Raw genomic sequence first — 144179 nt, 5'->3', positions numbered from 1 at the left:
CTTGATCCTTCCTTGTTTAATCTTCTCCCCTTCAACTCTTATTGTTCAATTATAAACTTCAAAATAAAATTATTTTATACAATTTGTGTTCCATTAATGAAATTTGTTCTGTCATTTGTTCCTCATGTTGTTTTGAAAGGCCAGTTTTTTATGCCCCAAGTTCAATCTTCTGGACTGTGACAAATTAATTGGGAGCACAGTAAGGGCCTTCCTCAACCCTCCTGGACTGGGTAGGAGAGAAACCACCCTGATCATTGTCTACTGACCCCTGCTGGAAGTACAAATATTGACAAGGGACTGGGTTGGGCCCATGGGCTCTCTCCTTTCTTGGCTCACATCAGAACAATGGCTGTTTGGCAAGATGCATAAGGGTGTGCAAGTGCCTCAACGTGAGACAACATCTTCAGGGGAGATGTTGATGGGGGTGGGGGTGGGAGTGGGCGGGGGGTGGGTGTGCAATTGCCAGGAAGCTCACACTTGGCCCACCTGTGACCCCCCTCGACTGGTTATGATTAGTTGCTGGAGTCAGAGAAGTATTGCCTTGGGTAATTCGTTCCACTATTGGTCTAGGGTTTATTATCATTTTTTGCCTCTCCCAGAAGGTTAGATGGCCGGGCTGGGGGTGTGGTTGGTGGCAGTTGGGGCAGGGTGGGATGGTGGACTCTTGAATATAATATAGACCTTGAATATGTTACTCCTGAAGGTAAAATTAAAGTCAAAGAAAGACTTACTTTTCTAGAGCGTCTTTCATAACACAAACATCCCAAAGGGTTTTACTCTTAATGAAACATTTTGACATGTAGTCATTATTGCAACATAGGAAACACGGCAGTCAATTTGCGGTGTGCGGAAGATCCCACAAACTGCAACGTGATCATGACCAGATAACCTGTTTGTGTAATATGGATTGAAGAATAAATATTGGCCCTGGGCACTGGAGAGAACATTCCTTCGCAGGAACTTCTGCACTTGGCTATGAGGGCAGATGGGAGCTCGGTTTAACATCTCACCAAATGACTGCATCTCAGGCAGTGCAGCTCTCCCTCAGCACTGCACGGAGCTGTCAACCTGGAGTGTTGTGTGTTTGAGTCCTGGACTCTGTCTTGAGAACAAGTAGCCTTCTGGTTCAGATGCGAAAATTCTACCAGCTGAGCTACAACTGATACACACTACTCCATGCCAGCCATATGTCAATGTTAACCTTATACATACTAACCCTGAGCATAATTGCCCAAAAATATATTTAACTGATCAATGAAGGGCACCCACCATGAGTTGGACTTCATAACAGAGACTAATGGAACAGCTGAGTGCAGGAGACCATTCGGTCCATCGAGTTTGCATCAACTCCTTTTGCTGTTTAATGTTGGCAATATTTCAAGCGGCAAGTTTCTGTAAATGGGAGATGGAAAGAGCACAGCACTCTCTCCAGGATATTTGGGATCTGAGTGAACAGGGCAAGGGACTGACAAATTAGAACAAAGTATTCTAACAGGGCCTGGACAAGGAAGTATAACACAGAGTGGGTGATTTCAAAAACAAATCAACTACAAAAAGAAAGATATTGAGAGAGGAAGGAAAGACAGGATTAGGAGGGAGAGACAAAAGAAACAGAAGGAAAAAGTTTTAAAAAATGAAACGTGTCCAATAACAATTACATTTTGAAGGAATGAGATTCCAGCCTTGTAATAGTGAATTTTCAGTACCGGAATGATTGACTTGCAACAATTAACACTTAGCACATCATTAAAATGGCAATGAGACCTTTAATATACAAGACAAAGCTTCCTGGGGTATGTATGCTTCACATTTAGTATTCTATTACACTTTGTGGATGGTGAACAGGCTTCGGGGAGTCAGGAGGTGAGTTACTCATTACAGAATTCCCAGCCCCTGACCTGCTCTTGTCACCATAGTGTTTACATGGCTGGTCAAGTTATGTTTCTAGTCAATGGTGACCTTCAGCATATTGATGGTGGGGAATTCAGTGGTTGTATTGCTGTTGAATGTCAAGGGGCGATGATTAGATTTTATCTTGTTGGAGATGGTCATTGCCTGGCACTTACATGGCACAAATGTTACTTTTAAAGAAGGGTACCTATTGTACTTACCCAGCCTGGCCTACACGTGACTTTCTTCCACCTCATGAGTGGCCTAGCAAGTTACCTTCTCTGAACCACAAGGACTGCACAATAAGTGTCATCCTTGCCAGTGGTGCCCACATCCTGTGACATCATTGATTTTTAAAAAGTTATCTTTAGGACTGATTAGTGAGATTGCAATGTTAAAAGGTTAAATTCATATCACTCAGTTTGGGCTGATTTTAAACCCTGAATTCAGAGGTGAAAAGGCAGAGGTTAACCAACGCCTCTCAAAAGCCCCCATTAGAGATGAGACATGTTCTGATTTTGGATTATCAGCGCATCAGCTGAAAAATAACCCCAAGATGGGAAAGAATTTTCCGGAACTATTAGGGTTGCCAACTGTGATTAAATATATTCCTGGAGGTTTCATCACATGACTTGCCCCCATGCTCCAGCCATCAGTCGGCCAACACATCCATCCTTCTGATGTACTGCCATCCTACACCAATCTGAAAACATAAAGATTCTTTACCCAATCGGATGGTGCTTGCCTGTTAGACAAACGGCCTATTTTTCCCACTTTCACTATTTTTATATCTGGTGAAGAGAAATATGCAAAGTAAATGAGCAATGTCCCGGTGATTTTTCTCCAGGGTTGCGCACAGCTGTGCCCTGGAGATTGATTTTTAATTTCGAGACTCCAGGCCAATCCTGGAGGGTTGGCAACCCTAGGAACGATTGGCACTCCAAGAGTTAAATAGCCTGAGTTAGTCTTTGGAGTCACTTAAAATGCAAAGTAGTCATTAACGCTTGCACTGAAATATTTAGCATATCCTTCAACCATGCTGATCTTCTGACGCTGCCTCTGAACCAGTTTGTGGTGCATTAGAACTCGCTGTATTCTACAATCTGCCAGGGATACTTGTGCCAAATTAGATACTGACATTCAATAAGGTCTTGTGGAACAAGATAAGAGATTTCATAATAAAAAAAAACAAGGTTGCTTAACACTGGCTACTGGCTGGATTTATTTTCTAAACAATTCCACTCTTTGTTTGCAAATTAAATGGTCTGGTAAGTGAGACACTGGTCTTTCCACCCCCAGCCCCTCATCTCCCTCCAACCTCAAGTACACGAGAGAAAAGAGGATAAAAATATAAGTTGAAAGGAGAGCTTAAACACCAACACACACGCACAGCTGGAATGAATGGTTTGTTTCATGTTGTATATTCTATGTAATTCTGTGTAATGCTACACAACAGCCTCATCTCATCCTTTCAGCATATCTTTCTATCCCCTCCTCTCTCATGTACTCATCTAGTTTCCTTCACATTACTGCAATGGGTCAGTGTACAGGTCAATGCAAATTGACAACAATTTTTAAAAATATTTTTACTTAAATACTGACATGTTATTGGGCTATCTGGATAATATTGCATGAAGCAGCTGTGTTATGTGACGAGACTGGTATTACGCACAGGAGAGAGAGGGACTGAACTTCTTTATCCTCCCTCCTATCCTTCCATAAGCTGAGGTGTTTTTGAATTATTTTTTAAGTGGGCTGTGGTGTATTTCCCAAACCCTCAGTTTGTGTGATCCAATTTAATAATCACTTGCAGCAAATTGCATTATTATTAACTCAGAATGTTAGTTTATTCACATTCAAACCAAGGGGTGAGAGTGCTGGGGTGGGGGTGGGGGGGCGGGGGGGGGGGGGGCGGTGTGTGTGGGAGGGGGCGGCGGGATTGGTGTGGGGTGGTGGGCACAGTGTTTGCAACCACACACACATGCGCACACACACACACACACACACACACATACACACATATATAGTAAGGGGGTTTGAAAAGAGGAGGATTTACAACTATGGCCAACAACAGTAAAAGAACCTCATAAATGAATATTAGTTTACGTGGTTTTCAAAATCCAAGAAGTCTTATCCTGAGGAAATTGCCTTCATGGCAGGTTTCAGTCCTGATGATTTCCTGGTTCAAGATAGCAACACCAAACTCCCCAAAATGAATGATGCTGCAGCACTATGATGTTCCTGTGCTTAGATTGCTCAGCAGGCATTAATCAGAGACTTTTAAAATCAAACAGGCTTTGAGGAGTTGAGAGACAGATGCCGGCTGCTTGGTCAGCTGGGAGCTGCTGGAATTCTTTCGGTTTGTTGATAAAGCAGCAGCCTGAGCTCTGGGGCTGGGAATGTAATATTCAAATGATCCAAAAGGCTGGAACCATGGGGTCATATGACATTGCCCATTCATGAGTTAACTGCTGCCTTGCAAGCAGTTTCTGTGATCCTGGCCAAAATCCATTGTTTCCCTTTGGAGTGGAATGGTGGCTGTTAGCAATTCTTCAGAAAGGACCAGTTTCAATGTCTCTGGCCAGATTTTTCCCCTTGGCAATTTGGAGGCGGAGCCTGCTCACTGAGGGGAAAATGATGTGGGATGACATCGGGAGGAATCCCTGACGTCATCCTGGTCCCTTTAAATTTTTAGGAAGGCGGGTGGACAGCGAAATCAGCGCTCCGCCCGCCGACCTGTCAATGGCCAATTAAAGTAATTAAAGACCTGCCTGGCCAACCTTAAGGCTGGTGGGCAGGCCAGGAGTTCCACTGGCAGGATGAAGTTTCATGTCCGTTTTGTAAAAAAGTAACAAAGTTTATATGTTTTTTATTGACATGTCCCATCTCGTGTGACATTGTCACATGAGGGGGACATGATAATTTTTTAATGTTTCTATTTTTACACTTAACCTACCTGTCATGAATCTCCCCGAGGCAGCACTTTGCCTCAGGGAGCAGTGCACTCTGCCGCGCGCATACGCTCAGATCGCACTTTGACAGATGGGGAATCCTTTCACCCCCACCGCCGGAACAGGAAGCCCATAGTGCTTCCCGTTAGGGATGCCGCTTGGCCCGCCCACTTAAAATGGCGGCGGGCCCTGTTTCAGTGGTGGGGATCTGATGGCTGCCCACCGCCGAGCCATTGGGGCCCGCACACCTACCAAGGGCAAAATTCTGCCCTTTGTCTTTGTTATCGCCCCAGCTGGGGAGAGTCAGTTCACCTGTTAATCATCTAATTTCATGATCATACTGTAACCTTACAATGGGGTGTGAGGTTCCACAAGGTTGAGAGCGCAACTCTTGTTCTTGTAGTCTCTGTTGGAACCTTCCAGAACCAATGGCCAAACTTGTGAGTCATGTGACCTGTAGCAGCCATTTTGTGGTTCAGCAGAAGTCCATTTTAAAACAGCAAAATAGGAATTAAGTTTTGAAATATATTAACACAAAGCTGGCGAAACTGGGATTGTTCTCCTTAGAGCAGGGAAGGTTAAGGGTGGATTTAATTTTTTTTTTATCCAAAAGCTGTGGGCTTCGCTGGCTAGGCCAGCATTTATTGCCCATCCCAAAGTGTCCTTGAGAATGTGGTGGTGAGCTGCCTTCTTGAACCGCTGCAGTGCATGTGGTGTAGGTACACCCACAGTGCTGTTAGGAAGAGAGTTCCAGGATTTTGACCCAACAGCAGTGAAGGAACAGCGATATACTTCCAAGTCAGGATGGTGAGAGGCTTGGAGGGAAACTTCCAGCTGGTGGTGTTCCCATCTATCTGCTGCCCTTGTCCTTCTAGTTGGTAGTGGTCGTAGGTCAATTTGGAACTGATGTTAGGAAGCAAATCATGTCAACAGCAACAACACCTTTTGGGGAAGGAAACTAGATATTTCACATTTATTTAGTTAACTACTGGATGAAGTAAGATGAGTGGGGGTGAGGGGGAGGAACTGTTAGCATATTGCACTTAGATGTTGAGCTAACATCAACTGAATGCCTTCTCTGCAGCTGTATCCATCTGAGGAGGACTTGGGCGGGTAGCTATGGAGAAATGATCTCTTTTGGTATGGGGGGCGGCGATGCAGGGGGAGGATAGGGAGTCAAGAACGAAGGGATACGATCTTAAAGTTAGAGCTAGGCTGTTCAGTGGGGAAATCAGGAGTCACGTTATCACAGAATAGGTTGTGGAAATTTGAAACTTTCTTCCAAACTAAAAGGTTGTGGAGGTTGGGCCATGGAGGCAATTGGAGCTTCCAAGACTGAGTTTGATAGATTTTGCTGGGTAAGGTTTTAAAGGGATATGGTGCTAAAGTGGGTAAAGGGAGTTGGATTACGTGATCTAATTGAATGGCAGAGCAGGCTTGAGGGACTGAATGGCCTTCTGATTGATGTTGAAATCGATTGATATGATACCGGATGAGTTTTGCCAGGTGAGCACCATGGGGAAAAGGTGGGGCAGTGGAACTAGCCGAGTTGCTTTTGCAGAGAGCTGGCGTGGAGATGGTCAGCTGAATGGCCTCCTTCTGTGTTATAACCATTCTATGATTCAATGATTTTCCAATGAACCCACCAGATTGGGCTAGTTGTTGTTGAAAATCCTCTGACCTGATTCTGAACAAATCTTGTTATATCTGCAACTTTGTCCCGAGGTCTTACTGATTTATTAGGCTCCGTGTTCTGTGGCTAACTTCCTGCACCTCATATTTTCCAATACAATCCTTTTAGGAACAAGAGGCCACTCTACCCCTTGTGCCTGTTCCACTATTCAGTTAGTCCGTGGCTCATCTGTACCTTAAATCCATCTACCCACCTTGGTTCTGTAACACTGAATACTCTAACCGAAGAAAACCTATGCTGCCATGCTGCCGTCTAGACCATTGACACCAGCGGCTTGATGTTCAGTTGCCTGTGGGACTGTGATCGGTGCAGTGCGAGGAGCCATTAAGTGAAGCTTATTCTGAACAAACATTTTTGAAACAAATGGTTATTCTCCCAGAACTGGTTTCCTGGCTCTTCATTGACCGCTTGACCACTTGTCTGTACTGTGAAGCTGCTGGCTCTCCGATCTCATACCTCATAAGGCAGTGGCAATCCCAGCTATATTGTTCCCCTTGAGGGTTGTTTTCTGGAGTCAGCTCCCGTCTCCTGCCAGTGCTTGGAATCGCTAACTGGGTACCTGGTTCCCTTCCGGCCCAATTAGAGGATTTGCGTTTAAAGGTGGTGTCACGTCAGTGTCAGGTGCCAGAAATGTGACTCCGGGCCCACAGCAACAACCATTGAGCAGTTGCAAAGACCAGGTTGGGCCCTGGACTTGAACCCACGACATGCAGGAGTGCGCAGAGCAAGAAAGAAACACTGTGGTCATACATACACCACATGAACTGCAGTTGGACAGTGGCTCACCGCCATCTTCCCAAGGGAAACTTGGGATGGGCAATAAACGCTGGCTTTGCCAACGATCCTATCATTCTAAGTGTGAAAAAAAAGTTGACATTGGGCCATTACCATTGTTTGGCAGGGAGGGTTTAGTTGCCCACCAACACCCGTCCCATTCCTGAATGGTCGACTCAAGGCTATCCAGATATTAGGGATTCACATGTTGCTGGTAAGGCACAAGAGCTCACCAATGGTGAGACATTTGAACACACCTACTGTCATAGTGGCCAACAGGTAAATGTTATTAAGGATTTTGCATGGATTGGGATAGAAGCATATTTTGCCAATCTTCCTTCCCCATTCAGGCCTCTAAAGGTCAGCCTCAGCAAATCATTTTTTAAATGGGACTTGAATCCACAACCTTCTAACTCAAAGGTGAATATGCTATCCATTGAGCCACAGCAGATATCAGGAAGAGCTATGATCACAGCTTGAAGAACCTGAGTGGCAACTGACTGCCACGAAGCAGAGAATGTGAACAGAGACACGTGTAAACTGGATTGCCAAAGAGCGCCACTCTCACCATTTGTGAGCATCATGCCCAGTGTGTCAGCCTTGGCTCAGTGGGTAACACTCAAGCCTCTGAATCAGGTGGTTGAAGGTTTGAGTCCCACTCCAGAAACTTGACAACAAAACCTAGGTTGATGTTTGCCATGCAGCATGAACTAACACTAAGGGTGGCATTTTCTGGCCCCCAACACAACAGCTCTCCAAATTTTTCTGTCCCACCCACAATAATGCCCGTCGGTGTTGGGGCCAGAAAATCCCACCCTAAGTCTTCACTCCTCACCCTTCACTCGTCACACCTGTGTTTGCTGATCTACATCGGATGCAGTTAAGCAATGCCTTGATTTTTTAAATTTTCATGTTTATTTTCAAATCCCTCCATGGTCTCAACCCACCATCTCCCTGTAACCTCCTCCAGACCTGCAACCACCTCAGTATCTGCACTTCTTCAATTCCGGCTTCTTGTGCATCGCTGATTTTAATCAATCCACTATCAGTGTCCCTGCTTTCAGCTGCCTGGGACAGAACCTCTGGAATGTTCCATCCCTAAACTTCTCCGTGTCTTTCTTTTCCTTGAAGGTGCCTTCTTAAAATCTTTCTCTTTGACCAAGATTTCGATCATCTGCACTAATATTGTCCTGTGTGGCTCGGCGTCAAATTTTGTTTCATAATCTCCCCTGTGAAACGCCTTGGAGTGTTTTATCATGTTAAAGGTGTTATATAGATGCAAGTTATTGTTGCTGTCGCTGCTTTTTTTAGATGAAATATCAAGCTGCGGCCAAATCTGCAGATTTAAAAAGATTCCATGACTATTTTATTGAAAAGCTGGGGAGTTCTCCATGGAGTTCCTGACCAACAGTTATCCTTCAACAAACACCTAAAAAAAGAGCTTACTTATTCAGTACCATTGGTTATGGGAGCTTGCTGTGCGCAAATTGGATGCTGAACTTTCTACATTACAACAGTGACTACGCTTGGAAGAAGCACTTCATGGGTTGGAGAAATTTCTGGGAGCTCCTGAGATCGCGAAAGGCAACCCGAGGTTAATGGTCCGGCACCAACGCAGCCCCGGGCAGTTCACAATGGTCACCCTGAGTGTATCGTACATTTTCAGGGGGTGTTTACATGCCCCTCCCCCTCCCCCTCCCCACCCCCTGCTCTCAACACTGAGCAACCCCATGTTTCTGAAACTCCGCAATAATTGGCTTTGTAAAAAAATGATGCCTTGGCCAGCTTGTTGAAATAAAAAGTTAAAATTCTGCTGAGCAAGCAAAAATTTCAAGGATGCCCTGATGAATCCTTGCCTGCTCCCTCCGATACTGCACACGCACGCGAGCACCGCCAAGGCTACGAAGGTCAGGCAGTAATTCACCTCAGCTCCTGGGCGAAGAGCCAATCGAGCTCCAGCGCTGATAACGGGCGATTATAAGAGGACAAGCGACAAAGCGGGAGCAGTTCAGAGCAGTTGCCATCGTAGCAGCACAACTTTGAAAGCTCCTGAGCTCAAGTCGCTGCTCTGAGCCCAGCCTCGCTGCTGTTCTTCAGCTCGCCCGGTCCTTCTCTTCACCCCAAAACAGAAGAAGAATGAAGCATCTCTCTCGTCTGTCTGCCGGCGTGCTTGTGATTGCCGCCATGGCTACGCTCCTTCTGGGAGTCAGGTCCCAGCCCACGGAATCGGCTACCAGGCTGTGCGGCCGTGACTTTGTCAGGGCAGTCATCATTTCGTGTGGGGGCTCCAGGTGGAAGCGGTATTCCCCCGAAGAAAACGACGAGAGGAGCAGCTTGTACAGTGAGTAGCAGGCCCTAGGGCTCGGGTGTCAGAGTTCATTTGAGAGGTTGAGCGGCAATCTTAGCATCAGGGGCCTCCACCTTACAGTTCACTCACAGAGAAATCAAAACGAGGGAGCTCATTTTTAGGGTGAAGGAGCAGGAGGGAGTGGGGGACAAACTCAATGCCTTCCACAATTACAACAATTACAGAGCATTGGCGACTGCACCTATAGCACTGCACGGTTTTGGTTACCTCACTTAAGGGGGAACATACTTACATTGGAAGCAGTTCGGAGAATGTTCACGGGGTTAAGTCCTGGGAGGAAGGGCTTGTCTTATGAGGAAAAGTTGGGCAGGTTGGGCCTTTACTCACTGGAATTTAGAAGAATGAGAAGTAATCTAATTGAAACATGTAAAATTCTGAAGGGGCTTGACAGGGTAGATACTGAGAGGATGTTTCCTCTTGGGGTGGCGGGGGGGATCTAGAACTAGAGAAAACAGTTCCAATGTAAGGGGTCACCCATTTAAGATGGAGATGAGGAGGAAACTTCTCCTCTCAGAGGGCCATTAGCCTGTGGAATTCTCTACCCCGGCGAGCAGTGGAGTCTGGGTCATTGAAGACACCCTAGGCTGAATTAGATAGATTTTTGATTGACAAGGGTGTCAAGGGTTATGGGGGACAGGCAGGAAAGTGAAGTTAAGGCCACAGTTATATCAGCAATGATCTCATTGAATGGCGGAGGAGGCTCGAGGTTCTGAATGGCCTATCCCTGCTTCTATTTCTTATGTTCCTATCACAGTGACTGCACTTCAAACAGTACTTAATTGGCTGCAGAGTGCTTAGGGATGTTCTGAGGTTGTGAAAGGTGCTATAAAAATGCAAGTCATTTTTCTTCCTTTCCATGATGATAGATGCGTGCTGCCTATGTTGGACACTGTTCGTTCTTGTGGATATTGCTGGCAAGGTTGTGTGGTGTGGGGGGTGGAGGTGCAAAGGGTATGTAGCTGATCACTACAATGTTGCTGCGACTGAACACTGAGCGCATTGTGTGTAGGGATGTGCAAGTGTTGGAAAGTTTGCAGAGAAGCAACCAGTTCAAGGGGGCAGAAATTGAATGATGGGCTAAGGCAGTTTGAAGGAAGATTTAAAGATACCCAGTCTCTACAGCCTAGAGAAAGAACATGGCTAGAGAAAGCCTGGTTAAAGCTGATCAAATATTAAACAGTATGAAGAAGGTGAAGTTGGAATGTATGATATTTAAAGTCAAGTGTGAGGTGCTATATTTTGGTAGAGAGATTAAGGAAGACATACAGTGCTTTTAAAAAAAATTTGTTCATGGGATGTGGGCATCACTGGCCTAGCCAGTGTTTATTGCCTATCCCTAACTGCCGTTGTTCAGATGACATTTATGAGTCAACCCCATCGCTGTGGGTCTAGAGTCACATGTAGGCCAGGCCAGGTAAGGACAGCAGATTTTGTTCCCTAAAGGACATTAGTGAAGGATAAAGTGAACCAGATGGGTTTTTACAGCAATCGGCAATGGTTTTATGGTCATCATCAGACTTTTAATTCCAGATTTTTATTGATTGCAAAGTTCATGATCTGCCATTGTGGGATGATAAGAGTTTAAATGGGGTTGAGGATTAGAGGGATCTGTGCATTTGGGCCCAAGAGTCAAAAAAAAATAGTGACACAGGTTAACAGGATCAAAAGAATAATCACTGGGGTTCATTATTAGAGGGAGAGAATTGAAAAACAGAGACATTGCATGAAATATGTACAGAACACATGGTTAGACCACGCTTGGAGTACAGTATACTGTACTAACCTCCTTATTATGAAAGGATATAAAAGCTTTGGAGATGGTGCAGGTACGATTCATAAGGATGATAGCAGAACTGAGAGGACATGCTTATCAGGAAAGGCTGATCAAGCATGGGCTCTTTTCTCTAGAATAGAGAAGACTGAGAGATAACAATTTTTAAGATTATGAAAGGGGTGTGATAGGGTAATCATACAGAAGACATCTTCACTTGTGTGTGAGGGGAAATAAACTAGGTTTATAAGACAGTCACTAATAAATCTAATAGGGAATTCAGCAGAAACTCCTTTAGCAAGAGAGTGGTGAAAATATGTAATTCGCTACCGCAGGGAGTGGATGATGTGAATAGAATAGATATATTTAAGGGGAAGCTGGACACACACGAGGACGAAATGTATAGAAGGATGTAGTGATAGATGAAATAAGGTGGGAGGGAGTTGGTGTGGAATATAAACATTGACCTGGAGCAGTTGGGCCAAATGGCCTGATCCTGTGTTATAAATACCACAAATTTTCACAGGCAAATGTGACAAGTGAGCCAATGTAACCTTAGCCCAGCCCTGGAATAACATCCTTATGTTATTTGCCGATTGGACTGTGAGGCTAGAAAATATGTGGTTGTGAAGAACTCAAAACATTCATGCAACATTCCTTAACCTTTCAGTTTAACTAATTCAGTTAAAGCGGCTAAAAAGTACAAAAATCCAACTTTGTAATAGGCTGCATCTGAAAAAAAGCCCTGACAGATATCCAGTTATGAGCAACTGAGAACAGTGTGTCCCAGTTTAATAGCAGCTCCTCAGAAACCTGAGAACTAACAGATAATTGTGTCACCTCTACATGAATGAATGGAAACTCAGTCTTGTTCGTTACATTCTCAGTACAGCTATTTCCATCATGGGTTTGAGTTGTGAATTGCTGAGGCACCTAAATATTCAACTTATTTTTCTCTTAATGATTTGTCTTCTCCAATGTTTTATCCAATCTTCTAGCCAATCAGATCTGTAGGTGCTGGTCAGATAAATTGATGAAGCTGCTTAAGTCGATGAGGATGAATGAGTATAAACACACAGAGTATTAAAAAAAAAGCAGATTCAGTTCACAGAGCAAATAAGGGAAAGTGGCTTCAGAATTTAACACTCCTAAAATCAAGTAAATTATACAATGAAACAACTAGTAACTGAAAACTGTTGCTTTTTTTGTGGTGAAGCTGTGAGTTCATCAAGCTGTACGATGTTGCTCTTTAGGAGCGCAATCCTTTCCAATTGCAGTCAGCTTGAGTTTGATAGAATAAAGCTCCCTCTACACTGTCCCCATCAAACACTCACAGGGCAGGTACAGCACGGGTTTAGATACAGAGTAAAGCTCCCTTGACACTGTCCCCATCAAACACTCCCAGGGCAGGTACAGCACGGGGTTAGATACAGAGTAAACCTCCCTCTATACTGTCCCCATCAAACTCTCCCAGGGCAGGTACAGCACAGGGTTAGATACGGAGTAAACCTCCCTCTATACTGTCCCCATCAAACACTCCCAGGGCAGGTACAGCACGGGGTTAGATACAGAGTAAACCTCCCTCTATACTGTCCCCATCAAACACTCCCAGGGCAGGTACAGCACGGGGTTAGATACAGAGTAAAGCTCCCTCTATACTGTCCCCATCAAACACTCCCAGAACAGGTACAGCACAGGGTTAGATACAGAGCAAAGCTCCCTCTACACTGTCCCCATCAAACACTCCCAGGGCAGGTACAGCACAGGGTTAGATACAGAGTAAATCTTCCTCTACACTGTCCCCATCAAACACTCCCAGGGCAGGTACAGCACGGGGTTAGATACAGAGTAAAGCTCCCTCTATACTGTCCCCATCAAACACTCCCAGGACAGGTACAGCACAGGGTTAGATACAGAGTAAAGCTCCCCCTACGCTGTCCCATCAAACACTCCCAGGCCAGGTACAGCATGGGGTTAGATACAGAGTAAAGCTCCCTCTACACTGTCCCCATCAAACACTCCCAGGACAGATACAGTGTGGAGTTAGATACAGAGTAAAGCACCCTCTACACTGTCCCCATCAAACACTCCCAGGACAGATACAACACGGGGTTAGACACAGAGTAAAGCTCCCTCTACAGTGTTCCATCAAACACTCCCAGGACAGGTACAGCATGGGATTAGATACAGAGTAAAGCTCCCTCTACACTGTCCCCATCAAACACTCTCAGGGCAGATACAGCATGGGGTTAGATACAGAGTAAAGGTCTACTTCACCACCATCTCTCTTGACTCCTCTAGTGTTGCTAAATTATCAGACAGCTTATCCAACACCCAGTACAGGATGAGCAGAAATTTCCTCCAGTTATGTATTTGGAAGACTGAACCCTTTGTCTTAACTCACACCAAGTCCTGTTTCCCTATCACCCCTTTACTCGCTGAACCAGATTGGTTCCCGGTCAACACTGATTTTAAAATTCTCATACTTGTTTTCAAATCACTGCATGGTCTCACCCCTCCCTATCTCTGCAATCTCCTCCAACCCTCACAATCCCCTGAGATCTCTGAACTCCTCCAATTCTGGCCTCTTGCAAATTCCTGATTTTAATTTCTCCGCACTTAGTGGCCATGTCTTCAGTTGCCTGGACCAAGCTCTGGAATTCCCTGCCTGCATCTCTCCACCTTGTTTTCCTACTTTAAGACACTCCTTGAAACCTACCTCTTTGACCAAGTTTATGGTCACTTGTCCTAATATCTCCTTATGTGCTTTGGTGTCATATCATGTTTTATAATCACTCCTGTGAAGAGCAATGGGATGTTTCATTATATCGAAGGAGCTACACTAATGAAAGCTGTTGTTACTAATAGTTCTAACCACTCGATTCAGGTGATATCATTGCAAAACCTTTCTTGCACCTACTCTAGTGCATAATTTGTTTGCTTGCTTTTACATTGAAGGTGCCCTGTTGGACTCACTGGATGAGAGCCCATTGAGATCACTGACCGAGGAGCCTGAGACCGAAGAGGTGGAAGACACAGAACCCGAGACTCCGGTTGGGGAGAGCGAGACATCTCTTTCTCACTTGGAAGGTCACAGAACCTCTGCGGGGTCAAGTGAGGATTCAAATGAGGAACAAGGAAGAAGGTTATCTTTGGAAGAAAAGTCTTCGCGATCCAAGCGCAGTGCAGGACTGGGCAAGACTTGTTGCAAGCGAGGTTGCACCAGGAGTGAAATCATCAAGCTTTGTTAATTGACTGACCTTCTGAGACAATATTAGTTTTGGAGCCTGATTCCTGGACTCCTTTGCTGTCTTGTCTCATGTCAATATCCCAAGTCTACCCTCGTACAACCCTTGCTTGCCAATATGCATCTCCTTCCAACCAAGAGTCTGGCATTCTCTGGAATATATAGCTTTGCCATCAATGCCAGTCTGATTAGTTGCCAGGATTGCCAGTTGCATTGGGTGAACAAGGGTGTCAGGTGCCCTGCACACTTTACCCTCTAACACCTCTGGTAAAAAAGGCAGCTTAAACCCACCAATCTCAAGGCAAATCCATCTCCGAACATTAATGGAACCTACAGCACAGAAACAGGCCATTCAGTCCAATTGGCCTGTGCTAGTGTCTATGCTCCACATGAGCCTCCCCCAACCCTTGTGTAGTGTAATGTCACTGGATTAGTAATCCATAGCCTCAGGCTAATGCTCAGGGGACATGGGTTCAAATCCCACCATAGCAGCTGTTGGAATTTAAATTCAATTAATAAATAATTCAATTAATTATAAATGGAATATAAAGTTATTGTCATTAATGTTAGCCATGAAACTATCATCGATTGTTATAAAAACCCATCTGGTTCACTAACGTCCTTTAGAAGGAAATCTTTCATCTTTACCCGGTCTGGCCTACCTGTGACTCCAGCAATGTGGTTGACTGTTAACCGCCCTCTAAAATGGCCTAGCAAGGCACTCAGTTCAAGGGCAATTAAGGATGGGCAACAAATACTGGCCTAGTCAGCGATGCCCATGTCCTGTGAAAGAATACATTTTAAAAAAGCATTGAGTTCCCTTACCCAATGGGGCGACAACTGGTCCCTTCTGGAAATGACCTATAACTAACAAAGGGAAATGTGATGGGAGGAGGTGGGTTGGGTGTGGTGATATTTTTCTTTTGGATAGGATTTTTCAAGAATGGTCATAGCTTTGTATTTGTTGGGGGGCGGGGAGAGCAGGGGAAAGAGGTTAGAATTTCTCTGATCCAGAATGAGTACTAACAATGTGAAGATTCCAACTGTTCTTCTGAAAGCACTAACACAACATATACTGGAGGCATTTCCATTGCTAGAGCTTTCTAAAATCAGGTTCAGCCATTACCATCTGGCTTCAGGTAACTTAGTCCCACCAAATGATTAATGCCTCTCAACCACACCCACCCAATCTGTTGACACATCATTCAAAACAGCCAAAACAACTTTCACTTAATATGTGACAGAAAAAGGTCCCAAGACACAACACTGAGGCATAAGGAAGAGAGAAATAGGCGTGAAGTCAAAGAAAGAGAAAGTTTTAGGAAGATTAACCCAAAAACCTGGCCAAAGACGTTGGTTTTAAGTAGAATCTTCAAGGAGAAGAGAGAGAGAGGTAAGGGGTGGAGGAATTTAGGGAGAGAATTGCAATGTGTGTAACTAGGGTAGTCATGGATGACTGAAGTCCAGTGACTTGTTCTGTAGGCAGGAAAGTTCCTTCCATTCCCTTTTTTCAATTTTCGCCCCTCCTTTTTCCCTTGAATGCATGGACCCCTCTGTGGGATCCAGAGACCAGGCTCACTAGCACATCACCCAAGCAGGCTCTTCCTCATGACCGTGTATGTCAACAAACTAGATTTCTGCTCAAACCTGCCCTCAGCAGACAAGAGTACGTCCCATGTGGGAGTCACGGGGAATTCTACCAGAGACGGGGATTGAGGTTGATTCCATCCACCAGCCTCCTACACTCCCAAACTCCTTCATCACCTACAAGGATAAAAATCAACCAAACCTCTTGCAAACCTGATCTTATTGCCCAGGTGGGGATAAACCTCTGCTGATCTAACCGAGCTAGAATGTGACAAGTTTACAAGTCACCGTGAGGCATTAGCAATAAACAGTTTTCTTACAAAAAGTCAAGTTCAAATATATGAAATTATTTACAGAATAACAGGCCGATTGTAATGATTGCGCAGGAGCCCCTGAGTGGGCGATGTACCTGGATAATGCAGAACCCATGTCAACGGCTGGGCCTCGTGCCCAGGAGGTCCCCTGGTCTTTCCTGCCGTCTGATTGCTGGGTGGGAGCAGGGAATTCCAAAACAGGAAGCTGCAGTCAGTTAATGGGGTAGAGTGGAGTGGGGTGCGGGCAGGGGCAGCAGTGGGGTGGGGGATGGCAGCTGGTTATAGATTGTCAGGAGTGGTAGGGAGGAGGTAAGGATGGCTCAAAGAAGCTGAAAATTAAGTTCTGGGCCTGACGTACCCGAGCATCTCTTCTGGCCTCGATTTCCCCCTCATTGGCAGGTCTGTCCTGAGTGTGCGGAAGGAGTGGGTGTCGAGAGGGGTTGTAATCCATTACTGCCCCCTTACTTGGGCCTGTGAGCAGCTTGGTCTGGATCTGCATGTTTAAAGAAAAAGCCCACTGCCTCGCCCACTCAGCAGAGTGGGGTATCAGCCAGACACGGCAGGAAGGCAGAGGGATCAGAGAGCTGGGAACGCACGTGACTGCTCTCATTTTAACTGTCTCCCACTTTTCCCCTTGATTTCCACCAGGTGATGCGGGGGAGTGGGTGGGGGGGGGGGGGGGGGGGGGGGGGGGGGGGGGGGGGGGGGTGGTGGGATGGGAGGTGGTGATGGGGGGTGGGGGTTAAAATCGGGCCAGTATTTGTAAACATATTTTGAATCCCCAGCTTTGCAATCCTTTGCAAATATCAGGGGGCATTTTTAAAAAATCAAGTTTTACAAATGAAGAGATGTCAAAAATTAATTGGAGAATTACTGGCATCGATCCAGTGTCTTATCTTGTCATCTGAAGGTTCCAAAGTGCGACATACAATGAATTTTTAAAAAAAAGTACATTGATGGCTTTGTGCGCAAATGAACGCAAAAAGAAGTGTTGAACCTTTCCCGTAAGGGTAAAGTGATGCTTATGAAATTTCTTTCTGTGCTTTAACTGTGCTGAGCTGATTGCGCATCATGTTACAAAGGCTAAACAGAGACAGGATCAAGCTTCGAGCCATTGTAGCCATTTAACCATGTTTTTACTTCTCCTCTTCCACATTCTCTTCTTGTGTCTCTTTCCGAATGAATAAATTGTGCTGATTAAATTAAGCCACTTATTCTGACATCACCTGTTTTGGTTGCTCCAATTTCAATAAACCACCATTGCAACTAATCTTTGTAAATTTCGGTTGATGTGTGTTTACAGCTTTGCTAGTTTTTTATGGGTGAAAACGTCTGTATGTGTGATATTTTGATTCTTCAATGAATGAGAATCAGAGCCTTGGGTCTTCTCTCTCAAATGTTTCAAGCTGGAATTGTGTTTTTTTCTCTATTGAGGTAGAAAGTCAGGGAGAAGGAAGCTTGTTTTCTGTCCTGAGTTTTATTCTGTCATTTTTCTACTGGGGTTCAGTTTCCATGGACACTGCCACAAGCGGGGGTTCAAATTCCACTGGCACAGGCACATGCTGGGGTGATTATCCCATTGCCACATGTTGGGGTTCAGTTCCCGTGGACACCAACACGTGTTGGGCTTGAGATTCTATGGACACTGATACGTGTCAGGGTTCAGATTTCATTGCTGCTGACACGTGCCTCACCTACAGGTTGAGCAACCCAAATTTCTCCAGCCTTTCCCTGCAACTGAGACCAGAGACTTGATGGAACAGATCTCATGGTGCGGTCACATTACTATTTAACTCCTCTCTGCCTTTGCCTGGGCACAGTTCCCACTCCTTCTCCACGTTTTGTTATCTGCCTTGTGCCTCTCTGCAGCCAGCTCTTTGCTCCCCTGCAATGTGAAAGGGATTCAGTGTTTCACTCATAGAGTGTGCAATCCCTGTGATCTTTGCAGTTCAAGGGCCAGCACCTGAGCTTTCTTGAAATGCACCCAAATTATTAGAGGCTGTGCCAAGGCGCAGACTCAAAGCGACTGTCTGTCACCACAGTGTGTTTAATTTTCGAGAGAGAGATCAGACTCCAGGCACTGTAATGTAATGTATTTATATCATGTTTATATATTTTTTTTAAATGGCAATTTGCATCTGAAAGCCCTTTTTTTGTATTTATGAATGATTTCTCAGTTGGTTGATTTGTTTTTTCTTCCAATAAAATCAATATGAAATGAGCAAATATTTATCGCAAGAACCTGTGTTATTATTTTGAGTGAATTTTGCACTCATTGGTATTACATTATGCAATGTCAGAATCGACAACAGAAACTCACTCCAAACATTGTTTGGCATTTCAAGAATTCAAAAGGCTTTATCTCCGTGGACTGATTCACTGAGGGCCCCAGGTAAAGGATTACAAAGCACCAACTTTGACTGGTAATATCGAGTGTTCCTCTAGCTCCCACATCAAAGGTAACCACAAACTAACAGGCGGTGAGAGAGAATGGGGGAAGGGAGAGGGGGGTGCAGTGTGGGAGAGTGTGGGAGGGGAGAGTGAAGGGGAGAGAGGAGAGAGAGAGGGGGGAGGAGAGGAATGGGGTGAGAGAAGAAAGTTAGAGGAAAGTTAGAGAGGGGAAGGAGAGACAGGGAAAGAGAAATAATGGGAAGAGAGCGAGAGGAGAGAGAGAGAGAGCAAGGAGGGTGAGAGATGAGAGGGGAGATGGAGAGAGGAGAGAGATGGGGAGAGGGGTGAAAGAAGGGGGGAAAAAGAAGGGTGAGAGGAGGGGAGAAAGAGAGAAGAAAGAGGAGGGAGAGAGAAGGGGGAGGTGCATGAGAAAGTGAGAAAAAAGGGAGGGTGAGAAGAGAGAGAGTGGTAGAGAGGAGAGAAGGATGTGAGAGAGAGAAGAAAGTGGGGAAGGCATGAACAGAAAGGAGGGGGTGAGAGAGGGAAGTGCTAGGGAGAAGAGGAAAGGAGAGGACAGAGAGAGGGGATGGAAATGATAGAGAGAGGGAGAGGCAAGGACAAACAAGAGGGGATTGGATAGAGAGAAGGTGAGAGAAAGGGGTATAATTACATTGTGAAAATTTTACAGGGATCCATGCTCTTACTATATATATATTAATGAACCAGACTGTGGTGTTCAGGGCATGATTTCAAAATTTGCAGATGATATGAAGATTGAAAATGTTTTTGACTGTGACGAGGATAGCCTTGAACTTCAAAAGGACATAGACATGTTGGTGGATTTCGCAGACAAATAGCAGATGAAGTTCAATGCAGAGAAATGTGAGGTGATTCACTTTAGCAGGAAGGATATGGAGACACTGTATAAAATAAATGGAGAGCTTCTAAAGAAGGTGCAGGGACAGAGGGACCGAGGTGTGTATGTATATAAGTTATTAAAGGTGGCAGAGCATCTTGAGACAGCAGTTAATAAAGCATATAGTATTTTAGGAATATTGAGCACAAGAGTAAGGAGGTCATGTTGAACTTGTAAAAGACACTAGTTAGGCCTCATCTGGAGTACTGCATCCAGTTCTGGGCGCCATACTTGAGGAAGGATGTGAAGGCATTAGAGAAAGTACAGAGGAGATTGACAAGAATGATTCCCGGGATAAAGAACTGTAGCTGCAAGGATAGATTGGAGAGGTTGGGTCTGTTTTCCTTGGAGAAAAGAAGGCTGAGAGGAGACTTGATAGAGGTATTCAAGATCCTGAGGGGTATGGACAGGGTAAATAGTAAGAAATTGTTCCCACTCAAGGGAGCATCAAGGACTAGAGGGCACAGATTCAAAATAATCGGTAAAAGGAGTAAAAACGAGGTGAGGAAAAATGTTTTCACCCAGAAGATGGTTGGAGTCTGGAACGAACTTCCTGAGAGGGTGGTGAAGGCAGGTTCGATCAAGGTATTCAAAAGGAAATTGGATTGCTGTCTGAAAAGAGAGAATGTGCAAGGTAATGTGGATTGGGACTAAGTGGAATGCTCTTTCAGCAAGTCGGTGAAGATTCGAAGGGCTAAATGGCCTCCTTCTGCACTGTTAAGTTTCTGTGATTCTATCTTACATTATAAACATGGACATAGGAATTTACAATAGAAAAATAATAGTATGGGTCAATTATGACTTTAAAATGGGAATTGAATTACACTGTGCTCCAATTTATCCCAGCATCTAGTCTAACATCATCTGGAAACCACACTTGGCCTTGTCACAAAAGTTCAGCTATTAAAATCTCTCTGTTCACTTTACCCACTTATCTTATCAGAAATATATTTATTGGAATAAAAACAGAGAATGCTGGAAATACTCAGGAGGTCTGGCAGCATCTGTAGAAAGAGATAGAGAGTAATGTTTTAGCATCAATAATATTTTGTCAGAAGCTGTGTAACCCATCACCCTGTATCTCAAGCTCCCTGCCCAATGATCACCCTACCAGACACTAACTACACCTCATACAAGAAAACAAGGGAGGAACTAAAATACAGAGAGAAGGGGAAGTAAAGAAGGTTGGAGGAGAGAAGTGAAAGGGGAGAAATGAACAGAAGCAGAGGAAAACATCAGGGAGGAAGACAGAAGCTCAAAAACACCTACAAAATCTCCCTTCCTGTTGTCATATGCTTGTCACACTTTTCTGTTTATTTTTTCCATGGCAACTTCCTGTGCCCACATTTATAATTGAGACTTCCTATGTAAACTATCATGTGACAGTTACACACTCCCACCAGAGATGGTGATATTGTGTTAAGTTTATATCCCCCAGTTCCTCAAACTGCGCTGTTTCAGCCAAGTCTTTTTCTTTGCTTCACAAATCAGTACAACTTCTTGTTTTTTCATCCCTAAATAATATAGATCAAAGCTTTATCTAAAAATAAGGACTTTAAATTTGGGACTGAGTTATGTTTGCATGCCCTCGTCTAATTATTTTTGCTCCCTAACCTTATTTCAACTGATAACTACCCTTGTTCCGAACATCCCACATTGCTGTGAGAGGTCAACTTGTATTTAATTAAAAATCTTACACACAGTATATACCTCTACTTTCTGCTTCACAACTTCTTTTGGTCATTATTTTGTGTCCACATTTGCAATTGCTCTGTCAATATTCCCATTCAAGTTTGCTATGTCAACTTTCACAATGTAATTGCAGGCTCTGTTCACTAGATGGCACAATAGAGTTAGTTTTAAATGTTCTCTCTCAGCCTCACTGTTTTTATTTTATTCTTTCATGGGATGTGGGTGTTTCTGGCTAGGCCAATATTTTTAGTGCCTATCCCTAATTGCCCTTGAGAAGGTGGTGGTGAGCTGCCTTCTTGAACCACTGCAGTCCATGTGGTGTAGATATACCCACAGTGCTGTTAGGGAGGGAGTTCCAGGATTTTGATCCAGCGACAGCGAAGGAATGGCGATATAGAGAAAAACAGTTGGCTGAGACAGCGCAGTTTGAGGAACTGGGGCATGTAAACCTGACACAATACCACCATTACTGGTGGGAGTGTGTAATTATCATGTGACAGTTTACATAGGATGGTGTGTGGCTTGGAGGGGAACTTGCAGGTGGTAATATCCCCATGCATCTGCTGCCCTTATCCTTCTATGTGGTAGAGGTCGCAGGTTTGGAAGGTGCTGTCGAAAGACCCTTGGTGAGTTGCTGCAGTGCATCTTGTAGATGGTACACATGGCTGTCACTGTGCGTCGATGGTGGAGGGAGTGAATGTTTGTGGGTGGGGTGCCAATCAAGTGGGCTGCTTTGTCCTGGATGGTGTTGAGCTTTTCGAGTGTTGTTGGGGCTGCACTCATCCAGGCAAGTGGGGAGTATTCCATCACACTCCTGACTTGTGCCTTGTAGATGGTGAACAAGCTTTGGGGTGTTAGCGGGTGAGTTACTCACTGCAGAATTCCCAGTCTCTGACCTGCTCTTGCATCTTTTGTATGAAAAATCGTTTCAAAATGGATGCTCTATACTCAAAGAGTGATGAGTGTTTGCAGCAATTAGGATAGTTCCATGTTCCTGTGGTCCCTATTGAGGAACACACACTGCAACATTTTGCCAGCCCTAAGTCTGCTCCACATGAGTGTAGTTTTCTTGCTGGAATGGTGGGATTGTGGAATTAACCCCATTAACCCAGGTAGGATAGTATAGACAAAACCATTAGGTATATTCAAAATATAAGTGGATACTATAGTGAGAATGTTAGGGTTCGTGGAAAGGACGTTTCCTTGTGTGGGTGAACCTAGAACTAGGGGGGACAGTTTTAAAATTAGTGGTTGCCCTTTTAGGACAGAGATGAGGAGAAATTGTTTCTCTCAGAGGGTTGTGCGACTTTGGAACTCTGTGCCTCAGAAGGTGGTGGAGGTGGAGTCATTGAATATTTTTAAGGCAGAGGTAGGTAGATTCTTATAATACCAGCAAAATACTGCAGATGCTGGAAATCTGAAACAAAAACAGAAAATACTGGAAAAACTCAGCAACTGTGGAGAGAGAAAGAGAATTGACGTTTCGAGTCTGAGTGTCCCTTCTTCACATAGATTCTCATTAGGCAAGGGAATCAAAGGATATTGGGGGAAGATGGGAATGTGAAATTCGAAACAAGCAGATCAGCCATGATCTTGTTGAATGGTGGTGCAGGCTCAAAGGGCCGAATGATCTACTCCTGTTCCTATTTCATATGTTTCTTGTGCTTCTTATGATATAAGAGAGAGGGGCTTTGATGGACAGAATGGTATTTTCTTGGTCTTTGGTTTTTCTAATTGACCAGGGCAATCACCACAGTGACCTTTGTCATCACTCTAATTATGCCAATCAAAGGTAATTAGTGTTACATTCTCCCTTATAACAGAAAAATTTAAGAGGAGATTTGATAGAAGTGGTTAAAGTCATGAACAGTTTTGAAAGAATAGGAGAAATGATTTCTGATGTCAGGAGGGCCAGTAAGCAGAGGACACAGATTTAAGGTAATTGCCAATAGAGGTGATGTGAGGAATAATTTATATTTATGCAGCAAGTCATTGTGATCTGGAACACCCTGCCTGAAAGGGCAGTGGGTGCAGATTCAATAGTAATTTTCAAAAGGGAAGTGGAATAATACTTAAAAAGGAAAGTTTTTCAGGGCTATGGGGAAGGAACCGGTGAGTGGAGCTAATTGGATTGCTGTTCAAAGGGTCAGCATAGGTACAATGGACCAAATGGCCTCCTTCTATGCTGTTTAATTTTATGATTTTGGGTAGTTTATCATTATGGGCTCACTCAGAATTTGGCTGGAATTTTCAAAACCAATCGGAGCATTTATAATCTTCCATCCCTAAACTTAATTCAGACATAACCCTGAGATAGGATAGCACAATATTCAAACATTCTGCACTATCTAGTCTCTGCGGCACTGTAGCTTTGAAGTGGCTCTTGATGATATTAGTGGATGAATATGTTGAACATTTAAAAAAACAAATCCCTGCGTTAAAATAACGGCCAGAGGAATGTCACGTAAACACGTTAAATGCTGACGGTAACTTTCTGGCCTCGTGCTCTTTAATGGTGTCTATTCTTCTATAACTGAACATTATCACTTTTATCACATTTTGCTAATTTTTAATCATCTAAATCACAGTCACATCCCTGAAGTTTAGGTGTTTCTGCCAATTCTAGGTATGTTTGTCATCCAAGTAGTAGTTGAACCATCTGTCACATAGCACAATATTAACAAACTGTGAAAAGAAATTCTGTGAATCTTTTGTGGAAAGTTCAAATACATATTCATGATGATGAGGGATGAGGGACTTCGGTTATAAGCAGAGGTTGGAAAAGTTTGGGCTGTTTCCCTTGAAACAGAGAAGGTTAATAGACATTTCCAAGATGAGAGGTTTTGATAGAGTCGATCGAGAAAAAAACTATTCCCTCTGGCAATTGGGTCAATAACCAGAGATCATAGCTTTCAAATCATTGGCAATAGATCTAGGGGAGAGAGGAGGAGAAATGTTTTCACTCAGAGAATTGTCGGGGTCTGGAAGACTCAACCTGAAAAGAAGGTGGAAGGGATTCCACCAATAATTTTAAGAAGCGATTTGGTCAGGTACTTGAGGATGAGGAATTTACAGAGGTGTGGACAAAAAGGGGTTGGTGAGTAGGACTAAGCACGACTGCTCTTTCAAAAAGTCACCACAGGTGATCTGTGTTGTAAGTTTTGATTCTATGAAGATGCCAGCTTTGAAGAGTCCTCAGAAAATTATGGTGCGGTAGTTGACAAATCCATTTTCCTCTTCTGCTCACCCATTGCAATAACCATTCTCTTAGATTTTAACTTATTGTTGCTATTCCCTTCTTAGACCCTCATCGCCCTTCATCTCATTATCCTCCTGTTAGCTACAGAATTTTAAAACTCATTCTTGGTCTTTACTACTTCCTGACTGAGCTCATGTTTTCCTATCCTGTGGCTGAATGGGTAGCATGCACATGCCTCTGCATCAGCAGGCAATGGGTTAGAGCCCCACTCAGATACTTAAGCACAAAACCCTAGGCTGACACTCCCAGTGCATTACCATGGGCATGCCGCACTGTCAGAGGTGCCTTCTTTCAAATAAGTTGGTAAAACTCAGGCTCTTCTGCCCTTCAGTGGATGTAAAAGATTCCATTTGAGGAAGAGCAGCGGAGTTAACCCCAATGTCCTTGACAATATTTCTCCCTTGTATAGTGACACCATAGCGATAATCTGGTCATTATCACATTGATATTTGTGAGATCTTGCTGTGTATAAATTGACTGCTGTGTTTGCAACATTATAATGGTGACTACACCATAAAATATTCTTAATTGTCCACAAAGTTCTTCGAGACATCCTGAGGTTATGAAAGGCGTCATATTAATGCAAGTCCCCACCTTACAACAGTTGCAGTTTGTTATCCTGTGTCTTTTGCTGATATCTTTTCAAAGAAATGAAACAGATCAAACTCGTGTCTGTCCACAGGTCCTTTAGAACTTGTTGGATGCTGAAGGTTTGTGATGGCAAAGAGCATCTTCAGCATTTGACTTCTGTGATCCAAAAGAAACTTCACATGAAAGGAGAAAGGGAAGGAAGTGAGGAACTTGCATCTACCTAGCACCTACCATATCCTCAAAGCACCCCAAAGTGTTTCACGGCCAATTGAACACTTCTCGGATGAGGTCGATGATGATTAGAGAAAGTGGAAAGGGGTGAGAGAAGAAGAAGGAAAGGAGAGAAGGGAGGGACCAAAGAGGAGAAGCAAAAGGGGAGAGAGGGAAAGAAAAGTAGGAGGGAAAGTTAGGAGAGAAGGGAGTGAAAGAGTGGAATGGAAGGAATGAAGAAAAGGGAGGAAGGGAAAGAGAGAGAGAGAGACAGAAAGACCGAGGGAAGATATTTATACTAATGATACACCTTCCCCACCTTCCAGGCAGGCCGATTGTTAAGGCACAAATAACTGAGCAAAGGGAGAGAAGCTGGTTCATTCCATCGACCCTCAACTGAGGCTCTGTAATTCTCAAGTTCTATGTCAATGTTAAAAGTGACAACACAGTACGTGCCTTATTGATGGTTAAATCAACGAGCAATTGACCCCAGCGATCTAGAACTCACAGGGATAGAAAAAAGTCAGATGGAGAATTAACTTGCCAAACTTAGTTGGCAGGTGGACATCAGACTTACCAGAGGTGTGGTCAGACCAGCTCAATTAGATTGGCACGATTGTATACCACAAAGAGGAGAGTGCCCTGAAGAGCAATACATTAAACAGAGAGCAGTGGTGGGGGCTGGAGGTGGGGGGCTGGGGTGGGGGGGTGGGGGCGTGGGTGGGGTGAGGGGTGTTTTGGTTGGGGGAGAGTGTGGGGGGGATCAATGATTATTTCTTGTCTTCCGTCAGGATAAAAGGAGTGAGTAGGCTGTGCAGCTGCTGAGTTATCAGTTCAGCAAGGAACACGCAGTTCGGCAGAACATCAAAAGAGAGTGGAGAACCTTTGTGTCGACCCTGTGTTATTGCACTTCATATTGGCCAGCATGAGGAACATTCACAGGGTTTTCCCATCTGCAAAGATGCTAATTTGTTGCATCAGTGGATGCAAAACATTTGTGGAGGTTCCAGCCAAACTTCATAGGCGATTTAATATTCTGCAAGGGTTCTCTGGGCATGTTGAGAGCCATATGTGCATCCAGTAAACTCAATCACAGCAGCAACATGTCACCTAAACCTCAGACACTTCATTAAAAGTAGGGAGTGAGCAAGGATCATATAAGGAGCTGACCTTTTACCTCGGACCAAATCCATGGCGAGCAATCTCTTTCAAGTCTTAATGTGGAATCGTTTTGACCATTCTTCCAAGGACAATGCCAGGGCAGAGAGCCTAAAACTATCAGGAAATGCTGAACAGTCTGGGGATCTTTCCTCTAGAAAAAGAGAAGGCTGATGGGTGACCTGATGGAGCTCTTTGAAATTATACTCACTGCATCCTGCCAATCGCAGGTCAGGTACTGAGGCTCTGACCAGTGAGCTCCTGGTGTGGACAACCTGAGGCTTTTCCAAGGAGAGTTCGGGTCGAGCATGCAGCACTGAAAATGTTTCCATAATGAAGTTTAACTGTTTCTTGATGAAACCGGTCTGAAACATAGAAAGAAGCATAGAAACATAGGAAAATAGGAGCAGGAGTAGGTCATTCGGCCCTTCGAGGCTGCTCCGCTATTCAGTACGATCACGGCTGATCCTCTTTCTCAACGCTATATTTCCACACTCTCCCCATACCTCTTGATGCCTTTACAGTCTAGAAATCTATCTATTTCCTTCTTAAATCTATTCACTGGCTTGGCCTCCATGGCCTTCTGTGGAAGAGAATTCCATAGGTTCACCACCCTCTGAGTGAAGAAGTTTCTCCTCATCTCAGTCCTAAATGGCCTACCCTGTATCTTGAGATTGTGACCCCTTGTTCTAGACTCCCCCAGCCAGAGGAAACATCATCCCTGCATCCAGTCTGTCCAGCCCTGTCAGAATTTTATACGTTTCAGCGAGATCCCTCATTCTTCTAAACTCCAGTGAATACAGGCCTAGTCAGCCCAATCTCTTTTTATACAATAATCTTGCCGTCCCAGGAATCAGTCTGGTGAGCCTTCGCTGCACTGCCTCTGGCAAGTATATCCTTTCTTAGGTAAGGAGACCAAAACTGTACACAATACTCCAGGTGTGGTCTCACCAAGGCCCTGCTCAGCTCCAGTAAGACATCCTTGCCCCTGGACTCAAATCCTCTCACGATGAAGACCAACATGCCATTTGCCTTCTTAACTGCTTGCTGCACCTGCTTTCAGTGATTGGTGTAAAAGGACACCCAGGTCCCTTTGTACATCAACTTTTCCCAATCTGTCACCATTTAAATAATACTCTGCCATTCTGTTTTCCTACCAAAGTGGATAACTTCACACTTATCCACGTTATAGTGCATCTGCTATGTATTTGCCCACTCACTCAACTTCTTCAAATCACCTTGAAGCCTCTTGACACCCTCCTCACCACTCACATTTGTACCCAGTTTTGTGTCATCAGCAAACTTGGAAATATTACATTTGGCTCCCTCATCCAAATCATTGCTACATATTGTGAATAGCTGGGGCACAAATGCTGATCCCTGCGGTACCCCACCACCCCACTGCCATTCCTAAGAAGGCCCATTTATTCTTACTCTCTGTTTCCTGTCTTCTAACCAATTCTCAATCCATGCCAATATATTAGCCCCAATCCCATGTGCTTTAATTTTGCACACTAATCTCTTGTGTGGGGCTTTATCAAAACCTTTCTGAAACCCAAATACACCACATCTACTGGTTCCCCCTTATCTATTCTCCTAGTTTGTCAAACATGATTTCCCTTTCATAAATCCAAGCTGACTTTGTTTAATCCCTTTGCTATTTTCTAAGTGTCCTGTTATCACATCCTTTAGAATAGACCCTAGCACATTCTCTACCACTGATGTTAGGCTAACCGATCTGTAATTCCCTGTTTTTCCCCTCCCTCCTTTTTTAAATAGTGGGGTTACATCTGCCACCCTCCAATCTCCTGGGACTGTTCTAGTATCTACAGAATTTTGGAAGATGACAACCATGCATCCACTATTTCCATGGCCACCTCCTTTAGTACCCTGAGATGTAGATTATGGCAGGTATAAATGTAGGCCCTGGGGATTTATTGGCTTCAGTCCCATTAATTTCTCCAGCACTTTTTTTAGTAATGCTAATTTCTGTCAATTCCTCCTTCCCACTAGACCTTTGGTTCCCGGGTATTTCTGGGAAGTTATTTGTGTCTTCCTCCTTGAAGGCAGAACTAAAGTAGCTGTTTAACTGGTCTGCCATATCCTTGTTCTCTACTATAAATTCTCCTGTTTCGGACTGTAAAGGACCTATATTTGTCTTCACCAATCTTTTTCTTCTTACATATTTGTAGAAGCTTTTACAGTCCTCGTTTATGTTCCTTGCCTAGAGTCATCACGTTTGGTGACGAGGGTAAAATCAACTTTGACTCTGCACCTCGCCCTGTTACTGTGAGCAAATCGTATTTAAAAAAAAAAATAGTACTCACCAGTCATGCTGCTGTGTGAAAGTATTGACTCATATGATGCTAATACTGAAGATTGAAGCCAGTACGTTGAGTACCTTGGATTTTACTTTGTAGCAAATTAAATAACCGCCGAAGAAAAGTGGAAAGTGATCCTCTTAGGTATATGCGGTAGCAAAACACACAACCTGATTCGCAACCTGACTACCCTTAGCTCGCCCAGTTCCAAGTCATATAACGAACTATTGGACCTAGTGAAAGCACACTTCCAGCCGAAGCCAGCCATGATAATGCAGCGATTTAAATTCAATTCAAGAGTTTGGACCCAGGAGAGCCCATCGCAATCTACGTAGCGAACCCCAAGCAGTTAACCGAACACTGCAACTTCAGAGACATTTTAAACGATATGCTGCGGGACTGATTGGCATGCGGAGCCAAGGACGACATCACACAGCGCCGAGGTTGATTTTGATTTTAAACGTGACCTAGAAATCTTCCTCACCATGGAAAGTGCTGCGAGAGACTCGCAGGCTTTAAACACAGGGATAATGGCGCCGTCCTTCATGTTGGGTGGGAACCAGCCACCAAGCGTGGCCTGAAAACCTGCAGAATTAAAGCGCAATTCAATAGCCACTGTGAGAAACATCAAGAAGCCTAACAGAAACGCTTCATCATTGGTTCCAAGACAAAATTGCTATAGACGTGGAGGTGACCACGGAGCAGATACTTGTAAATTCAAAGAGGCAGAATGCCATTCCTGCCATAAGACGGGTCACACGGTTAGGCAATGCCGGACAAAGTTGAAGCAGTCGTGACAGGTACAGCAAAGGCTGAAGCTCCTCCTCCTGATGTTTACTCCTTATATAATGTGACTGCTGTGAAGACTGAGCCTATTACGGTGACAGTATAAGTGAATGAGAAGTTCAGTCTGACCACACTGCATGCATCTGTGGAGACTATAAATTAACCGTAAACAAGGTAGCAAAACTAGGTAAGTGTCCCATTCCAAGGATAAGTGACTTAAATGCTAAACTGGCTGGAGGAAAGTCCTATACAAAAATTAGATATAAGCCATGCTTACCAACAATTAGAACTGGATAGCACATCAAGGGAATATGTGACTATTAATATAGACAAGGGTCTCTATCAGTACACTCACCTACCTTTTGGAGTCTCGTCAGCATGCGCTATTTTCCAGAGAAAGAGAGTCTTTTGCAAGGACTTTCCATGAGTGCTAGTATAGTTGGATGATGTTCTCTTTACTGGGTCAACTAAGACTGAACACCTGGCTAACCTGGAGGAGGTGCTAAAAAGGTTCATGGAAGCCGATGTACGGTTAAAGAAGGAAAAATGCACATTTCAAGCACCTGAAGTCACTTACCTGGGTCACAGGGTGGACAACTTGGGTTTACATCTGGTAGAAGATAAAGTTCAGGCAATAAAAGATCACCATCCAATGTAACAGGACGCAAGTCCTTCCTGGGTGTGATCAACTACTATAGCCACTACTTATCCAACTTGTCAATTGTTTTGGCATGATTACCCTCACCGGGAACCATTGTTTCAGAGACTGGCTCATTATCTTTCCAAGTGCAAGTGGGAGATAGAATCATCCGTAAGCATGTAGATCATATCTGTGCCAGAGAGACATTCTGACAATTGACTGACCAACCTGTGATCAATGTTGAACCTCGACTTATAAGGTATGCGATTGACCTAGAACAGGCATTCCAGATGTTTCAGAAGAGTTGCCAAATCCTGAACTGCTTAGTTCCGATGATGCGTCTCATAGTGTGGCTCCAAATCCTGTTGATCCTGTTCAGGATCCTGTATAAGAAGAGCACCTCAGAGACTTGATTTATAATCACCTGAAATTGTATTTATGTCTGTTGGATAGTTTAAATGTTTTTCTGTAAAGAGTAATTGTAAAAAAAACTAAAGGGGGAGGAAATGTGGTAACTAGATGTATTGTCACTCCCTCCTGCCAATCGCGGGGCATGTGATATACTGTGGGGGCTCCGGCCAGTGAGATCTTAGCGCGGGCAATCCGTGAGGCGGGGTTTTTCTAGGGAGAGATCTGGTCGAGCGTGCAAGCACTGAAAACGTCTCTGTCATAAACTTTAACTGTTTCTTGATGAAACTAGGGAAATGAGCAGAAAGTTCTTTACCAGGAGGGTCTATGTGAGAACATATGAATCGCTACCAAAGGGAGTAGTTCAGGTGAATAGTATTTGAGAGGAAGTTAGACAAACATGAAATGGAACTGAATAGAAGGATTAGTTAGGGTTATGGTGACATTAGGGTCCTTTGCTGGGACTAACATACAATTGTGTACATAAGAACATAAAAGTATAAGAAATAGGAGCTGCGGTAGACAATGCTGCCTCTTGAACCTGCGTTACCAACAAAAGCATCGCTGATCTTTCACATCAACTCACTTTTCCTTGCAGCCCATGTCCCTTGATTCCAACAATTTATTGATATCAATCTTGACTTTACATACTGGGCGGGATTTTCTGGTCCAGCCAACAGGGGGGAGGGCATCGCCAGAGGCGGGATGGGGGAGTTTGGAAAGCAGCCAAAAGTCAGCCGCTCTCCAGACGTTCTTGTCCTGTCCACGACAATGCTCTCTGCTGGTGGGGCTGGAAAATCCTGGCCAATAATGGAGCATCCACAGCCGTCAAGGGTGCAGAAATCCAAAGATTCACGATCCTCTGAGTGAAGAAATTTCTCCTCATCTCAGTCCTAAATGGCTGACTCCTTAACCTGAGACTATGGCCAGGATTCTACTGCCCTTCTGCGGCCTGTCTCGCTCCCCCCAACCCCCCCACCCCCAACCCCCCTCCCCGCCGGCGGATGCTGGGAGCCTTTTAAATCTCCATTCAGCTCGGCAGGACCGTAATATCCTGCCAGGCTGTAAAGTTCTGGCCTCTGACTGGACGCTCCAGCCAGGAGAAACAGCCTCTCATCCACAACCCTGTCAAGTTCTCCAGGAATTTCATATGTTTCATTGTAATTACCTCTCATTCTCTTAAATTCCCGGAAATAAAGGCCCATTCTACTTAATCTCACTTACAGGCCAACCCACTTATACCAGGAATCACTGCCAAATGTCTATTTTGTGCGTAACTCTTTTTTCATCCAGTTTTGGGATGGGTGTGTCACTGGCAAGGTAGTCTTTTTTATTGGCCCTCCTCTAATGAGCCTGAGCATGTTTGGTACAACAGACTGACTTATGGGGCAGAATTTTACATTCCCTGCCAGCTGAGGAGCCCACAAAACTCCTTGGATGGTCTTCCCACCGGGCTCCTGTCCACCCCAGCGCAATTTTGTGGTGGGGCGGGCAAGGCCTAGGACAGCCACCCCCTCCTCGCTCTTGCCTCAGTCGACGTCCTTAACTCATGACCACTTAAGGGTCGTTTCCTGCCCAGCCTCAATTTTCAGGCTAGCGGAGGGAGTTTGGGGGCATGGGGCAAGACAGGAAAGTGACCTTGCTCAGGCCTAGGGTGGACGGGGGGGGAAGGCGGGGGTGGGTGCCCCAATTAACAGCCTCCTTTCAACATCGGGCACACCCCCCAAACGGTCTAGCCCCTGCAGGTTCTCCTTCTTCACTGTTGGCATCTTCACCGACACCCCCAACCCCGCAACCCACCACTCTGCCCAACCCCCTGGGCCTCGTCTCTCCTCACTGTTATGACTTACCTGGTCCTGAGCCTTAGTCTCTGGAGGCTGCTGGCCATCCCAGTCCTGTCCACTGCAGCTTCTGGTGCTGCTTGGGCTAGAGAGCTGCTGGCCAATCAGGTTTGACTGGTGGAGACTGTAACTAGGGGACACAATTGATGTGTTTGCTGCTGACTCCTCAGATGGTGGGATGGTAAACCCTGCCATCCTAAAAATCCTGTCCATGAGGCCACTTTGGAGGACAGTTAAAAGTCAACCATGTTGGTGTGAGACTGGAGTCACGTATAGGGCAAATCTAGGTAAGGAGAGAGGGTTTTCTTCCCTATAAGGGACATTAGCAAACCTGCTGGGCATTTTTAACTGACAGCTTTGTGGTCACTTTTACTGATGCCAGCATCTTATTTCCAGGTTTTAAGATATTAAATAATGTCATGAATCCATGTCTCCAAGAACCATATGCATTTTTAAAAACTGGAAGGAAATTGAATTATTTAGTCACTTTCTTGGGAACTGACCTGTTTTTTTAAAAAGAAAGATTATAATTTCACTTTGGACTGTGAGCAAGCTGCCTTTTCCAAGAAATCATATAACTTCAGCTAAACAATCACCCAAGGCACCCTGAGGAGATAAGAACTATTTGTTCACTTGAACTTTAATTGTTTTCAGAGGCAGAGACCCTGGTGATTTACTGGAAACTACCTGGCTGAGAGGAGTTTCTGTTTTGACCTTGTGCTTTGGACTCAGTTTTGGGAATCAACTAAAAGGGGAAGATTGCCCAACTCACTCTCTCCCTGCCTTGTCTGAATTTCAGAGCAGTTGTCAGTATCCAACTAAAAATCCTTATCTCAGTATAACTTATCAACATTTGGAAACTTGAGGTGCTGAGTCAAGAGGGAGATCCCAAGGACATTGATCCCGCTTTGTTCTCCTTCACTCCAAAGTTCCTTTGGAAAGAACTCTCAGACAACTACTGTGACTAGCAATTGATCTTCACACACAGGAACACACGATCGACAGCATCAGTACCCTTCAAAATTTATCTTTATCATGCAGTTTTCCTATTTGCTGAAAGTTGTTTTTCCTTTAAATGCCAATCTTTGCAGAGACCCTATTTGTTTTGTTCTTTGTGTGTATGTGTGTGTATGTTGAGATTTGAAGGGGTATATAGCTACACTACTGGATTACAAATTGTATGTTAACAGGTTTTTGCAATTTGTTATTTCAAACGTTTTGTTTCATAATAAATCAATCGTTCTGGGTATTTTGAAAGAAGAATGGTTAACGTTTCTTTTATTGTGGGTCTAACAATAGTGAGAGTAAACAATTGGCCATTTTGGTGAGTGACTTAAACATTTATACTTATGTTGTAACCTGTGGAGTAGTGGGGCCAGAGAAACTGTGCACTACTCCCATCTTGGTTGTAAAAGGAATAAAACTGTATGGCCTATCCAGCATTGACCTAGGCACTGGAAACAACGACGGCAATCACAGCCCTGTCAACACTGCAAAGTCCTCCTTACTAACATTTGGGGGCTAATGCCAAAATTGGGAGAGCTGTCTCACAGACTAGTCAAGCAACAGCCTGACATAGTCATCCTCGCAGAATCATACCTTACAGGTAATGTCCCAGACACCACCATCACCATCCCTGAGTATGTCCAGTCCCACCGGCAGGGCAAACCCAGCAGAGGTGGTGGCACAGTGGTATACAGTCAGGAGGGAGTTGCCCCAGGAGTCCTCAACATCGACTCCGGGCCCCATGAAGTCTCATGGCTCCAGGTCAAACATGGGCAAGGAAACCGCCTGCTGACTGCCAGATATTGCCCTCCCTCAGCTGATGAATCAGTGCTCCGCCATGTTGAACATCACTTGGAGGAAGCACTGAGGGTGGCTAGAGTGCAGAATTTTCTCTCAGCGGGGGACTTCAATGTCCATCACCAGGAGTGGCTTGGTAGCACCACTACTGACTGAGCTGGCCGAGTCCTAAATAATGTAACTGCTAGGCAGGGTTTGCAGCAGGTGGTGAGGGAATCAAAAAGAGGGAAAAACATACTTGACCTCATCCTCACCAACCTGCCTGCTGCAGATGCATCTGTCCATGACAGTATCAGTAAGAGAGACCGCTACACAGTCATTGTGGAGATGAAGTCCCGCCTTCACACTGAAGATAGCCTCCACTGTGCTATGCGGCACTACCGCTGTGCTAAATGGGAAAGATTTTGAACAGATCTAGCAACTCAAGACTGGGCATCCATGAGGCGCTGTGGGCCATCAGCAGTAGCACAATTATACTGATACACAATCTGTAACCTCATGGCCCAGCATATCCCCCACTCTACCATTATCATTAAGCCAGGGGATCAACCCTGGCTCAATGAAGAGTGCAGGAGGGTATGCCAGGAGCAGCACCAGGCATACTTAAAATTGAGGTGGCAACCAAGTGAAGCTATTTAACAGGACTACTTGCGTGCCAAGCAGCATAAGCAGCAAGTGATAGACAGAGCTAAGTGATCCCACAACCAACAGGTCAAATCTAAGCTCTGCAATCCTGCTACATCCAGTCATGAATGCTGGTGGACAATTAAACAACTCCCTGGAGCAGGAGGCTCCACAAATATCCCCATCCTCAATGATGGGTGAGCCCAGCATATCAGTGCAAAAGATAAGGCTGAAGCATTCGCAAAAATCTTCAGCCAGAAGCGCTGAGTGGATGATCCATCTCGGCCTCCTCCGGTGGTCCCCAGCATCACAGATGCCAGTCATCAGCCAATTCGATTCACTCCATGTGATATCAAAAATGGCTGAAGGCACTGGATATTGCAAAGGCTATGGGCCCTGACAACATTCCGGCAATAGTACTGAAGAACTTGCTGCACCCCTAGCCAAGCTGTTCCAGTGCAGCCACAACACTGGCATCTACCCGGCTAGGTAAAAAATTGCCCAGGTATGTCCTGTTGACAAAAATCAGGACAAATCCAACCCGGCCAGTTACCGCCCCATCAGGTTAGTCCCCATCATGAGTAAAGTAATGGAAGGGGTCACTTGCTTAGCAATAACCTGCTCACTGATGCCCAGTTTTGGTTCCGTCAGGGCCACTCAGCTCCTGACCTTGTTACAGCTTTGGTTCAGACATGGACAAAAGAGCTGAAATCCTGAGGTGAGGTGAGAGTGACTGCCCTTGACATCAAGGCAGCATTTGACTGAGTGTGACATCAAGGAGCCCTAGCAAAACTGGAGTCAGTGGGAATCAGGGGGGAAAATCTCCGCAGGTTGGTGTCATACCTAACACAAAGGAAGATGGTTGTGGTTGTTGGAGGTCAGTCATCTCAGCTCCAGGACATCACTGCAGGAGTTCCTCAGGGTAGTGTACTCTGCCTAACCATCTTCAGCTGCTTCCTCACTGACTTTTCTTCCATCATAAGGTCAGAAGTGGGGATGTTCGCTGATGATTGCACAATGTTTAGCACCATTCACGACTCCTTAGATACTGAAGCAGTCCATGTCCAAATGGAGCAAGACCTGGACAATATCCAGGCTTGGGCTGACAAGTGGCAAGTAACATTTGTGCCATACAAATGTCAGGCAATGACCATCTCCAACAAGAGAGAATCCAACCATCGCACCTTGATGTTCAATGGCATTACCATCAGTGAATCCCCCACTATCAACATCCTGGGGGTTACCATTGACCAGAAACTGAATTGGACTAGCCATATAAATACTGTGGCTACAAGAGCAGGTCAGAAGCTAGGAATCATGCGATGAGTAACTCACCTCCTGACTCCCCAAAGCCTGTCCACCATCTATAAGGCACTAGTCAGGAATGTGATGTAATACTCCCCACTTGCCTGGATTAGTGCAGCTCCAATAACACTGAAGAAGCTTGACACTATCCAGGACAAAGCTTGATTGGCACCACATCCACAAACATTCAATCCCTCCACCTCTGACGCACAGTAGCAGCAGGGTGTACCATTTACATGATGCACTGCAGGGATTCACCAAGGCCAGCACCTTCCATACCCACGACTACTACCACCTAGAAGGACAAGGGCAGTAGATAGATGGGAACACTACCACCTGGAAGTTCCCCTTCAAGCCACTCACCATCCTGACTTTGAAATATATCGCCGTTCCTTCACTGTCACTGGGTCAAAATCCTGGAACTCTCTTCCTAACAGCACTGTGAGTGTACCTACACCACATGGACTGCGGCGGTTGAAGAAGGCAGCTCACCACCAACTTCTCAAGGGCAACTAGGGATGGGCAATAAATGTTGGCCCAGCCAGCGAAGCCCACATCCTGTGAATGAATTAAAAAAAAACAATTGCCCCAGTGGGCATTTGAACCTCTGCCCTACTAGCTTACAGTCTTAGAACCATAACCACTTTGCAAACCTCATTAAGCACCTGCAGCCAGGTTATTCTCCCTGATATATATCAGATTTATTATAATCCTTCCTCTGCTTGTAGCGGACAATCCAGCCTGTGTATTTTATGGAATCTCTGGATGCTATGGCTGGTTAATCAGCTGAGTTGGCGGGCAGGCAAAAAGGCTAAGCGGCCTTTGGATTTTCTAGGAAACCTCATCCACGGGCGGAATGAGGTTTCCAAGAGCAATTAACAATTGATGTTAAGAAGATATAATGTTATTGGAAATTATTTTCAAATGGAGTTTAGTGGTGTCTATATCTCTGTACGTCTGTGTTCCTGAATTGGATTAAAGCCAGCTGGTCCAGAGGCTTTAATGTATAGAAGAGAAGTAGGTTTGAAATGGTAATTAGGTAAACATAGGGAACTTGCAAGGTGAAGTGAAAAGGGGGAAATTTGCATTTTTAAATGAATCATTCAACAGAATGGATGAATTATCACACCTAGCCAGAAGAAGCCAAACAATGTTTTTTTTTCTCCAAAGCTTACTAATAAAATTGGTGCTATGAAAAGGGTTTTATTGTTAGAAGAGATTAAAAAAACAGTGATACAATGAGAATTTTCATTCAAAGGGGAAAATACGTATAAAGGAAGAAAATGCTGTTGGTAAAAGAGGAGGGATTCTAAGATCGAAAGCCTCCAGCCTGTTAGCCTCAAGCCGCTGTCTGCAAGGACCCAGAGCTGCAAGAAACTCATTTTGAATTTGACAGTCCATGGTGTACTTTGGCAGGGATCTGTTTGAATCTATGGCCAGGGCTTTTCCTATAGCAGGAGGGGTGGGTGGGAGCAGGCAGGGGTGGGCACAGTGCTGATTGCCACCCTTGATCAGCTGCACATTGCCATTTTATGTGGGCTGGCCAAATAAGGTCCACCCAGCATAATACGCGGTCGGTAGTGCTCAGTGCTACATGTGCGGTTGGGTGGGGCGGGAGGAGGGAGAGTCAGGGCCAGCGCTCTTTCACGCATGCGCACAAAAGAGCGCAGCAATCTCCCTGAGGCACGGAGCTGCCTCAGGGAGATTGAGTGGATAATAAAACAGTTTAATAAATGATGTAAAATGTATTTAAACATGTCCTGTCATGTGACAGTATCACATGAGTTGGGGCATATTTGCAAAGGTGGGAAATTTTATTTATTTATTTTATAAAAGCTTCAGCGAACCTCATCCCACCCGCTTGGGCTTTTCGCCTGCCCGCCAGCCGTAAGATTGGACGGGCAGCATTCTTAACTACTTTCATTAATTTCTTAATGGCCTTAATAGGCTGTTGACATTTTGGTGGGAGCGCGCCGGAGTCGGCTGCGCACCCGCTGAATGAAATATCACGAATGGCACGCAATGATGTCGGGACGCACGCTCGACTCTATTGTGCGACATTGTTCCCATCGGCGTGTCAGGTCTGCCCCGCAGACCAACTGGAAAATTCAGCCCTATGTATTTTACTGGTGCATGTGGTGTAACTGAGAGTCAGGTTAATTAGGGGATTTTTTTTTTAGAAGGTATTATAGTAGTAATTTTGTAGATGTATGTATGTGCTTACAATCTTTCTTGCATTAACAAATGTTTAATTTAGTTTAATAAAAGCCTCTTGAGACTCGGTAGTCTTATTTACTACTGAGTTCAAAGCCAGCATGGCGAAACATACAAATTGCAAAAAATGGTTATGACAGTTGCTTCAAGTTTCTCTCTGGGATTTGAACTACTCAGCATTCAATGTCGGCTGTGTCATAAAATTGGATAAAAATTTTTACATTTCATTTATGACATGTCTTTGCTCATGTGACAGAGTCACATGAGAGGACATGTTTTTAATATAGCGAAGATTTTTATTTCTGATTTTTAAAATCTTCATCTCCCTGAGGCAGCTCTGTGCCTCAGGGAGCTTCCATTAACTGGCCAGCCGGTGTGAAATTGATCGGGGCCTTGCGACTGCTTCTGGGCTCGTCTACTGTGCCCGTCCGACAAGGTCAAAATCCTGGCCCATGTTTTAGCTGCGGTGCCCGTCAGGTTAAATGTTGTGGGACTTTGCAGTTACTTAATCACTTGTGTAGTAAATCAATGTCTACTTGCCAAATTTCCACTCTATCTGTGACATCATGTGGTGGTGTGTCCAAAGCTTTTCTCAGCTCAGCTATTAACAGAAACATAGAAAATTTAGGGCACAAACTGAGGCCATTCAGCCCACCATGTCTTTGCGGCCAATAAAGAGCTAACTAATCCAATCCCACCTTCCAGCTCTTGGCCCATTGCCCTGTAGGTTATGGCACCTCAAGAGCATATCACAGAATTGTTACATCACAGAAAGAGGCCATTCAGCCCATTGTACCTGCACCAGCTCTCCAAATGAACAATGCACTTAGTGCCTCTCCACCGCCATTTCACTCTTGAATGCCTCGATTGATCTTATGGCATTATATTCGAGTATTTTTTAAATGCGATGAGGGTTTCTACTTCAACCAGCTTTTCAGGCAGTGAGTTCCAGTCACCCACCACTGAAAAATTAAATTTCCACAAAGTTGCCATCGTTACATCAGGTTCTGCCATAATTAGCTGTGCTTGACATTTAACTCAGGTGAGGTTAAAAATCTCCCAGCATTATTTCAAAAATGAGTAGGAGAGTTTTCACCCGGTTTCCTGACCAGCATTTATCTCTCAACCGACACTACAAAAACAGACTATCTGGTCATTATCAAATTTCTGTCTATGGGAACTTGCTGTGCACAAGTTGGTTCTGTGTTTTCAACATTACAACAGAGAAATAAGGAAAGAGTTGCACCTGTAAAGCTCCTTTCACAACTTCAAGATGTCCCAGAAACACTTTACAGCCAATGAAGTACATTTGAAAAAAACAAAAAAACTGCGGATGCTGGAAATCCAAAACAAAAACAGAATTACCTGGAAAAACTCAGCAGGTCTGGCAGCATCGGCGGAGAAGAAAAGAGTTGACGTTTCGAGTCCTCATGACCCTTCGACAGAACTTGAGTTCGAGTCCAGGAAAGAGCTGAAATATAAGCTGGTTTAAGGTGTGTGTGTGGGGGGCGGAGAGATAGAGAGACAGAGAGGTGGAGGGGGTTGGTGTGGTTGTAGCGACAAACAAGCAGTGATAGAAGCAGATCATCAAAAGATGTTGTTGTTGACATCTTTTGATGATCTGCTTCTATCACTGCTTGTTTGTCGCTACAACCACACCAACCCCCTCCACCTCTCTGTCTCTCTATCTCTCCGCCCCCCACACACACACCTTAAACCAGCTTATATTTCAGCTCTTTCCTGGACTCGAACTCAAGTTCTGTCGAAGGGTCATGAGGACTCGAAACGTCAACTCTTTTCTTCTCCGCCGATGCTGCCAGACCTGCTTAGTTTTTCCAGGTAATTCTGTTTTTGAAGTACATTTGAAGTTTAGTCACTGTTGTCATGTAGGAAACAGGGCAGCCAATTTGTGCACAGCAAGCTCCCACAAACAGCAAAGTGATATTGGCTGGAATATCTGTTTTAGTCATTTTGGTTGAGGGGTAAATATTGGCCTTGGACACTGGGGAGGATTCCCGCTGCTCTTCGAATAGTGGCAATGGAATCTCTTACTTTCACAGCAGAAGGACTTTCAGTTTAATGTCTCATTTGAATGGCATCTCCATCAGTGCAACACTCCCTCAATACTGCACAGGGAGAGTCAGCTTGGATTTTGTGCTTAATTTGCCAGAGTGGGACTCAAACCCGTGACCTTCTAACTCAGAGGCAAGAGACAGCTACCACTAAGCCACTGAGAGAGATTGATTTTATTTTATGTTGGAGTCTCTCTCTGTGTCGGCTAATATTCTGGTGAACTCGAGTGCTAGGAATCAGACTGCATAAATGCACAGGACTACCACTTTAACTCAGATCAGCATAACCTGATGTGTTAAACCGGGCATCAGCGTCACCCTGACCACCTGCGCTGACAAGTTACAGGAGATTGAAGAAGTTTGACATGTGTTTCTGATACAGAGCCAGGACCTCTAGCGGAGGAGACAAAAGCTCCTTGGTGCACGCGTTCCGCTTCAGAAAAATACTTTATATCTGTTGCTTTAGAACCGAACAAACTCTTTGTACTTGAATCATCCAATCTTTGATTTTTACAGAGAGGCTACTGTCTTGACCTGGTTGGGGCAGGGGATGAGGTTCTCTGTTTTAATGAAGAATCAGTTGAGAGATGTCGGCTGCAGCGTTCAAGACTGAGAGATGGAATAGGCCCTGAATCAATGGCCTTGATCTCTGAAATCATTCTCGATTCCTTTGTGCCAGCTGTGGCTCAGAGGGCTGCACTTTTGTCTCTCAGTCAGGAGGGCCTAACAAACAGGAACATGACAGTAACCAGGTCCTCTGTTTTTTTTCAGTGATGTTGTTTGAGGGTTATTGGCCCCAGACAGTCTGGGAGAGCTTCCCCTGAAAGTAGCTGTGGGATCTTTCAAGTGCACCTGAAAGGTTGGACGGTGGGGTGGGGTGGGGTTAGGGTGGGGTGGGGTTTGGGGAGGGTGGGGGTCAGGGATGGGGGGCTGGGGTGGGGTGGGGATGGGGTGAGGGGGGTGGGGTGGGGGTGGGGCTGTGGGGTGGTGGGGTGGTGTTGTGGGATGGGGGGTGGGAATGTGGGCTGGGGTGAGGGGGTGGGGTGGGGGTGGGGAGCGGGGGGGGGCAGGGTGGGGGTGCGAGGCAGTAGGGTGGGGTGGGTGTGGGAGGTTGGGGTGAGTTTTGGTGGGGGGGAGGTGGGCCTCGTTTTTAATGTCCCATCCAAAAAATGCCACCTCAGACAGTGCAGCACTCCCTCAGTACTGCATTCGGGGTATCAGGCTGGCTGGATGTAGTGTGTCCCTGAGCTCATTTGAGGTGGCAATATACTGGAGTGACTGCTAAGGAGGCAGGAACCAGGGAGAATGTCCCTGTATTTGATTTTTTTCCCCCCGCAAACCCACATTATCTTAGTTTACCTTCCTGATCACAGAGGGGATTTGGGAAACCTTCCCCTAGGTATCTCATTTATACCACTTAAGTCATCAAGGGAATCCCTCTATTGATTTGTAACAGACGGGGTGCTCCTGTTTCAGCTCCTGTTATGAGGAGGGCTGACAGTTGCACAACCTTGGAGCCCTCTTTAATATGGGTCAAGGCATACGCACCTTCAGAGAAAACAAACTGAACTGATAAAAGTACATTGTAATTACCACGAACAATGATAACATGGAACTGCGATAAATGAGCAGCTAAAAATACTTTTTGCAGCAGTAGCAACTTTGCTAATGAGCTGGGGTTATTTGCAAGTCATAACCAAGGACATTTTAAGAATTTCATTTTCAATATTTGTTTTTGGGATGTTGAGGCCCACTGGCTAGGCCAGCATTTAATGCCCATCCCCAATTGCCTTTGAACAGGTCGTGGTGAGCCACCTACAACTACGTGGCTTGTTCGGCCATTTCAGAGGACAGTTAAGAGTCGACCGCATTGCTGTGGGTCTGGAGTCACATGTAGGCCAGAGCAGGCAAGGACGGTAGGTTTCCTCTGCTGAAGTTTATTAGTGAATAAGATGAATCCAGTGGGCTCACAATGATTATTAATTAGACTAGCATTCTATTCCAGCTTTATGTAATTGGATTTAAGTTCCACCACCCTACCATGGTAAAGTTTCCAGAGTATTTGCCCAGGCCTCTCTAACAGCACTGTGGGTGTACCTAATCAGACAGACTGCAGCCGTTCAAGGCAGTGGCTCATCGTCACCTTCTCAATGGCAATTTAAATTGGGCAATAAATGCTGGCCCAGCCAGTGATGCTCACAACCCATGAAAAAGTAAAATAATTGCAGGTCCCGCAACATGATGCTACCATGCCTGGTGAGTGCAGTATTACTAGATCTTTGCTCGCTCACTTAACCTATCTATATCTGTTTGTAGCCTCCTTATGTCCTCTTCATAACTTACTTTCATACCTATCTTTGTGTCATTGTTAAGGTTGGCACCCTTCCTATCTCTTCATCCAAGTCATTTATATAAATTGTAAACAGTTGAGGTCCCAGCACTGATCCCTTTGGCACAACACTCGTTACATCTTGCCAACTGAAAAAATCCATTTATGTCTACTCTATGCTTCCTGTTAGCCAGTCAATCTTCAATCTTTACCAGTATGTTACTCCCTATACAATGTGCTTTTATTTTCCGCAATAAACTTTGATGTGGCACTTTATCAAATGCCTTCTGGAAATCTAAATACAGGACATCCACTGGTTCCCCTTTATCCACAGCACATGTTACTTCCTCAAAGAACTCCAAAAAGTTGGTTAAACACGATTTCCCTTTCACTAAATCATGTTGACTCTGCCAGATGACCTTGAGCTTATCCAAGTGCCCTGCTATAACTTCTTTAATAATGGCTTCTAAGATTTTCCCTATAACAGATGTTGAGCTAACTGGCCTGTAGTTTCCCACTTTCTGTCTCCCTCCCTTTTTGAATAATAGAGTTACATTTGTTATCTTCAATATAATGGGACCTTTCCCGAATCTAGGAAGTTTTGGAAGTGAAAACCAATGCATCAGCTATCTTAATGGATCCTTCTTTTAGGACTCTAGGATGAAGACCACCAAGACTCGGATTCTTGTCAGCCCACAGCTCCAACAATTTACTCACTACTACTTCTTTGTTGACTGTAATTTTCCTGACTTCCTTCGACACTTCCAATTCTTGCTGCTTATAGTTGCTTCTTGTATGTTGTTACTTGTATCTTCTATTGTGAAAACTGATGCAAAATACCTTTTCAATTCATCTCTTTGTTTTCCATGATCAATTCTCCAGACTCAATTTCTTCAGGACCAATGCTCACTTTCTTTTCTTTTTATAATATTTTTAAAAACTCTTACTATCTTATTTGTATTTCTGGCTAGCTTTTTCTCATACTCTAATTTTTCCCTCCTTATTGGTCTTTTAGCCATTCTTTGCTGATCATTATATTCTGTCCAATCTTTTGGCCTTCCACTTGCCTTTGCACAATTATATGCTTTCTCTTTAAGTTTAATAGTATCTTTAACCTTTCTAGTTAACCACGGATGATGTGTCTGTCATTTGGGTTTTTTCTTACTCATTGGAATATCCCTTTAAATATTAGCCACTGCATCTCAATTAACCTATCCATTAACCTCATTTGCCGATTGACTTTCGCCAGCTCAGCTTTCATGCCCTTATAATTCCCTTTATTTAAGTTTAAAAACTTAGCCTCAGGCCCACTCGTCTCTCCCTCAAACTGAATGTAAAATTCAGTCATATTATGATCGCTGCTACCTAGGAGTGCCTTCACAATGACAGCAGTTGCTTCACAATGGCACTCACCATCACCTTCTCAAGGGCAAATAGGGATGGGCAATAAATGCTGGCCCAGCCACCGAAGCCCACATCCCATGAATGAATGAAAAAAACAATGAGATCATTAATTACTCCAATCGCATTGCAAAACACCAGGTTTAGTACAGCTTGCTCTCTGGTTGGCTCCAGATCATGCTGTTCCAAGAAACTATCATGAAACCATTCAATGTACTCCTCATCTAGGCCATCTTTGCCCATCTGACTTTCCCAGTCCATAGGTTATTATTAAAATCTCCCATGATTATCGCCGTGCCTTTTTGACAACATTTCCTCATAATAACCCCCTCTTCCTAGGAATCAGTTGAGTGAATCTTCTTCAAAGTGCTTCTAATGCTATCGTATCCTTTCTTAAATAAGGAGACCAAAACTGTACACACTACTTCAGATGTGGTCTCTGTACAAGACCCTGTACCGCTGCAGTAAAGCTTCCCTACTTTTATATTCTATCCCCCTTGCAATAAACGCCAACATTCCATTTGCCTTCCTAATCCACTGCCTATGAATTTATTGTGATTTATGTACCAGGACACCCAAACCCTTCTGGACTGTAGAGTTCTGCAATCTCTCTTCTTTTAAATAATATGCTGCTTCTTTATTCTTCCTGCCTAAAAGGACAAGTTCATATTTTCCCATGTTATACGCTTTCTGCTAATTTTTTGCCCACTCACTTAACCTTTCCATGGCCCCTTGTAGCCTCCTCATGTCCTCCTCAAAACTTACTCTCCTACCTACCTTTGTGTCACCAGCAAATTTAGCAATCATACATTCAGTCTCTTCATCAAAGCACTCGATGTAGGTTGTAAATAGTTGATGCCCCACCACTGCTCCTTGCGGCACTAAGCCAGTTACATCTTGCTAGCCTGAGAATGATCCATTTTTCCCTACTCTCTGTTTGCTAACCAACACTCTATTCATGTTAATATGTTGCCCCTACACTTTGAGCTCTTGTGTTGTAACCTTTGATGTGGCACCTTATCAATCCCAGTTGGGTGGTACGGTGGGGGCAAGGTGGGTGGGGGAGGGGAAGCAGAAGTTGGAATTTGGGATTAAATTTGGAATCGTTGCGTCACTTCCCCCTTATAACTTACCCTGGAAAATCGAACCTGAATAGAGTAGAGGGGAGTGGTGGGGAAGGGCTGCCACATGTTCTGCTTACCTCTGTTAATTCCACCAGATGGTTTTGGGGGATGATTTCTGCTGACGTTTCGGGAGCCCAAGCCATTGCACACCACTGCCTGTCAGTGGGTTCCAACTTTCCCTGAGTGCTGGTTTGGGTTTCACTGTGGGCCTCACAAAACAGGGCGATCAATCCCAAAGGAGCTGATTACCTGCTGATGTTTGGGTACGTGATCAATGGCAAAGGCCCTGTTCTGAGAGTTTGGAGCCAGGGAGGTTTGTGGATCCATCATACCTCAACCATTGGGTGAGTCACGCATCAATTATTCTGACAACCCCCCCTTCCCCAATCATACACAAACACCATTCAGATAGTGGCTCGTTGCTGAGTGAACTCTCACTCAGATTTGCAGGAGCCATGTGCAAAGTTCTATTAAACTGAGGCCAATAACCAACAGGTAAGTTGTTTTAATAAACCTAGTAATCAAACAGGAGTCAGCTCAAAAAACAGTATCAATTCATATATTATATTAGAATTGATATGTAGGCTGCAAGCTGCATTGAAAAGAGAGGTGAAGATCTTACCTGGGCCTTGCAATGATACAATGCTGTCACAATTCTTTATGATACCCGTATGATATTTTAATGGGATTTCCCATTTTAAGCCAAACAGTGACAGGTTACAGGATTCGATTTCGAATCCCTTCCTTCCCACCCCACCGCCCCCACCTCCCCCACCACTCCCCCAAGAGCAGCCGCCAGTTGGCAAACACCTCAGCCATTCTGCCCATCCTCAGTTTATGTGCCTAGGAGGAAGACATCAATTGCAAGTTATCTTTAAGACAAGCGGTGAGTTATATTAAATGGCCTGTGCCTCTCCTCGCGCTCTCGCTGCCTGTTGTCTCTGCACTCGAAGGGAGAGATCATGGCTGTTTAAATGTAACAAAAGTGCAAGAAAATTGCAGAAGGAGAAAATGTAGTCCTAGTATCTGACTCCTTCCAACATCCAACAGTCGCAGCGTGAAGTTGTATTCAATATTTTGAAGGTGTTGAATATTGTGGAACTCAGCAAGCTGTGGCAGGGAGAGTTTGGGCTGCACCACATAGCAACAGTCACTGCACTTCAAGAGTAATTAATAATGCGATGCTCATTGAGGCAGTTCAAACAACTTGATAATGTTAAATATGGGTGCAAGGGCTATGAGTTTCTTCGTGAATTGTCTTGCGTTCAATCCTGGCTTTTGGTGACATGTATGGTACAACATGGTCCCCATGTTTGCTCAGTTCCCATGTTTGTCTCCAGCGACCAACGCTAATCACCGAAGGGCATCGTACATCTCTTCGATGTTTCGCAGCAATTCCACGAACGTCGGTCTTTGTGCAGGATTGTGGTTCCAGCAGCTCAGCATTACATTGTACATCTGGACAATAGTTAAAAAGAGTCAACAGTTATCATTAACAATTAAAACTGAGACCATGCAGCATGTTCTAATCAAACACACTTCCGGAAGCTCACAATATGCTGGTTTAACGGGTGAATATATGCCTGTTTGGAGCTGAGCCGTACACAGACCACACTTATCTAATCCTAGTTCATAAAATCATATGGCATAGGTGGAGGCTATTCAGCCCATCGTGCCTGTGCTGGCTCTTTGAAAGAGCTATGCAATTAGTCCCACTACCTCTGCTCTTCCCCATAGTCCTGCAATTGTTTTCCTTTTTAATTATATATTCTTCTGAACTTCAGTATTGAATCTGTTTTCGTCACTCTTTCCAGCAGCGCATTGCAGAACAAAACAACTCACTGCATTAAAAGATATTTCCCTCGTATCCAACCTCCACCAATTGTCTGAAAGATGGTGCTGAATCAGTTGCTCTCGGTTGGAGTAACAGTAAGGTGCTACAATTACTTTCAAAATCCCTGGGCTAGGGATGGGAACCATATGCCAGTCCTTGCTCTCCTTCTTGACTGTCTCTCCTTCCCCCTGTTTGAAACTGGGTGATTTCTGGAGTTTCTGGTGAAGTTATGGCACTGTAATGGGAGCAGATTGCAGGAAATTCATGGCCATTGCCTACATTGGTCAGCTTTTATTTTAATTTTATAATCCCCTGGCATCTCAGTCATGGTGCTGGGTTGTTGGAATCAGAGACTAGCCTTGTGGGACAGTGTAAAACGAGTGGAATCATATTAAGCATCTATTAGACTCCCAAGCCAACATCAGTTCCAGTGCTATCTGCCAAAGTGAATTTTTTAAAAAATTCATTCATGGGATGTGAGCATCACTGGCCAGGTCAGCACTTATTGCTCAGTCCCAATTGCTCTTGAGAAAGTGATGGCGAACCAGCTGTTTTCCATACCAAATCTTTAAGGGGCCAAGAGAGTAGAACAATGACTTTGGATCAGTTGGTTTAAAAGCAGTTTGGCTGTTCTCATTGGCTCAGAAAACTAAGGCAGTGAACAGTTGACTAATGAGGTTGCCAGCTTCGATCCTTCGTCTTTGCTGAGTTAGTTGAGCTCAATCGGTTGGTAAAATTGTCCTTGATATCCCTGAGCTAGAGAGGTCAGCCCGTCGTGCCTATGCTGGCTCTTTGAAAGAGCTATGCAATTAGTCCCACTCCCCCTGCTCTTTCCCATTGTCCTGCAATTTTTTCCTTTTTAATTATATATTCTTCTGAACTTGATTATTGAATCGGATGTCTATCCAATAAGTCTTTATCTGGGAAAATATAAGTCTCCTTGGTGGCTAAAACCTAAATCGAATCCCCAGAACCTGAGATATGTCTAACTTAATGGGAAGATGACATTAAGCTTTAATGCCAATCTTTCCCATTAGAATGGTCAGGCGAATGTTCTTGGGTTTGTCAATATCTAAGTGGTTTCCTGGTCTGTATGTAGACCTGAAGTTCCATGATATTACCCATAAAGACAAAGGCCTGGGACAATACCTGATACATGCAGCATCCTTACCTCTCTAGAACAGTCCTTCGGTGCTGGGAGGCGTTTGGTTTTCAAGACTTCAAGCATTTGTAAGACAATCTGGCCCTGTTTATCTGAACCAATCATCCGCAGAAACTCCTTTTCAAAAGAAGAAAAGAAAAGAATAGGAACATTACTTTGATCACTGCATCTCCAACCTTTCCTCTTTTATTCCTGTGGAAGCTCAAAGACTTCATCTCATCCATTCCTCTCCTCATGCTATCCCAATGGGTTGAACTTGAGTCACATCCTGGGAGTTACCAGTGACCAGAAACTGAACTGGACTAGCCATATAAATACTGTCGCTACAAGAGCAGGTCAGAGGCTAGGAATCCTGCAATGAGTAACTCACCTCCTGACTCCCCAAAGCCTGTCCACCATCTACCATTCACAAGTCAGGAGTATGATTGAATACGCTCCACTTACCTGGATGGGTGCAGCTCCAAGAACATTGAAGAAGCTTGACGTCTTCCAGGACAAGGCAGCCCACTTGATTGGCACCCCATCCACAAACATTCACTCCCTCCACCACTGACACACAGTGGCAGCAGTGTGTACCACCTACAAGATACACTGTAGGAGCTCACCAAGCCTCCTTAGACAGCATCTTCCAAACCCATGACTGTTACCATCTAGAAGGACAAGGACAGCAGATACATGGGAACACCACCACCTGGAAATTCCCCTCCAAGCCACTCACCACCCTGACTTAGAAATAAATCACCGTTCCTTCACTTTGCTGGGTCAAAATCCTGGAACTCCCTCCCTAACAGCACTGTGGGTATACCTACACCACATGGGCTGGAGCGGTTCAAGAAGGCAGCTCACCACCACCTTCTCAAGGGTAATTACGGATGGGCAATAAATGCTGGCCCAGCCAACGATGCCCACATCCCATGAATGACTTAAAAAAAGACATTGCACTGCCTCCTCATCCAGTTTATTCTTTCCCAGGACTTCAAATTCAGCAACTCAGTCTTTCCCTCAACAATTTAAAGATTCTTAAACACCAAAATTGGCATTAACCCCATAACTACTTCATGACTTTTTCTCTTTCTGAGTCTTTCATAACCCTTCAACTGATTTTCTCAATCATCCCATTAATCATAAATTTTAGGCAGGATTTTCCCTGTGGGATTCTGAATCCCACTGTCAGTCTCAAAGGAGTTAGAAGCCTGCAATTTGTGGGAAACAGTCACTCGATGTAATTTTCCCTGAATTAGCTAATTAATGGCCAGAGGGTGGGCTCACTGTCCAATTAAAGATAGCAGTGGGCTCTTGAAGTTGGACAACCAATCAGAGGCCAATTCTAGCTTAAAAGCCGTAACAGGTTGTCATAGCAGGTAAGTGAGCAAGAGTCCAAAATGGAGGCGCCCTCTCTCCAGCATTCTCAAAGTTTAATTTAAAAATGCTGAAATTCCAATCTCTTGTGGTTGGACACTTTTTATGACTGTCATAGCTGTTTTCCTGTTGTCATATTTTGTTCATACTTTGGTGTTGACATTTTTCATTGTAAATTCCTGTGTCAAAATATAGAAGGGAATTTGCCTATGTAAACTTCTCACACTGTAATTACACCCTTCCACCAGTGGTGGTGATGTAGCTCCACCGTTCTGTGACTCCCAGCTCCTTGGCCTCCACTGCAGAGAAACCTTTATGTTTCACCTACCTCTGCTTCCCTCATTCCCAAATTACTGCAAGTTTTTCATTTAAGAATGAGCAATGATTGTACTACAGAATAAACAGACAGAAAATAATATTTTAAATGAGGTGTCGATAAATTCTGACAGTTGTGCATCTTGATTCAATTATTCCCCTGCTTCTTAACCCTGCCTTACCTGAAGCATATGTTTGGTTTTGACTTCCGGAATGCAGTACTGAAGGAGATTAACTGTTTGCTGCTGTTTTAATGGATGTTAAGATATTAAGAGCATGACAAGATGGTTAGCTCACAAAGACTACTTATTAAAAAAAAAGTGTCAGATTTTCTTATTATATTTCAATTCTACGTGATCCAACTCCAATCTTTCTCGCTATTCCATAGCATGTTTGTCATTGTTTCTCTGAACTTTGATCTTTCATTGCCTCAAACTCCAAATCTTACACTTCTTGGAAATCAGACCTTGATGTGCCACCTGTTACTTGACATCAGTCTCTGCAAGGAACTCCAAACGTGTAAATTTCTTACATCCCTCAGTCTGTCCTTCCACCGAACAGTCTACAGAGCAAATTCTGACCTTGTGCAATAGTGCAACAACATGGAAATTAAAAAAAAAATACTCTGTACTTTATTATTTGAATGTGAAGATAGACAGGTATAAGGCTTTCAGCATTTGGATATCTAGTGCAAGACTGATTTCCCACACAAAGCCAAGGTCCACTTCCACAGGGTTTAAAATCCCTGCCCTGGCAACATTTGTGGATTTGCCTCCACCTCAATATCAGCACTTACCATTGGCGGACTCCTGCTTCGATCACTGTACGTGAACAACTCGTAAAGCACAACACCAAAGCTCCACACATCCGACTCTCTGGAAAACTTGCTGTCGGACAGAGATTCGAAAGCATACCTAAACGCAAAGGGATTTCAGTTCAAAAATTACAGTCCAGACTTTCCAGTCAGCAGCTTTACTACCAAAACCTCACCAGTGTTTTTTTTGTTGTTGATTCGTGGATGTGGGATCACTGCATTTATTGCCCATCCCTAATTACCCTTGAGAACTGCTGAAAGGATTCATGAATGGTTTGCTGAGTCATTTCAATGGACCTGGACCCAGATATACATCAGTCAGGGTAAGGAGAGCAGATTTCCTTCCCTAAAGGACATTGGTGAACCAGATGGGTTTTTAACAACAGTCTAGTAGTTTTACAGTCACCATTACACATGTTAGCTTTTTAACTTCAAGATTTATTTAATTAATTAATTGAATTTAAATTACCAGCACTATGGCAGGATTGGAACTCAGGTCTCCAGAGCGGTTCTCTGAATTACTAGCACAGTAACATTACCACTATGCTATCATCCCCAATCTCAGTGGACCATGTAGATGCTGCAAACTGCAACCAGGGGAAGATGTTTCGGGTTGGCGAGCCGGGGGGCGGGATCCACTCGCTGACGCGTAAAATAACACGTGGTGACATTGAGCGGGTCTCCTGATGTCACCGTGCGTCATTTAGATTTTCAGTTCAGCAGGCACACAGCCGACTCGGCTCCGCGCCCACCAAACTGTCAAAGGCCTATTAAGACCATTTAAAGAGTCATTAAAACAAGTAACAGGCCTGCTTGTCCAGCCTTCAGGTTGGTGGGGGGTGGGGGGGGGGGGCAGGTGGAGAGCCCAGGCGGCCTTCGCATTTTTCATGGAACCTCATCCACGGGGGGGCGGGGGATGAGGTTTCATGAAGGCTTCATTAACTAAATAAAATTATTTATCAAGATTCACGAACATGTCCCAGCTCATGTGACACTGTCACATGAGGGGACGTGGCTTAAAATATTTCCTTTTCTTTATTTAAATTTTTAAACCTTAAGATAATCTCCTTGAGGCACAGAGGTGCCCCGGGGAGATTTCTGCGCTCTTATGGGTGCTTGCACGAAAGAGCTCAGGCCCCGACTCAGGGAATCCCCTTCTGTCCGCACAGGGAACACCCAGTGCTTCCAGATGTGTGTCACGCCCATGTAAAATGGCAGCGCGGCCCCAAACGGGGGGGGTCCGATCAGGTTCGTGCAAACCCCCGGCTGCCCCCGCACAACCCCACTTAACGGGGGAGGGGGGGGATGGAAATTTCTGCCCCAAGTTACGCTGGTAATTGGCGGAGGGAAGTGACTGTTTAAGCTTGCTAATGGGGAACCAATCAAGCTTTGTCCTGGATGTTGTAAAGCTTCTTGAGTATTGTTGCAGCTGCACTCATCCAGGCAAATGGAGCATATTCACAGAGGTAGATTAAAGCTACTGTTTCTATCTTTTTATCGAACTATGTTTCAGTGCGTCACTCTTGCCTCTGAGTCAGAGAGCTGTGAATTCAAGCCCCACACCAGGGCTTGAACAGAAAAATCTAGGTTGACACTCTCAGTGCAGTACTGAGTGAGTGCTGCACTGTCAGAGGTACTGTCTTTGGATGAGGCATTAAGTCCAGGCCCTGTCTGTCCTCTCAAGTGGCTGTAAATTGAACCCCACAGCACGACTTTGAAGATGAGCAGGAGGGTTCTCAATGATGTCCTGGGCTAATGTTTATTCCTCAACCATTGTCACAAAGCAGATTATCTGGTCATTATCACATGGCTGTTTGTGGGAGCTTGCCGTGCGCAAATTGGTTGCCTCTTTTCCTACAACAGTTCATGTATTTAAAAAAGTACTTCATTAGCTGTAAAATGCTTTGGAATGCCCTGTGACCATGGAAGTTGCTATATAAATGCAAGCCTTTCTTTTGCAACACAGGATTCCTCAGAAATCAGCCTCATGCAGTAACTGACTGAGCCACTGGGGGGAACGCTTCATTGCTCATTAAGAACTCTCACCAAAAGATCGGACTCTCTCCAGGCTCCAGCACTTTGTAATAATCCTTGTCTCCAGGCAGAATCTTGGTCAGTCCAAAGTCACCTATTTTTACACAGGTGTCACTTTCTACCAGAATGTTCCGTGTTGCCAGGTCCCTGTGTACGTAGCGTTTGGAGCCAAGATAGTCCATCCCCTTTCAAAAAGAACATGAAGATTTGTCACATGTGGCTTGTAGATTGGAGCATTTCAACTTTTGTGTCTTATTAGGGAAAGTACTAAAGTTAACCTTTGAGGAAGCACTTGGGATCTGAATTGGGTGACCAACCCTCCACCATTGTCCCGGAGCAGGGTTTGAAGACTAACACATGAATTAGGAGCAGGAGTAGGCCATTTGGTCCCTCAAGCCTGCTTTGCCATTCAATATGGTCATGGCTGATCCGATTGTGGCCTCAACTCCACTTTCCCGTCTGTCCCCATATGACTCCCTTGCAGATCAAACATCTGTTTAACTCAGCCTTGAATATATTCAATTACCTAGCTGCACTGCTCTCTGGGGAGCAGAATCCCACAGGCGAGCAACCCCTGGGAGAAGAAATTCCTCCTCATCTCAATCTTAAATGGGAGACCCCTAATTTTTAAACTGGGCCCCCTAATTCTAGACTAATTCACCGTCAACGCTCACCCTCAGGATCTTCTCTGTTTCAATAAGGTCACCTCTCATTCTTCTAAATTCCACTTGGCCCAACCTGCTCAACCTTTCCTCATAAGTTTATCCCAAGAATCAGTCAAGTGGACCTTCTCTGAACTGCTTCTGATGCAATTGTATCTTTTCTTAAGTAAGGGGGCAAAAACTGTATGCCATACTCCAGATGCGGTAATCCCCAGGACACTTAAGCAAGCAAACCCAGGGAAATTAATCATTAAAAAATTGTATTTTGAAAATAAAATTCTTTGACTATTTTGGTTATTAATTATACAAATATCAGACATGGGCGGAGGAAAGGTGACTTGACTGACAGCCAAGATCACCCAACCAGGTAATGTGGAGCCTGTGCTCTTTCTGATTGGTCATTGGAAGGCGGGGCATCATTAGGATGGATGTATTGAGTGGCCAATAGCAGGCCTGTAGGGGTGGGGTGGAGCGATTGGAGGCAACAGGTCAGGCCATCTTTAGGAAAGCTTCCTTCCAGGATTAGCCATGATGCTAAAAAGGGAATCTTTAGCAGTCCCTCAGGTAAAGGAAATTCAAACAGTTGAATGTGGGTTGGATTCTACATATGACTTTGTTTTCAAGTGTGGAAAGGTGAAAGGAGTTGACAGAAGCCTAGTAAAGCTGATACAAGGAGCTTGTGGAACAGGTTTGCCTATGGGCCTTCACTCTCTGTTCCATTGATACAAAGGTACCTGGTCACCCCAAATCACCCAGTGTCATACATAGCCAAACCATACTAGTCAAACCCTTTCTCCTTGGCCTTACTCACCTTACATATTTGTGAGGCGTACAGCAAGAGCTTTTTATGATCCAGTCTGTGTTTGTTCTTTTGCAGGTAATCTCGCAGGCTTCCATATGGCAGGTATTCCATGATTAGTCTCAGGTTCCTGTGCCCTGCGGAAATAAAATAACAGCTATTTCTGACACAAGGAGTGTTGCAGGGGCGTGTAACACTGGTGAGTCACAGACAGTGTGGGACATATTGCGGAGATATGTGAATAGCGCAGAGCTTTTGGTAAAACCTGAATGTATTTTTAATGAGTCTGAGTGTTTCACACAGATGAGTTTTTTAATCTTTAGAACACATTTTTATGCAAACATTTAGCCAACACATAAGAAATAAAAATACAGATTTCTACCTTTAATGAAGAAGGAAATTATTCATCACTGAGGAATCCTTCTCTCGCCCCTATTCTCCAATTCCTCTGTGCTTTACTATTTTTTTGTTCTTTTTCTATCAGTATTACTACCATGCTGTCTGATTTCTTCTAAACTTCAAGACCTTGCTGCGCCCTCTTCCTTCCTTCAGTCTCCACCCTCCCTATGTTGAAATCAAGACTTGTTGAATCATCACCCATTCTAAATCCAAAACTGTGGGACTCCTGATGCATGTGGGACTCCTGAAGCCCTTGCTTCATCCTACAAGCTTCAGACTTTTAGTACTAAAGACTGGCGCTGTTTAGCTGCAACATCACAATCAGACAGCCTGCGGTTAAAATGGATTTGTGCCTTCCTGTATTCTTTGACGTGGGTTTCAATGCTGTTAGAATCAGCAGGGAAAGGGTTAAAACTGCACGGTGTAAGGCATTTCAGTAAGGAAAGCACATCGGTTTGATGTTTCTTTTATTCATTTGCAGGATGTAGGTGCTACGACAAGGCCAGCATTTATAACCCATCCCTAATTGCCCTTGAAAAGGTGGTGGTGTGCTACCTTCTTGGAGGGTCTTGCTAAGTCATTTTAAAGGGCCGTTAAGAAGCTACTGGACTAGTGGGTCTAGGATCACATATAGTCCAGACCAGGTAAGGAAGATAGATTTCCTTCCTTAATGGAAGGACCTTAGTGAAGTAGATTTTTTTTTTTATATAACAGTCCAGTAGTTCTATGGTCACCATGACCGATACTAGCTTAGTCGTTCTATATTCATTTAATTAACTGAATTTAAATTCACTAACTGCTATAGTGGGATTTGAATGTCTTTCTTAGGACCATAAGTCCAGGCTACTGGATTACTAGTCCAGTAACATAGCCATGTACCCCCACAGATATCTGGAGAGACTAGAGAAGCTGAGGTTGTTCTCCTTAGAGCAGAGGAGGTTAGGTAGAGTTTAATGGTAAAATTCAAAATTATGAGGCTTTTCGACAGAGTAGCTAGAAGAGAAACTGTTTCCAATGACAAGAGGTCCAGTATCTAGAGGACACAGATTTAAATAATTGGGCAGAAAAAAGGTGTACCTCATAGGGGCACAAGGACCACTTACAGGAGAGAGTGGCAGCTGCTGAACCCAAGAGAATATCTACTGTTAAAAAGCCCCTATGCATGACAGCACAAGGCTGGCAACAGTAGAAATGCAGGTCCTTTAAAGAGTAAACCAGGACAATTTTCAGAGTGAATGGAGAGCAGGTGATGCTCATTGAAGCCTGTATTAAGAGCTGGGTTTTCCCCCAGTCAGGGGGTGTTGAGTGGTGGCCGAGTTGGTGCTATTGATAGAGTTGATCAGCAGACACTTCTTGGGTGGAAACTTAAGATATATTTACAAAGAACTCAGCAGCTTTCAGCTCAAACTCTATCTCTACTCTACTAACTGTTGAAGTAGCTCGCGCTACTCTCCTATTGGGTACGAAAGATCATGTGATCTTCCTTAAACATTATTCTTAAAGGTACATTGCACACTAAATAAATCCATAATTACTACATTCCCCCCCTTTTACTCAGATATACATTTTATATTTACAGGTACAAATTTCTCAAGACAACGAATTATTTACACTGGGTAGGGAATTTACAAGTTCAGTCTTTCAGCTGGTTTCCTAAACTTGTGGAATGTCGCAGCTCCGCAACTTCAGGTCCTTTGTCAGGAACCTCCTTTTCCAGAGTTGCCTGAACATAAGGTGCTTCAGTGGGCACTTGCAGTTCTGTATCTTCAACTCTTACAGGAACATCAGACACGTCAGTCCTGTGCTCTCAACAGGAAACGCTGACCCGCTTGTGAACACTGGTGGAATTATTTCTTGGTGATCCATTTTCTCTCTCCCTTAAGTGGTCCACATGTCTCTGTATGACTAAGCCTTCCACCTCCACATGGTAAGGTAGAGGTCCAGTCACTGAACTTATTTTACCCGGTAACCACTTTGGTCCTTCTCTGAAGTTCCTTGTGTATACCGCCTCTCCCACGGTAAATTTCTTCCTCACAACTATGGCAGTCGTGTCTAGTTTTCTGGTTTTCCCGACTCCTTTTCACCTTCCTCCCTAAATTCGGCATTATTAAGCTCAGTCTCATCCTGAGACCAAGTTTCAAAAATAACTCCGCAGGTACTTACACTTGTACACATCACACTTGTTGTGTGAGGGGTCGTTCTATAATGGAAAAGAAAGTGTGCTAGTTTGGTTGTTAAGGAATCTCCAGTTTTTGCGCCCTTTTCAGTTAGGGTTTTCCGCTCGATGTGGAGGGCGGTGCCATTTTGTGCACCCTGTATTGCTTTTGAATCTCTAACTGCACTTTCCATGGCCAGTGCTATCTCTAGCACCTTCCTGAAATCCAAATCACTTCGAACAATCATCTTTCCTGAATGGTGTCTTCATTCACACACTAAATGATCTCTGAGTATGTCATTTAGTGATGTACCAAACTCTCAAATGTTCCGTGAACTGCTTCAGATATGCCACATAACATGCAACTGTCTCACTTGAGGCTCTGTTTGTTGAATTAAACTTGAACTTTTGCATCGTTACTGAGGGTTTTGGTTGATAATGACCCTTCACAAGGTACACCAATTCATCACAATTTTTCGAATCTGGGACACTGGGTGCCTTCAAACTTCGAATCAAGCTGTAGGTTTTATTCCCACGTGTACATAAGAGGATCGCTCGCCTCTTCTCTTCCCCAGTAATCTCGTTCACTTGAAAAAAGAACATGAGGCATTCAATGTACTGAGACCAATCGTCCATAGCTGGATCGAAAGGATCAATTCTTCCAAATTGCAGCATTTTGAGAGGGAATATCTTCTTTAATCTAACAGAGCTTTCCACTTACAATCACTGGGCGAGGTACAGTGCCAATTTTCCTTTCATTTGATTTCTTCTATTAAACTTGTTTATCTTCATCGCCAGTTTACTGAGAGTGGTGGCTGAGTTGGTGCTATTGACGGGGTTGATCAGCAGATGCTTCTTGGGTGGAAACTTAGTTCATTTACAAGGAACTCAGCAGCAATTACATGCGTGCTTTCAACTCAAACTCTATCAAACTCAAACTCTACTGAGGTAGCCGGCGCTACTCTCCTATTGGGTACGAAAGATCATGTGATCTTCCTTAACAAGCATTATTCTTAAAGGCATGCTAGACACTGAATAAAACCATAATTATTACAGGGGGATTGGATTCTGGGCAGGGAGAGGATTCAGAAGGCCTAAAGTGCTGTAAGCTGCAGGGCTATGGGCCGGGTGCAGGAAGGTGGGATTAGAAAGGGCTGGCATGGACAAGATTGGCCGAATGGCCTCCTTTTGTGCTGTAACTTTTCTATGGTTCTATGGAAGAGTGGAAACTGGTACTTGTACCGAACTACAGTTTAACAACAAGGTAGTTGTGATTCACACAATGTCTTCTGCTGCTTGATTCAGTAAATGGATATCCACTGAATAAACAAGGACTGGACAGGACAGAATGGGCCTCAAGATCTAATGTGCCTTGTTTCTTACTTTTTCAACCCTGCACCATGAGACCTCGCCCTTTCTCCCCTAGTTCCTCAATGAGAAATATTGCCAACATGAAGTTTTCAGTTCCAAATTATTCTTAACAAATAAAGAAAACAAAGATCAGGAAAAACATTTCCACTCACCGACACTGTAGCAGACCCCTTTGTATTTTACAATGTATTCACTGTGGAGATTTTTGACCACCGCAATCTCTCGCTCAAAATCACGAAGGTGCTCTGTTGTGCTGTGCTGTAGCTTTTTCACGGCGACCAGGTCTCCTGTGTTGTCACCGAGTGGATCGTATCGGCACAGCTCCACACTGCCAAAGTTTCCCTGCCAATGAGGCAACAAGTGTAACTGAGCAAACTGGGCTTGTGGATAGGGTGTTGCCAACCCTCCAGGAATGCCCCAGAGTCTCCAGGAATTAAGGATTCATCTGCAGGATACTGTGGGGAACAACTTCCAGGAGAAAGGTCAGGAGGAAAATTTTAAAAATTGCATGGGAGGTGATGGGTTTTTGGTGTAGATATTAACAGAGGCCCTGTCTGGCACCTCAGGTGAATGTAAAAGATCCTGTGACACTATTGGAAGAGGGTGTTCTAGCACAAATTAAATTTATTCTTTCATGGGATGTGAACATCACTGGCAAGGCCAACATTTTTTGCCCATTTCTAATGGCCCTTGAACTGAATGACTTGCTAGGCTTTTTCAGAGGGCAGTTAGGAGTCAACTACATTGCTGTGGGTCTGGAGTCACATGTAAACTGGATAAAAAAGGGACATGTCGAAGCTTCTCATCTTGCACTCATTAGGACACTTCGCAAGAATACCAGTGCTAGGGGAAAACAACAATTTATACTATATGATAAGTGAGTGCTGATTGGTTGGCAAGTAGACCCTAATTGGTAGAGGCATTGCCATGGAGAATGCACCAATTGATGGTGACTGACACTTAACTGCCAAGTATTGTTTGTTTGAAATTTGACAGCTTGACCCTGATTGGTCAAGGTGTTGCTCTGAGGAATGAGTCAGTGAATGGCTGTCACTTATTCTGTTTATCTGAAACAGGTGCAATGTGTGTACAAAGTGTCTGCAAAGTGTCCTGATGAGTGCAAGGCAAAAAACTTTGACATGTCTCTTTTTTCAGCAATACTCCAGTTCTGTACTACCAAATGACTGTAAACCAAACAGGGTAAGGGCATTAGTGAAATAGATGGCTTTTTACAACAACCAATGATAGCTGCCGTGGCCACCATTACTGAGGCTAGATTTATAATTCCTGATTTTTAAACTGAATTCAAATTCCACCAGGAGCCATCATGGGATTTGAACCTGTGCCCCCCAGAGGATTAGCCCAGGCCTTAGATTATTATCCATTGATATTACATCAGGCCATCATCTTCCCCCAAAATCTCTGAGCCAACATCATTAAAGTGAATGAATTGGTCATTTGTCTCATTGCTGTTTGGGGATCTTGAGATAGACACAAATTGGCTGCCATGTTACAACAGTCCCTACATTTCCAAGGTATATCATTGGCTGTTAACCTCTTTGAGACATCCCAAGGACCTGAAGAAAGCTATAGAAATGACTTGAGATCAGTGAACCCAGCACAGGCCAGGATTTGAGAAGTGACCTTCATGCTCATATCTAATTCTCTCCTCCTTCACCATAATTTTATTCCTCTATGAATTCAGTGCAAATACCTTGCCCAACATTGAGATGAATTTAAGATGCCTCTCTTCAAAGAAACTGGGATCATCCTGTTTCCTCATGTCAACAAAGCGCCAGAAGCCATCAGTACTGGGGAGGTCACTGGGGGACAAGTCACAGAGCCTTTCATAGTCTGCAAGAAGACAACAAGGTCATTAACAACACCAGGGATTAATGCAGGGTTAAACTCTAACCTTTCACCTCAAGAGTCTTGTTCAATTCCAGCCTAAATTAGTGGAATATAGATCTCCTTTCTCTGTGAAATTAGCTTTTTCAGTCTTAACAGTGTGTTGCACTGCCAACTGCCGCTAATTTGGCAGCAAATAGTTCAAAAATGGCATACGCATTCAGGCCACAGAGTGTCTTCTGAGATTGCGGTTGAGGCGCATTGATTGGGAAGTGGAAGCGGGGGCTTTACTCTGTATCTAACCCTGTGCTGTCCTGGGAGTGTTTGATGGGGACAGTGTAGAGGGAGCTTCACTCTGCATCTAACCCCAGGCTGTACCTGTCCTGGGAGTGTTTGATGGGGACAGTGTAGAGGGAGCTTTACTCTGTATCTAATCCCGTGCTGTACCTGCCCTGGGAGGGTTTGATGGGGACAGTGTAGAGGGAGCTTTACTCTGTATCTAACACCGTGCTGTACCTGTCCTGGGAGTGTTTGATGGGGACAGCGTAGAGGGAGCTTTATTCTGTATCTAGCCTGTGCTGTCCATTCCACATTAGCACACTAGCTTGAGGAGGACAAAATTCACAAAAAAGGGAAATAAATTGTAAAATACTCCATTTAGCCTTTTACTTATATATTGTATCCCGAAATACTTTTTCTTTCTGTACTACTGTCTTGTGACTTTCCTACAGTGGGGTGGTGTTTGTGGGGTAAGGTGTAGCCCTGAGTTCTAAACTGTTTACCTGATGTGTTCAATCTGTTGAGTTCTCTGATGATGGCTCTGAAGGATGGCCGCAGATAGGGCTGGTAGTTCATGCACTGATTGATGAGGTTGGCGAGTTCTGTCCACCTGGGAGCAGGAAGATGGAGACCATCCTCGTAAAACTGTAGCTTCTGCACGATACATGAAGCAAAAAAAAAAACTGACATAAGAACACATCATTACAAATCTCCCCCGGTGAGGTTTTGTTTTCTGGCAGCCTCTACAATCTGCAACTGATCTGCTCCGTCAGACCACTGCCTGGGTGGTGAAGGGAAAATGTGTACCAATGGGAAATCCAATAATTAGTCCAGAACTGAGCCAGCCAGACAAGAGAGGTCCCAGGATCAATCACAGCTCTCCATTGAGTTGCTGTGGCTCATTGTGTAGCACATTCACCTCTTAGTCAGAAAATTGTGGGTTTAAGCTTCACGCCAGAGACTTGAACACTCCCAGTGCAGAATTGAGGGAGTGCTGCTCTGTCAGAGGTGCTGTCGTTCAGATGACAGATTAAACTGAGGTCCTATCTGCCCTCTTGCATGGATGTGAAAGATCCCATGGTATTATTTTAGAGAGAAAGGAATTCTCCTTGGTGCCCTGGCCAACATTTATGACACAATAGATTATCCAGACCTTGATGTTTCTGGGATCTTGCTGTGTGCAAATTGCCTGTTGTATTTCATCCATTACAACAGTGACTAAACTTCAAAATTACTTCATTTGCTGTAAAGCGCTTTGTGATAGCCCAAGACAGTGACAGGTGCTATATAAATGCAAGTCTTTAAACAAGTTAGGAATAGAGGTTCATTCATTGACCTTGGCAATCTTAGACTAAGTCAGAAATGGAGCAAATTAAGCTGGGGTCCTGCTCCGAGTTTATTTTCAATGAGCCATGCTGGAATGTATATGTATGTAGATATTGCATGGGGACATTATTCCTGTGATATCTCCTACAGTTTGGCAGCTACCAACATTCAATGATTACACTCGCATGGTGAATGATGTGTGGAATAGTACCCCAGCATGAACCAAGAGGAGAAGGGAGACAATTTGTCAAAAAGGGTGAAATATAGGGGAGGGCCAGAAAGACTGAGGAAACACTGAAGGAATAGTAACATTTACACACAATATTTTGCTATTCTCTGTAATATGCACAGGGGCTGCTATTCCCTTATAATATAACATAGGGTTAATGTTATTCCTTGTAATATGCAGTCTGTTATTCTATATAACGTAGAAAGTATCTGCTATTCCCTACATCATCCACAGGGGCCGCTATTCCCTGTAACATAATGGGGTCTACTATTCCCAATAATTTATATAGGGTTTGTTATTTCCCTATAATATATAACATCTTGCTACACCATCTAATGTATACAAGAGTAGCTATTCTGAATTCTATGGCTGGTTTGGGATTTGGATTTAAAAAGAATTTCTGTTGTTGAATTCTCCCAGTGTTGCACAACATAATTCTTTGCTACTGAATAGCTCCAGAACAAAACCTATTGAAATGTTGACCATCTAGAAGTGGATGGCTCCATACCCGTGTGGGCTCCATGCTGTAGAGAGGAAGGTCTCCTCCGCTGAATATCTCCCACAGCGTTGTCCCAAAACTCCACTTGTCTGATTCTAGAGCCAGATGGTTGGGTTCGTCAATGCATTCTGGAGCTGCCCAGGGAATCCTGTCAATTCGTACTGCAGGAAAAGCACCGTCATATATCAGCCTCACATTTAGCAATGAACTTTTTTTCCAAAACGACAAGACCTCCACCAGCTAGGAAAACAGATTCACCGGGTGCGTGGGAGCAAGTTCCCTTCTGAATCGAGCACCATCCCAACTTGGACAGAAATCAGCCATTCCTTCCTTGCTGGGTCAGGATCCCAGAACTCTGTACCTAGCAACACAACGGGAGCGCATTCACCACATGAGCTGCAGCAGTCCAAGAAGAACGCCCACCATCTCCTTTTCGAGGGCCATTAGGGATGGGCAATAAATGCCAATCTTGCCGGCAACAATTCCCACATCCAGGCAAGAATTTGCTTCTAAAAGGGGCATCAACACACACCTGTCATATTGACTGGGTGCGTTCAATGTTCTTTCCCCCGGAATTTCCGCACCATTGATGGACAATCTCTTCCCCACCAAAATAAAAAAAATAACCTATTCACTGATCTGATTCATGCCAATCTCCCTCCTCCTCTTACCTTCGATTGGCAGGATTGTGATGCTGACCCCTGGGTCGCTCAGCTTGATAAATGGAGGAATCCCAGTCATTGCATCTCCTTCGCGTGTCAGCAGGACGTTCTTGGCACAGATGTTGCCGTGGACAATGTGCTTGTCCTCCTGTAAAGGAGAGAGCCACGCATTAAAAGAAGCGTCAGCATTGAGTAGGAGCTGAACTTAGTTGGGTTGGCGAAGGATAATCTTGACAATCTGATGATTCTTCAGAGAGGGAGATTTCGGAGGGTTATATAAACAAGGCAGAAGGAAGAACCTGCATTGGTATTTTCAATTAGTAGAACCATTGAAAAATTAAGGCACAGAAAGGGGCCATTCAGCCCATCGTGGCTGCACTGGCTGAAAAATAAAACTATCCGACCATTCTAATCCCACCTTCCAGCATCTGGTCTGTAACCTTGCAGGTTACAGCGTTTATGTGTAGATCCAGGTACCTCTTTAAATGACTTGAGGGTTTCTGTCTCCATTACCAAACCAGGCAGCGAATTCCAGATGCCCACCATCTATGGGTGAAGTTTTTCTTCATGTCGCCTTTAATCTTCCCACCAATCACATTAAATCTATGCCACCTGGAAATTGACTTCTCCACTAGGGGAAACAGCTCTTTCCTATTTACCCTATCTAGATCCTTCATAATTAAATTAAGTCTCAATTAAGTCACCCCTCAGCCTCCTCTGTTCTAAGGAAAACAACCCCAGCCTATCCAATCTTTCCTCGTAACTCTTTCGAGTACAAACCCGTTTCCATCTGTTTCAGGTGAAATTACATTGTTTCATAGTTTGCCATTGTGAGATTTGAACTCTTGATTGTATTGTAACTCTTTCGAGTACAAACCCGTTTCCATCTGTTTCAGATGAAGTTACATTGTTTCATAGTTTGCCATTGTGAGATTTGAACTCTTGATACTCTTTTGAGTAAACCTGTTTCCATCTGTTTCAGATGAAGTTACATTGTTTCATAGTTTGCCATTGTGAGATTTGAACTCTTGATCTTGGGGTTACAAACCCAGTACCATAACCACTTGGCTATTTAAGCCAAGCATAAACATGTTTCCATCTGTTCCTATTCAGATGAAGTTACATTGTTTCATAGTTTGCCATTGTGAGATTTGAACTCTTGATCTTGGGGTTACAAACCCAGTACCATAACCACTTGGCTATTTAAGCCAAGCCTAATCTTTCCTCGTAGTTGCAATTTTCAAGCCCTGGCAACATTGTTGTAAATCTCCTCTGTACTCTCTCCAGAGCAATTAGGTCCTTCCTAGAAATGTGGTGACCAGAACTGTACACAAAGTTCCAGCTGTGGCCTAACCAGCATTTTATGCAGTTCCAGCATTACATCCCTGCTTTTGTAATCAATACCTCGTCCAATAAAGGAAAGCATTCCATATGCTTTCTTCACCATCTCCTGCCAACTTCAGGGATGTGTGGACATGCACTCCAAGGCCTCTCACTTCCTCTACCCCTCTCAATATCCTCCTGTTTATAATGTATTCCCTTGCTTTGTTTGCCCTCCCCATTGCATTACCTCACACTTCTCTGGACTGAATCCCATTTGCCACTTTTTCCACCCACTCAACCAAACCATTGATATAATTCTGGAGCCAACAGTTATCCTCTTCACAATCAACTACACGGCCAATTTTTGTGTCATCTGCAAATTTCCCAATCATGCCTCCCACATTTAGGTCCAAATCATTATTATGTACAACAAACAGCAAGGGCCCCAACACTGAGCCCTGTGGAACACTAGTGGAAACTGTTTTCCATTCACAAAAACATCTGTTGATCATGACCCTTTGTTTCTTGTCACCGGAGCCAATTTTAGATCCAGCTTGCCACCTTCCCCCATATCCCATGGGCTTTTACTTTTCTGACCAGTCTGCCATGTGGGACCTTGTTAAATGCCTTACTAAAATCAATGTAGACAACATCCACTGAACTACCCTCATCAATCCTCGTTACTTTCTCAAAAAAATTGATTAAATTAGTAAGACATGACCTTAGTCCAGGACTACAGGATGAATGAGAGCACAGGTGAAGGGAAAATACAGGACAGATGCCCAGTATTTCTTCACTCAGAGTGGTGATTCATGGTAGGGAAAGATTCTTAAGGAAGGGAGGCTCAGCCCTGGACTGCTTGATCAAGTAGCTGGATGCTTGAATGTGGAAACAGTAGGGTTTGGTATTCCGGAGGAGGACATCAAATGGATCCAAGCATCTACTTTATCCAAACCGCCCTTCTGATATCAGTGACCTGCTTGGTAATAATCAACCTAAGTGGATAAATTTAGTAACATAGAATCATTGAATAGTACAGCAGAAGGGACAACCATTTGGCACAGCCTGGGCTGGATCTTAAGGGCAATCCAATTAATCCTACTCCCCCTCTCCATCCCCGCATATCCCAGCAATTTTTTCTCGTTAAAGTATTTATCCAATTCCATTTTGAAGGCTACAATTGAATCTGTATCACCGTTCTGTCAGTGCATTCCAAATCTAATCACTCATTCCACATGTTATCTTGTGTTCTTTTGCCAATGACCTTGAATCTTCTCTCTCTGGTTAACATCCACTTGGGCCAACCAAACAGTTTCTCTTTATTTATTCTCCATAAATCCTTTGTGGTTTTAAACATCTCCATTGAGTCTCCTCAGAGCTTTCTCTGCTTAAGTCCAAAATAACGTCAATGCTATCAAAGTCATCAGTGACCAGGTGACATGCATTCTTTTATTTATTCTTTATCATTTGGTGTAATTTTGCATTTAAGTTGCTTTTGAGATACACCTGCCTGGGAAGATTGAAGAGCAGTTGCCCCCAGAAGTCTCCAATATAATTCTAGACTCAATGTGTAGAGGGCACATGAGGCTAGCAGCTGTCGATTATTCGGGGCTGTATCTTTTCCTTCTCTTCCTCAGGAGCATTTTTCTCACCTCAAAACTGCATCTTTCCAACTTCTTCCATCTCCCTATCCCAACTCATTCTTTCCTAGCACACAGGAAGGCCGTGTCATTCCTTCCTCCTCCAATCAAAAACTTCCTGTCAACTTATTGCTTCTCCATAAAGAAAGAACTTTCATTTGTATAGCGCCTTTCACAGCATCCCATACTGAATTACTTATCCAGCCGCAAATGGCTTTGTTGCTCATCTCTTTTGCTCAGGGCTCGTGCAAACCATTGTGGCCAACAGTGGAATTGGACCCAATGTTAGGGATATAAGAATGGTGCATTAAACCTAAGCCTAATGGGCAACAAGATAGCTCACAGTAGTTTGGAAGCAGAACTGCGAGCAGTGGATCCCGCAATGTGTTATATGACTGCTTCTGTACAACCTGCAACACGTACCAGGAAATTCATGGCATAGGCAAGCTGCTTGGCAACTTCCAGCTTCCAGCTGATGTTGACACAGTTTTTGTTTCTATTCTTTTTTAAGTACATGTCCAGGGCTCCGTACTTCACGTACTCCTGCACCATGATGTCTGTAAAGCAAAAGGGAGCAAATTTAAGGGACATAAGTCACCTGGAGAACGCCTGAAGGATGTTTAATATTTGAAGGAAGTGTAAAATGGGTGTTTTTAAGGTTTTTATAACTGAACGTGTTCTCTTTCCACCAATATCACCCATTGTCATTTAAGAACATAGGAACAGGAGGAGATCATTTAACCCCTTGTGCCTGTTCCACCATTCAATGAGATCTTGGCTGATCTGTGATCGAACTCCATGTACCCATCTTTATCCCATATCCCTTAATACTTTTGGTTAACAAAAATCTATCAATCTCAGATTTAACTTTTAAAAACTCATCTAGCATCAATTGTCGTTTGCAGAAGAGAGTTCCAAACTTCTACACCTGTTGTGTGAAGAAGTGTTTCCTGATTTCACTCCTGAGGGTCTGGCTTTAATATTTTGACTATGTCCCCTAGTCACAGACTCCTTGTTGTGTATTTTATGTGCCTCATAGCCACGCAGAGATGATACACAAGTTTCTGTGTGTGTAACAGGGATTTTATTCAATGCTTTAAAATGTCTACTCCATGCTTCTAGCAACCAGCTTCCAGCTTCTTCCTCAGCTTTGTTTACTTTTCTGAGTCACCACACCCAGGCTTAACTAATCACACACAATGAGCAGACAACAATCAACGGACAACATAATCAAACGCCGAACAATTGAACACTACACTCCTCAACCAGTGGAAATATTTTTTCTCTATCTACCCCTTCTGTTCCCCTTAATATCTTGAAAATGTCAATCAAATTGCCCCTAAGCCTTCTAAATTCAAGGGAATACAGCCCTAGTTTCTGCCATCTCTCCTTGTAATTTAATTCTTGAAGCCCAGGTGTCATTCTGGTAAATCTACACCGCATTACCTCCAAGACTAATATTTCCTTCTTAAGGTGTGATTCTCAGAACTGCTCACAGTTCACCAGATGTGGTCTAACCAGAGCATTGTATAGCTGAATCATAATGTCAACCCCTTGTATTTTAGTTCTCTAAATAAAGCCAGCATCCCATGAGTCCTTACAATAGCCACACTGCTAGATTGCATTTATATGGTACCTTTAATGTTGCTAAATGCCCCAAGGCATTTCACAGGAGTGTTATCAGGCTAAATTTGACACTGAGCCACATATTGAATTATTAAGGCAGGTGACAAAAGGGATCACAGAAGAAGGTTTTAATGAACGTGTTTAAAGGAGAGAGAGGAGCGGTTTAGGGAGGGGATTAAAAAATATATATTTATTCATTCACAGGATGAGCATCATTGGCAAGGCCAGCATTTATTGCCCAAGTCTAAGCTTTGAGTGCATTAATGTGAGGGATGACAATGTTAGGGAAGGTGAGATAGTGGCGTAGTGGTGATATCACTGCACTAGTATTTCCAGGCCCCAGGCTAACGCTCTGGGGACACGGGTTCATATTCCACAACAGCAGCAATTAATTAATAAATCTGGAATTGAAAACTAGACTCAGTAATGGTGACCTTGAAACTATCATCAATTGCTCTAAAAACCCAGTTGGTTCACTTTGTCCTTTAGGGAAGGAAATCTGCCATCCTTACCTGGTCTGGCCTACATGTGACTCCAGACTCACAGCAATGTGGTTGACTCTTAACTGCCCTCTGCAATGGCAATTAGGGATGGCCAACAAATACTGGCCTTGCCAGTGACACCCACATACCATGAATGAATAAAAATAAGTCCTTTAACGTTGTTAATTAAATTTGTGAGCTATGAGTTGGACAGTACAATAAATGAAGGGAAGGCAGATTTGTGACTAAATATACCTGTCCTCTGGATGTGACAGCTGGTAAAGTAATGATACCAGTGTGCACGTGCCAATCTAACACCTGATTCCACTTTTTTCCCTTATTCTCATTAAGAGTTGCAGTTGCGACTTGCAGGTTTTACAGTTGAAAATTCCCCGCTCTTTTGGCTTCAATCGTGCAGCTTAAAACCAATAAAGGTTGACTTTAATAGAACAGTTTGATCGATTATACAATCCGAGATGAACGAGGATGAAAATGGCAGAGCAAGAAAGGAAAGTAAGATGACAAACTCTGCCAGAAATAGCCGGGGTTGTTTAATGCCACAGCCGGCACCTCTGATTGACAACCTTGATGATGGCAAACGATTAACGCAGGATAACCTACATGAATGTTGAAATGGGCTTGTGGGAATGAATGGACTCCTCCTGTTCCCGTGTCATAGCACAGTGTGTTACAATGAGGACTTCTTACTCATTCACGTTTTAAAATAATTGAAAATGTTGGCTGCTGGAAAAAGATGCAAGAGGGAAATTCAGTCAGGCACCATGAAAATCGCAGGACTTACTTTCTTCGCTAACTGCGCAGATTCCATAAACCAGGATGAGATGCTTATGGGAAATTTGACTCATTACACTCGCTGCCTCAAAGAATGACTGTAAGTGTAAAAAGAGTTCAGGTTTAAACAATGGATATAGCACAATACTGTAGTTATAGTAACAGAGATAAAACCCTTGGATCTCCTGCAGCCTCTTCCAAATGTTGCGTTTCTGGCCTTCCATGCAACTATCCTGAACCCCCCACCAAACCCAAACCTTGTAATTCCCTAAACATCTGTGGCTTTCCACCTTTTTCTGCTCCTTTACTTCTCAAAACCCATCTTGGGCCAAGCTTTCGGCCATCAATCTTCCCCCTTCAATATCTCTTTCCTTCCCATCTCATCGTGAAGTGCCCTTGATTCAATGATCATAGGAAGCGATCTTGGAGGAAGAAGAAAACCATTCAGCCTCTTAGCCATCCCACCATTCAATAAAATCATGTCTGATCTATATTTTAACTCTATTGATTCAATTGGCCTTAATACCCTTGCAAAAGTGTATTCAGTTTTCATTCAGCCCACAGTTTCAAAATGTTTTTCGGGGAGCAAGTTCCAGATATTCACTAATCCTGACATCACCCTCTGAATAGCTGAGCTCTAATTTTAAAGATGTATCCCCCTTATTCTGGACAGCTCAATGAGTTCACCCATAATCTTCTAAATTCCACTAGCTGATGAATGATCCTGTAGATCAGAATGGAATGACGATGGGGTTACCTCAGAATAGTTCCTGTGCGTGTGATCCAGGACTTTCAGTAAAACATCCATCTGATAAAAATCACAATCCGCATTTCCCTTTCTTGTACCTTTGAAGATCTTCATAAAGGAGCCTTGACCTAGACTTTCACCCTGTTGTGATTGAAACAAAGTCTAGCCATTAGTTCGAAGTGGCTTCCATTCCCACCTTGGGCACTGGCAAGCTGCAGCTCCCTGCGCACCTGGGTACTCCCTTTCATGGAGCCTTCAAGGCAGCGCTATTTAGATGGGTGCATTCCTGCCCCTGATCACAGGTTAGAAACATACACATTCAAAAGCATCTTCCAAACCCTGCGACCTCTACCACCTAGAAAGACAAGGGCAGCAGATGCCTGCAAGTTCCCCTCCAAGTCACTCACCATCCTGACTTGGAAATTATATCTCCGTTCCTTCACTGTCGCTGAGTCAAAATCGTGGAACTCCCTCCCTAATAGCACTGAGTGTATCTACACCACATGGACTGCAGCGGTTCAAGAGGGCAGCTCACCACCACCTTAAGGACAATTAGGGATGAGTAATAAATGCTGGCCCAGCCAGTGACGCCAACACCCCATGAACGAATAAAAGAAAACATTCTCACCCAGGATCAATGCTTCTTTCTACCAATTAATTCAGGTCCAAAGACGCAATTTTCTGTTTTCACTTCCTTTCCAAGTCCATATACATGACCTTTCTCCATTTCCTTAGAAGAAAAATGATGAGCTGTCCCGAGGACTCCCTAAACCAGGTTTCCCTTCCTGGCCCTGGATATTGTATCGATTGTGCTTGACAGTCCAAGTGTATTGAGGTGTACCCCAGTTTTGCTAAGGGCATGTGTGTCCCTATCAGTGATGGATTGGAGCAGTCAAGGATTAGTTGGGGGTGAGGGGGCTGACTAGACACTCCCTCTCTAACAAAGTAGGCAAAAGTAAGCAAACTCCCATAGCATGGGATAGAACAGCCAGGCCCCAGAAAGTGGCCCCATGGAATGAGGTGCGCAGCCAACAATCTGACAGTCTCCAGCGTGGGACAATGTTGGAGGGCACTGCTGCTTAGATCTTTGCCAACAACGGAGGCATGGTACTACTCCTTCAACAAGAACCCTGAAAGAACTGTCATAACCATAACAATACAGGCCATCGAGGTGGAAATGTAGGTTTATTGCATTGCTGCAAAAGATTTTTTTGAGAATTGACTTTGTGGACTGAAATATCAACCTCCTACATAATGTATTTACAAGTTCCAGGAGATGCTTCACAGCAACAGCCGATAGATAGTGTCTCATAATGAATATTAAAACCAACAACCTTGCTTCAGCCTCCTTGGGGCATGACGTCAGTGGAACTGCTGGGATCACTGCCCGCAGAATTCCTGGTCTTTCTTGTCTGCTCATCAGCCATGAGCAAAACCTAGTATACATAATCAAATAAATGGTACCTAATACAAGCATTTTAAATATGGTTTGTTCCAAAAAAATATTAGTATTAGTGATGACAATCCAAGCAGGCATCTGGTGTCATATTGCTTATGTTCCACAGATAGAGATTGTGTTATCAATAAGTTTAATTTAATCTCTAGGAACAGATTTCATGTCACTCTATGGCTCTAATTATTTATGTGAGATAATCCAAAGAGGTTCTATGTGAATGCAAAAGTCCTGTTCTTCTCAGAGTTAGGATGATGGAGCAGAAGAAAAGAGAAAATTTTCATTACTATAGCACCTTTCACATCCTCCAGATGTCCTAAAGTGCTTCAGAGCCAATAAAGTGCTTTTGAAGCATAGTCACTGTTGTGATGTAGGAAACATGGCAGCTAATTTGCGCACAGGGAAACCCTATATATAATGAGATGATAATGACAGGATAATTTGTTTTTACTGTGGTTAGTTGTGGGATAATTATCGACAGGAAAATGGACAGAATTCCCCTGCTCTTCTTCAAAATAGTGGGTGTGAGATCATTTATGCCTCGCTGAGGGAGCAGACAGTGCCTCAGTTTAATAAGTCATCAGGATGAAAGCACCTCTGGAACTGTTGTGCTCCCTTGGTACTGCACTGGGAATGTCCGCAAGCACCTCATTCATATTTATGGTATTTAAATGAGGGGAGCATGCATCATGCGCCCTTGCCTTCAGCTCCTGATGGGCGCTGCCTGGGTACACATTGGCATTCTGAGCAACCTGACAAACCAGCTGCATCAGGACCTGGATGACTGATAACACACTGACTCTAGGATTCATAGTATCTGGATCTCTTAACAGGCTGCCTCATTACACCTGTAACAGGTGCACTGCCTGCATTCTTCGCACTGTAACTGAAGAATGAGACAGGCAGACTGAATGTTGCAATAGACTATGCAATGAAACCAGCTGACTGAGTGACATTGTTGCATAGTTTTGCCATTGTGAGATCTGAACTCTTGATCTTGGGGTTACAAACCCAGTACCATTACCACTTGGCTATTCAGGCCAAGCGGGTTCTGACTGAGTGACAATGCAGAAACGTGTTGATATTTATAACGAGGACACTTGATACACAATGAGCAACGAGACCTATAACAACAAGGAGAATCTGCATTTATATAGCTCCTTAAATATACTTTAAAAAAAGTCCCAATGCACTTTACAGGAATGTAATCAGTCAAAAAATTGACATAAGCAGGTGAATGATAAAGATAGGTTTTAAGGAGCTTTGGGAATGAGGTAAAAATGTTTAGAGAGCAAGATCCAGAATTTAGGGTGTGGGTGGCTGGAGCTTATCTTGAAGCAAGAAGACAATGAACTATTTGTTGTATGTGCTTCCTCATTACATTCTCAATATGGTGAAACTAAACTCCATCATAGCATCATCCACAAGACTTGGAACTGTGTTTTAAAGTGATGCTTAACAGGAAAATATGTTCCTGTTTCATGTTACTTGTTTTATACTGGCACTGAAGTCATTTGTTCTCTGATATGCAGGCTTTATAACCCAATCTCTCCCTTGTCTGTAGAATGTTACTGTACAATTGGAGGTCATTTGGACCATCTTATCTGCACCAACTCTTTGCCAGAGCAACATTAATCTAATCCCACAGCCTTTGTCCTCCCCAAGTCCAGAACATTCCTCTGCATCAAATACCTAGCCAACTTTTCCCTAAAAGATGATTGCATGATTCTGCCTCAACCACGCTCCTTGAAAAGGAATTTCTTCACTCAAAGGGTGGAAAAGCTTTGGAATTCTCTATCCCAGAGGGCTGTGGAGGCTCAGATGTTGAGAATGCTCAAGACAGAGATTGAGATTTCTAGATCTTAAAGATATCAAGGGATATCGGGATAGTGTGGGAAAATGGCATTGAGGTAGATCAGCCATGGTCTAGTTGAATGGTGGAGCAGGCTTGAGGCAGCGCATGGCCTACTCCTGCTCCTATTTTCTACGTCCCTATTTCCCAAGTGACAAAGAAACCCATGAACCAACAACATCGCTCCAATAAAAAACATTTCTCCTAATTCCTCCCCTCAGTTTAGTGACAGTTTTAAATCGATGACCACTCATTATTGGTTCTCCAAGCAGAGAAAATAGCCTATCCCTAATTACTCCATCAAAACTCTTCAATATATACTCATATTTTTCTATTTTATCAATGCTTTTATAGTCCCTGTTCCTCTGGATGTTACTCCCTGCTAACTTTAAATTCCATACAAACTCCTTTCCACTGGGTCAAAATCAAGACTTGTCACACTGTTCAAATTAATTCTTACACACATTGGCAAAGGTGTGCAACTCCTTGGCTCAGTGGGTAGCCCTCTTGTTGCTGAGTCAGGAAGCTGTGGGTTACTTGAGCAAAGAATTTAGGTGGATGCTCCCACTGAGGGAGTGCAGCCTTTTGGATGTGATGTGCTCTCTCAGCTGGACATGGCACTGTTTGAAGAAGAGCAGGTGAGTTATCCCAGATGTCATGGGACAATATTTGTCCCTCAATCAATAAAACAGATCATAGAACAATTATAGCACACAAGGCCACTTGGCCCGTTGCAACCATGCAGGCTCTCTGCACAAGCAACTCTGCCAGTCCCACTCCCTCGCTTTTTCCTCATAGCCCCACAAATTTTTCTCTTAACATACTTATCCAGCTCCCTTTTGCAGGCCATGATTAAATTTGCCTCCAGCACACTCTCAGGCAGTGCATTACAGATCCTAACCACTCGCTGCATAACAAAACAAATGTTCTTGTTGACCTTGCTTCTGTTTGTTATTCAGTTTGAATTTCCTGGTGTTCTCACGTTGCTGCTATAGGAAATTAGCTCCTATGTTTCCTCCAACACAACAGTGACTACACTTCAAAGGGTATTTAATTGGCTGTAACGTACTTTATAAATGCAAGTCATTCTATTATTGTTACTTCTTAATAATTGAGTTTGGCTCACCTAACCTGTATTTCTTGGAAACTGGGGTTGTGCAATCAATCAGGTACAAGACTTTCACTCCTGGGTTCAAATCCAGAACCACTTGATAAGATGAAAGACTTCTTTGCTTGTTGGCTGTACAAATTCTACAATGCAATGATTTTAAACAATCTCCATCGAGTTCCGAGATCCAAGAAGCTATGGCACAAACTGGTTCCTAATTTGCCATTAATTTACAATCCCATGAAGAAGTCGGCAAATAAGGGATGAAGTAAGGGATCTTGAAGTATATTGTTCTGGCAGAGTAGAGGGAGCTTTCACTCTACCATTTACTGCCCTCTACCTAACCTGGGAGGGCCTGATTGCTGATGCTGGCTGCTGGAAATTGGAAAGCCCCTTCTCCTGCTTAAACATTCACCACCTTGACAGGCACCGAGATTTAAAAGGAAAACATTTCCAAGCTTGACATCACCTCATCCTTTCACTCTGAGTTGCATGTGCACGTGTGTTAAATTACAATACCAGGTTGGCTACTTTCGTTGCCAAGTTAATGACTTGCACTCTTTTAATCTAAGTCAATTTCAAACACTCCCTTGTATCAAAGATCATTGATATGAAACATTAATTCTGCTTTACTCTCTCCACAGATGCTGCCTGAAAGACTTCCAGCATTTGCTGTTTTTATTTCAGATTCCCAGCATCCGCAGTATTTTGCTCCACTTTCATTGACTCACCCAAGTCAGCTCTTCCTTCTTCACTTTGTGGAACATCATCTGATTGACATTCCTTCGCTGCATGGTCGGAGATGTGAGGAGGTCAGAAGAGCAGTTACTGCGTATGATAATCAAGTTGGATTTTTCTGGAAGGGGAGAGAAAGGGAAGACATTGATTGGGACTGGAGCAATGAGGGAATAGCCATCAGGGAAGATAATCTGCTTGACCGGTTTGGCTGTTATAGAAGCTGCTTGATTTTCATTCAGATCCCCTCTGTCAGTTTGTCATGGAGACATTGATTAAAACCCATTTTATTCTTGCTTGGACCTGATTTTCTCACTCATTGCAGAAACCAAAGAACCTCATCTTAACATAACACCATCCTGAAATTCTAAATGGAACACCAATGGAAAGATCTCATGTACTGTTTTATTGCCTGTAGAACTACCATCCAGACAGTTTTGCTACTGTTAGAGAAATGAATAGAAACTTCATGAAAAGTAGTTGAAATTACTAGTTCAGTATTGTGACCATGACCATAATAGTGAGGACTTAGGCTGGGATGTCAGGTATATGGTATATAATGGTTTCGATGGTGATGTTTCAACTATTAAAATCATTGGTTAGGCCACAGTTTGGACACTGTAATTAGTTTTAGGTGCCTCCCTTTAGGAAGGACATGATGGAGAGGGTACAAGATGGTTCGATGGAGCTAAGTGGCCAGCTGTTGCTCAGCAGTAGTATTGTCACCCATGTCATTAAGGCTTGAGTTCAAATTCTAAGAGAGACACAATCTAGGCTGATACTCTAGTGCACTGTCGGACACGCCATCTTTCAGCTGATGTTAAACCGACATTCTGGCTGTCCACTCGGCCAACAAAGTTCTGATGAAGCGTAGTCACTTTCATAATGTAGGCAACTTGGCAGCCTATTTGCGCACAGCAAGATCCCAAATTGCAAGGAGACGAACATATGGCACTACTTCAAAAAGAGGGGAACTCTCCCACTGTTCTGCCAATTGTCATCCTTCATCAAAATCACAAGAATAGATGATCATATTGCTGTTTGTGGGATCTTGCTGTATGAAAATTGGCTGCCATGTTTTCTACTTTACAACACTGACTACACTTCAAAATTGCTTCACTGGCGGTAAAGCACTTTGGAATGTCCTGAGGTTGTGAAAGGGACTAATAAATATATATATATGCAAGTACTATATAAATGCAAGTATATAAATAATAAATATATAAATGTAAGTATATAAATAATGACCATATAAGTACAAGTACTTTCTTTCACTGAGACAGTATTAGAAATGAAAGGCTTTAGTTGTGAGTTACTAGAAAAACTGAGTCTTATTTTATTAGTTGAAAAAAGGTTAGCTGGAGATCTGTTAGTGTTTCAAAACCATAAGGAGCTTAGATAAGGCAAACTGGGAAACCTGTTGCCACTGATCGATGAGTTAGCAAGCAGAGGGAATAAATTTAAGATCACGAAAACTACAAGAAATGTGTGAGAAAGGTGTGCTTTATGACCAAGGGTTGTTTGTATGTAAAGTGTTATCGCAGAGTTACTGGCAATCAGCAGAATACATTAAATAGAAGTAGGATTAACATTTAAAAAGAAAATTTAGAAAAATATAGAGTAATGCCAAGTTAATGAGACTAAGTGCTTAGCTCTTACAGAGAGCCAGCACAGGCATGATAGCTCAATTGGCCTCCTTCTACATTAAAATTCTTCGATTCTGTAAAGTCTCTCCCAGTCTCTACCACAGTAGCCAAATAACCTGCCAACACTCACTGCCTAGTGTCAATCATTAATAATGGACTTTTGGATGTAGTAGCAGGGAACTGGTGGCTTCAGTTACTGCCTTAAGCAGAAGATGAACAACAGCAACTTGCATGTGCTTTCATGCAGTAATCATTCCAAGACATTTCATAGGAGAGATTATCAGACAAAGTTTGACACCAAATCACCAGGTATGGCTTGGTTGGTAGCACTCCCACCTCTGTATTGCAAGGTTTTGTGTTTAAGTCCCACTCCAGGGCTTGAGCACAGAAATTGAGGCTGACACTCCAGTGCAGTACTGAAGGAATACAGCACTGTTGAAGGTGCCTGTCTTTTGGATGAGATGTTAAACCAAGGTCCCAACTGCCTATTTGGGTGGATGTAAAAGATCCCGTGACTATTTCGAATAAGAGCGGAGGAATTCTCCCTGGTGTCCTGGCCAATATTTATCTCAATCAACATCACAAAAGACAGATTATCTGGCCATTATCAGACTGTTGTTTCACTCATAAAAATGTGAGGGAATACTGATGTTAGTCTGTGTTGTAGGCACTAACAAAGCACAGGAGATATCTGGACAATTGGAGGTGGATTTTAAGGAAGTGTTTTAAAAGAGGAGAGGATAGCTAAGAGACTTAAGGAATTTGAGAGAGAAAATTTGGAATATAAAGACCTTTTACCTTTTGGTCTAGGTGGACAACAGGTGTTGAGCTGGATGCTGACACTTTCTGACATGAGGCCTGCGGTGTGATAGTAATTCAGAAGCTCCTTCAGACTCTCAAACTGTCTTTGCACTCCAGCCAGAGAATAATTTTTCTCCTTTATAATTAGACAGTCCTTGTAGTCCTTTCCAAATTCCGACTGCAAACACAAGAGTATTATCAAATGTACTCAAATCCCTGTGGAATTAGCACACATTTCCTCACATTGAAACACATGGAATTTACAGCACAGAAAGAGTCCATTCAGCCCATTGTGTCTGCACTGGCTGACAAAGAGATACCCGGCCTAATCCCACTTTCCATCTCTTGGTCCGTAGCTCTGTAGGTTACAGCAACTCAAATGCACAATCCTCTTTTTTTTCAATGAGATGAGGGTTTCTTCCTCCATCATCCTTTCAGACAGTGAGTTCCAGAACCCCACCACGCTCTGGGTGAAAAAATTCCCTTCAAGTCCCGCAAATCCTTCCACCAATTACTTTAAACCTGTGTCCCTGATTATCAACCCCTCTGCTAAGGAGAAGGGCTCCTTCCTCTCCACTCCTTCCAGGTCCCTCATCATTTGCTACATTTTGATTAAGTCTCCCTTCAGCCTCCTCTGTTCCAAAGAAAACAACACCAGCTCATCTGATCTTTCCCCACAGCTACAATTTTCCATTGCTGGCAGGATCCTTGTAAATCTCCTTTGTACCCTCTCCAGTGCGACCACATCCTTCCTGTGATGTGGTGACCAGAACTATACACAGTACTCTAGAAATGCTCTAACTAGTGCTGTTTGCAGTCCTAACATAAACTCCCTGCTCATGTATTCTATTCCTCTGCTAATAAAGGAAAAATCCAGTATGCCTTCTTATATTCACCTTATCAATCTATTCTACAATCTTGAGGGACCGATAGACATATCTTGACTGCGCCACTCTTTCAAAATGCAAGCTGTGTATCATGTGATCACCAGTTCTTAACGTCTTTCATTTCCTCTCCTGCTCTTCATTCTTGGTAGCATCCTGCACCATTGGCCCAGGTTACTCAATTGAAGAAAAGCACATACTTTTGGGTTTAATGCCATGCTGGTGTCTTCAGCTCCCAAAAGGGACATCACGATTAAACTTAGAAGGCTTTCTGCAGCTAGAGATGCATGAGACAGACAAAGCACATGCTTATATGCTTTTCCTGGAACAGGTCACTTGCCTGAAGTCATGGTTTGACAGGCACCACTCCACATCATGCAAGGCTGACCAAGAGTCTCTTCCATGCTTACCACCAGCCACGTTATGAACGCTCCTTCCTTGGCCATCAAATCCTGGAGTGAGACTCAAACTCAGAGGGCAGGATTTTCCCCCATCGGGGGTGAAGCTGAATGGCAGGTGCGCTTCCGATTGGTGCCCCCGCTTGGGGGCGCGGCGCCATTTTAAGTGGGCGGGCCAATTAAGGCCCGCCCATCGCGATACGGAAGCGCTATGTGCTCCCTGTGCAGGCGGGGGGGAGGTGGTGGGGGGAGGTGGGGGGGGGAGGGGGTGGATTCCTAAAATCGAGAGTGTGCCCTTTCGCGCATGCACACGAAAGAGTGCACTCATCTCCCTGAGGCTAAGTGCTGCGTCAGGGAGATCGGCTGATCTGTGACAAAAATTAAAAATAGAAAATAAAAATTCCTGACATGTCCCCTCATGTGACACTGTCACATGAGTTGGGACATGTCCATAATTTTTACAAAAACTTTAATAAAATTTTTTGAAACCTACATGAAACCTCACCCCGCCCGTGGATGAGGTTTGATGCTTTTACTAGTTCCCGCTGGGGCTCCTGGCCTGCCCGCCAGCCTTAAGGTTAAATGGGCAGGTCCATTAATTAGCTTAATGACCCTGTCAATGGCCTCAATTGGCCATTGACAGGTCGGCGGGCACACAGCTGATTTTGCTGCACCCCCGCCTACCGGAAAACGTAAATGGGGCGGGATGACATCAGAGGGATGATACATTGGCGAACTGCCCCCCCCCACCCCCCCATTCCCCCCCCCCCCCCCAACCCGGTCCACCGCACCCCCCAGCCCCCCTGCTAGCCGACGGGAAAATCCTGCCCAGAGCTTCTGGTTCACAGCAGGGACGCTACCCACTGTGCCACAAGACTCCCCCCCCCAATTCTCCTAGAACTGCAATAACCCTGATGGTGATAGTGCTCCAATGTTGGTGATAAATGGGGAATTAGAAGATATTGATCCAGCAACAATGAAGGAATGGCATGCATGAGGAGCGTAAGGGTGAATGATGGAGCACGTAAGGAGGCCAATCGGCCCATTGTGTCTGTGCCAGCTCCTTGAAAGAACTAGCCAATTACTCTCATTCCAGTCGCTCTTTTTCCCTAGGCCCTGGAAATTGTTACCCCTCACTTGCCTTTTGAAAATTACTGGCGACCCAGTTGAAGGTCAGTCAGTGGTTGACTGAGCTTTCTTCATAATGGTCACTGAATGTGTTAAATGGAGCCAAGCCAGTTAAAGTATGAAACATCCTTTTCTTGCAAGTAGCTTTATTTGCAGAATGCAGGATTACAGATCTCTACTAACCCAGTATCCCAGCAGGTTCTCTTTATATGTGCTCCAAGTCCTCAACCAAACAATGCCCTTCACATATGTGTCTTTGTGTCTTTACCAACATAATTCACCTACTATTAATAGCCTGGACCTTATATGCATTGAAAGTTACCTGCTGCTTGCCTGTTATCCAGATCATGCTGCAGGCTGGCAAAAGCTAGTCCATTACCAGAGGATTAGCTGGGATTGCTAAAACCAATATTGAGAAGGCTTGGTAAAGAATCAGTCCCACCAACAGCCTGCGTGAATGGATTTACTCTAGGCAGCTGCTAAGCAAAGACCCCCAACCATCAACAGACAAAATGAATGATATGTTCATTGGAACAGAAGTAGGCCATTCAGCCCCTCGAGCCTGTCCCACCATTCAGTTAGATTATGGCTGATCCATATCTGAAATCCATCTACCAGCTTAACTTCTGTAAACCTTACCTAACAAAAACCCCAGAAGAGGTCAATGTTGAGGCTGCAAATGGTTTCCTTTAGGGTCAAAGGATTTTGTTATGTATCTAATTGAATGGTGGAACGGACTTGAGGTGTTGAATGGCCATCTCCTGTCTCTTTGATGTGAGGAAAGATCGAAGAGGGGTCAATAGCACCGAGTGGCTGTGATCTACTTTATAATGATGTGGAGGGTGGCTATTGTTGAAGTGCCCTTGGAGACAGTGGGGCTAATGTGGCCATGGAGACCACCTCATCCTCACAATTTGGGAAGAAGCCTGTGGCCTTGTGTTGGAACAGCAGGACCGCTGGAATTTCAGGTCAGAAATCTCTGAATGTCAGCAGGCTGCTGGACCATGGGAACTTCAGAGCTGAGCTTGACCTGTTCCTCAGACAATGCTCACACTCACACCCACATCCAGCAATGGGGTTCACTGGACAATGATAAGAAAAATCCTAGGAGATCTCTTCCCAACCATTCCTAGCCCAGGGTCACTGTGAAGTCTCCATTCTAACGGTCATTCGTTCATCTTCCACCTGACTCACCACCGACCTCAGCCACCACCTGGGACTTCCCTCATCTGTATGGAATTCTACTACAGAAACAGGTGAATGAAATTCAAAACCCAATGCAATTGGCATCTGTGGTGTTCAATGGTTCAGTTGTTCTGTGTTCGATTATGTGAGTTTGGGAATTGATCTATGCTCTTTGTGCTTGATTGGTTAAGCCCGGATGTTGACTCAGAATTAAGTTAATTAGGCTCCACAGAAGCTATAGGGTTAGTTCTGAAGAACAATCATAGGGACTCAAAATGTTAACTCTGTCTTTCTCTCCACAGATGCTGTCAGGCCCGCTGAATTTTTCCAGCAATGTTTGTTTTTGTTTTTATTTGTGAACACAGAAACCACTCCAGGCTGAGCTTGGAGGATGGTGTAGACATTTTAAAACATTGTATGAAACTTAATAAATAAAGTTCCTGCGCATTTAGAAACCAGTGTCATATTTGCATTGCTTTGAGGCAAGTAAAATATATAACAGCATTCTAAGATGGCAACTTACTTCAACACAAACGGTCAGGAAGTACTTGTTGAACTCCTTAGGACTGCAGCGGAGGATGTAGAATCCTTTCCTGTTTCCAAGTTTTTTCAGCTTATACATGGCAAAGTCAGAGCTGTTAAGGAAGTGCAATTAACTTCAAATAAAGACAAAAGATTTAAAATACCATGGACCCTTTCACGGGAAGCAGGAGTATGGGAGGGAAGGGGGGCAGAACTGTTGCTGTATTGGGGTTTGCAACATGGCTTTGGTTTGACTTCTTGTCAAAGTTTGAACATTTCTGTTTGTCACTGCACGCTCCGTGATGCCTTTTTTGAGTAAGACTAACAATTATCAGAAATTGACTAACAATTGGATCAGCATTTTACAAACTTTCACAGGTTTGCAAGACAGAAGAAGACAGAAGTAGACAGAAGTATTAGGGCAGATGGCCAAAAATCTTGGTCATAAAGTTAGTTTTTAAGCAGAATCTTCAGAGAGGAGAAAGAGAGAGGTGGAGAGGCACAGTGGTTTAGGGATGGAAATAAAGAGCTTAAGGTCTTGGCAGCTGAAGGTATGGCCACCAATGGTGGAGCGATGGGAATCAGAGATGCACAAGAAGCCAGAATTGGAGGAGAGCAGATATCTCGGAGGTTTATACAGCTGGAGGAGAGAGAGGGAGAGGTGAGACTGCGAAGAAATCTGAAAGTAAGTGTGAGAATTTTAAAATCAAGGCGTCGCTGGATTGGGAACCAATGTAGGTTAGTGAGCGCAGGGTGAAGGGCACTTGGTGCAAGTTAGGATATGGACACAGATGCTTATTCATGTGTATAAGGGCTATATATTGACGGTGAGGAGAAATGGAGCCAAATGGATCGTATGTGGATAGTGGTACTTTGTGGTGGAACTCCAAAATGGCATCCCACATAGTAATGGCAGACTCCATCTTATACTCCACCTTCATGATCTCCTGACCTTAGCAATCCTATTGTAAGGAGGTACTGAATGAATAACAGGCATTTGTTAGCAAGGTGGAAGAGGCAATAAATGGTCAGTGCATTGTCCCTGGAACCAATTGTCACAGCTGCCCATAGTGTGCATTTAGTGAACACCAGCAGAAACCAGGGTACTTTTTTTATTCTTTAAAGGTGGCAGATGCAATGAGACCAGTGGAAAGAAAATGAAAAAATAAGAGTTTAAGGAGATGTATGGTTCTAATGGCTGATTCCCTTCTTAAAAGGAGATGGCCCACTTTCATTAGGCCAGTTGTAATGCCCAATCTTTGAACATACGTGATAGGTCCATGACAGTTGTCCTCAATGTGGTCCAACAGCTTCGGTGGAGCCACCTCTTTGCAGAAATAGTGATGTGCATCAGCCGTCAGTCTGTAATACCCATCGATAAGAGACACGAAGGAGAGAGCCTCTCTCAGAGTGGGAAACTCTGCCTCCTGTGGTAGCAGGAGTGGAACAAGTTAGACAGAGACAGGGCACAAACCAGAAGAAAGTTATACTTGTTAAAACTATAGTGAAAAGCTACAACGCTAAACAGTTTTACCTTATATTTTTTTGAGTTGAAAGCAGCACAAATGTTCAACAGATGCTATGAATGTAAAGTCCAAGTCCACCAAAGACTTGAGCATTGCCCCTGTTTCTGGTAATCTCTCCAACATTTCTCACACAAATGGGAAAACTTGCTTTTACTCTCACCTCTCACCTCTAACCACACTCTCTACATGCCACATATTCCAGTCTTTCTCTAGTTTAGATACTGCTACTGACATTGCTCCCCTGAACTTTTCACTCTTGCTTCTCCTAACTTCCAAATATATGACTCAGCGGGCAGCACTCTCAGCTCTGAGTCAGGAGGTTATGGGTTTAAATCCTGCTCCAGAGACCTGAGAACATAATCCAGGATGACATTCCCAGTGCTGGTACCAAGGAAGCACTATACTGTCGGAGGTGCTGACATTCAGATGAGATAGCAAACTGGGGCACTGCCTGCTCTCTCAGGTGAATGTAAAAGATACCATGGCATTATTTTGAAGAGGATCATGGGAGTTCTTCCCAGTATCCTGGCTAATATTTATCCCTCAGTCAATTTCACAAAAGCAGAATGTTTTGTCATTATCACATTGCTGTTTGTGGGAGCTTGCTGTGAGCAAATTGTTGCAGCATTTCCTACATTGCAACAGTGACCAAACTTCAAAAGCACTTCATTAGCTGTAAAATGTTTTGGAAAGTCCTGAGATTATGAATAATTCTACTTAAACTAAAGTACTTTTTTCTCTTTTACATGTTCTCCTGTATCCTCACTGTATTGAAATGAAGAATAATCACATCATCTTTCACTCTTTTTCCAACGGCCTCCAAACTTCCTTCTCTTAACCTTCCCATCCTTCCTCAACTTAGACACTTTCAAGGGCAACATAGGCTTGTCAAGAGCAACGAGTGCTGGGCAATAAATGCTGACCTTGCCAGCGATGCACACTTCCCATGAATGAATTAAAAATAAACATTAGGTTCATTTTCACTTGTCTTCACCTCTTCACAATCTTGCTGGTGACCTACGCTACAAGCATTGCCTTTTCACCTAACCTTCCTAATTCTAAAACAAAACACAAGATGAATAGTATCAAATGATGATAAATACCTTCATTTGTCGTGCTGGTGACAATGTCATAAGTGAGCTCAGCCTTCCAGAAAAAGAATTATTTATATTACGCTGTTTATCGTAACACATTTATTTTACATTCTGACTAACACGTACAACCAAAAAAAAAACCTGACCAATCCACCACCACAAAGAAAACCACACACAATCTTTAGCCATTTGATTTGTCAGACTGACAGTGCTGAGTTACTAATCCTGGCGGTTTTGCTGAGGAGGAGAAAAGAGTCAAAATTCTGCCCTGGTCCTTGTAGACTGGAATGTTAAGTTGAGATCTTGAAATTTGGGGTGGAATTTTATGCCGGTGGGATTTTACCATCCCGCCAGAGTCAATTGACTTTTGAAAGGCTTGCCGTATTTTATGGCCCCACCCCCTGCTGCGATGGGGCCATAAAATTCTGCCCTTGGAGTCCATTCACTCGGAAAAGTCCAACTGACATGGATGAGGGGAACCGCTTGGCTCACTTTAGCTTCATCCATCCACAGTCGCTGCACAGTCCACCGTTACAACATATGTCTCTTAACTGCCTCCAGGGGTCTCACCAAGATGTCCACTCCACACCTTGGCCATTCTTTGCAAAGGGCAATTTCCTGACCAGTGCTAAATTTACCTTTCACCGTTTTGTCTTCTTGTCCTTCTGTCATAGTTTAACTGGAAACAGTAGCAACTGAACCATTTCGGGAGCTAAAGCGGTTATTTTTCAAAAATTCATTCACGGGATGTGGGCTTCGCTGGGCCAGCATTTATTGCCCATCCCTAGTTGTCGTTGAGGAGGTGGTGGTGAGCTGCCTTCTTGAACCGCTGCAGTCCACGTGGTGTAGGTACACCCACAGAGCTGATATGAGGGGAGTTTGCATAAACCAGACTTAATTTCCACTGAACAAAGAAGATTAAGTGATAATTTGACTGACACATTTAAAATGATAAAAGGAGTTTATAGGGTGGAGAGAAGCTATTTCTTCTGGTGGGGGACTCCAGAACAAGAGGCTATAACTTTAAAATTAGATCCAGGCTGTTCAGGGGCAGGCAGGAGTATTAAGGGTTATGGAATCAATGTGAGTAGATGGTGTCGAGGTACGGATCAGTCATGATCTAACTGAATGGCAGTTCAGGCTTGAGGGGCTAAATGGTCTGCTTTTGATCCTACGTTTGATCCTAGTGTCCTATATTTACATTTTCTGTGCTGCTTACTATCTTATAAATCTTGGTGAGGTTGACTGTCACCATCTTCCGAGGCTGAAGAACTCAGATGCTTCCAGTATTTCATTGTAACTCAGTTCTCTAATGCTTGAGACCGGTTTCTTGGTTCCTCAATGATAATATATTTCGTGATTGAGCTGGTGGCACTCTCGCCTCTTTATTAGAAGCTCATCTGTCGCATGACAGACGTGAGGACATAATCTATACTAACGCTTTGTTGCAGTACTGAGAGAAAGCAGCATTACTGGATTCGGAGCTTTTTCAGATGTGACGTTAAGTCAAGATTCTGTCTGCCTGCTGTAGCGATTGAAAGTTTAGCCTTTTCCTACTGCCTCTCAGGGGTCACATGATTGTTCTTGGAGACTCTAGAGAATGAGCCCTATGCGTGGATAAGCAAGGGGGTGTGGCTTTTTCTGGTCGAGGACCTGGTTCAAGCATATAGTTTCTAAAAAGCTCTCTGTAGTAAAGTTATCTGTTTTCAAGTAGAAACCCGTCTGGCACGTCAAGTCATTACATCTGCTCAGGTGGATGTAAAAGATCCCATGGCATTATTCAAAGAAGGTCAGGGAGTTACCCAAAATAAAAGCAAAAAACTGCGGATGCTGGAAATCCAAAACAAAAATAAAAATACCTGGAAAAACTCAGCAGGTCTGACAGCATCTGTAGAGAGGAACACAGTTAATGTTTTGAGTCCGTATGACTCTTCAACAGAACTGTTGGTCATAGGGACTCGAAATGTTAACTGTGTTCCTCTCCACAGATGCTGTCAGACCTGCTGAGTTATCCTAATATGTTGACCAACATTTCAAAAACAGATTATCGGGTAATTTTCCTTGCTTGTGTGACCTTGCTATGCAGCAGTTGGCTGCTGCACTCATCTGTGTAACAAGTGAGTGAGGTTCAAAAGTTGTCACTGTGTGTAAGATGTTTTGGGATGTCCCTATGGTGTGGTAAAGACATTATGCAAATGCAAGCACTTCCGTTCATTCAGCTTCAGAACTCCCAAATCAGGTAGAAAATAGAGCACCCTCGAGTTGGTCATTCTTTATCAGCCTAACTTAGGCACAGAATAAACCTCCTTTTACACTTCTTCAATGCCCTCAGTGTTATAGTTCCTACACCACCCATTGCCGCAGCCTTTCTGGGTGAGGCTGACTTTGTCAGATTAGAGTCATAGAACGATACAGCAAAGAAATAGGCCATTCATCCCATCATGCCTGTGCTGTTTCTTTGCAAGAGCTAGCCAATTAGTCTCACTTTCCTGCTCTTTCCCCATAGTCCTGCAAAAACTTTTCCCTTCAAGCATTTAACCAATTTTTTTTTTTGGAAGTTACAATTGAGTCTGATTCCAAACATTCTTACAGGATCTGCATTCCAGATCACAAGAGCTCACTATGTTAAAAAAATAAGGTTCCTCATGTCACCTCTGACTCTTTTGCAAATCACCTTAAATTTGGGTCCTTTGGTTCTTGACCCATCTGACACTGAAAACAATCTCTGCTTATTTACTGCACTCCTGATTTTTACACTTCTATCAAATCACCTCTTCATCTTCTCTGCTTTATGTATCAAATCAGCAGCAATTCAGAACTGAATTGCAATCAATGCAAACCCTTTGGAGTGAATATTATGAATGAACATTCCAGCTTCTTAGCTTAGGTCCTCTGATTGGTCCTGTTTATATTCTATGCTAGGAATGTAAAAGTCATCGGTTAGATAAAGTTTACCAAAAGCTTGTTGTCTTGCTTGGTAAGCGTGACAATTCGGCTTTCTTCCAAGACATAATCTCGGCTGGCTTGCTTGAGAGTGATGTCCACAATCTCGGGGAAGTCACAAAATGGCTGCCACTGCTAAATGAGAAGGGAAATCAAATAGAGATCATCTTATTATTCAGAGATCAGTTGTTAAGCGAGTGCAGTCAGGGTTTTAACAACACACAAACAATTTCAGGCGGATAAAGGATCTCTGGTCCATTCAGTCTGTCCAACAGAATTATGACACCTTAAATATCATAATATACACTCCTCATACCACCCACTAATCTCCTGATGAGAGAGGGAGGGCAGCTAAAAACCCATGTTGGAGAATCAAGCAGCTGAACAACATCCTGCTAAAGTCCTGACTTTATGGTGTTAAGGATTGAGGAGGGGTATCATCAAACTCAAAACCTACCAGCAGTTTTCGATTTGGTAAACAATATTCACAGCTGATCAGAGGTATGGAACTAGATTAGCCTTACTAGAGGCTTAGGAAAATAGAGAGAGCTTGCAGGAAAACTCATGGTCATGAACCGCTCAAAGGTAAAAGCCATTGGCCAGAATTTTACACTCCCTGCGGTGGGTTCTGAGGTGGGGGGAGTGTGAAATTGCATGGACAGGATTCCCTCTGGGTGCCCACCAACTCCAACCTGGTAGCGATTTTATGCTGGGCGGGCAAGGCCTTGGATGGCAAAAGCCCACCCTTGCCCCAGTTAAGTCCCTTATGTGGCCAATTAATTGCCACTTAAGGGCTTTTCCCACCCAGCCTCAATTTTAAGTCTGGCAAGCGATGACAGCTCAGGGTGGGGGGTGGTGCGGAACCTGAAAATAAAGTGACTTCATTCTCGGGCGAGAAGTGTGGGGGGGTGGTGCCTCCATCAAAAGTTCCTTCTGACTGGGGGTGCCATCCCCTAAGACCCGGTGACCTCCAGACTTCCTTCCCCCCACCCTGGCCTATCCCCCGAGACACCGATCACCCCCATCGTTGCCTACCCTCCCTATTCTGGGACCTCTGCCACTTACCTGCCCTCCAGGTCTCGGGACTTCATGCCAGGCAGCTCCCTGCAGTGCCTTTTTTTAATTCAATCACGGGATGTGGGTTTGGCTGGCTGGACCAGCATTTATTGCCTGCTTATTTCCACATATGGGAGCCCAGAATGATGAGTCAATGATATAAGGTAGTCACTCATAAATCCAATAGAGAATTCAGGAGAAATCTTTTTTAATTCATGGGATGTGGGTATCGCTGGCTAGGCTAGCATTTATTGCCCATCCCAATTGCCCTTGAGAAGGTGGTGGTGAGCTGCCTTCTTGAACCGCTGCAGTCCGTGTGATGTAGCTGCACCCACAGTGCTGTTAGGGAGGGAGTTCCAGGATGGTGAGTGGCTTGGAGGGGAACTTGCAGGCAGTGGTATTCCCATGTATCTGCTGCCCTTGTCCTTCTAGATAGCAGTGGTCGTGGGTTTGGAAGGTGCTGCCTAAGGAGCCTTGGTGAATTCTGGAGGAACTGGAGAGTTGCTGGCCAATCTGATTGGCAGCAGTTCTCCAAGGTAGGACATCCTTTTGAGTGAGGGGCGGAATTCTGCCTTATGCCCATCAATGCCCATTAGAGCGTAATATGGCATTGGGGCTGCTGGTGTCAGTGGGGATGTGTTCCCCGCTGACTTTTTGGATGGGGTGGCTGAGCCCCCATCATTCAGGAAATTCAGCCCATGTATCTGATTCACACAGGCAAGTCTTTAAAGTTAACAGGACGAAACTGTGACAGCTTAGCTTTATAAGTAGAGCACAGGAACAAGGAGGTTATGCTAATTCACTAGCTGGACCTTAACTGGAGTATTGTGTCCCATTCTGGGCTCCACATGTCAAGACCTTGAAGTTAGTGCGGAGGAGATTTACTAGAATGGTTCTAGGGTTTAGGGTTATCAGCTGTCTAGAGAAACTTGAGAGGCTGGGGTTGTTCTCCTCATAGCAGAGTGGTTCAAAGGGAGATTTAGCAGAGGTGTTCAAAATTGCGAGGGTTTTTCACAGAATGGATAGAGAGAAACTGTTTCCTGTGGAAGGATAATCGGTAACCAGAGGACACAGGTTTAAGATAATTGGCAAAAGAACCAAACGGAGAAATTTTTCAATGCTACGAGTGGTAACAATCTGAAAGGGTGGTGGAAGCAGGTTCAATGGTCGCCTTCAGCAAGGAATTGTATTTCTACTTAAAATGGAATAAAAATGCTGTGCTGTGGGGAGTGGGACTGTTTGGTAGCTCTTCAGGAAGCTAGCATGGGCTCAATAGTCCAATTGGCCTGCTTTAGTGCACTATGGTTCCATGGTTTCATAGCTAAAGGCAAAAGTCTCCTGTTGGGCAGAACTCCCCTTACTATCTACATATGGGGCAGAACTTTATGCCCCGTGGGTGGGTGTGCGCTCGACCTGATTGGGTGTAATATAGCGCGCGATGACATCAGGTGGGCATCCCGACATCATTGCGCGATATTTCGGCCAGCGGGCTCATGCGAGAGTTGGCAGCACGCCCACCGGCAATTAAGAGGCCTGTCGAGGCCATTAAAGTTTCAGTTAGCTGTGACTTTTCGCTGCCTGCCCAATGTCACGGTTGGCGAGTGGGCGAATCGGCCAGGCGGCCTTCGGGGTTTTTAAGGATACCTCATCCAAGGGCAGGATGAGGTTTCTGATATCATTAAAAAAATCGTTTGGGCAGAAGGTTGAGGTGAGTGAGTCCGATGTGCGGGCATGTCTTCCTGCATTTTTATATCCTTACTTCTTGGTTTTAAATTCTTCAGCTCCCTGAGGCAACTCTCTGTCTTCAGGGAGTTTTCATTGCGCGCTCCCCCTGGGCCTGCGCTCATATCAGCTCGCACCCTCCTCCTGCCCGTCACCCCGGCAGCGCTGAGCTAATTGGCCAGCGTGAAATGGCGGTCGGGGGGCCAAACACGGGCAGCAGGCCATATCCTGACCGCTCCTGGTCCCGTCCACCCTCCTGGTCCCGCCCACCCTCCTGGGCCCGTCCAGCCTCCTGGGCCCGTCCACCTTCCTGGGCCCGCCCACCCTCCTGGGCCCGCCCACCCTCCTGGTCCCGCCCACCCTCCTGGGCCCGCCCACCCTCCTGGGCCCGTCCACCTTCCTGGGCCCGCCCACCCTCCTGGGCCCGTCCACCTTCCTGGGCCCGCCCACCCTCCTGGGCCCGCCCAGCCTCCTGGGCCCGCCCACCCTCCTGGGCCCGCCCACCCTCCTGGGCCCGTCCGGCCTCCTGGGCCCGTCCACCCTCCTGGGCCTGTCCGGCCTCCTGGGACCGCCCACCCTGGGCCCTCCCACCCTCCTGGGCCCGCCCCCCCTCCTGGGCCCGTCCAGCCTCCTGGGCCAGTCCACCCTGGTCCCAACCACTCTCCTGAGCCCGCCCACCTTCGGCCCGCCCACCCAAAGGCCAGCAAATCCTGCCCATTGGCCTACCAGGAATAAACACCAACCTCATCTCCTTTTAAACTCCACTGGATTCCATGTTCCCCAGAGACACAGATGAACTTGTGAACGTCCTGTCCCTGGGGCTCCCATGTTGGATCTTTAACATGGAAAGTCTCCTTGCTGGGCACAGTTTCCAAGCTCTCCATGTCCATGAGGTATTTCAGCTTCAGGTACTTGAGGTCCGCCTCGCAGTGGCTGATTTTCCTCAAGAATTTGTAGAACTTTCTTCGGATTCTCTTCCTTGTCAGGAAGTTGTGCTGCTGGATTTGGCGACGGAGGGCAGCCGGGATGCAGGACTTGTAACTTTGAAGGGAATGAGAATGGATTCATTAGCAATGGGGAGTCTGTCAAAGGACGTTTCAGGAATAAAAGCCACTCTACAGTCTGTTGGTAAATACAGAGCGGATATGGCTTATAACCAGTTCAGAATTGCAAGATACCCTATTATGTGCAAATGTACAATTTGGTTTAATCAGATACGGTCTATGTTTCTCTTTATTTTCACTTTTAAATTGCTTGTTGATTTGCAGTGCAGCTAAAAATGTTGAGCATGTTCAAAACAGAGATCGATACAATTTTGGTCACGAAGGGAATCAGGAGATTTGGGGATGGGATAGGAAAGTGGAGTTGTGGTCGAAGGTCAGCCTTGAATTTATTGAATAGCCTAGGAGGCTCAAGGGGCTGAATGGCCTACTCCTGCCCTTATTTCTTATGTTCTTAAATAATGAAGTGGTTAAGTTGCTCAATCCCAAAATTCTTCATGACATGGATAACATTTGGCATGGAGAGGCCTTTTGTTAGCAAGGATTTCAGATAAGGAGCAAATAATCTCCCAGATAAATTGGTAATCTATCTTCAACTCAATGGGCAACTGATAGCTAGGAAACTGTGAAGCATTTCTATCACCCCTTAATGAATTATCATGGTTACAAGGACACTCTGTGTTACTGGAGCATTAAAATATCTTTTTTTTTTCACAATTCAGAGAGAGAAAAAGAAGGAAAGAATCAGCAAGGATTTCTTTCTCCAGAGTGCAAGCAGTTACTATCCATTATCTCTCTCTATGATTATTGCTTAAGATATTGAGCGTGTCAAGGTCCCACGAAAGGGGCAGAATTTTATGTCCCGCAGGCGCCCAACCCGATCGGGTGTAAAATCACGCAAGAAGGCGGTTGGGTGAGCGTCCCGATGTCATTGCGCAATATTTTGCTTGGCGGATGCGTACGACAGTCGGAAGCGCGCCCGCCGACAATTAAGAGGGCGAGCAAGCCCATTATCACACAGTTGATTCCGATTTTTCATTGCCCTGTCCAACCTTACAGCTGGCGGACGGGCGAATTGGCCAGGCGGCCTTTGCATTTTTCATCGAATCTCATCCAAGGGCGGGAAGAAATTTCCCTGATGAAGTAAAATAAAAATAAATTTCTGCGGACAGCATTTTTATCGGCTGTATTTTCAGGTGATCGATTACGATGCATGGACACTTTTTTTTTCAGCTTTCAAAACCCTTATTTCAGCTTTTTCGGGTCCCCAGCTCCCTGAGGTAGCTCTCTGAAATGAAATGTCTGAAACGTCTGAAACATTTAAGGAAATGTGGAATGGGCCTCAGTCGCAAAAACACCTGCTCACAAAGCCCATGATTCAGGCTGAATTAGGCCCTATAGACTAAACCATTGAGAAATGTCAATGAACACAGCAGTCAGGGTGCTTCACTCCTCATTCCCACTGGTCGCTCTGTGATATGGGGCTGTCCTTGGGGAAGATCGCAGTGATGGGAAGCACAGTGGGAGAAAATGGAATCTAATATTGTCGGGGAGGGGGTGGGCTTTGGGGAATGGGAACATAGGAGGTGACTTCCTCACTAGCTCACCTGATGTGATGACAGATTTGTTGCAGGTTCCATTTCCTCTCCTTCGATATCCTCATTATGTCCAATACTGCCATTCCCAGACATTCCTCTTGCATTTGCAGGTCCAGTGGCACCTTTATGAGACCACTGACAAAGTCAGTGCGTGACTAAGTAGAGAGAAAAAAAACAGCAGTTGATTAACAAGTTTGATAAGCTCTGTTTCCTTCTATGGTGAACACTGATAAGTTGTTTTCAATAAGGTTGAATTTCCCCTTTGATCAACCCACATTTACCTCACCAACACTTTAATTATGCTCAACGAATCTGAGCTGATTTTCGACCAGAAAGATCAGTGAATAATTAACTATTAGAATAGTATCAGCAGACTTGGCATTTTTAGACAAATGTTAGGTACGTAAAGAGGCCTGAACAGCCATTCAATTTGATCATACCTGATTTGCAATTCAAATACATTCTCCCACTCTTTCCATATCCCCCGATTGTCTTACCCAATAGAAACCTATCATTCTCAGTCTCCATTGTCCCTAGTGTTCACAGCCTTTTGGGAAGAGAGTTCCAAATCTCTACTACTCCAGCATGGGCTTGATAGGCCGAATGGCCTTCTTCCAATCTGTAACTTTTTGGGGGCAATCTTCCATTCTGAAGCCTAAGCTCATTGGCGGGAGTGGAAGTCGGAGTGTTTTCCGCTGGGGGGTGTTGACTATGAGTGATCTTGCGCTGGCCAGCTCATTACCTATGTACCTGTGTGGAGCACAGTGAATCTCATGGCAGGTGTGGACAGGAAGTCGCCATCCCTGCCACGACCTCATGGGGGTCACAGGTCCTGGCGCCATATTTAAAGGGCACCCAGATAGCTTGCACTACCCCTTCCACCTTTGCCCGGCCACTGCTCTACCCTTCCCCACTAACCCTTCCTGCCTTTCTTGGTCATCCTCCTCACAGCTTGCACTGCCACCACCGGGGTCTCAAGCATAGGCTGGCATTTACAGACACTCTCCAAAGAGGATGATGCAGAGGCAACCCGCCGTTAATCATGGAAGAAGTCGACCTCGGCAAGTGCACGCCACTTATATGCAGCCATAAAAGAGGACATCCTGATTTCTGGCCAGCAGGACCTTTAGTCCCAGTGAGGTGGCCTTTTAAAGAGCATGCATGACACGCCAATGTATGCAAGAGACTTCCCAACGTTTTTCTTCGGGAAGCTGGACCTGGTTTTATTACAACTGGGATGAATTGTGGAAACCCATGGCAGGCCTCTTACCCAGCCTGCCTCAGCACTTGCCTGCACTTGTGGCCATCTGGGGTCTGCTCCCGGGGTCAGTGGGCCCAATTCTATCCCACACTTTCCCACACACCCAATTCTACATTATCCCACACTTTCCCACACACCCAATTCTACACTATCCCACACTTTCCCACACACCCAATTCTACACTATCCCACACTTTCCCACACACCCAATTCTACACTATCCCACACTTTCCCACACACCCAATTCTACACTATCCCACACTTTCCCACACACCCAATTCTACACTATCCCACACTTTCCCACACATCCAATTCTACACTATCCCACACTTTCCCACACACCCAATTCTACACTATCCCACACTTTCCCACACACCCAATTCTACACTATCCCACACTTTCCCACACACCCAATTCTACACTATCCCACACTTTCCCACACACCCAATTCTACACTATCCCACACTTTCCCACACACCCAATTCTACACTATCCCACACTTTCCCACACACCCAATTCTACACTATCCCACACTTTCCCACACAGCCAATTCTACACTATCCCACACTTTCCCACACACCCAATTCTACACTATCCCACACTTTCCCACACACCCAATTCTACACTATCCCACACTTTCCCACACACCCAATTCTACACTATCCCACACTTTCCCACACACCCAATTCTACACTATCCCACACTTTCCCACACACCCAATTCTACACTATCCCACACTTTCCCACATACCCAATTCTACACTATCCCACACTTTCCCACACAACCAATTCTACACTATCCCACACTTTCCCACGCAACCAATTCTACACTATCCCACACTTTCCCATGCAACCAATTCTACACTATCCCACACTTTCCCACACACCCAATTCTACACTATCCCACACTTTCCCACATACCCAATTCTACACTATCCCACACTTTCCCACACACCCAATTCTACACTATCCCACACTTTCCCACATACCCAATTCTACACTATCCCACACTTTCCCACACACCCAATTCTACACTATCCCACACTTTCCCACACACCCAATTCTACACTATCCCACACTTGCCCACACAACCAATTCTACACTATCCCACACTTTCCCACGCAACCAATTCTACACTATCCCACACTTTCCCACACACCCAATTCTACACTATCCCACACTTTCCCACATACCCAATTCTACACTATCCCACACTTTCCCACATACCCAATTCTACACTATCCCACACTAGGCTTTTTAAGCCACCTTTACAGCCCTGAGAACAGAATTCATAAAGTCCAACGCCTACCTTTAGGAGACTGATTCCTGACCTCGCCTAAACTCCCCCGCCTGGAGTCCTGTGCTAGCGGGACCAGAAGATTCTGCCCTTTGTGTGAGTAGTGATCCTGATTGACCTGGCTCTCATTTTAAGGTTATATCCCCATGTACTTAATACCCCCAACCAGAGGGAATAATTTGTCCCTATCGAATGATTTGAAACACACCAGATCAGGTCACCTCTGAATCTTTTTTTTATACATATTCGTTCAAGGGATGTGAGCATCGTTGGCTAGGCCAGAATTTATTGCTCATCCCTAATTGCTCTTGTTCAGAGGGCATTAAAGAGCCAACCACATTGCTGTGGGTCTGGAGTCACGTGTAGGCCAGACCAGGTAAGGACAACGGATTTCCTTCCCTAAAGGACATTAGCGAACCAGATGGGTTTTTTTTTTAACAACAATCGACAATGGTTTCATCATCATGGTCATCAGCATCTTCAGGTTTTTTTTTAATGAATTCAAATTTCACCCCATGGTGGGATTCAAACCCAGGTCCCCAGAGCATTACCTTGGCTCTCTGGAACACCAATCCAGTGACAATACCAATACCTCCCCTCCTAAACTCAAAGAGCTACAGGTTAAACACTTCCTCCTAAGAGAACTTCACTCTCTGAACCTCAAATCTGGTCGATCACCTGTGACATTCCACCCAAGAAAGGGAGATATTCAGGCATTTTCTGCAAGGGATTTAAACAAACCATGAAGTCAATCGGAAACTATGAAATATAAACAGAAAATTTTGGAAACGGTCAGCAATTCTGGTAGCATTTGTGGAGGAAGAAATAAAGTCAGTGCTTCAGGTCAATGGCCTTTCACCAGAATTGCAAAATGTTTGAGATGTAGGAGGTTTTAAGGAAGTACGGTGGGGGGGCAAAGAAAAGGAGTGGGGTGGGGGGGGGAAACAAAAGTGAAGGTCTTTAAAAGAGGTGAGAGGCAGGAGAGACTAAAACGCTGATGTTTCTAGGAAAAAGGAGGTTATATTGGAAAAAGTGAAAACACAAAAGATGGGTCTAAAGGAGTCGTATGTGGTAGCAGCAGGAAAATTACCAGCACCTAGGGCCGGATTTTTGCTAGCCTGAGTCAGGAAATTTCCTGACTTGGAAGAGCTGCCTTGGTTGAAAGCCCCCAGTCTCACACAATTTTTGCTCTGGGGGCAGGCGGGCATGGGATAGAATCAGACCCACTGACCCCGGAAGCAGGTCCCAGATGGCCACGAGGGCGGGCAAGTGCTGGGGCAGGCTCAGAACGAGGCCTGCCATGATTTTCTGGAACTTCATCCCAGTTGTAATAAAAGCAGCTAGGCCTTCTAGCCCTCCACCCTCACATCCCCTTACCCCCCTAACCCAGTCCTGATGTCCTCTCCATGGCCTCCATGCTAACTCAATGTCTACTCATGCCCCCACCCACCCTCATGGCACTCATACCCTCAACGCCAAGCTCAATGCCAAATCACCCAGTATCTCCCATGGGCAGACATCAGGAGCCATGTGGAGATGAAATAAGATAAACGTTTAGAAATCTAATACAGGTCTCGCTCTACACACTTGATACTGAAGCAAAATCTCCCATTCATGAAGCCCATTCAAACCATTTAAATCTTAAATGTTTAATCTGTTATAAAAACAAACAAACTTCTATCCCTGCTCCACATCAAAAACAGCTAATCCTTTAATATTCTTTAATCTATCAAACTGTGAACTCAGAATGTCCTGCCATGATAATTGTAGCTTTGGAAACTCAGCCAAGTTTGCATAATGACATAATCATAGCTTTTAGGGAAATGTCAACAAATTGTGCACAAATAAGTGCTACACCAGTTGACCTGTCAATCAAAGCAATTCAGCAGAGGTTTTTTTTAACAATCACTGACAATGTCAGCCTATTTTTTTCTACAGTTTAAAGAGTGGGAGATTTAAAAAACTTCAGATCATGACAGTTAAACGGGCCTTATCCACCCTTCAAGAGCATTTATGTCTACTCCAAGGATTCATGATTCCCACAATGAAGATTAAGGCCCTAGCAACAGTCAAATTGGGTCTGTTTTTGCTCAACACTGAGTTCAAATGGCCATCTGATTTTGGGATTCCACCCTGCAGGAATCATGCCCACTCTCTTCTCCATGCTAGCAAAAATAGGGCCTGTTAGAAATGGGGGCAGGCCCTAATATCTGAAAAACAATGTGAACAGTGGTTACGGTCTGAAATTGTTGAACTCAATCTTGAGTCCGGAAGGCTGTAAGGTGCCTAATTGAAAGATGGCATTCCGCTCCTCTAGTTTCCATTCATCCTCATTAAAACAGTGTAGGAGACCAAAGAGAGGGAGGTCAGAGTGGGACTGGGATGGAGATTTAAAATGACAGGCAACCGAAAGTTCGGGGTCATACTTGTGGATTGGACAGGGGTGTTCTGCGAAGCAGTCACTTGTGGATCGGACAGGGGTGTTCTGCGAAGCAGTCACCCAATTTGCATTTGGTCTCTCCAATGCAGAGCAGATTGCATTGTGAGCATCAATTGGAGTATAAAAATTGAAAAGAAGACTAATGAATTTTCTTATTAGACATTCCTCAGAGTGTCAGCTGCTGGGATCTTCTCCGGGTTATCTCGTAACATCTCCTATCTCTAGATCAGCAAAACAATCAGCAACAACTGGGCGTCTTTCTGTTTGTGAAGTTTTATTTGAAAATATTTTAAGTGTGATTTGTTGATAGTTTACACAAAGCATAATGAGCCATAACTGAAGCTTAACATTCACTCTCATAAATGTTTATGGAGATTTCTTTTTACTCCTATTGCTTCCACCCAAAACAAGTAGATTCTCCCCCAAAAGATTTTCCTCCATGAATATATAATAAATAAATCACCGCTGTTAGACTGTGTTTAAACATTTTGCATTAGAATGAACAGCACAGGAACAGGCCATTTTCCCCAAATGCTCTACACTGATGTTTATCCTGAACGTGAGGCCTTTCCCACTCTATTTCATCCCATCTCACCCTATCAGCATATCTTTCCATTTCTTGCACCCTTGTGTGTTTATCTATCTTCCTCTTAAATACATCTATACTATTTGCAATAATCGCATTTTGTGGTAATGAGTTCCACATTCTCACCACTCTCTAGGTAATGAAGTGATGGAAAGTGCCATTGACAGTGCTATCAAGCAGCAATTACACAGCAATAACCTGCTCACTGACACTCAGTTTGGGTTTCGCCAGGGCCACTGAGCTCCTGGCAGCCTTGGTCCAAAAATGGACAGAAGAGCTGAACTCCAGAGGTGAGGTGAGAGTGACTGCTCTTGATATCCAGGCCGCATTTGACCGAGTGTGGCATCAAGGAGCTCTCGCAAAACTGGAGTCAATTGGAATCAGGGGGAAAGCTCTCCGCTGGTTAGAGTCATACCTAACACAAAGGAAGATGAATGTGGTTGCTACAGGTCAAACATCTCGGTCCCAGGACATCACAGCAGGAGTTTGTCAGGGTGGTGTCCTGGGCCCAACCATCTTCAGGGCCTGAATTTTTCACTCGGTGGGTGCAGGCGATCGTTGGGCTCCGAAGTGGTCGGGAAACGGGCCCTCAACCACGATCGGCCCCTGACCGCAATTTCACGCTAGATGGCCACTAACAGCCAGTCAGCTTGAACCGTGCCCTGAGAAAGGCTCAGCAGTGTCAGTGGGGGTGGGGAGAGGGCGGGCGCTGACGTCACCGCGGGCACGGGTGAGAGTTTCCACTGAGCTCCCAGCAGGCAGACAGCTGCCCCTGGGAGCTGCAGACCTTCACAGGATAAACGAAACAACAAGAGTGCTGCGAAATATGTCCACGCAGCACGATTAAGCACCTGAAAGCAAAGCTCATAAAAAAAAACAGTCCCCAGTTATCTCTAATTATTTTATTTCCCCATGGAGATTTCATCCCACCCTGGATCGAGGTTTGAGCAAAGCTATAAAGGCCACCTGCCGATTGGCCCATCCGCCAACCATAAATGTGGACGGGCCATGAAAAATTGCTTTCAATTGCCTCCTTAATGGGCTTTGTTGTCTGCTTAATTGTTGACGGACACGCTTCTGACTGCCGCGCGTGCCCACCGAGCGAGATATTGCGGGAGTGTTCGATGACGTTGGGACGCACGCCTGACTTTATCTTGTGCTAATTTACAGCCTGACAGGTCAGGTGCGCGCCTGCTCGTGGGGTGTAAAATTCTGGCCCAGCCGCTTCATCAATGGCCTCCCTCCATCATAAGGTCAGAAGTGGGCATGTTCGCTGATGATTGCACAATATTCAGCACCTTTTGGGACTCGACAGATACTGAAACAGTCCATCTCCAAATGCAGCAAGATCTGGACAATATCCAGGCTTGGGCTGACAAGTAACATTTGTGCCACACAATTGCCAGGCAATGGCCATCTGCAACAAGAGCGAATCCAACCATCGCCCCTTGATGTTCAATGGCATTAACATCGCTGAATCCCTCACTATCAACATCCTGGGGGTTACCATTGACCAGAAACTGAACTAGACTAGCTCTATAAATACTGTGGCTACGAATGCAGATCAGAGGCTGGAAATTCTGCAGAGAGTATTCACCTCCTGACCCCCTCAAACCCTGTCACCATTTATATGGCACAACTCAGTAGTGTGATGGAATACTCTCTAATTGCCTGGGTGAGTGTAGCTCCAACAAAACTCAAGAAGCTTGACATCATCTAGGACAAAGCAGCCCGCTTGATTGGTGCCTCGTTCACAAACATTCACTCCCTCCACCCCCAACACACAGTAGCAGCAGTGTGGTACCATCTACAAGATGCACTGCAGCAACTCACTAAGGTTCCTTCCAAACCCGCAACTTCTACCACCTAGAAGGACAAGGGCAGCAGATACATGGGAACACCACCACCTGGAAGTTCCCCTCCAAACCGCTCACCACCCTGACTTGGAAATATACCGTCGTTCTTTCACTGTCGCTGGGTCAAAATCCTGGAACTCCCTGCCTAACAGCACTGTGGGTGTACCTACACCACATGGACTGCAGCGGTTCAAGATGGCAGCTCACCACCACCTTCTCAAGGGCAGTTAGGTATGGGCAACAAATACTGGCCCAGCCAGCAATGCCCACACCCCATGAATTAAAAAAAAGATTTCTCCTGAATTCCCTATTGGATTTATGAGGATTATATTAATGACTCATCATTCTGGGTTCTCATGCAAGTGGAAATAAGTGGACATGAGGGACCAGCAAAGTGATATCGAAAGGTTAAGTGGGGGATGGTTGTTGTGGGGAGGGGGGGGCAAAAATTTGGCAGATGGAGTAAAATGTAGGAAAATGTGAACTTGTCCACTTTGGCAGGAAGAATAGAAAAGCGGCATATTATTTAAAGGGAGAGAGATTGCAGAGCTCTGAGGTACAATGATGTCCTGGTGCATGAATCACAAAAAGTTAGTATGCAAATACATTGCAGGAATTAGGAAGGCAAATGGAATGTCAATTACTGCAAGGGGAATTGAATATAAAAGTAGGGATGTTTTGTTACAGTTATACAGGGAATTGGTGAGACCACATCTGATGTACTGTGTACAACTTTGATTCCCTTGTTTAAGAAGGAACATAATTGCATTAGAAGCAGTTCAGAAAAAGTTCACTTAACTGATTCCTGCAATGTGGGGGGGCGGGAGGGGGGGCATTATTTTATGATGAAAGGTTGGACAGGTTGGGCCACTATACTTTGGAGTTTAGAAGGTTGAGAGATGATCTTATTGAAATGTCTAAGATCCTGAGATGGCTTTTTGTTTATTCATTCACGGGATGTGGGCTACGCTGGCTGGGCCAGCATTTATTGCCCACCCCTTGTTGTCCTTGAGAAGGTGGTGGTGAGCTGCCTTCTTGAACTGCTGCAGTCCATGTGGTGTAGGTACACCCACAGTGCTGTTAGGAAGGGAGTCCCAGGATTTTGATTCAGTGGCAGTGAAGGAACAGCAATGTATTTCCAAGTTAGGAGGGTGAGTGACTTGGATGGGGACTTCCAGGTGGTGGTGTTCCCATCTATCTGCTGCCCTTGTCCTTCTAGGTGGTAGTGGTCGTGGTTTTGGAAGGTGTTGCCTAAGGAGCCTTGGTGAACTCCTGCACTGCATCAGTGCTGAACATAGGAACAGAGGATAAAGGAACATAGAAGCAGGAGTAGTCCATTCAGCCCATTGAGCCTACTCTGCCATTCAATACAATCATGACTGATCATCCACTTCAGCCTTTTTCTCACACTGTCCCCTTATCCCTTTACGCCACTGGTATTTAGAAATCTGTCAATCTCTGCTTTAAACACACTCAATGACTACGTTTCCACAGCCCTCTGGTGTAGAGAATTCCAAAGATTCACAACCCCCTGAGTAAAAACAATCTCCTCATCTTGGTCGTAAGTGGCTTTCCCCTTATTTTGAAATTGTGTTCCCTGGTTCTAGACTCCGCAGCCAGGGGAAACAGTGTCTATCCGTTTAATTGCTTTGTAGCTTTGTAGGTTTGAGAGAATGTTTCCCCTTGTGGGAGATTCTAGAACTAGGGGAAACAGTTTAAAAACAAGGGGTCTCCCATTTAAGGTGGAGATCGGGGAAACTTTTTGTCTCTCAGAGGGTCGTGAGTCTTTGGAACTTCCTTCCCCAGGGAGTGGTAGAGGCAGGATCATTGAATATTTATAAGGCAGAAGTAGATAAATCCTTAACTAACAAGGGAGTCAAATGTGTCGGGGGTAGGTGGAAGTGGAGTTCAGACCACAATCAGGTCAGCCTTGATGGTATTGAATTGTGGAGCAGGCTCGAGGGGCTGAATGGCTTATATCTGCTGTAAATTGATATGTTTGTATGTATGTTCATATGGAAAAATCCTCTCCACATCTACTCTGGTTGTCAAATCTTTTCATAATCTCAAACACCTCTATCAGGTCACCCTATCAATCTTCCCTTTTCTAAATAAAGAGCCTCAGCCTGTTCAATCTTTCCTGGTAGTTCTAACCTCTCAGTTCTGGTGTCATTCTGGTAAATCTGTTTTTGCCCTTTCTTCGTTGCCGCTATGGGTTGGATTTTATGGTCCGAAATCAGGCAGGCCACGCCCCCTCGCTTATGGAAAATATGGCATGATGATGTCATCCCTCCAGTCTCTGATAATCGGAAGGCAAGGGGGGGCCGAAATCGGATGCCCACCTGCCCTTTTGAGAAAACCAATTAATAAGATATTGGGCTTGTTAAAAAAAACAATCAATTGCAGTTGCCCACTCCATTTTTCGCTTGTTGTACAGGAAGAATGTTGGCAGTGAGTAGAGGTAAGGGGCCATGGTGGGGAGTGGGGGGCAGGAGCGAGAGGGCTGCGCACTTCCTGTTCCATCTCCCTTACCCTGCTGTTAATGGTGAAATCCAACTCTATATCTTTTTTATTACCTGATGACCCGAGCTGTGCACCGTATTCCAAGTGCTCCCTAACCAAGGTATGATACTAGTTTAACATAACCTCTCCGCTCTTCCACTCTACCCTTCCAGAAATGAAAGTCAGTGCTTTGTTTGCTTTTATGTTTTGGTGGCCTTATTAACCTGCATCGCTGTTTTTAGAAATCCTTGACTTCTTGGCTCCAACCAATGAACTCAGAATTCAATGAACATTTCCTAATGTTAGAAAGATCCCAGCCTGCTTCATATTCCCTAAGGTGTAAACGCTTCACAGTTACCTGAGCAAAGAGGTAGTCTATGACAGAGTAATCCAAAACGGTGTTAATGCACTCCTTTGTAAGACCATAGCGATATGATTTCTTGCTGCCTTGTCCAAACCAATTGGGGAAGAAAAATCTATGCAGAAAAAGGGAGAGAGATGAGACCATCAGCATGAAAATCAGCGACGACAGTCTTATTGTCTCTTGTTTGTTCACGGGATGTAGGCAACACCAGCAAGGCCACATTTATTGCCCATCTCAAAAAGCTCTGAGGGCGCTGAGAGTCAAGGATGTGGTGTGAAACAGGAGTCACTTGCAAACCAAACCAGGTACAGGCAGCGAATTACCTTCGCTGAAAGACAGGAGGTGGGTTTTTTACCACAATCCAGCAACTTTTATGGTCATTTTATTCTGGTGGCAGTCCAAAGCACCAAATTTATTAAAATCAATGTCACAATTTGATCTCAGCACCTCTGAGTAATTAGTCCAGTGTCATCATCACTAGGCTATTGTATTCAACAATAACTTGCATGGTGCCTTTACTATAGTAATACTTCCCAAGGTGCTTCAAAGGAATATTATCAGACAAAATTTAACACAAACACAAAATCTCTACATGAAGAGATCACAAAAAATGGAGGACTATCTTACCAGTTGACAATGGCTTTATTAACTGATCATATTTGATAGTCCATCAAAATGATTGATCCACCAAGATTTATGAACAGATTCAATCACTCCCATTACATCTTCCTTCCTTAAGTTTGTAAATCAATTGCAATCTTTATCAAAGAACAATTGAAATGAATGCATTAAAGTTATTGGGCTGGATCATTGGTGCCCTTGAAGCAATAAAGACCTAGTGATCTCTGAGGTGTGGATTTCCCCTTTCCTGAGTTACTTTTAAATCTGGCACCAAGTCAAGGGATTCTCCAGGCATCCAGCCACAATGATGTCTTCAAGCAGAGTAAGCAGCCAATCACATTGAAGAATTCTCACAGACCGCAACTTAAGTAGTGAAATCCACTGAATCCCATTGCTTTTAACTATGAATTTTTGCACATAGTGAAATAAATAATTGGGACATGGACATAGGATTAAGATAAAAATACAGTACAATAAACATATTTTAAAAAGAATTATAAATTTAAACATATGTGGAATTTCTTATCACAATAGAGAGATTTGACATTCAAAAAATATAAAATTGCTCTTTCAGGGGCAGTTAGGGTGTTTACCAGTAGTTATGAATTTAGTATATCATTAAAATTTCAGTTACACCTCATTTTCAAGGGTTTTTACATCGAGATGAAAAGCATAACAATGGAAGTTCTCACCGGTTCAGTGATTTCTAATTGGTTGCAGACTACAGGACCTCAACCACACATCCTCTAGAGATGCATAGAATCACAGACAGTACGTTCTGGATTTCCACACTTAACCGCATGTTTGCAGACTCCAGGAGCTGCTGTCAGCTTCCAAGAAATCATGATGGTGAATGCTGACAATTTCACTGTCAGTGACAGCGCAAAATCCAGGCCATTCTTGATCTTAAGCAGGCAGAGGTCACAGTTCTCACTAAATTGTGGAGAAAAGCAGCTTGCATGTCCCAAAGTGTTTAATGCTCAGTGAAGTACTTGCAAACTGAGATCACTATGTTGCTATGTAGACAAATACGACAGCCAATTTGTGCACAGCAAAATCCCGCAAACTGCAATTATTAATTTTAAATCTGAGATCAATTGATTTTTACTAGGCAAAGATGTAAAATGACAGGGAGCCAAGTCAGGCAGATGCAGTTCAGATAGAGATCAGCTATGATCTCATTGAACAGGCTCAAAGTGTTGAATGCCCATTCATGCTGCTATACTCCTAATTAGTTTAAATGCCTGGTTGATATTGGTTGAGAGAAAAATGTATTCCGGATTACCAGATGAAACTTCCCGTTTTTTGGAATGGTGCCATATGAAATCTTTTGCATTAACCAGAACAGTGAGAGGCCGGGTCTCGGTTTAACATCTCATCTGAAAGACGGCAGTTCTGGCAGTGCAGCACTCTCTGAGTGCTGCTTTGAACTGTCAGCCTGGGCTATGAGGTCAAATTCTGGAGTTCAGCTTGAATCTAGAAGGTGCTCAATGTTACGGACTCAGTCAAGAGGAAGACTCTGTTTTAATCTTTAACTGAAGCACAGGAAGAAACACTGATTATCACAGTGCTGATCTCCCCTGTGCACACTGAGTGGGGTAAGATTTCCTGTTTATGATTTTGAACAGGACAAATCGTCCCCCCATCTACCCAACACCTTAAATTTAACAGATTCAATCCAAATAACATTTCTTCATTCTAACCTCTTGCTTTTGGATTTTGTGTTTCTCAAGGTGCAGGGAGTTAGTATACGAGATTGTCTTTCTCATTCTGAGATTCAACCCAATATCAAGAATTCACAAGGTAGGTATGGAGCATTAACCAGTTATAGGGCTAACACATCAAGTATAGGGCAGGAATATCATAGATTTAGGATTGTAACATGCCAAACTTGGGCTGTCTTCAACAGCACCTTCCAAACCTGTGACCTCTACCACTAGAATGACAAGGGCAGCAGATACACGGGGGACACCACCACTTGCAAGTTCCCCTCCAAGCTACACACTGTCCTGACTTGGAAGCATATTGTCCTTTCCTTCACTGTCGCTGGGTCAAAATCTTGGAACTCCCTTCCTAACAGCACTGTGGGTGTGCCTACACCACATGGACTGCAACGGTTCAAGGGGGCAGCTCACCACCGCCTTATTAATTAAGGATGGGCAATAAATGCTGGCCCAGCTAGTGACACCCATATCTTGTGAAAGAATAAAGGAACAAGTCAGGATTCGGATAATGACATGCTAATTATAGGACCCTCTGGTTTCAGTAATAGAATTGTCACATATCAGACAAAGGACCATAATGTGTTGGTGATCTCTCTATCTCTCAGTTCCTTGAAAGAGAAACACAACTGATTTTTACAGCAAGCAATATTCTTTAACGGTCAGCATTTAAAAGCAGAACAAAAATAAACTGCATTCTAAGAATTCCTTGTGGTCATCACAAAATCATTTTGGAAAGGGAGGAACTGCCTACAGTGGCTCATGAAGGCTGAAACTTTAATTTATGGAACACACATGAAGATAAGTAGCTAGTACCATAAACAAGTGATTAAAAAATAAATTAAATTTTGGACAGTCAGCTGGATAAACAAATATGTAAGAATTGCTTAAAGCTTTTCACTTAAAAATTCGATACCCAGCATGCCACAGTCCCATACCTCACAGGCAAGACAAAGGTCAGTTAGACGAGAAGCCTTTTCTTTGACCAGGACCATCCTTTGAGATGTTAGAAGAAGCTCCATGGGTTTGGGAGCAGTATTGAAATATAGACAGTTTTTGCCTAACGGGTGGTGACTGCCATTGCTTTACTGCTTTGAAGTTGGCATGATGTTTATTCAGCATAATTCTACAACTGATCCTCTGACAGTCTCATATCAATATGATACAGTTATATACAGTTTTATATCAATACTATAACCAGTGGAATCGAGGGAGAAGCCGTGTATAGATTGGGATTACTTTTAAATGTTCTTAATGGAAATTGGGTCACGGGTACATAATGTAGAAGGTCCTGCCACATATGGGCCCAGGACTAATTGAGATGTCCCAGTACTGGCGCAGAGTCAACAAAGATCTCAATCTCTTGCCAAGTCTAACCTTGTTATCCAATTGGCCTGATGATCTCGCTCTGTCCACATACAAACCTTATCCTTTTCACTGCTCAGTGGCTCAATGACAGTGAGTCTGAAAGTTATATGTTCAAGTCCCCTATCAGACTTGAGCACAAAAATCTCGAATGTCACTCCAGCACAATTCTGTGGGAGTGCTGCACTGTCAGAGTTGCCATCTTTTGGACGAGATGTTAAACCATAGCCTAGCCTGTTCTATTGGTTGGATGTTAAAGCACTGTTTGAAGAGAAGCAGGGGACTTCTCCCCAGTGCCCTGGCCAATATTTATCCCTCAATCAACATCACAAAAAGAATTACCTGATCATTATCACATTACTGTTTGTGGGAGCTTCCTGTGCAGAAATTGACTGTTGCATTTCCTAAATTACGATAGTGACAACACTTCCAAAAGTACTTAATTGGCTGTAAAGCACTTTTGGGGCATCTGTGATTGTGAACGGCGCTATATAAATGTAAGTCTTCCTTTTTTTTTGCTGCAACTATAGGCCCAACCACAAGAGCAGCAAAAATATGTCAAGGACTGTTTACTAGCATGATACTGACCATTAGTGCCCTCAACATTAATGCAATGTGCCACAACTTGCCTGATCCGGTATAGAACAACCTGTTGAGTGGATCCATCGACTTGGAAAATGTGACTTGGAGGGAACCAAACTTTCAGATCTTCAGTTGCAAGAGCGAAGAGGCTGTTGTAGACCGGCAGGATTCCTGGCAGAGATCAAAATGTTCAAATGTCAAAGGCAGACACCAAGAATTGAGAAACTGAGACGTTGTAGTTAAAGGATGAGTGGAATATTCAAAGTTAATAGTCAAACTTGAAAGGTAAAGGGCAGTTCGGGGATAGATTTTAGGGACTTTAAGAAGAATTTAAAGGCTTTAGAGAGGGTGCAGGAGAGATTTACATCATCAACAACTTATATTTAAACACTTCTAAAGTAATGAACCATCCCAAGGTGCTTCACAGGAGTGTTATCAAACAAAATAAGACACTGAGCCACATAAGAAGATATTAGGTCAGATAACTAATAGCTTGATCAAAGAGGAAGGTTTTAAGAAGTGTCTTAAAGGAGGCAAATAAGTTAGAAAGGCAGGGAGATATGAGGGAATTCCAGAGCTTGGGACCTAGACAACTCAAGGCACGGCTGCCAATGGTGGAGCGATTATGATTGGGAATGAACAAGAGGACCAGAATTAAAGGAGCACAGGCATCCTGGAGGGTTTTGGGATTGAAGGAGGTTAGAAAAAGGGGGAATGTTTCCAGGGTTCTTTTCAATGACCACATCGGAACCTAATTTCCCAGGGTAAAAAAAAGAGAGATGTCCAGATTCTGCTCACTATTTCTCCTTGTGAATTTATACAATTATGCCACTGGGGGCAAAATGTCAGAAAGCCTTGTGACATCATACAACACTTCAAAAGATCAATAGAGATAATGAGGGAGGCCCTTTCTGCTCGTAATGGAATGGTTTTGTAAATACAAGTGAAATGAAGATGCATGTTTATTGTACAAACAACAAGCCTTTGTTGACAGCACACTTGGCCCCATGCCAGAATGTTGAGTCATATGTGCAACAGGACATGAGAACTTCAGCTAGGCTGATGCTCCCTCAGTGCTGCACTGAGAGATTGGAGAGAGTATCATCCTTCAGATGAAACATGAATACAAAGTTCCATCACTTGTTCCTCTGAGTTAATGATTCTATTCGAAGAAGAATAGGATGTTCTCCTGCTGCCATGTCCAAACCCACAACCACTACCATCTATAAGGACAAGGGCAGCAGATAGATGGGAACACCACTACCTGGAAGTTCCCCTCCAAGCCACTCATCATCCTGACTTGGAAATATATCACCGTTCTTTCACTGTCGCTGGGTCAAAATCCTGGAACTCCCTCCCTAACAGCACTGTGGGTGTACCTACACCACATGGACTGCAGTGGTTCAAGAAGGCAGCTCACCACCACCTTCTCAAGGGCAATTAGGGATGGGCAATAAATGCTGGCCCAGCCAGCGAAGCCCACATCCTGAGAATGAGCAAAGAAAAAAAGTCCCACCAAAAATAGAACTCATGGTCATTGATCTCATTCAATTTGTGAAATCTTGCTGCGCACAAAATGGCTGCTAAAGTGCCTCTCTCCCACCTCCTGAAGGTGAGTGAATCATATGAGCACATGTGATGGGGTATAATGACGAAGGTTCTCTTACTAACTTCCAGGGTTTGCCTCATTTCCTAGATAATGTGTTAGGACAGCAGCAACAACTTGGATTTCTATAGCATTTTTAAGTAAAAAAATGTTTCAAGGTGTTTCACAAAGGTGCAAAAAGAATCATGATGAGCCAAAGAAGGTTGCCAAACGTTTGCTCAAGGGAACGGTTTTGAAGGAGCGAGATTCCCTGCTGTAAGATAGGAAACATGACATCCAATTTGCCTACAGCAGGGTCCCCCAAATGGCAGTGAGAAAATGACCAGATTATCTAGCTGCAGTGATTACTCATTAAGGATAAATATTGATCAGAGCACCAGGGAGAACTCCCTGGCTCTTGTTTATAATGGAGGATAGGAATCTTTCACATCAACACAAGTGGGGAGCGAATGTGTCAGTTTAACATCTCACCTGAAAGAAGGCACCTCTGACAATGCTGCACTCTCTGAGCCAGCAGTGTCATCTTGGATTTTGTGCTCAGGTCTCTGGAGTGGGGTTTGAAACCACAACCATTTTTCTCAGAGTTGAGAATATGACCCACTCAATATTAGCAGATGTGATGGGATATAATGACAAAGGTCATTATTGAGTCCCAGGGGTTGTCTCATTGACCCGCGGCTAATATTTTGATAATAACATGGAAACATAGAAACATAGACAATAGGAGCAGGAGTAGGTCATTCAGTCCTTCGAGCCTGCTCCAACCTTCAAAATGATCATGGTTGATCCTCTATCTCAACACCATACTCCCGCTCTCTCCCCATGCCCCTTGATGCCTTTAGAGTCTAGAAATCTATCTATTTCCTTCTTAAATATATTCAGTGACTTGGCCTCCACAGCCCTCTGTGGTAGAGAATTCAACAGGTTCACCACCCTCTGAGTGAAGAAGCTTCTCCTCAATCCTAAATGGCCTACCCGTATCCTGAGATTGTGACCCCTTGTTCTAGACCCCCCCCAGCCAGAGGACACTTCATCCCTCCATCCAATCTGCCCAGCGCTGTCAGGATTTTATACGTTTCAATGAGATCCTCTTTCATTCTTCTAAACTCCAGTGAATACAGGGCCAGTGAGCCCAATTAGATATGACCAGTCGAATTTTGGACGTGCTGAAGGTTTTGGATAGCTAGTGGAAGGCGGAAGGCCAGCCAGGAATAGCCTGGATGAGGGTCTCAGCAGCAGAAAGGTTGAGTGAGTTTGGGGAGGAAGTATCCAGTCTCTGTAATGCAGAGGGTAAGCATTGGAAGGTCAGCCGCACAGTGAAGTGGTGTGTCTCCTGATTATTAACCCACCAACAACACACCAACAGTCCAGACCTATTGAATTCCAGTTCCGCCACAGTTTTAGGATTTGAATTAATCGTCTAATATAAAAGCAAATTACCGCAGATGATGGAAATCTGAAAAAAAATAGAAAATGTTAGAAATACTCAATGGGTCTGTGGAGAGAGAAACGGAGTTAATGGGCCAAATCTTCCATGGAGCGGCAATCACCATCAGGTTGCCACTACGCTCCTGTTTTCTTGCCTTAGACTGGAGCTCCACATTTCTTGCCCAGACTTCCAACATGGGCCTGCTGAGAAACGTGGAGCTTGGCTGCTCCTGCAGTTCTTCAGCGCAGAGTAGGAGCGTTGGGATAAGGCTGAGGCCCCCTTTTATTGGCACTCATTGCCATATTATGGTAAGTTTAAATGTCCCAAAGATGCTTTGACAAGCTACAGAGAAAAGGTAAGGTAAGTGGCTTGAGGGGGTAGGATGATTTAGGGGGTGGGTAGAGGAGTCCGTGATGGGGGTATAGTCGGGTAGTCGAAGGGGTCGGGGATAGTCAGGGGGTTGGGAGGATAGTTGGGGCGTTGGAGGGGTAATCAGGGGCTGTGGGGTAGCTCAGTGGTCTGGGTTTGGAAGGGGGTCAGGGGGAGGAAGTCAGGGGGTGGAGGTTAGTCTGGGGGTCAGGGCAGGTAGTTAGGTGTTTGGTGAGGGTCAGGGTGTAGCTGAGGGTTGGGAGGGGTTGCGGAGTACAGTTGGGTGTTGGGGGGGTGTAGTTGGTGGATGAGGGGTTAGTCAGGCCATCGTGGGGGTAGTCAAGAGGTCAGGGGATCAGCAGGAGGTCAGGTAGTCAGGGGGATGGGTGGAGGTAGTTGGGTGGTCTGGGGGGGTATTCATGGGGTCAGGGGGTGGGGGGGTCAGGAGAACTTGGGGTAGTCAGGTGTTTGTGGGGTGAGGGTGTTGGTTGGGGTGTGGGGGTTAGTCAGGTGGTCGGGGCATAGTTGGGAGGATCGGGAGGGTAGTCAGGGTGTCAAAGGTGTAGTCGGGGGGGAGATCAGGAGGGAAGTCTGGGGTCAGGGATGTAGTCACGGGGGTCCAGTGGGCATTGGGTGAGGGTCAGTAACATAGTTACAGCGGAATTAGAACTGGTTTTAATCCTTCTAACTTTTGCTGGGTAACTATTTATCTAAGTAAGCTGGAACTATCTGAAGTCTTCGATTTAAATCGGTGTTTTGGAGGGTTCCGGGCACAGGATAATTGCCCAATGGAGGTTAAAATCTCCCGGGAAATTCCCGCACATTCCCCACACAGGGACCTCTGATGGGTCTCGCATGTCCGGGGCAAGACCCTCCGGAGACCGGCACATCTGGTCGATGACTTCTTGTGACTCATTAACTCCGGTTTCCCTCTCCTCGCAGATGCTGCCAGACCTGCTGAGCACTTCCAGCATTTTCTGTTTCAATTTCATTTCATTTTAAAATAGAAAAATCAGGTGTCAGTGAGAGTGACCATGAAATAGTTGGATTGCTGTAAAAGCCCAGCTGATGTCCTTTGAGGAAGGGCACCAGCTGTTCGGAACTGATCTTTCTGGGATGTGATTCCAGTTTGACATTGAGCTGCCCTGTAAAGTGATCTCACAACCCACTCAGTTGAGTCAAACCAGTTGTTCCAGAAGGCACGTTGGAAGTGGGGAATAAGTGCCATCTTTTCCGGCGATGCCCCACTTCCTGAGACCGAATGTAGTAACTGCAGTTGTGTGGGAGAAGGGGCCTAGGATGAATGCTCTGTGGACTCTGGAGATAACAGCGTGGCAGGAAGAGGGGGAGCTATTGCTGGAGAGCTGGATTTTTAGCCCCTGATGAGAGTGGGCGCAGTGGCACGCACGGAATTTCATGCCACCGGCTGGCATGCTGGTCCCCTGGCCCCTTCTTGCCCCTGGGTCATTATCTCGGAGGCGGGATGGGGCTAGTGGGGTGGCAGAGCTACCCGTCTGCAAGCTGCGGCTAGCTAATTGGAGTAATTAAAGGCCTATGGTTGAGGCAATTAAAGGTGGTTCTCCAGTCAGCCTCCAGCCCCTGCAGGTGGTGGGGGTTGGGGTTAGCTGCCTGGGGGTGGGCACAGTACACAAAACTGAAGCACAGGGGTTGTGGGGAGAAGAGCAATCCTCAGGGCCTAGAGGGCCTGCCTGCCTGTCTGGATTCAGCAGCAGCCCCAGGCCACTCTCTGGATGGGTTACCCCCGAAGCCACTTGCCCGTTCCCCACATTCCCCCACAGTGCCAAGGCCATTTTTTTTACTTTAAACTTGAAAATATTGGAGAGGGGGTGTTTCCATATCCCTCACTTACCAGCTATAGCAGTCTGCTGCTTTCACACTGGAAATCCTCCTAATAGCCTTCCAGCTTTGAGAGTCTGCAGTCTGCCCACCTTCCTTAATTGAATGGACCTCCCCCTGGCCATTAATTAGCCAATTTAGGGAAAGTCATGGGGAGCGACTGTTTTCCTCACAGTGCGGACTTCATACCACCAACACCACCCGCCCCCCCCACCCCCCCCACCCCCCTCCAACCCCCAATGGTGGTTCCCGAAACCCGTAGAAAAATACAGTCTCGGGAGCCTTGAAAGTTCTTCCTAAGAGAACCACGTCTTACTTTCATTGAAAGTTTTTTTATTTTGGACAGAGTAATATTGAAAACAGTGACATCTGAACAGCTACAAAGAGTTCAGAGCTTTCCTACAGAATGGGGTTTAAAGCAAAGCTCCTTACAGTTGTGTCATTACAATGATATCGTTCCGGTCCCAGCTGATGTTAATACTGGACAAGCCAGATCCCAGAGTGCAACCTGGCTTCATAGATCATAACTTTGTTTTTAGAAGCTGTGGAGGAAAGTTACTGAACAAATTCACAGGAGTTTACTGATGAATTTTTAACATTAAGAGTAAAACATGTACTAAACAAGGGAAAAAATGAACTATATTACACCAGATAAAAATGTTGGAAAGATCTCAATACAAATGCAAGAAAATGATTCAGGCTCATTCCTTTTATCCCAGGAATACCCTTACAGACACAAAAACCAAGTGAAGATTTACCACTATCTTAACATCAAGGCCTCTTGACTTGGGCTGGCCCAGTTGCGAACAGTTTTCTTCCAGTGGATTTCTGACCACTCACTAGATGTTTTTTTCCCAGCTGGTAACACTCCCTTAGACACCCAAAACCACACTCTAAACCCACTATTACTTCAACTGCAGGCCGAACACATAAGTTCCCTAAGCTCAGTCTTCCATCAGCCTTGCACATTTCTTGTGCTTAGAAATTATTAGGGTTTGTTCTTGGGGCTTAGAACTCCTGTCTTCCCTCTCTGATAAACACACTCTGAACTTCCTTTCTGTCTTTCCCTGTGTTTCTGTGTGCTGCTGGGCCCCTGTTGCTAGGCAACAGCGCAGTTTTTTTTTCTATTTTTTTTTCCCCAAAATTATTAAACTAACCCCATTGCAACCCAACTCTTCAATTCAAGGGTTGTAAAACCTCATTAAAAATGTGTGTACACATCCAGAAGACCTGACATTTTTGCCAGGAGGCCCTCCTGACTTCCTGGCACCAAGCTCACAGAAAAAAACTAAATGAAACTGAAACCATGTTCCACCTTTCTTAACACACAAATATAAGTATAAATTAAACTTAAAGTTATACATTGCTCTTAACAATGCAATACTTTGGGCTTATTTATTGTACAAGACACAAGGCACCAATCATTCATAAGGGATTTTGTAAACACGTTGTGGGTTCAGTTATTAAGACTAGGCACATGAGAACAGTTATACGTAGATATAAAGCTTGAAGATGTCAGTGCTGTGTGTGTGCGCTCTGCTCAAAGCAAAAGTATAACTAAGACTAGATCACATGACACATTTCTCTTCTAGTGATATCATGCTGCTATCCCTTAAAGGCATATTACAACACTCACCGCTTGCCTTTGCTGCCAGAATGCAAAGTTCCTCTGCTGTATACCCTCCAGAGTAGAACTCCAAGGTGCTTCCACCAGGGTGGGTGGTGGGGTGATAGAGACAGACCTTCAGTCCGACATCTTCAGATCCATGCCCATCCCGAACTGTGTCCTCAGGAGCAGCCATTTCTCCAAAACTCTGTAATGGAGGCATTTAGATAGAAGAAGCTCCCTTGTAACTGAAAAAAAAACATGAGAAACATTTTCACTGGCTATTTCCTATTAGTTGACCCTGTTATGCCACCATTATTCTACATTGATGAGAATGGACCTATGGTCTCTGGAGTTTAGAATGATATGAGGTGATCACATTGAAATAAATGAAATTCTTCAAGGGTTTGACAGGGAGATGCTAAGAGTTGGTTTCCCCTGATTGGTGAGACTAGAACCAGGAGGTTTTTTACCTTGTGGTTAGCCCAACAAATGGTATAAATTCACCCAACAATGGAAACAGGGCTAAAGCCAGTTTCTACTTGAGTTATATATTTTTGGGATATATGTAATACCTATGTAGTTGTTATATCTATTTGAGATGTTCGACAGTTGAATATCACCTCTTCCATTACTAACATGGCTACGCATGTTCCTAAATACCACTGCTCCTGTGTGGAAGGAGTGCCAGTACTCAGATTAGAGTACAGTGACCATGGATACAAGGTGGTGCTGGAGTTTAACCAGTTGCATAGTCTGGCACAACAGAGGTCACTGCTAAATGGAACTTCTATCCAAATTAGTTCAAATTCTCTGTTCCACTCCCAATCTGACCTCTCTATTCTCGGCCTCCTATACTGTTGCGATCAAACTCAATGTCACCTTGAGGAAAAGCATCTCATCTTTTGATCAAACCCTTTACATCCTTCTGGACTCAACATCAATTTCACTGCTTTAAGATCTTAAATTCTGCCCCCATTTTTTCAAATGGCAGCTGTTGGTGATGATTCTGCTGTTGCCATTTTGCACCTCTCCTGGACCCATTTTCACGTTCTTTACTAGTCCCATTACCAACTCCTTTTGCCTTCCACCATCATCCCTTTTGTCACTTGACACAAAACTAGGTGGGAATGTAAGTTGTGAAGAGGATACAAGGGAGCTTCAAGGGGATTTAGACAGGCTAAGTGGGTGGGTAAGAACATGGCAGATGGATTATAATGTGAATAAGTGTGAGGTTATCCACTGTGGTAGAAAAAAACAGAAAGGCAGAGTATTTCTTAAATGGTGAGAGTTTGGGAAGTGTTGATGTCTAAAGGGACCTGGGTGTCCTTGTTCATGAGTCACTAAAAGCTACCATGCAGGTGCAGCAAGCGGTTAGGGAGGCAAATGGTATGTTGGTCTTCATCACAAGAGGATTTGAGTAGAGGAGTAAAGTTGTCTTGCTGCAATTGTAATGACCCTTGGTGAGATCACACCTGGAGCATTGTGCACAGTTTTGATCATCTTATCTAAGGAAGGATATGCTTGCCTTAAGGGGAGTGCAATGGTGGTTCACCAGACTAATCCCTGGGATGACGAGATTGTCTTATGAGAAGAGTTTGAGGGAACTGGGCCTGGATTGTCTTGAGTTTCAAAGAATGAGAGGTGATCTCATTGAAACTTACAAAATTCTTACAGGGCATGACAGGGTAGATGTGGATAGGATGTTTCCCCTGGCTGGTGAGTCTGGAACCAGGGGACACAGTCTCAGAATAAGGCCATCTAAGACCGAGATGAGGTGGAATTTCTTCACTCAGAGGGTGGTGAACCTTTGGAATTCCTTAACCCAGAGGGATGTGGAAGCTCAATCATTGAGCATGTTCAAGACAAAAATTGATAGATTTCTGGATTATAGTGACATCAAGGGATATGGGGATAGTGGGGAAAAATAGCATAGAGGTAGATGATCAGCCATGATCGGTCTGGATGGTGGAGCAGGCTCGATGGGCTGAATAGCCTACTCCTACTCCTATGATCCCAGTCTCTTCTGCCTTCCATTTTGTTCTTTCTGCCTTCCTATCCTGGAGTTTCCCTTCTGTTCTTTTATCCCCATTCCTTTTCTCTGCCTCTGCAAATGTCTCTAACTTTCTCCAGTTCTGACAAAAAGTCACCCACCTGAAACCGCAAACTGGTTTCTCTCTCCACAGATGCCCCCAGACATGCTGAGTGTTTCCATCAAGTGCTAGTTTTATTTCAGAGTTCCAACATCTGTAACATTTTTGCTTGCGATTCAAATTGCACCATTTTGGGGTTCATTCAAAAAAATACACTGATATAATTTCAAAAGTGAAATCGTTTTGGGGTGCAGGTCAACTTGTTGCCTTAATGAAAATGATGGGTAGGCATCATATTCTCCTGCATATGTGCAATGCCAGTTTTGTTATATGTCTGGTTAGATTCTTGATGCTATGCTGGGTCTAAGGGAGGAACTTTGTTTCTCTCTAGATTTATAGCAACAAAGACTAAACACTGTATCCACTGCTGGTAAGCTCATGGAGAGAGGATTCTGAGGTTTCATAAGGCCAAGATGCTGACATTTACATCCTAGAAGTATTTAACGCAGTTTTCTGGATTGAGAGATAGGGAGCTCTAAACTGGAACAGAGGGATTTCTGAGGAAGCTGATACTAATATCTCAGCGGGTCATTATGGGGCCATGAAACCTGGATTTTTATCTTAAAGTCTTCAGTAGCTTGGGGCAGAACAACTTGCCCACTACCTCGATCCCATCCTTTCCCAACCAATAACCTTGACTCATCTCCCTGCTGGACCAATTGGAAGGTGCCCCCTGCTGCCAGTAAGGAGATTGTGGAGGTAGGGCAACAGTTAAAGAGGTGGGGAGTATGGTGGGGCGGTGGGGGGGGGAGTGGGTGGCGGGGGGGGGGGGGGGGGGGGGTGGTGGGGGCGGAGGGGTGGATGCAGAAGATCCCTGCAGGTTCGCCAATTGGATTTATTTCCATGTCCTGAGAATCCCATAAATCTTGGGGTTAAAGAGAAAGAGAATACTGCCCATTGGTGTCCACCTTAAAGCCATTTGCAGTCACCAACTACGAGATTGGCTTCTGCACCCGTCTCAAGGGAATTTTATGTTTGATAAGTGGGAAAGGAAGGAAGTGGGTCGGGGCGGGGGAAGCTCCTGCTCCTCCAAATCCCACCAGGGAAATTTCACCAGCCAGAAAAACCATAGTGGCTTCCAATTTAGACCATCCAATTAAAATTTCAGCTGTATTCAAATCACATTGGATAAATGCAAATAAGGGTCCCCCATAGTTGACTCTGGGTGGGTGTTCAGGTTGCCTACTCTGTAGAGCAGGTTAATGTCTGGAATGGTCAACTCCTGACGATTAAGTTAAGGTTAATATCTCACTCTCCCTTCTCCCCCATTATTGTAGAGCGCTTTGCAATGTCCTGAGAGTCATGCAGCACTGCTTATAGTTCAGGTACTTTCTAATGGGAGATAGCACTAAAGGCACAGAGAAGGCTGGCTGTGTCAGAGGTGAATAAATTGTCAGCATGCCTAGTGTAACATGATTCAGATCATGAACAGCTCTTACTGGTTCAGGAAGTTCCAGATTGCCAAGGCAGAAGGAAGTAACTTTACATCTATTGGAGGTTGGGTCTCATTAACCAGCTCACTAACCACAGAATGCAATTGATATGCCAAGGCAAACAAATGCACACTTCACTGTCTAAACTGTGACTACACTTCAAAAGTACTTCATTGGCTGCAGTGTACCGTAAAGCACTTTGGGAAGTCACGAGCTAAAAAGGTCAATGGTTCAGAATTGCCGAAAGGTCACTGTCCTGGGATGTTAACTCTGTTTATCTCTCTACAACTAGCATTTTCTGTTTCTATATAAATGATCTTTCGTTTTCTTAGAACCCATACTGCAGAACTGATGCCAATGGCTTTGAAAATCTTTCTCACCCTTTTTCACAGGGCCATCGCCAAAACCAACAGAACCTCAAGGCCATCAGCTGATGAAACGTGTGTTTGTTTTAGATTCGGATCTCAGTTGAGGAACAAAGGATCCGTTTGCACATGAATGGATTTTGACTGAGCCAAGGTGTGGATGATGTCACCTGAAACCATTGACTGCTGCCTTGTGATGGACTCAGAAGCTCCCCATGATAGAATGACACAGCTCAGGAGGTCACTCGGCCTATTGTACCTGTGCTGGCTCTTTGAAAAGTCTACTTTATTATTCCTACCTCCATGGATCTTTCCAAGTAGTAAACTTTTCTTTATTGAGTTCCATTTTGAAAGTTACGATTGAATCTTCCTCAATCGCCCTTTTGGGCAGCGCATTCCAGATCATAACTACTCGCTGTGCAAAAGACCTTCTTCGCATCTCCCCTGCTGGTTCTTTTTGCCAATTATCATAAAATCTGTGTCCTCTGGTTGCCGATCCTCCAGCCACTAGTACCAGTTCCTCTTTCAAAGCCCTTCATGATTTTGAATGCCTCCAGTAAATCTCCTCTTAACCCTCTCTGCTGTAACGAGGACAGCCCCAGCTTCTCCTGTCTGTCCGCAGAATCGAGGTCCCTCATCTTTGGTACTTATAAATCGTTTCTGTATCTTCTCCAGCCAAGGCCTTGATATGCTCCCTGAAATGAGGTGCGCAGAATTGGGCACAATACTCCACCTGAGACCAAACCAGTGATGCATAAAAGTTTAACAAAGCTTTTCCACCTTCCCTATTGTAGCTAAATCTGTCAGAGCTCTGGATATCGAGATCAGACTGCAGCATCTTCCGTGTTGGTGATGAATTAGCACTCAAAATAGGGCTCAGAGCCAGCAAACCAATTCTCCCTCCTCTGTGGCCCTCCTGAGATACACTGCTCAATATCTCCTGGTTTTCGAATGGTCCCCCGGGTTTTAATTGTCAACTGATCTGGGATTCAGCCCATCATCCTGCTCTCCAGCACGATGGAGTGTTATAATGAAACGGGTTTACCCAGCCAGCATTAGGGTTGCCAACCCTCCAGGGTTGGTCTGGAGTCTCCAGGAATTGGAGATCAATCTCCAGGATCCTGCTGTGTGCAACCCTGGAGAAAAATCATCAGGATATATTTTTTAACTGTTTTCTTTTGTCATTCCCTTGAACAATTCTCTTTATCAGATACAAAAATATTGAAAATGGGAAAAAAAGGCTCTTTGTCTGACAGTCAAGCATCATCCAATTGGGTAATGAGTCTTTTTGCTTTCACATGGATGGATGAGTTGGCCAACTAATGGCTGGAGTGTGAGGGCAACTCATGTGGCGACACTTCCAAGAATACATTTAATCACAGTTGGCAACCCTTGTCTGCATACCAGCAAGTGAAAAAATGCATTAAAATGGACCATTAAAAAGAGCTACATGCCCAATAGGTTCTCTTGCTCTGGGGAAGTGTCTGGCCCCATGGTAACCACTCTCAGCTACAGAATTGAATTTAGGTGCTCAGTATGTGGACAAATCACAGGAGCGGACCCCAGTCTCAGCACAGTGCGGGGGAATCACAGGAGCAGACCCCCATCCCAGCACAGTGTGGGGGAATCACAGGAGCAGACCCCCATCCCAGCACAGTGTGGGGGAATCACAGGAGCAGACCCCCATCCCAGCACAGTGTGGGGGAATCACAGGAGCAAGACCCCCATCCCAGCACGGTGTGGGGGAATCACAGGAGCTGACCCCTATCCCAGCACAGTGTGGGGGAATCACAGGAGCAAGACCCCCATCCCAGCACAGTGTGGGGGAATCACAGGAGCAGTCCCCATCCCAGCACAGTGTGGGGGAATCACAGGAGCAAGACCCCCATCCAAGCACAGTGTGGGGGAATCACAGGAGCAGACCCCCATCCCAGCACAGTGTGGGGGAATCACAGGAGCAGACCCCCATCCCAGCACAGTGTGGGGGAATCACAGGAGCAAGACCCCCATCCCAGCACAGTGTGGGGGAATCACAGGAGCTGACCCCTATCCCAGCACAGTGTGGGGGAATCACAGGAGCAAGATGCCCATCCCAGCACAGTGTGGGGGAATCACAAGCCTGTATCCCAGTAACACGTGAGGGAATCGCAGACACAGGCCCCCGTCACATCACAGCCTGTTTAAGTCTGTGCTGGCACTCGTGAAAGTGACTTTCTGTAAAATTGTTGGATTGTAGTGTTGATTTTCAGCAAGACAATGGCGGGTAATCGTGCATAAAGCACAACCTGGCATCAAGAACATTTGAATCTTTAGGGTGCCAGCTGGTTACATAGGGAACACGTTTCAATCTCTTCCCAATTTCGGATCAGAACATCCTTTTTTACCCCCTCAGTGAAGGATGTCGGCTTTTAACCATCTCACACTGCACGCAGATCCTCCCACCAGAGTATTCAGCCCCTGGGTCTCTGAGCGAGTTCTGCAGGATATTATTACAAGACTAAAAAAAAGACTCCCCCCTTTCAACAGGACTAGCCCAACTCGTCAAGTTATACGAGAAGGTTAAACCTCGATCTGATAAAACATTATGGTTAAAGTCATTTTCTTTGGAATGACAGGACAAACAGAAAATTGACTTGTTTGTACAAGGCTCATTAAGTTAGACGAAAATTAAACTTTGTAAGATTAACAAGTTTGCATATTAATTGATGCAGAAAAATGTTTTCTTTTTCTTTAAAAAGAAGAAACATAACATTAAGGGGGTGAGGCAGTGAGACTCTTATCTCTGGGATCTGAGCTAAACTCCAGCCCAGACATATACAACAACCATGTGCGTTTATATAGCCCCTTTAATGCAGCAAGTTCATTGATCCACTTGGAATCATCGAATCGTAGACATTTAACACAGGAGGCCATTTAGCCCATTGCGTCCATACCAGCCGAGAAAGAGCCAGTTGGCTTAATCCCACTTTCCAGTTTTTGGCCTGTAGCCCTGTAGGTTACAACAGCTCGAGTGAATATCCAAGCGTTTTTTTAAATGCATCAAAGCTCTCTGCCTCTACCAACCTTTCAGGCAGTGAGTTTCGGAGTCCCACCAACCAGTCCGGATGAACAAAACATTCTCCTCAATTCCCCTCTAATTCTTGCACCAATTATTTGAAATCCATCTCCCCCTGGTTAATAAACCCTTCCTATCAGTTCTGTCCAGGCCCCTCATAATTTTATGCACCTCAATTAAATCTCACCTCAGCCCCCCCGTTTCAAAGAAAACAGACCCTTCCTCATCGCCAAGCTTCTCTAATCCTGACAACATCTTCATAAACCTTCTCTGCATCTTCTTGAGTGTGACTGCATCCTTCCGCGATGACCAGAACTGCATGTAGCACTTGTTGTGGTCCTAACTAGGGTTTTACACAGGTTATTATTGTGACTTGAAACATTGGTGTCTGTTATCTGTCTACCCCTTGGTGGAAGGATCGAGAACCAGAGGACCCCAATTTAAGGTGATTGGCAAAAGAAGCAATGGCGACATGAGGAGATGCTTTTTCCACACAGCGAGTGGCTAGGCTCTGGAATGCCCTGCCTCAGAGTGTGCTGGAGGCGGGTTCAACATATGGCTTTCAACAGAGACTTGGATCATTATCTAAAGAGCAAAGTACTTTGCACTACCACCGTAATCAGTGTACTCTTGGGCCAGAATTTTATGGCCCCTCCCGCCTGGCAGGATATTACAGTCCCACTGAACTGAATAGAGATTTAAATGGCTCACCGCATCCGCTAGGGGAGACACACCATGGCAGGGCTGTAAAGTCCTGGCTTGGAGCGGTTCCAGGATTCTGGCCCAGTTATGCAGAAGGAACGGCGATATATTTCCAAGTCAGCATGGTGTGTGACTTGGAGGTGGTGGCGATTCCCATGCGCCTTCAGCCCTTGTCCTTCTTGAGGCACTTGCGATTAAACCCAGCTCATCCTCAGCTGATTAATTTCCCTCTCCAGACCTCTGCTCAAAGGATTCTGAATGAACTGACTTTGAACCAACCTCAGCCCGGATCTTGGGCGGAGTCTTTTGGAGACGACAAGAGGTCTTGGCAGTGGCCGGCTGTGTTGCCTGTGTTGCTGCTTTTCGGGAAGGCACGCTGCATCTTGTGCCACTCAGGGACTAATAGGCCAGAGGCGGGCCTTCCCTTGGATCAAGGACTTTCAGGGCTGGATGTCCTGCCACTGAGAGGTGCTGACCAGTCAGAGGCTAGTCGTTTTACTCAGCAGTGCTAGCGAGGAGGTGGTGGCTGCTGCCGGTACTACACCACCCAAGGCCTTGGTTCAAGGAGGGACTCAGGCACAGATGAGTGATGGTGGGGAGGGGGCTGCCTTGTGAGGGCAGGGGATCAGCAGCAAAGGGTGGATTGGCTTTCAGCAACTCCCCCTTCCCAATTTTGAATCCCTTGATCAAGCACTAAGTGTCGTTGAACAAAGGCCCCCCTGGGACCCTGTGAGCAAATATGCCAGGCTTTGTTTGTGGCGCTCTCTGCATGGCAAGTCACCTGCCTGGCACTAGATTAATACCAGTGGTAGTGGGATGAGGCCCTTAAGTGGCATTAAGAACCCCTTCAGGCACTCAACTGGCAGCGAGGGGGTGGGGGGGGCGGGTGGCGATGGGCCTTCATGGGCCTCCCTGCTACAGGCTTAATCATGGCAGAGGCAAGAGGGTGACGGGGTGCCCACTCACCAACTGATTAAATTCCCACCCTGTCACCAAGCCTGCCCTGGCAGGGCGGGCACAAGATTCGGCCCTTGTAAGCACGCAAGATCCTTGAAATCAGGTCACATGCCGGGGACTCAATCTCAACATCATTTTGTGTACTGATGTCTTGGGTGAAGATCACAGTTGTACTTAAGAAAGAAAGACAGGCTTGCCTTTTTATGGTGCATTTCATGACCTCAAGAGTGTCCCAAAGAGCTTTACAAATTGAAGTGTAGTCAGTGTTGTAATATCAGAAATATGGTAACTGCAACAAGGACCCTGTGCTTTCTCCCCTTTTGTCCAGTCTGACTGAAACATCAGCTTCTCTCTCTTAATCTTCAGTTCAGATGAAAGGCACATGCCCTAAATATCAGCACACATCTTGGCTGCTTACCACCTTCTGACTAATTTCAGCACCTTCTGATTTAATTTCATTTTTCTCCAAACCAATAAACTTCATCAGGCCTAGGAACATTCAGGGTGAGTTGAAATGACGGAGTGAGATTTTGGTAACCAAATGAATACTTATGAAAGTTCTTCTGTCTGTTAGTTCGATGAATGCTGGGTTTTGTTTTCTCACCGTGTTTGACACCACTTGTTTCTGAGGAAAGCCCGTGGCTTTTTGACATCTGTTACCGACACCAGTTTCCTCTGATACTTCCTGAACTTGCTACCATTTACTTTAACCAAACCTAAACAACAGTTGCACTCTTCCCATTCCTGACCCCACACCGTACCCATTACTTGATTCCCAGATTGTCCACAATAACTACTAACCAATGGTTTACATTTGAAACATTACCTGGCCTTTCACCTTCACTGATGCTGAATAATCTGCGTTTTTTTTATTGCATAATATTTACAGCACAAAAATAGAGCAGTCGACCCAACTAGTCAATGCTGGTGTTTATGCTTCATACGAGCCTCTTCCAACTCTACTTCATCTCACCCCATCAACGAAACTTTCTATTCCTCTCTCCCCCATGAGTTTTATCCAACTTCCCCATAAGTGCATCGAAGCTATTTGCCTCAGCTACTCCCTGTGGTAGTGAGTTCCACATTTTCACCACTCTCTGGAAATTTCTCCTGAATCCCCAATTGGATTTATTAGTGACTATCTTATATTTAAGATGATTTAGTAGCAATAATGATTTTGTACTTGCCACTTACATAAAATAAGTGTGCCGAGCATATTAATTGGGGAGCAGTTGATTCGCTGCTGTCAAGTGAGAAACTGGACTGCAGTGTGGTAGAATATTGGCTGACTGTGCGCTGGTTCGTGCAGCCTGTCTCACATGGTTAGATTTCTTAGTCTGATTTGATTGTGGGGCGAGCGATCTGCAGTACTTGTACTTCCAGCATTTTTTGTTTTTGTTTAAGACTTTCAGCTCATTTTTGGATTTACTTGTTCTGTCTGGTTCCCCCGCTTTCCTCCCAGTGTCTCTGAGTTGAAGACCATGATTCCATTTAGGCTGTGGTTTCATGGACATGGGAATGTTGTGCAAAACCAGTAAGTCCAACTTCAATCTCTGGTCAGTATTGAGTTAGCTGACCACTGTCACCCTAACGTCTTTACTCTCCCCACCCAATAACAACGACAATGACAACTTACATTTATACAGCATCTTTATCATAGTGTAGCATCCCAAGGCGCTTCACAGGGCTGTTTTCAAACATAATTTGATATGGAGCCACGTAAGGAGGTATGAGGGCAGCTTGGTCAAGGAAATAGGTTTTAAGGAGCACCTTAAAGGAGGAAAAGAGGAGAGAAGTGGAGTGGTTTAGGGAGAAAATTCAAGAGTTTAAGGCCTAGGCAACAGTAGACAAGGACACCAATGGTGGAGCATTTAAAACCAGGGACGTATAAGAAGCCATGTTTGTGCAAGTAGAGCATTGTAGTGCTAGAGGAGGTTAGCGAGATGGGGAAAGAAGAGAACATGGAAGGATTTGAAATAAGGATGGGAATTTGAAAATTAAGACATTGTCAGAGATGGATCTAATGTAGGCCAGCAAGCACGAGGGCCAATGGGACTTGGTGGGAGTTAAGAAACAGGCAGCAGAGTTTTGGAAGAGCTCAAAAGGAGATTCGAAGGTGGGCGGTCCCCAAAAGACAATTCAAAAGCTCAAATCTTGAGGCATGCATGAAGGCTTCAGCAGCTGATGAGCTGAGGCAGGGGAAAATTGGGCAATAGCTGTCTTGGTGATTTTTTAAAATGTATTTGCTCACAGGATTTGGGCATTGCTGGCAAGGCCAGCATTTGTTGCCCATCCCTAATTGCCCTTGCACTAAGCAGCTTGCTGGGCCGCTTCAGAGGGCAGTTAAGGGTCAACCACATTGCTGTGGGTCTGGAGTCACATAGAGGCTAGACCATGCAAGGGTGGCAGATTCCCTTCCCTAAAGAACATTAGAGAACCAGATGGGTTTTTATGTCAATTAATGATAGTTTCATGGTCACCATTACTGAGACTAACCTTATGTTCCAGATTTAGTAACTAAACTCAAATTTCACTAGGTGCTATGGTGGGATTTGAGCCCATATCCTAGGTCATTAGCCTGGGTCTACTGGATTACTAGCCCAGCAACATCACCACCACACTGCCATATCTCCTAGACTGCAGCAGTTATTGAACCACTGAAGTGTGTGTGGTGTAGATACATGCACAGTGCTGTTAGGATGGGAGTTTTGCTGTCTTTGTCCTTCCAGGTGGTAGCAGTCGCGAGTTTGGAAGGTGCTGTTGAAGGAGCCTCAGTGAATTCCTGCAGTGCCTCTTATAAATGGTACACACTGCTGTCAATGTGCATCGGTGGTGGAGGGAGTGAATGTTTAAGGTGTGACCGGAAGCTTATCTTGGGGTCAAACGCAACATCAAGAATGCAGTCCTGGGATTGGATCAGACAGGAATGTTTGATTCATCACACAATCAGAATTTCCAGATGCAGCACAGAGTACATTCCAGAGTGAAACAGGAATTAGGTATGCGCGGGTGCTGGGAACGCCGACATTTATAGAAAACTAGATAACAGGAAAATGATGTCTAACAGCTGCTGTTGGGATGTAACCATTGATCAGAAAGTATCAGCAGCCTCATCTGGAAAGTGAATATGAGAAACTAAGTAAAAACCCTTCTAATAGGTCTATAAAAAAAAAGACTTGCATTTATGTCAGGTGCATCCCTGGGCCTCAGGATACTCCATAGCACTCTGCGACCTGTGAAGAAGCACTTTCGAGTACCATTGGCACTTAATTAGATTAAATGTGCGGTGGGGTACAGCCTTGTTTTAACTTAAGCTGCAGATATCTCCGACACTTCATGGTGTGTAGAATTTATGATTTGGGAAAATAAGTTGAAGGGATTTTCCTTAACCTCTTGCAGAGAAATTGCAGGTATGAGAGATAAATAATTCACAACTGATAACTAAAAGCAGAGGCCACTCATGCACGCTGATCTTCAATGTTGGGATTGATTAACAAGGCGGCTTGGAGAGATTTGGGCACTTTCTGGTAATTCCTCGATGATGTTAGATTCCATTTTAGGAATTCAAAAAAATGTGGGTTTAAATTGCATTTCTATAGCACCTTTCACAGCCTCTGCACACCCCCAAATGCAAGAAGAGTATTTTTCAAGTGTAGTCACTGTTGAATTGTGGGGAATGCATCAGCCAGCTTGTGCACAGCAAAATCCCTAAAAGAGCAATCTGGTAATGACCAGAGAATTTAGTTTAATAATGTTGTTTTGGGGATAAATATTAGCCAAGAGACTGGGAACAACTTCCCTGCTCTTCTTTGAAATAATGTCAGGGGATCAATTGTATATTAGAGAGAATGGGACCTGAGTTTAATACCATCTGAAAGATGGCACCTCTAACAATGCAGCACTCTCGTGGTGTTGCGCTGGAGTGTCAGCCAGATTTTGCAGTCAGGTCTGAGGAATGGATCCCAAACCCATAGCTTCCCGGGTGAAAGGTGAGTGCGCTACTCACTGAGTCAAGGCTGACATTGAGCATAGTCACAATCCTCCAGCACTTCATCCAAGAGACCTTCATTGGAGCAATCCATGTCCACATGCAGCATAACCCGGACAACATTCAAACTTAGGCTGGTAAGTGCCAATCACACCACACAAGTGCCAGGCAATTCTCAACAAGAGAGAATCTAGCCATCTCCCTCAACATTCAATGGCATTACCATCACTGAATCCCTCACTATCAAGATCCTGGGGATCATCATTGACCAGCCACTGAACTGGACCAGTTATATAAATGCTGTGGCTGTAAGAGGCAGGTCTGTGACGAGTAACTCCTGACTCCCCAAAGCCTATCCATCATCTACAAGGCACAAGTCAAGAGTGTGATGGAATAATCATCGCTTGCTTGGATGAGTGCAGCTCCAACAACACTCAAGAAGTTTGACACCATCAAGCAGCCAGCTTGATTGGCATCCCATCTACATACATTCACTCCGTTTCCCACCAACGCAGAGTGGCAGCAGTGTGTACCATCTACAAGATGCACTGCAGAAACTTACCAAGGCTCCTTAGACAGCACCTTCCAAACCTGTTACCACCTCAAAGGACAAGGCCAGCAGACACATGGGAACACGAACATGCACAAGTTCCCGTCCAAGTCACACACCACCTTGATGTGGAACTATATTGCCCTTCCTTCACTGTTGCTAGGTCAAAATCCTGGAACTCTCTTCTTAACAGCACTGTGGATGTACCTACACCAAATGGCCTGCAGCACTTCAAGAGGGTGGCTCACCACCACCTTTCTGAGGGCATTAAGGGATGGGCAATAAATGCTGAGCTTACCAGCCATTCTCACACCCCACAAATTAATAAAGCAAAAGTGTAACATCTGACAGCAACTATGCCAGGAGCAAGGAATTCATAGCTAAGCCTGAGAGAGTTTTCATGTCGCACCCACACATATGAAGGCACTGGCTTTGGAAAATCCCTCTCAATGGAGGGACTGGGATTGGGAATTCCCTCTCAATCAAGTTAAGAGCATTGCCTCAACCATTACAGCCAACCCAGCAGAGACCAGGAAAATTATTCCCTGTTACTCGAGTACACAAATCTTAACTAACTGAGCTACTGGATGTGGTGTCAAGACAAATGACGTAGGGGTTTCTATGTGGGCATCAAACAGTTCACCACTTCTCAAGCCAGGAAATCATGCTAGCAATATGGCACTGTATTTACCAAAATACATTATACCATCTTGGGTGACTACAATTTACAATAAGGAGGAAGCTGTCTTACTTCAAATTTCCCTGAAAGAATAATGCAAAGATCAAAAATTCCCCTGCAAGAACTTAGTAGCTTCTTGTAAAAATGAAACTCTAGAAGCTTCCTGGGCAGTTTCGGGGGGTGGGCGTGGGTGGGTGGGGGTATGGGGGCGGGGGGGCGGTGGGGGGGGATGTGGTGGGAGGGGGCAGGTGCGGGGTTGGTGGTGATGGTGGTGGATGTTGGTCATTAATTCCCTCCTCTCCCAGCTGGCATTAAGGAGCAGACTATCTGGTTATTTATCTTATTGCTGCTTGTAGGATCTTGCAGTGTGAAAATTTGCCACCCTGTTTTCTACAAGATAACATTGACTGTCATCCAAAAAACAATTAGTCTGCTTTGGGATGTCCTGAAGTTTTGACAGGCAGGAGAGAAATGCAAACTCCTTCCACCAAAACACAGCCTGGTGACTGATGACAATCTGATCCTAAGCCACCTCGTCAAGTATGAAACTAGACACAGCCCTTTTCTTGATATTAAATTTATTTGCAGAATGCAGCCTTGCATATGTCTGCTTTCCATCTACCAACCCAATGTCCCAGCGGGTTCTCTTTATTAGTACTTGAAGTACTTAATTAAACAATGCCATTTCCCTGTGTATCTTAACAATATAACTAACATACCATTAACCAATGAGGTGTTGCAATTGGCATCAGTGGCACTGGGCTCAGCAAAACAAACCGAATCAGCTATGCCCCAGGCCACTATCCAGTGATCCAGTGCTCCAGTGATCCGGTGCTCCAGTGATACAGTGCTCCAGTGATCCAGTGCTCCAGTGGTCCAGTGCTGGAATGCTTATATGTGTGGACAGCGAGTAAGGATGTGGCTTTGGCTGTGCTGTGAAGTGCCCCACAGTCGACCAGTCTTCCACTATTTACTGTTGAGGCACATATGTGAAGAATAGTCACTTGGCTAAGGGCTTAGAGAGAGACCTGGGCCCATAAAGCATATCTCGGAAAAGGACAGGTTCAGTATGATGGGACACCATCCCAGGGGGAATCAGGGTGTGTCAAGGTCAAGTATATATAGACCAGAACCTCAACATGAGTCAGTACTGAAAACAAAGCTGATAAAGAATTCTGATTGATATTGTTCTGTGGTTTTGGTTTGGATAGCAGTTATTTTTATGCTAACATGTGGGCAATGCTTGTAGAGCCACATTTATTGCCCTTCCCTTGTTGCCTTGAAAAGGTGGTGGTGGAGCTTCCCTTCACCTTTTAGAGGACAACAGAAGTCTATCAGATAGAGGGCGGAATTTGATGCCGTTCAGCTCTGAGGTGAGTTTGGTGGCTGGGGCTGGGGGAGGCATTTAATTAGGTGGGAGAGTGGCAGGCAGGGACCCCACCATGTTCCTGTCTTTGCCCTGATTAAGTCTGGGGCAGGAAGGCTTGTGAACGGCCTTCTGGTCCTGACGCCAACTGAGGCCTTAAGTGGGCCCTGGGTGACTGCTCCCACTGGTACTGCCCTCAATGGCCAGCTGACAGCCTCTGATTGGCTGGCAGCTCTCAAGAAGAGGGATTTTTCCCCTAGGGCTCTTGATCCCAGGGAAGGCCTGTTGCTGGCCATTTAAGTGCCAGAGGCACCGAATGCAGTGGGCTTTACACTAAAGAGACAACACTGGGCACTCATTGGCTCTACAGCCAGTGGGAGAGACCCCTGTCACCTGCTTCAAGCACTGTTCAGAGTGTTTGTGGCTGGAGTCATATGAAGACCTAACAGGGCAGGGGGTGGCATATTCCCTTTTCTGAAGGACATTAGTGCAAAGGTTTCTCTTTCTTGGTCAGTTTTACTGCTGCCAGCTGAGAAATGACATGGTTAATACAGATTTATTGAATTAAATTTCTCAATTTGCCTTTTGTTGGATTTGACCTTACAATCTCTGGGTTGCTTACTCAGTGCCACAGTCACCACACTAATGTAAACATAAAAGTGAGAAATGATGACAGATGACATCACCAGAGGATATTCCAATGGGGGCGTTATTGAGTCAGTCCGTGGAGTCATTCAGCTTCTATTATGTTTGTTAAATGTAGCTTTAATGGTAACTTCCAAACCCACAACCTCGACCACGCAGAAGGACAGAGGCAGCAGATACATGGGAACATCACCACCTGCAAGTTCCCTTCCAAGCCACTCACCATCCTGACTCGGAAATATATCGCCGTTCCTTCACTGTCGCTTGGTCAAAATCCTGAACTCCCTTCCCAACAACACTGTGGGTACCTACGCCACATGGACTGCAGCGGTTCAAGAAGGCAGCTCACCACCACCTTCGCAAAGGCAACTAGAGATGGGCAATAAATGCTGGTCCAGCCATATGGGCTCTCACCTCATAAATGAATAAAACAAAAAAACCCCTTGCTCCACTTTTTCAGTTGATAGCTCTTCTATGCCCAAACCCCCTGATGATGACACCAACAGTCATTATGTTTTACAGTAACAAATCCTCCTCTTTGTCAAGGCAGCGAGCTTGATAATGAGTCACTTTCCCATACTGGATCACCTATTGCTGTTAATGGCCTGTGTTACAGCACTCAGAGGTGACGGAAGCTTCATGTAACATTGAGTATGCGAATTGGAACGTGGAAGGACACAGGCTTGTGTTTTTACCACTCAGACCCTTTTTTTTCATTCCTTTCCTTTTTAGTAAAACCAGATGGGTTTATTAACTAGCAAACAATCATAATTTCAATTCTAGATGTATTAATTAAATTCCACCAGCTACCATTTGAACCCATGCTCTCAGCATATTAGCTTGGGCCCCTGGCTTTCCAAAGCAGTCACATTACCACTGCACCACCACTGCAGGCCAGAGCTGTTGTGCTCAACAGGTATTCCATGCTTAATGGAAGCCTAACTCCATGAACACTGTCACTCAGCGTCTCTTCTTTCAACTGCAACCATGTCGAGGAGGAAAAAGGGGGTGAAAGTTTTTGGGAAAAGGGTGAGCACATGTGGTTAGAACTATTTGTTTGTGTGGAAGGTAAGCCTTAGAGGAGTGCACCCTTACTTCCGCAGCCTGGGATTTCCATTTCCCACACTGTCTGTCTTGGTGACACCCCTGAGTGAGACCCTTCAGTCTAACATCAAACAAGAGGAAGTCCAGTGCTGCGGATCTCCATCAACTGAGCAACGGCTTTGATGCTTCACCACCAGGAGGGTCCTTCGGGCAAACCATAAAGATGGGCTTTCATAAAATTGGCCTGGTCTGGATTCGGACCCACACCCAAGGGTAATTGGCAAGATCCAAGGCACGACCACCACCATCTACAGCAACAGCAACTTGCACATTTGATGCACTGAAGCATCCCGAGGCACAATAATCATGGTGGAATAAAACGGCTTGTGCTGTCAGCCCACGATATATGCCAGCCTAGCCAACAATGTTCACATGCCAAGAGTGAATGACAACAACTGGCATTTATATAGCACCTTAAACATACTAAAACATCACAACATGCTTCACAGGCTCGTAACTAGACAACATTTTACCCTGAGGACATAAGCCATTTGAAATATATCCAGCATCATGTATGGAATCATATGAAAGTGGAAAAAGAGTCTGTCATGACCTGGGTGGCATTGCCTGAAAGGGAGGTAGAAGCAGATTCAAAAGCGAATTGGATAAATACTTGAAGGGGTAAAATGTGCAGGGCTAATGGGAAAGGGCAGGGAATTGGGATTAATTGCCTGGCTCCTTCAAAGACTGGTACCGACATGATAGGCTGAATGGCTTCCATCTGTGTTATATTGTTCTATGTTAATTCTTTAACTTTGCTGTTTCAAATGAATAACAAACAGGAGCAGAGATTCTTGCTGCAGTGTCATTGAGGCCAGTCTGAGCAGTGCCATCCACCACCCCTCCCACCCCACCCCACCCAACATACATGCGCAGTACAGTACTTAGTCCTCATCCCTCCAAAGTCTATATGGCTCTCTACCACACATTAACCTATTCTTCTTTAGTTCCCCACCCGAAGGCAGGTCCCACCCACAGCACCACAACTTCCACCACAGGTAGGACAAAGGAGGGGATTGAACACTAACACTCTGCCATTGGCACCAACTTGATCCACATCAGCCATCCAGCACCCAAAGGGTCTGAGTTGCCGTGGCAACATACACTCTTACATGCATGTTGCAGTCTGGAGCAGTGGATAGTGATGATTGAGGCTGCAATTTCTTTCCATCACATGGCTGATCAGGAATCTCTCCCACTCTTACCGCCTCCAACTGGTGTGCGCTGGAAGGGTTTACAAGTTGATACTCAGCCAGTCTGGCCGTGTTATGAACGCACCTTCCTTGGCCATCAAGTCCCAGAGTGGGACTCGAAGCTGGAGCTTTTGCCTCAGAGGCAAGGAATCTACCCACTGCGCCACAAGACTTTGCACACATGAGCCTATAAAGAGGGGAATTTAGTTACCTTAGCTATTTGAAGCTGCTTTATGCACTTTATTGAGGTAGCTAATTTAAACAGGTTAACAATGACTCTGTTAAAAATCAGAGTGCAAGATTTTCCCCAGGCTCTTTGGAATCCGGCCAGCAAGATTACATTGGGGCCAGAGGCCCATTTGTGGGGAGCAGAATCCGGCTGTGAGTTTCCCTGAATTGACCAAGTCACGGCCAGAGGGCAGTCTCACTCTTCAATTAAGGGCAACAGTGGGTTCTTGGAGGACCAATCGGATGTTCTCCAGCTCGGAAGGAAGAGCAGGCTGCCCCGACAGGTAAGTGAGGGTAAGCACCAGCTCTCCAACTTTTATAACTTTAAATTAAAAATGGCCTCAGGAACTGAAGGCAGGCAGACAGGAAATGGCCTCTAAGCCCATGTGGAGCGTTGGCCTCCTGATCTGCTGCTGGGACGTGGCCTCCAGGCAACTACACTGTTCCCTAATGCTCCTGGGAATCTGGAGGCCAACTGGAATATTCCAGTCGGCCCCTGACAATAGGTCTTAATGGGCCTTTAATGAGGTCAATTGGCCAACCGCTGCTTGAGGGCGGGTGGCCCTACACCCCCTTCCCAACCTACCTCCATAAAATGGCCCGGGGCAGAATGAAGCCAGGGAACCAGCAGGCCAGCAGCCAAAATTTACACACATGCCTACCACCATGCTCGTCCCCTTGGTCCAATGCGTCAGCCAATGAGGTGGGATGTGGTTTATGGCAGGACTCACAGAAGCCTGTCTAATTTGCAAAGTCTATTTTCCTAGCAAACAGTCTACAGAGTCTGGTTAAAAAGGGACTCTAAGAACTACAGCAAACAGAACATCAAGATTGAAGCAGGATGATGTCTCCAGCAAAATGCAGTGTGTGGAGGATGGTTACACAGGACAAATCTTGTGTGTGAATTCAACCCAAGTCATTTACAGCACTGACTGACAGGGGAAAAGAACAAATGAAAGACTTGCATTGCTATAGCACCTTCCATGATCACCAGGTGTCCCAATAAAGCACTTTACACCAAATGAAGTATTTTTGAAGTGTGGTCACTGCTATTGTTGGAAATGTAGCTGACAATTTGTGCACAGCAAGATCCCAGAAACAGCAAAGTGATAATGGCCAGATAACCTGTTTTAGTAATTTGGAGTGATTGAACAAACAGTGGGGGAGGGGGCAATTAGGTCTCTGGCTTCACTGATTGGTTGGGTAGGTAATCTGGAGGAGCAGGTCGATCCCTTCTCCCTTTCGGAACCTGCCTGACCTTCAACCTCCAGGAATTAGTGGAGTGAGAATGGGCGGTCCCACAAGGGCGGCTGATCCACTCTGTCCAATTACACCCAGACCGGAGGCTGGAAATGGCCTTCTGGTGCTCCATTGTCCAGTACTATTTGGAGGAGCACAAAAACAAAATGGTTTCTATCACTTGTCATAGAAGGTCAGGTTGAAAGGAGTCAGCCATGGCTCAGTATTTATCGAGCTGGGTCAGCAGGTTGAGGGCTCATGCCCCACTCCAGAGACTTGAGCAGAGAATCTAAACTCACATGCTCACTGCAGTACTAGCGGAGTGTTGCACTGTCAGTGGTACCACCATTTGAATGAGACATTAAACTGACCCCCCCTGTCTGCCTTCTCAGGGTGGATGTAAAAGATCCCACGTCACTATTGGAAGAAGAGCTAAGGAGGTCTGCCTGGCATCCTGGTCAATATTTATCTTTCAATCAACATCACCAAAACACGTTACCTGGTCATTATTACATTGCTGTTTGTGGGATCTTGCTGTGCACCCCTTTGCTGCTAAGTTTTCAACATTACAACAATGGCTAAATTGCAAAAGCACTTAATTTGCTGCAAAGCACTTTGGAATGTCTAATAGCTTTTACACCAGGTCAAAGGAGGCCTGGAATATGAAGGGACAAAATTAACCTGCTACTGCTCAGATAACTCATCCCAGCAAGTATGTGTGTGTGCGTGTTTGTGTTTGGGTGTGTGTGTATGAGTGAGTGTGTATTTGTGTGCATGTGTAGTTGAGTATGCATGAGTATTTTTGGGTGCATCAGTGTTTGTGTGTGCATGAGTGTGTGTGCACATGAGTATGTATGTGAGTGTTTGTGTGCGTTTGTATGAATTCTTATGTTTGTAAGAGTGTGTATATGAATATTTGTGTGTGTGTGTGTTTGTGTGTGTGTGTGTGTTTGTATGTCACTAGTGTTTGTGTGTATATGTGTGTGTGTGCTTGGTGTATGTACATGCGAAAAAAGTCCTGTTCACTCTACAAAGCACACTTAATATCATAAAACCAGTCAATAAATTTTCTTTACCCTGAAATGTTGCTTCTCCTACACTGCGCAGGGTTTCTACATTGCAGAGTGCGAATAGCGAGCGGGTAGAACGTTCTCCATGCTGTGTCTGGCTTCTCTGCTCTGTGAGCAGCTGCGTTTACTGCATGCGTCCTAGACTTCCTGTTAAGGATGGATGAGACATAGATTGCTGAGCAACTTCCTGCTTCTGAACAGGCTCTTTCCCCTCTTTAATCTATGTAACAGCATGCGCCTACATAAGAGTGGTCACTGCATTCCAAAGTGCTTTGAAACAAGTTGAATAAATGATTATTGATGATAAGTCCTTGAAGACTGAAGGATACCTTCTTTAAGAAGTTCTGCAACGTTGATGAAATTCCATATATTGCATTGTAATAATCAGAGCTAACCACCTTTTCTTCCCTGAATGTATCATCTTTTTGTGTCATCAATCTTTCTCTAAACTATATCCTGTGTTGTTCTTTGGAATAAGCACAGTGATGCCAAGTGTAGCCCAGGCAGGGAAGGATAAGAGAAACACAAATTCCACAACATGCAAAGAAGCTGGAGAGCCTGTTGAGATGATTTTCTTGATACATTCTTGGGGTGTGGGCGTCGCTGTCATTTGTTGCCTGGCCCACCTATCCTCAGAAGGTGCTGATAGGTCTTCTTACTGAAACATTATGGTAGCTGAGGGCCTAGGTCACCTCAGAGGGCAGTTAGGAGTCAAGCATGTTGGAGTGGGGCTGGAGTTATGTATAGGCCCAGACCTGAGCAACCATTTGGTTCATCATTGAGAAACATAGCTGAAGGGTGGTAGCAGCAGGGTTGAATAGAGTAGGTGATAAAATAAGTTAAATCAAGATGTGGTGGCAAGTTGAAACCAGGTTTGGTTTAGAAATGACTAAAGGTTATAAGAGGAAGGGAGGAACAAAGAAGCTAAGGAGTGTCAAAATCTGAGGCACTAGAAAAGAATTCCTCCATTGTTACGATTAGGGAGACACGTGTCAGGACTTGCCCTTTCTTTCCTACTCCTCGATCAACTATAACAGGGTTTTTTGCAATGTATACGAATGAACTCATTAATTCAATGTCTGTTCTTAATCATTTACATACTGATTACAAAGAAACCAGTCTGACAAGCTTTCTTGAGTTTAAACAAAAGGGGTTAGTTTTTATTGAGCTAAAAACCCACTCAGGTAAAGATATAAAGATATTTAAAAAGGTAAACCCACATCCTGGCCTTCAAAACACACGCATGCACACACACACATGCAAACATGCACATACACACACACACACACACATGCACATACACACACACACACACACATGCACATACACACACACACACACACATGCACATACACACACACACACACACACACACACACATGCACATACACACACACACACACACACACACGCGCGCACACACACGCACACAAACAAGCATGCAAAATGCAAAATTACAAGTTCTACAGTAAGAAGTTACTCTTTGGCTGAATTATAATTCACTGATAAAAGGCAAAAAATAGAGAGTTCACCATTTATGAGTCCTTCACTGGTATCTGGCTGAGGCAGAATTTTCAAAATGGTTATCTTGGTCACAGGTCCTGTCTGCCCATAATGATTTCAGAAGCTAATTGATTAGCTCATGTCTGGACAGACCATGGCTATTGTTTTATGGCCTACGTGATTAGTTTTTGTAATGTCCCAGCCATACATCTAAATGGAGCATTCTACCTTGTGAGCAGCTAGGAAGAACACTTTCTATGTAGCCATTGTTCTGGTAGACTTTCTATATCTTCATAGATGGTAACAGCCAGTATTGTTTTCAGTTCATCTTTTGAAGTAGTTCTTGACATTAGCAGGTGTGAAATGCCATTAGAAGTTGTCTTGGCCAGCCAATGAATTTCAAAATTAATATCACACATGCACACGTCACATCATTGCAACACCATGTACTTGCAATTAGTAGTTAAGCTATGGACAAGAAGAGGCCTTTTCGAGGCTGTCAAAGCTCATCCCATATAGTTGTAGAAATTTACAGCATGGAAGAAGGCCATTTGGCCCATTATATCCACTTTGGATGACAAGGAGTTTTCCAGCCTAATCCCACTTTACAGCTCTTGGTCCAAAGCCCTGTAGGCTATGAAACTTCAAGTACGTATCCAGTACTTTTTAAATGTGATGAGAGTTTCTACCTCTTTCAGGCAATGAGTTCCAGACCCCCACCACTCTCTAGGTGAAAAAAGTTCCCCTTGAATCCCCTCAAAACCTCAAACATTTTACCCTAAATCTATGGATTTATGGTTACAGACTGGTTATGGATCCCTCAACCAACAGGAATAGGGCTTTCCTATCCACTCTACCTAGACCCCTCGTCATTTTATATGCTTCAATTAAGTCTCCCCTCAGCCCCCTCTGTTCCAAAGAAAACAACACCAGCCGATCCAGCCTTGGCCCATAGCTAAGCTTCTCCATTCCAGACACCACCCTTGTGGAGACACATTGAGTTTTCAAATAAATCTAGTTAAATGTTGTTGTTCACAACTAGAGGAACTTGTTACAATGGAGATGGTTCAAAAGACCATGTTAATGTACATAAGAATGCCTTTTTGTCATTAAGCATTGGAATATTCTAAGTGTGGTTGCACTGATTTGTTCTGCTTGACTCAGTGGGTAACGCTCTCACCTTAGTCAGGGAACTATCAGTTCAGGTCTCACTCCAGGACTTCAATTGATAGAATGGTCCCAGCACAAAAGGGGGCCATTCAGCCCACTGTGCCTGTGCTGGCTTTCTGTGCAAGAGCAGCTCATTTATTCCCACTCCCCCACCCTTTTCCCTGTAGCCCTGCAAATCTTATCTCTTTTGATGATTATCCAATTCCCTTTTGAAAGCCATGATTGAGTTGCCTTCACCGCACAATCAAGATAGTGCATTCCAGATCCTAACCACCCGCTGTGGAAAAAGTTTTCCTTGTCCTTGTTGCCTCTTCTGCCAATCACCTTAAACCTGTGCCCTCTGGTTCTCAATCCTTCCAACAACGGGAACAGCTTCTCCCCATCTACTCTGTCCAGACCCCTCATGATTTTGAAAACCTCTATCAAATCCCCTCTTAATAGCCTCTATTCCCAGGAGAACAGCCCCAGCTTCTACAATCTATTCATGAAACTGGAACCATTCTTGTGAATCTTTTTCATGAGCATGTAATCAAGGCTGACACTTCTGAGGAAGTGCTGCATTGCCAGAAGCGTTGCCCATTAGTTGAAATCTTAGCTGCGGCCCCATTGAAAAGCTTGGGTGGATATTAGATATCCCAGAGAAATTATTATTATAGTAACAGATACCCAAAAACCTTGCTTTTATTTAAACTTCCTCACACACAATCTTTCTTTCTTGCTTTTATCTTTCATGTTATCTCTTTCCCTTTAAGAACCTTTAAGTTTCTTTCCTTTTCAACCCATCTGCTTAAGTCTTTCAACCGTTTGTCATTCTGTGTGAGTAACCCTTTAACTCAAAGCATTGTGGTTAAGTTATGGCTTAAAGCTTTCCTGTCATTGTGCCTTTTGTGAAAAGTTGATACTCATGTGCACTGGGGCAAGTAGTTCCTGAAACCATATGACGGGAAGCAGATTTCTCCTAACCTCCCCCAGTCTCCTCGGCCCCTACTCCCTTCCCCATCTCCCCCACCCTTCTCCTCTTTGTACTTCCTGGCAATCAAGTGCAGGAGTGACAAAGCATCAGTTTGTGGTACACACAGTGGTTTAGCTAAACCAGCATGTCATGCATAAAGTTGATGTAGTAAACAGGCTGACAGCTCAGAGCCGGAAATCTACAAGCTAATGCGGTTTCTTGCGTGTATTATTGCTGGGTTAAAAAAAAGACCTGCCTCTCAGGCCTTGCAGTTTAGAAAGCGTGTCATCAACAGCTCGGTCTGTTTGATTGGATGGCTCTTTATTGTGCTTTCTCTGGTGGTTCCTGAAGGGAAGTGTTGCTTAACCGATTCCTGTATTATTGACTTAAATCGGTCAGGAACCTTATCTGTGTGCTTGTGAGATGTAAAAATGAAACACTGGGGCTGACTTTTGTAAACTGTTCATACTTATGTTGTTCTGAGTTTTCTTCTCCGCTTTGACCTCCAACCCCACATCAAAGAAGCTGACACGTTCTGGCTATAGGTTGTCTTGAGGCTCTTCAACAAGCAGTCCAATAGATCGACAGCCCATCTGCCATCTTGAACATGCACTCCCTCAAACATTCACTCCCTCCATCACTGGCGCACATTGGTAGCAGCATGTACCATCTACAAGATGCACTGCAACAAATTGCCAAGCCACCTTAGACAGCACTTTCCAAACCTGCAACCTCCACCATCTAGAAGGACAAGGGCAGCAGATGCTTGGGAACACCACCACCTGGAAGCTCCCCTCCAAGCCGCTCACCTGACAATTGCACTCCTGACTTGGAAATATATCACCGTTCCTTCACTGCCGCTGGATCAAAATCCTGGGACTCCCTCCCTAGCAGCACTGTGGGTGTACCTACACCACATGGACTGCAGCGGCACAAGAAGGCGGCTCACCACCAGCTTCTCAAGGGTAATTAGAGTTGGGCAGTAAATGCTGGTCTCGCCCACCTCTTGAAAATGAATAACATAAAAATGTAATTATTACAGCTGACATCATTCATGTGACTTGAAAATTCTGGCAAGATTGCAGTCATGCTTTGTAATGCCTGGTTAATTCCACTGCTCCCTTCCCTAATCCCAGACCATTAAAACAAATAGGAGGACTCTCACCTCAATGCACAAGGGAAATGGAACATTGCGTCTGTTCTGTAAGAAACAAGGACTTACATTTCTATTGTGTTTCGCACAATCTGCTTTACAGCCAATTAAGTATTTGTTGAAGTGTAGTCACTGTTGTAATGTAGGGAAAAATGGCTGTCAATTTGCACACAGTCAGGGAAGGCAGCCTGGATCTGTCAAAAGGTGGGGGGGGGGGGTTTCCAATTAAAGGGCCCTTGGCATGGATTCAAATGAGTCAACAGGAAGTGAATGTCTGGGGCTGCAGTGACCGCAAGAATGGAGAGAAGACATGGCAAAGTCATAGAGTCTTCTGGCTGGCATGAGGGTGGCGGAGTATCTCCCGCTGACATTGGGTGAGCGTCCCGACCTTAGCACGCGTCATCGTGATACTTCGGTCGGCTATGCAGCAGGGCGCACGCCCGCCATTAATTAAAGGCCTCGTTAAGGCCGTTAACTCTCCAGTCGAGCAGGATTTTGAGGGACCCGTGCGAAATTCGGCCCAACCGGCAGGCGGGTAAGTGATTTTTTTACAAACCTCGTCCAGTGGTGGGATGAGGTTTGATATTGGAATTAAAATATCGTTACAAAGTTTTTGGGTATTGCATTAACAGGTCCCATCTCGTGTGACATTTTCACACGAGGGGGACGTGTTAATGATATTTTTATTTTTCTATTATTAAAGTTTCACTGCCTGTCAGTCATCTCCCTGAGACAGCACTTTGCCTCAGGGAGCAGTGCGCTCTTTCATGCGCACTCTGACAGTTAGGGAATCTCCCTCCCCAGCACAGGAAACGCATAGCGCTTCCCGTCGGATGACACGCTGGGCGGGCCTTAATTGGCCCGCTCACTTAAAATGGCAGCGGGGCCCGTTTCGGCAGTGGTGATTGGCTGCCCGCCTGCCGCCGAGTCGGTTGGGCCTGCCTGCCCATCAACGGTAAAATTCTGCCTATAGAATCATAGAGTTACACAGCACAGAAACAGGCCCTTCGGCCCATTGTGTCTGTGCCGGCCATCAAGCACCTATCCATTCTAATCTCATTTTCCAGCACTTGGCCCATTAGCCCTGTATGCTATGGTGTTTCAAGTGCTCATCTAAATACCTCTTAAATGTTGTGAGGGTTCCCCTCTCTACCACTCCCTCAGGCAGTGTGTTCCAGATTCTAACCACCCTCTGGGTGAAAAAAACCTTTCCTCAAATCCCCTCTAAACCTTCTGCCCCTTACCTTAAATCTATGACCTCTGGTTATTGACACCTCCGCTAAGGAGAAAGTTTTCTTCCTATCTACCCTTTCCATACCCCTCATAATTTTGTATACCTCTATCAGGTGCCCCCTTAGCCTTCTTTGCTGTAAGGAAAACAACGTTAGCCCATCCAGTCTCTCTCCATAGCTGAAACACTCCAGCCCAGGCAACATCCTGGTGAATCTTCTCTGCATCCTCTCCAGTACAATCACATCCTTCCTATAATGTGGCGACCAGAGCTGCGCACAGTACTCCAACTGTGGCCTAACTAGCATTTTATACAGTTCCAACATAACCTCCCTGCTCTTATATTCTATGCCTCAGCTAATAAAGGCAAGTATCACTTGTTAACCACCTTATCTACCTGTGCTGCTACCTTCAGGGATCTATGGACATGTACACCAAGGTCCCTCTGATCCTCTGTATTTCAATATCCTACCATTCATTGTGTATCCCCTTGACATGTTAGCCCTCCCAAAATGCATTACCTCACACTTCTCAGGATTAAATTCCATTTGCCACAGCTCTGCCCATCTTACCAGCCCATCTATATCGTCCTGTAATCTAAGGCTTTCCTCCGCACTAATTACAACACCACCAATTTTTGTGTCACCTACGAACTTACTGATCATACCTCCAGTATTCACATCTAAATCATTAATGTGCACTACAAACAGCAAGGGTCCCAGCACTGATCCCTGTGGTACACCACTTGTCACAGGCTTCCAGTCACAAAAACAACCTTTGACCATCACCCTCTGCCTCCTGCCACTAACACAATTTTGGATCCAATTTGCCAAATTGCCCTGGATCCCATGGGCTCTTAACTTCTTGACCATTCTCCCATGTGGGACCTTGTCAAAAGCCTTACTGAAGTTCATGTAGACAACATCAACTGCGTTACCCTCATCTACACAACTAGTCACCTCCTTGAAAAGTTCAATCAAATTTGTTAGATGTGATCTCCCCCTGACAAAGCCATGCTGACTATCCTTGATTAATCCTTTCCTTTCCAAGTGGAGATTAACCCTGTCCCTCAAAATTTTTCCAATAGTTTCTCCATCACTGATGTTACACTTGCTGGCCTGTAATTACCTGGTTTATCCCTACTACCCTTTTTGAACAATGGTACCACATTCACTGTCCTCCAGTCCTCTGGCACCTCTCCTGTGGTCAGAGAGGATTAGAAAATTAGTGTCAGAGCCCCTGCAATCTCCTCCCTTGCCTCACAGAGCAGCCTGGGATACATCTTACCTGGGCCTGGGGATTTATCAATTTTTAAGCTGGCTAAAACCGCTAATACCACCTCCCTTGGTGCTAACTTGTTCAAGTATATCACAGTCCACCTCCCTGATTTCTACACCTACATCATCCTTCTCCATAGTGAACACCGATGAAAAGTAATCATTCAAAACCTCACCTATGTCCTCCAGCTCCATGCACAGATTGCCACTTTAGTCCCTAATGGGCCCTACTCTTTCCCTGGTTATCCTCTTGCCCTTAATATATTTATAAAATGCCTTGGGATTTTCCTTTATCATCCCTGCCAGTGTTTTTTCATGCTCCCTTTTCGCTCTCCTAATTACATTTTAAAGTACTGCCTCTAGATTTTCTATACATCTGTAGGGCTTCCGCTGTTTTCAGCCCTCCATACCTGCTGTAAGCCTCTTTTTTTTCCCTTATCCAATCCTTTATATACCTTGACATCCAGGGTTCCCTGGACTTGTTGGTCCTACCTTCACCTTTACGGGAACATGTTGGCCCTGAACTCTCACTAGATCCTTTTCGCATAACTCCCACTGGTCTGACATAGACTTTCCTACAGCTAGCTGCCCCCAGTCTAGTTTGGCCAGATCCTCTCTTGTCATATTGAAATTGGCCTTCCCCCAATTCAGGATCTTTATTCCCAGTCCTTTTCCATAACTACCTTAAATCTTAGAGAGTTGTGATTGCTATCCTCGAAATGCTCCCCCACTGATACTTCTACCACTTTGCCTGGCCTTATTGCCTAAGATTAGGTCCAGTATCAGCCCTTCTCATGTAAGACTTTCTACGTGCTGGCTCAAAAAGCTCTCCTGGATACATTTTAAGAATTCTGGCCCCTCTAAGCCTTTCACACTGAGACTATCCCAGTTAATATTGGGGAAGTTGAAATCCCCGACTATTATTACCATATTATTTTTACAATTCTCTCAGATTTGCCTACATATCTGCTCCTCTATCTCCCCTTGACTGTTTGGAGACCTATAGTACACTCCCAGCAAAGTGATTGCCCCCTTTTTGTTTAGATGTTCTACACATATGGCCTCATTTGAGGAACCTTCCAAGATATCATCCCTGCTTGCTGCAGTAATTGACTCCTTGATCAATAGTGCAGTGCCACCTCCTCTTTTAACGCCGCCCCCACCCTCTGTCATGCCTGAAGATTCTATATCCTGGAATATTGAAGCCGCCAGTCCTGATCTTCTGTCAACCATGATTCTGCGATAGCAACAATATCATATTCCCATGTGTTAATCAACGCCTCAATTCATCTGTCTTATTTGTAAGACTCCTTGCATTAAAATATATGCAATCTGGCCTTGTATTAGCCTATTGTGCCTTAACAGGTTAATGTTTGGTCTGCCTTCCAAACTGACTTAGTTTCTCTTCTATATTTGGCTGTACATCACCTCCGTACTGTACCTTCACTCTGTATCCCATCCCCATGCCAAATTAGTTTAAACCCTCCCCAACAGCAGTAGCAAACCTCCCCACAAGGATGTTGGGACGGTTCCGGTTCAGGTGCAACCTGTCTGCCTTGTACAGGCCTCACCTTCACCAGAAACAGACCCAGTGATCCAGGAAACTAAAGCTCTTGCTCCTGCACCACCTCTTCAGCCATGCATTCATCCTCTCTATCCTCCTGTTCCTATACTCACTAGCACGTGGCACAGGGAGTAATCCAGAGATTACAACCTTTGAGGTCCTGTTTTTAAAGCTGCTACCTCACTCCCTAAATTCTTGTTGTAGGACCTCATCCCTTTTTCCACCTATTGTCGTTGGTACCAATGTGAACTACGACCTCTGACTGTTCGCCCTCCCCCTTCAGAATGCCCTACAGCCGTTCTGTGACATCCTTGACCCTCGCACCAGGGAGGCAACACACCAACCTGGAGTCATGTCTACAGCCACAGAAGTGCCTGTCTGCACCCCTCACTATTGAGTCTGTTACCACTATTGTTCTTACTCCTCCCGCATTGTGCAGCTGAATCACCCCCC

At 44.6% G+C, this 144179-nt stretch overlaps 2 protein-coding genes across 3 annotated transcripts; one reads left to right on the top strand and one right to left on the bottom strand.

The window, feature by feature from the left end:
• Positions 1 to 9492: 9492 nt before the first annotated feature.
• On the top strand, positions 9493 to 14698 carry LOC121287616 (relaxin-3-like). Its single transcript, XM_041205543.1, has 2 exons — positions 9493 to 9649; positions 14406 to 14698. Exons 1-2 carry the CDS (start codon positions 9493 to 9495, stop codon positions 14696 to 14698), a joined length of 450 nt encoding a protein of 149 aa, XP_041061477.1.
• Positions 14699 to 46553: 31855 nt separating this feature from the next.
• On the bottom strand, positions 46554 to 135013 carry LOC121287164 (tyrosine-protein kinase JAK2-like). Of its 2 annotated transcripts, none has more exons than XM_041204763.1 (24): positions 134884 to 135013; positions 114181 to 114398; positions 107331 to 107454; positions 102989 to 103106; positions 92700 to 92845; positions 90835 to 91132; positions 87326 to 87448; positions 83020 to 83177; positions 81752 to 81863; positions 77631 to 77811; positions 75183 to 75307; positions 70048 to 70179; positions 69301 to 69388; positions 66814 to 66947; positions 63437 to 63575; positions 62775 to 62926; positions 61215 to 61365; positions 60299 to 60438; positions 58737 to 58926; positions 54672 to 54796; positions 53211 to 53383; positions 51147 to 51264; positions 48686 to 48793; positions 46554 to 47138 (listed from the first exon to the last, which is right to left on the bottom strand). In XM_041204763.1, exons 2-24 carry the CDS (start codon positions 114371 to 114373, stop codon positions 47034 to 47036), a joined length of 3333 nt encoding a protein of 1110 aa, XP_041060697.1. In that variant the 5' UTR covers positions 114374 to 114398; positions 134884 to 135013; the 3' UTR covers positions 46554 to 47033. The 2 variants fall into 2 exon arrangements, with proteins under 2 accessions (XP_041060697.1, XP_041060696.1); XM_041204762.1 differs by lacking the exon at positions 134884 to 135013 and adding an exon at positions 118401 to 118431.
• Between the last annotated feature and the right edge of the window lie 9166 nt (positions 135014 to 144179).

The sequence above is a fragment of the Carcharodon carcharias genome, chromosome 14 (assembly GCF_017639515.1).
Source record: "Carcharodon carcharias isolate sCarCar2 chromosome 14, sCarCar2.pri, whole genome shotgun sequence".
Lineage (NCBI taxonomy): Eukaryota > Metazoa > Chordata > Chondrichthyes > Lamniformes > Lamnidae > Carcharodon > Carcharodon carcharias.
The sequence above is the reverse complement of the archived record's forward strand: the minus strand, read 5'-3'. Positions and strand labels throughout refer to the sequence as shown.

What these genes read in the sequence shown, in the direction of transcription:
- LOC121287616 (XM_041205543.1), top strand. Translation starts at nt 9,493, where the DNA reads ATGGCTACGCTCCTTCTGGGAGTCAGGTCCCAGCCCACGGAATCGGCT. An exon ending in CGAGAGGAGCAGCTTGTACA is followed by an intron (nt 9,650 to 14,405) that starts GTGAGTAGCAGG and finishes TTTACATTGAAG; the next exon opens with GTGCCCTGTTGGACTCACTG.
- LOC121287164 (XM_041204763.1), bottom strand. Translation starts at nt 114,373, where the DNA reads ATGCCTCCATTACAGAGTTTTGGAGAAATGGCTGCTCCTGAGGACACA. An exon ending in TTGTCCACCTAGACCAAAAG is followed by an intron (nt 75,308 to 77,630) that starts GTAAAAGGTCTT and finishes CTCCCCTTCCAG; the next exon opens with AAAAATCCAACTTGATTATC. An exon ending in AGAAGGAAGAGCTGACTTGG is followed by an intron (nt 70,180 to 75,182) that starts GTGAGTCAATGA and finishes CAATCACAACAG; the next exon opens with GGTGAAAGTCTAGGTCAAGG.